The sequence below is a fragment of the Taudactylus pleione genome, unplaced genomic scaffold (genome assembly GCF_031769625.1).
Source record: "Taudactylus pleione unplaced genomic scaffold, aTauple2 ptg000535l, whole genome shotgun sequence".
NCBI classification, from domain to species: Eukaryota; Metazoa; Chordata; class Amphibia; order Anura; family Myobatrachidae; genus Taudactylus; species Taudactylus pleione.
The window spans coordinates 3,369,103-3,513,281 of NW_028284937.1; the positions used below are offsets into that span (position 1 = coordinate 3,369,103).

Below are 144,179 nucleotides of genomic sequence, written 5' to 3' on the forward strand. Positions count from 1 at the left end.
TGGAGCATAGAGTGGATCACCTTCCGGAATTCCCGGGCCTTGTCTTGATCCGACTGAAGGCCCATGGTGAAAAACCGGCTGGGAGGCCTCCGTCGGAAGGAGAGGGCATACCCCTGAGAGACCACTTCTCTTACCCAAGTGTCCACGGTTGTGAGACACCAGTACTGGGCGACGGCCTCCCACTTTGGGGTCCCCAAGGGGAGGCCTGCCCCGTCAGGCTGAAGGCTTATTGCCTGACTTGCGAGTAGGACGTCTTGTACTCCAAGCCTGCTTCTTTGGCTTGGCAGATTCCTTGGCCCCTGCCTGCCTAGGAAAGGACTGCACTTTGGACTTACCCTGGGCCCTATAGGGCCGAAAGGATGAAGTACCAGACCCTGATGGGACTGTCGTTGATGGCAGACAAGCAGACTTAGCTGCTGCCAGGGTGGCCACAATTTTGTCCAGATCAGGGCCAAACAGGCCCTGTCCATTAAAGGGCAAGCATTCCAATCCTTTTTTGGAATCTGCGTCCACTTTCCAAGAGCGCAACCATAGGGTGCGGTGAGCCGCCACTGCTGCTGAGGAGATTCTGAAAGTGAGGAGCCCTATATCCAAGGTTGCCTCATTAATGTACGTGGCTGAGTCTCTGAGGTTACCCACTAACTCCACCTGCTCAAGTGATGAGTCAGCGTCTAGAGACGTCTCCAAGCTATCAGCCCAGCGCTCCATTGCTCTGGCTACCCAGCACATGGCCATTGCCGGTCTGGACACCCCCCCCTGCAAGCGAATGGATTTCAGGCATATTTCAACCTTGCGATCCATAGTATCCTTTAAGGAGGACATGGAGGGCATGGGCAATGTAGCACTCTTCACCAGGCGTGTGACATGAGATCCACTTGTGGAGGGGTTTCCCATTTGGAAAAATAATTATCCGCAAAGGGGTATGCAAAGGCCAAGCGTTTCCGAGGTTGGTACCGCTTACCCGGATATTTCCACGCCTCCTCTAAATGATGCACTAATTGACCAGATAGAGGAAATACAGTGGCATTACATTTAATATCCTTAAAGAAGGCATATTTGGATTTGGCCACGGGGGGATAGTCATCCTCAATAACCAACGCCGCACGGACTGCCCATATAAGGCCTGGTATATATATTTTAGACAGACTCCGCCTCCTTAGTCTCCTGGTCTGAAAAGTCAAAAATCTCCCCGTCATCAGGCATCATGTCATCCTCAACATACTGAGCCATCTTAGACACTAAAGGCCGCTTAGCAGGCCGCAATGATGACTCCCCCTGCAAAACGTCCGTCAGGTGTTGTACCGTATTGGACAGTGAATTCACCCACGCAGGCTCTTGCGAGACCTGGGGGGGGCGAAAGTGGGAGACACTTGGGTACCATCAGCTGCCTGGGGAAACCCTGCATGGGTGATGAGACTACCAACTGCTGTGATAACCCCACTTGGGGAAACGCAGGGGGCGTCGCTAGCTGGCCCACAAGGGTTGTAAGTGCCTTAGCAAAACAAGCCCAGAGCGGTTCTTGTATAGGCGCAGTGACAGAAAACGGGCGTGACAGTAAATAACATGCACTACATAAACCCTCAGTGTTGCCATCACCCTCCGCTATTGGTACATTGCATGTGGTACACTTTAGCTGGAGAGGAAAATCACGTTTACTCTCAGACATGATGAGTGTAACGGAGTGTATGTGACTCCCCTCACAGACAAATATTTTTATTGTGAGGCAATGAACACCCTGCAACACTGCACCGCAAGGGCTTTAGCAGAAAAAGAACAAGGATAGTAAAATGGCTGAGTGTCAGAAGTGAAAGTACAGGCAGACAGCGCTAGCATTAAGTCACATACAATGCAGAAAACAATCCCTGCACTATCAGCACTGTGATCAACTACTCAGACACAGAGCCTGGTAGGAAACGCTGCATACTCTGACCTTATAGGAGGAGAGGTATACAGGGGGACCTGGACCACTAAGCCACCTGTATCCAGCGTCCAGCAACGTTTGTTACTTCTTATGAAGAAAATGGCCGCCGAGGAGCAGAGGAGGCGGGCCCAGGGAGGAGCGCTGACACAGCCCGCCAAACCGCTGTGGAGAGGCACTGTGCAGAGGGTTAGGCACCGGCTGTGAACAGGGAAGGCGCGCTCCCCTGGCATGGATTTAACCCCAGGGACGCTGGAGCCTGTCTGCTCTGCTGCAGCCCACTGTCCCTGGGGCTTGTGGAAGCGCAGGTTAACACCTGGCTCCACTCGCAGCCAGTCCCCAGGGTGCCCCCTGCGTGGGGACTCAGGACTGTGTTATTCCGGCAGGCACCCTCTGCTGGACCCGCCGCTTACCTGTCCCCCTTGGATCCGGCCACAGTCCGGGGTCACCGCTAGCCGTGACCCCAGACCCCCAGCAGCATCCCTGGATCGGTACCGGCATTCTGGTCCGGCGGGGTGAAGGAGCGACAGCATGGACGTCTGTACAGACTGTCCATGCTGTACTGCTATAGTGTGCAGCCACAGCTGCCTTTAAAAATCTTCAGGGGCTGTTAACAGCCCCACTCTGTAGACAGTGAACTGACTACTGGCCGGGCACCAACGAAAACTGATTGCCTTGGCTAGGGGGCAGGGTATAGGAGAGGGACCTGAAAATTAACTCTGTGGTGCCCGATGCCTGACATAATCACCAATACCCCAAGGTATCCTGTCGATACCCTATGGACCCTGAAGTAGAAAAGAGAGTAAATATTCAAAGTAGTGCATTTTTAGGGCTGTCCTTTTACGCCTGGGGGAACACACAGTCATTCTCGTTATACAAAAATACTTTGATTTGTACCGGTGCAGATCTATCGGCCTTTGGGTCGCCGCCTTCAGACCTAGATGCAATTGTTTCTTTGCCAAGGTGCCTCCAGACTCAAAACTAAGGAGTGCAAGTGACTAATATTCTGTTCAGGCCTCTTCAATACAGCTTTACCAGAAGTGCTTATATGCAAACCTGTATTAAAGAGAAAATAGGACATACAAGTCCTACTGGGGTGTGGTATGATAGATCGACAATATAAAGTTCAACAGTTACTGGGACAAAATGGTAGACATGCAAAAGGTCAACAGTGCAGATGGTCGACAGGTTCAAATGGTCAACTTTTTTTTTTGTATTATTTAACTCTAATCCTAACCCTCCCCCTTGTGCCTAACTCTAATCTACCCTCTGGTGCCCACCCTAACCCTCCCCTAGTGCCTAAACCTAACTTTCTCCCTAGTGCCTAACCCTCCCCTAAGTGCTAACCCAAAAAATGTAAAAAAACCATGTGTAGACCATTTTTGTGCTGATCATATCTGTGCTGACCATATGAACCTGTCGACATTTTAACCCCATCAATCTTCTGCACTGTCCACCTTTTGTACCTGTCGACCTATTGCATGTAAACCCATTGACTGATGACATTTACATTGTCGAACACCTATCCGGATACCGTCCTACTGCACACTTATATTTATGGACCCAACACGGGTAAAAAAACAAAGGTAAGCTAATTTTTGGTGCACAATAACCAAGTTTACCATCTATAGAATGTGTTTATCTTTGTTTAATAAAAATGTAAGGCAAGGTATTATCAGTCAGTGATTAACTACCACATTAATGCTCATTTACAAGAGAAATTACACAAACACAACTCATTCAATTAAAATAGTCTGTATTTATATTAGAGTGCTTGTATGATTTGACCATTAAAGAAATATGTTTAAATAAAAAAAAAAAACAAAAAAAAAAAACACAGTTTTCTTGTAAAATAATTTTATATACTAAGAAAGTTTTGTTCACAATACAAACATGGGTATACATTAAACAGTTTTTTTCTTGTCCTGTGTACAATGGATTTCCTCAAAAAAAAAAAAATCATTGCAATTTAAAACTTCTGAAAATGGGTTTTCTTTTTATTACGCTGAGGGGTAGAGGAAAAAATGGCAAATATATGGCAAGTTGGATTCACACAATGTATTTGGTTACCATGAACTACCTTCACTAGCCTCTCAACTGACCGATTCATACTTGGTAGAGAATCTGCTAAATTAATTCAGTTCCAATAGAACAACATAATCGGTGGTGTGTTGACTTTGTTCCCTCAAACTTATTATATGAATGTAGTAGTTGTGAAAGTACACCACTTCCTACACATCCCGTAAAGACTCGCTCATTGCTAGTACTGGTGGCCAAAGCTTCACTAGGGGCATCGGCAATAAGCAAACATCAATGGCAGGAAAGAAATAAAAGCACGGCACACGAAGGGGAACCAAAAACAAAAAGAATATTGCCTACTGGTGAAGGAGAGCTACAAATATGCATGTATAGTTTTCCAAGAACCTGTCAAAACTTAAGATATTTGATTTAGGTTGTGTTCCATCGGAAAAATACTAATTTCCTGGAACACAAGAGCTCGTCTGCCCAAATCAGAAAAGCTCTACCAAAAAGTTATTGAATGACACAACATGAAGTCAACCAAGGCTTCGGAATGCCGACACTGCGCAAATTCAGCGTTCAATCCTGTAGATTTAAAGTGTCAATAATTTAAAAAGGCAAAATCAACCTGGTTTTACCTTTTAAAATTACTGCTGCTTTAAATCTACAGTAGATTTAAATCGCGGCAGCTCACGGAAACTAAACCTATAAATGTATCCAATATGTAAAGACATTGGAGTATATGTAATGGAGTTCAGAGACACTTGTAAAGGGAGAAAACATTTCTTTGATGGTTAAATGAAAGATATTTTTTTAAATTTTGCTAAAATCAAATATCTATACGGATATGGTGATTACAGCCAAATGTTACATGACACAGATGAGCCATTTTGTATTTGTATTTCATGTGTCGATAAATAAAACCGGGAACCGTTTAATTGCTTTGAATACCTAAAAGTGTTCAATGTTGTACTTCCAATGAATTTCCAAATTCACCGTAAACTGTTTTTAGCCATTTATGTTGCTCTCTGTAGACTTTGATTTAAACCCAATAAATAGGTGGACCTGGAGGAAAATCCACAAATAATTACAGCCAGAATGACTCTGGCAGGGGATGAAAACAAAAACATCCTTCACGGTGGCAGCCGTATATGTAAAGCAAACTAAAAGGGTGTGCTTTAGATCCATGTTCACCCAATCTTCACTACTGAGAACATAAACATAGGAGTGAAGAGAAGATCAGTAGATGCGCATATTAGGTATATCTTTGGTTTGACCAATCTGCTGCAGGGGGGGAAGGAGGTTGCTCTTATTTTAGCATTCTACCCCAACAGCAAAATATTTAAAAGGTGACCTAAAGATGTACATGCCTATTTTACCTCCTAGGTATCAAGTACATTTGTTAAAGTCCATGCATTTGACAGTAGTGGCATACATAAGAACATCATGTGAGGTCTTTGGGACCATCTTGAGGTCTCACATTACTCTTAGTACTAATAAACAGCCATTTGCACCTTAAATGCCCCAATTATTTTCTTTTTTTTTTTTCTTTTTAGAAGATATGTCAAAACACTTTAAAGCAAACCCCATTGTACTAGTGGCAAGCAGTGAAAAGGTCTGTATTGCTTCCATCACTTCCCAATAACACCCAACATATCATGTTATAAATGACGAATCTTCTCCACTTTTCAAAGGGCTCATCCACCTCACATTCTGGCCATCTTCGGGAGTGCTCTGGGGGACTTTCAGTATGCGGGCTGGCAGTTAAGTACATTTTTCATTATTATTTTCATGGCACAATATCAAATCCACTCAGGAAAAAGTGTTGGCTTTTCAATACAAAATATATATGTCTTTTTTTTCCACTTTTGATTTAGGCACTCAATGTATGAGACGAGGGTTAGAGTCACTTTACATCTCTTTCTTGTAGTCATACTTTGCAATAGTCCAACTGCTCAATACCAAAAGTCTTCAACATTCATCTTCATTCAAGGCAATTCTCTCATTGATTGGGCATCTTGTGACAAGGGCCAATAGGACACCCATGGGAAGCCCAGTTTGAGTATTATACGAGCACTTGGAAATAAAAGCTGAATATCGATCTTTCATTCTTGCTCAACAAGACATCGTCGGGACCAGATGATAATAGTTAGTCGTGTCTTGTCTGCTCGCTGAAAGGATGCATTTTCTTGGCAAGTAGAACTGCTTAACTCACATTATAGACAACTTTCTAACTTCCAAATATCTTCACAAGCCCATAATGGAGATTACATACACCAGGATGGTTCAACATTCTCACATATATAAGACCCAAAAGGTGCATTAAATCTCCAACACAGTAGAATTTGCTTCTGCGACTCCCTATTTTAAATATGACATTTTAGTCTTAGAACTGGCCACACATCATGAGATTGAAAAAGTGAACCAGATTAAAATACTGTGTAAGCCTATTAATTAAAAAAAATAAAAACTTTAGTGGGCAAAAAAAAAAATTATGGTGACTATAGATACGTTTCGACCACAGAAAGTGCAAGAGTTACATTTCAGTGGGGTCCAAGAAGCTAAATTTAAAAAAATAATAATAAAAAAAACATTAAGTGAAAGGACGAGTGTTGACAGTCTCCAATCCCACTCCGTCTTCTTCGCCTTATTTTTAAATTGGCGCCGTACCGTGAACTGATGCACTTGGCAGCAACATAATGTTAAAAAAAGAACAAAAAAAAAAAACATAAAAAATTAAACACCTTATGACAGCTGCGGCTTCTGCATGGTTTCCCCAGTTTGGAAACTGTTTCACACACAAACATATATTTATATATATATAGATATTTATATATATTCCTTTTGGCTCAAAACATAACACAGAAGGTTCTGTTAGGGTGAGGTCTTTGTGGTTTTGTGGCCCTTCCCCATCATGTCCATGCATCCTTTTAAGGGTTCCATTCCCACTTTCTAGGTATCCTCTCCCAGGAAGTGTTGAGAGGTTTGCGGAAAACAGGAGATGCCTCCAAGATTGCCAAAAACAGCCGACAAGGCTGAGTCACGGGGAAGGGTTCTCTACAGCTCAGTCTTTCACCAGCCTATAGATGTGATGCTGAGCACCATGCTCACTGGTGGACACTTCAAATACGTAAGCTATGCAGAGAAGCAGTTCTTGGGTGTCTCGATTTGTAACCACCTGAAGGTGAAAAATGTAGACAAAACAAGCAAAAGTAAAATTATTTGGTAACAGAAATAACACCCAGTAAACAGGTAGACTTAATAGTAAAAAAAATATTTAACATCACATTCTGTTTAGCAGATTCAAACAAAATAGGGGATCACTTACATGGATTAGTATGTAAAACTATGAAGTGTATAAATTTATCTTATGAAACGCGACAGCTTCCAATGTTCTTGCGCCTACCGCAATCAATTGTGCACAGAACCAAGCCAATCACTGTATAAATTTAGATGCACACACTAAAAATACCAGGATAAAGGTCTCAGACAATGAATAAGTATCAGGCCTGTTCGCATTATATATATATTTTTTTATTCTCTTACTCATCGAAATATATCAACCATAGTTTGGGGAATTTCTGCCATTAATCTTGTATCACTTCAAGACTGTCTCATCCATCCACTCCTTGGTCACATTCACTGAACATATGCAAGGCTACAATGACACCTTGATTTGCTGCAGCTACAGTGAGACCACTTTAAACTCCACTTAGCATTTTCTTCATGGTCACGGCATCATAGAAATACTGATATGTTTTCTCCGTGTGAACATTACAAACCGGTCAGTGCTGGGGAATAGGTTATTTGTGTTCAAGCTTTGCTTCAATTCTTTATTATGGAGCTCTTTTCGCGGTGATCCCAAAATATTAATTCAAAAGGTATAAGAGTATTTCAGTGTGGTGGTCAACCCTCAACCTGGTGTGAAATGTAAGGGGCAAGTCCGACAGGACTTCTCAGAAGTCTACATTGCCCTTCTCAAATGCCAAGCCAGAAAAAAAAAAAATGTTTTTTTTTTACCATCTATTGTTCATGACATACGTTTTACACAGCAGTAAAGTTTCTCTATGCGCGGTTAGCCGTTTTTACCTGCAGTATAGTGAAATTCTCTAACACACTGTTCATCATGTATTTTTCGGGAAGCTGCTTTAATTTGTGGATGAAGTTGATGAGATATTCACACATGGGTGAGCGATGTATGCGGTACAGGAAGCGTCCATTTTCAAACCGCGCATACTCCGTCTGTGGGCCAACGAGGACACATGAACAACAAGTTAGCCAGTGAGTTCAATTCACATTTAATCATAATTGTATTATTCTTCGTTCACTTGGCCTGACCACTAGAATAGGTTCTTAAGGCTATCAAGCATTTATGGATGAAGAACCCAAGCAGGGGCGTGTTTAGAGAGGAGGGGGCCTTGTGTTCACTCACCATCTGTGGCCCCCTCCTCTCTCTCTGGCGGCCGCGGTGCACTGACAGGTTCAGTAGACTCCGGGCACTAGTCTGTGCCCGGAGTCTACTGCACATGCGCAGGACACTGGGAACATGACGCGGTGGCCATTTTCCAGCCGATTTCCCTACTGCACATGCGCAGAAGGCCGGGAAAATGGCCACTGCGACCACTCTCCAGGCGCTCTGTGTAGGGAAGCAGTATGAAATACCGCCGTCCCTCTGGCCGGCAGTTCGAATCCAATCCGCAGCAGGCCGACAGAAGCAGAGATCCCAGCAACGGAAGCCCAACAGTGCTGGAAATCCCGATCATCCGTAGATAAGTAAAAACTAACCTAACCCTCCTTAGGGGTGCCTAATCCTAACCTCCCCCCCAAGTGCCTAAACCTAATCCCCCCTGTAAGTGCCTAAGCCTAACCCCCCCTTTCCCCGCTGCCTAAACCTAAGTTCCCCGGGGGATGTGCCTAACCCTAACCCCCCCCCCCCAGCTGTCCGCTAGCGGCTCCCGGCATCCCTTCGATCGGGAAAATGACAGGCGTCTAGACGCCTGTCATTTAACCCACGCCGGGATAAAGCAGTCGGGAAGTCGGCTGTCGGGATTAAGACAGTCGGTTTCCCAATTGCATCCCCTGTGTAGCGCCTCTCCAGCCAACATGGGAGTTTGGAGAGGTAAGTATTAGGAAGTATGGGTGCAGGGTGTGTGTGTGGGTCCCCTGGGACGCAGGGGCCCATGTGCACCACCCATTATAGATATGCCCCTGAACCCAAGAGTATACAACATAATAGCTGGGGAGAAATGTCTATGTTCTCCATATATCAAGGACAGGACTGATCAGTATGGGAGCTATCAATAGGTAAAAAAAGGAAACCGCTCAACAAATGCAAGTCAATGCAAAATATTCACTTATCACATTAAAAAGTATTCGATGAAAAAAAAAAAAAAAACCCTCTAAGGTTTCAAATAAAGGTTTATTTTTTGTGCTTCTTCCTAAATACTAAGGTACTCTCCTCAGATCCAAGAACTGATGTAAGAACTACACTCATGTACATGGGATACAAGAACCAGTAACACACTAGTGTATGCTCACTTCTGAGCAGAACTGGGCACCTAGAGGAATTTCTCACCTCTACTTTCTCCACCACTTGTTTTCCAAAGGAACAAACTTTGGAGGAACAGGTGATGGTCATATTCTCAGGACTCTCATATTGGCTGCTTACACCATAGAACACGCCCGGTTCATCCTGAATGCTGGTATTGAGGTCGGCCTGCCAGTATAACAAGAGAGAAGTGAAGATAAAGAAGACAATAAGGTTTATTTAATAAAAATGTGCTTTAGCTGATAGCATCCAATCAGATATTTGCTTTCATTGGTCTGTACTACAAAAGTGACCCTTACTGCCTGATTGGCTGCTATTTGTAATAGCACATTTCACCGTTATTTATTTATTTTTTAAAGTGTACCGTATCATGGTCAATTACATTTTACGTGTTTTATCACAGGATGTGTTTATAAGTTTCACTCAATTCCATGAATTTCTAATTGACCCTACGGGCTAGATTTACTAAGCGGAAGCTTTTGCCATCAGCTGATTCTCTGCGGTTTGACTCCAAAATGGCGATAATATACACCATTGGTTTTGCATTAATATTGACGTTTTACACTTTGGCGGTCAAAACCGCTGCTAAGTAAATCTAGCCCTATGACTATGAGGCGGATCTTCCACCTCAGGCTTAGTACATCCCACCATTAGAAAGACTTTGCAAATGAGCAACAGAGCCACTGCAATTACAGCTAGACTAGCTGGCAGTTCTTACCCAGAACTTGACCAAAAAGAAGGCGTTGGGCGGCCCCTTCTCATAGAGTTCTTTAAGTCCTCCCTTCTTCTCTGGAAACTTGTCATAAATCTGACGTACATCCACAGACTCCAACAAGGCATCACTATAGGAGGGATTCGACTGGCTGATGTGCACGTACAGATGTTTGTTGTACTGTTGGGAGAGTGGTGGTGCACACAAAGTTAGTAGGGAATTACTACCTGTCGTCTGACTCAGTCAATATAGGGGAATGTTACAACCACACCAGACTGCACTAGACACATCTGTGGAGCATAACCAAACCATCTGTAGGGTTAGTTTGTTTGAAGTCATTTGTATTTTATTGCAGGAAAATACTGCTTTGTAATGAATATATGACCTAATAGAAACCTGTGCATTTACCAACAAGTCATTTTGAATCCCTGGAAAACTGCAAGAGATATACATATGTCCTTTAGTATATTATACTGATCTCACATTGTTGTAGATGTACTAGGCCTTGGAAAGAGAAACTACTAACCAATCAGCTCCCAACTGGCACTTTACAGGCTGTTGCCACCATTTATCAGCGATACATAACCCATTTAGTACTCGCTAAAGGGATTATGTCAGGCTATCAATATTTAACATAAAGCGGTAATGTACGATTACAGGTTTTTGTCGCTGCATCGTTCTCGCCATCTTTAGATGGTGAGAGTGATGCAGTCCCCATTGCTGGCATTGGAGACCCAGGGGGTGACTTTCTGGCTTCACCGAAGCTTCCAGGCGCTGCCAAGTCCCCGCAACATGAAAGTGTCATGCGCATGACATAGGAACCCGTCGCTGGCAGCAATAGTCTGCAAAAAACAGACGCCACTGAGGAGGGAGATCGTCGCTGGACGTCCCTGGTGGTGGGGTAAGTAAAAATGATTACCAGTGGCACATTCATTAGTATCACTGAGATACTAAACAAAATATGCCACTGGCAATAAGTTATGTTGATAAATGGGCCCCTGTGTTTGAAAAATGACAGTGAGGACCTGATTGGTTGGCACTTTATCTCTCTCCACGGCTTAGTACATCTCCCCCTTGTCTACAAATTCACACCGGTTTATGGTGCAGACCTATTGAGGAGTGGAGACAGATGTGTTCTATACACTGCGGCGTCAATGCAAAATCATCACTTATTAAAACAGTGATCGGTGATAATGGACAAGTGGAACCATATCCATGTTAAGCTTTATCAGCATGCACTCAGCTAGTCTGGGTACAGTTACACTTCATGTCAGAGGCATCAAGAGATCACTAATTTGACAAGAGCAGATGCTGAAGTTGGCTATCGGTGATGCAAATCGCACATGAGTACTGTATGTACCTGTATTTACACCACAGACTTTAACATGACAGTTAGGAGTGGATTGGCTGGCAGTTTATCACTCTCCAGAGCTTAGTACATCTGCCCCTAAGGATTTTAAACCTTACTCCGCTCTTAATTAAACAACGGCACTTTTAGCACAGAGCAAGTTGATTATATCCAGGATCCGAGCACAGGAACTGGTCTTTGGCGTTTGATCTGTGCCCAATTTGGATACACACCAGGAAAAACTATTTTTGGCAAATCCAGTTATCAGCTTGGTGTGCAGTCAGATAACATATCATAAGTGCCCCAAGTTTCTGAACACACACACACGCACACACACACACACACACACACACACTTTCTACCCGGTCAGATAAAATCCCAATTAGATTGGATTTGAATTATTTCAAATGATCTTTTGTGGGGTCCCAAGATCTGTCTAATTTTACTGAAAATACCTAATGGGTCTGACAAAAAAGATAAATAAATTTTCACCAATTCACCTTTATTTGTCATTGCTCAAAAGTACTACGCCATGTGTCACGTTCATTCCTAGGAAAGCGAAGGCATCCATATGCTCCTATGCAGGAATTGCATGATTCTGTCACTTAGGGGGTCTATGTACTAAGCCTTGGAGAGCGATAAAGGGTCTATTTACTAAGCAGTGTTAGGACACAGAGTGAAAAGTGATAAGAAAGTGATAAGGTACCAGCCAATCAGCTCCCAACTGTCATCTCACAGGCTGTGTGTGAGAAATGACAGTTGGCAGCTGATTGGCTGGCACCTTATCACTTTTCACTCTGTCTCTTAACACCGCTTAGTAAATAGGCCCCAAAGTACCAACCAATCAGCTCCTGTCACTTTACAGGCTGTTTGAAAAAAAATGAGAAGCGGTATGTACAGGGATTTTCTCTGCCTTTAGCGGTTTTCCCCCTTTTCTCCCCTTAGTTAATAAACCCCTTTATCTCCATCCACTTTATCTCCCTCGAAGGCTTAGTACATAGACCCCTTACTTGGGCACACCTGCAGACCAGAACACAGGCGCATATGAGAAAGCAGTATGGTTATTTGCGGGTGATCAGAGTCGGGTACGAATGCTCTGATAATGACCATGGTGGGCACTACTAGAAAAGCTCCTGCTAATTGCTTCTTGCGAATGCATCACTGAAAGGTGATTTCTTAGTTGCTTGGCCCTGTATTATATCTTGGTGTGCATGTTAATGTAAAAGTTTATTATTCGTACATGGGACAGAAAGTTGTTTCTGCTATATTGGAGAGATTTCTGAAGATTTACAGACACATAATACTGAATGCGTATTTTGCAAGCAAAACAAATGGCTAAAATCTAGGACACAATGTGACGCTACTTGTAATTGCGCCTATCTTGTTATTAGTCCATACTTACGTTGCCTAAGCATCCAGTATTAAAGATTTTGGTATAAAAAACTTGGACAGTTAAAAAAAACATTGTAATACATAGAAGACCCGCTTCCCATTCACAACAATAGGATGTTCTTACCCGCTTTCCCCAATGTAGACAATTGGCTCTACGAACTTTCCCACTGGCTTATACTTACTGCATCAGGTTCTCCTTGTTGCTCCATAAAGGCCAAGAACTCAACAAGACGCAGTTTTGGCGTTCCGATCGAACGCCCCTGCCATGCAGGACCTGTAGGTAACGGGGAGAGGCTGGCAGGACTTGCATTATAACCTAAGAACACACATAAAAAAGTTGCAAAATAAAACTAAAATACACGCTGCAAGTTGGATCAGAGTACAAGACTAATATACATTCATACATAGATGTCGACTTCCCCAGCTGTTACGCTATAAAGTTCTTTTTATAAGACTTATATGGGGAGGAAACTGTGTCTACACTTGTCCATGTGCTGGGAAAATGTCCCAGTGGACCCGTAGCTGTCCCGTTTGTGGACTGGCAATAGCCAGCATCCAAGCAAAAAGAAATATCACTGACTCTCTGCTGAACAAAGGTCATTATCTGTGGTTTTTTCAGGAAATTCAATTTAAGAACAGTAAATGAACAGCTTGTTCACATGACACTAAGCAGAGATGAGATAGAAATCTTGGCTGCAGAGCTGGGTACACACTAGACGATAGGTCATCCGATCCTGCGAATCAGAGTGACATATAGGGTACATAGTCTACTGTGTATCCATTATATGCGCACCCCCACAGGTCGCTGGGGACATTAGGGCCGACGGGGGATGTCGCTAATAATGGCGCGTCCCACCCCCCGTCGGACCCGGCATCGGCAAGTGTGTATGCATTAGTCGCATGCCGGGTGCCATCACCCTCAACGTCGGGCTGGGTACACATTGTCTGATGTGTAACCAGCTGAAGATCAAGTTATAGGCAACCGGTGGTCCTCAGGAGACTTATTTGTGCCCCCGCCTTCCTGCTCTGTTGTCCTATTGGTTTGTTATAGCTTGTAACATATGTGTAAAATGCCAGCCGACATGTTATTACAGATGTAATTCATTGATTTAATTTATTATAGAGAATTAATGTAACACTTTTGACCATTAGAAGGCCAGCCAATGTCCCACCAGAGGTTTATCAGCTTGCCTATTACTGTCCTAATTGTTCCTCTTTTCCCATCGGTTCTGCTGTGTGTGCCCACCCTATGCCCCCATACCTGTTACCTGTATAAAATCTGGCACTCCTCTTAATAAAGGTTACAGTGTTTTTTTTAGCATTCACACAAGAATGGAAGGATCAAACAAAAAGAGTAAAATATAAGAAATTTAGAAAGAAAAAATGTATGAAAAATACTTTATACCTGGTACGGCAGGAGGAGGGGGAGCAGGCTGCAGGGGATATGGAGGCTGGGAAAACGGCTTAACACTAAAGAAAATAATACAAATGATAAAATAAACAGGAGTGAATGACAAGGTGGAAACAAATTCACCTTTGACTCCTTTCTCCATGAAGCAGTTTATGTGAAAGAAAGAAAAAGAGAGAGGAGACTGAACGCAGTATCGTAAAGATATAGAAAGGTCAATGCTGAGAGAGCCCAAATGTGTGGTCTGAAAAAAGGAGATATATCCATCTTCATATTCACAGCACCACATATTGGCTTAAAAAGAAACCAAAAAGTGCAGCTTATGCCACGAAACCTTTCAAGGAATAACAAGCACAATACAAACAATGGGAAACATGCATAAGAAATACATTTTTCATGTTTTTTTTTGGCGCAATAATAGTTTCGGCTTTCGGGACCTCTTTTGAAACAATCGCTATCGTTGACCGTGAGGGCCTGATTCAGAGGTGCACACAGTGACGATATTGGACGCAAGCAGGCCATGTTTTCTGTCTACGCATGTGTCCAGATTGTACCGCACAAAGACGCAGACAGAAATTGTACGCAGTTCCATGCCATTACAGAGGGGCGTTTCTGGGAGGTAACTGGGGTGTGGTTAGCTAGACGTGGGTGTGTCGTGGTCAGCGACTACATCCAAAGACGCAGTTGCACTGTCCCCGGCGGACATGGTCAGATGGAGAAATTGCACTTGCCATTGGGTAGACACAATTTCTGAAGGTGCGACCGATGCATCTTAATAAGTAGAGCGGCGGATTAGCGCCGCTGTTGGAGGACGTTGCTGCAATAGCGTGCACGATGAATCAGGCCCTGTGTGAGAACTAAACCCAGCAAGGAAAAGCCACATCCTACAAATAATGATAGTAAATGGTCAGGGCTGATCTGATGGGTACTTACTCCTGAGTCGGTCGGGGCTGACCAGCTCCTCCAGGCCAGAACTGGAAAAAGTCCGGAGACTAGACAAAGCAAGCAAAATACAGAGAGATGGTCATCTGCCTATAGAGCATATTCATCACACACAAAACATTCATTTACTGCATTGCACAGATCGCAAATATGCCCAATATTGGGACGAAAAGAAATAAACCTATTACACCCTACTTTTCCCGAATTTTAGGGGAGCCATGGGCAAATGTATAAATTAAAAACAAAAGTCGTAGATTGGGTCCTTGTAGAACGCTCATGGGCTCAAGATTGTGTTCTAAAATGACATAATGGCCTATTCCTCATTAACGCACATTACTAATACCATAGATTATATTGTAAAAGTGCAACACATCAAAAGCCATCACAAAAACGCATCTAGAGCGTGTGTTAGTGTTCATGCATTTTACCCATTTTTCTAATGACTGAATGTCGCCAAGCTCGTAATAAGCCAGGATGGTACTTTTAGACCTCATACAGGATAAGCAGTTATTTCATTAGATGGCAAATGTGCTTGTGATTAAAGCGGTCTCAACAATAAAACCTCATATTATATATACATCCTAAAATTATATATACACACACACACAACCCAGTGTTTCCCAACTTTAATCCTCAGGGACCCCTAACAGTGCATGTTTTACAGATCTCCTTGCAGGAGCACAGGTGTATCCATTACTGGCTGACATTTTAAAAGATACATAGATGGAGCTTATTATTTCACTTGTGATACGGAGATCTGTAAAACCTGCTCTGCAGGGCCGTAACAGGGCTTAACAGCTCCATGTGCCGCGCCCCGCTCCCTTTGCACATGATGTCATGAGGTCGCGCACAGAGTAGGGCAGACAGTGCAGCAGTGCCTGTAGCGTCATGAAGATGATACAGGCAGCTGTACACATGGTAGGGTGCCTGCCTGTAGCGTCCAAAGGCACCGTTCCAGGCACCCTGCTTGCAGTGACGTGCGTTGAGGTCAATGGCTGGGGAGGCACACATGGAGATGGTCTGAGTGCTGGGAGGCTGTCTCACCCTATACTCACTGTAACTCTCCCCTCACTACACTAAGCTTCAGTGTCCATTGATTCTCCTACCTGCATCATTGTGTCTTCTCTGGCTGCTGCTGACTGAGGTCTGATCTATAAACATTGCAGTGCACTTCCTGGTCACATAACACATCCAAGGTATACATCAGTGCTAAAGGCACACCCCCAACACACAGAAGCATGCCTCTATTAGCTCTCTTTCTGTGCAGCTTACTGCCCGTGGTCTGGCCCCCACCCCAAGCTCTGCAAGCAGTGTCTGACTATACAGAAGCGAGGCTAAGCTGTTGCTGCCTCATCTCTCGTCTCCCTGCAGTCCCAGGGAGCTCCACAAAGCTGGTGAGTGTTAACTATAAAGATGATTACAATAAACAAAGAAGATTTATATAAGCTATAAATATCTTCTTTGTATTATTCTAATAAGTTTTATATCAAATCTCAGGAGCATGACAGGAGAGGCTCTGACTCCCCTGCCTGCATGTCCCTACCTGCATGCCAGATGCAGGGGCCATAAGGCAGCGATGGTGTTACCCACAGGGTGCTGAGAGCTCTGTATTTGTTAGGGGTCTCTGAATACTGGAGTTGGAAAACACTGATATGAACAGTTTCCCTGCCCCTCTCTCTCTCCATCCTTTTCATAGCTATGTGTTTCTTTCTTGATAAATTTTGATTTCCTGATAGTTATATATAAAAAGTTTTGTATCAAATAATAATAATAAAAATAAGTGTAAACAATTCGCAAGTGCTGAAATCAGCAATCTTGGTGAGCACTTACCCCTGCGGTGGGTGGGAATGGGGACTGTGAAATACTGGGTACCAGCTTACTCTGAAGGGCTGTTGCAGATATAAGCTGTGCTGAAGACATTGCTGCCATACTCTGCAGAGCTTTATCTTTTGCTACCTGATCCTGTAACATGAGCACAAGAATAACATAAGCTAAGTATTTACAAACCTCTGTTATTAGGGCTTAAATTCATCAAAATTCACTTTCTACAGTCATATGACCAATATATAACCACATCCCAATAAATAGTAATACATACATAGACAATGAAATAATTCATCTCAAACTTCTTATTGTTGGCTCAGACACATTAGGTATGATAGAAGCTGTGATTTAGTAACATACTGTGCCCATTGTCAATAACTATTTTTATTTCTCATACATCATAGTGTGAAGATAAACGTCACATTGCAACAGAAAAAAAACTAGTATTCAGACAGCCATAGAAATCCTAAAGGAAATTGTACTTACTTAAAGGGACACAATAGACAAAGTACTTATTCTTTCAAGAGTTCTCTTTCAGATTTTATTTTGCACATGTACCTTTATTTTTACAGTTTTGCAATTGGTACTGTATATACACTATGGCACTCTAAGCTGGCATCAGGGCCATCTTAAGGTATGGGCACTGGGCAACTGCCCAGGGGCCTGCAATTCTAGGGGCCTTCGAGCAGTGATTGGCTGGTACAGGGGGGTATCTACATGAAGTGTGTGGCTATTCGCTCTGTGCATGGGGCAGCTGGCTGCTCTCTGGCCGTTCTGATTGTAAATTACACAAAATCAGAGTGGCCAGCATTTTTTTTATTTTAAGAATTCCTAGTTGGATGTTTTTGAATAAATAATATTTTTTAATTGATTTTTCTCAGCTGTCACCTCATTTCTCCACCCTGATCCTTGTTATATAGGCTTTGTAATACTTCGTATGGGACCAAGCAAGCACAGCAAGTGTTATTGGCAGTGGTAACCAGTGGCGTAACGTGAAGGGGGTCGAGCAGGGCACGTGCCCTGGGCGCCATGGCAGAGGTGGGGAGCGCCACCGACTAGGGCAGTGTCAGAGCCTCCGCCCCCTATCCCCGGCACCTCAGCCTCAGATCCCGGCAGTCTTCAGAATTTTCTGCGCGGCAGCAGGTGCGGAGTCATCAGGCAGCCAGGCCCCCACCTCAGTGCTCAGCCTCTATCGCACAGCCAGTGGCATGCCAGGGAAACTTGAACCTTCCCTTTCCAGTGTCAGCTGGCGACTTTCTAGTACGGTAAGTCCACCACAAGTTGAGGGGGGCTGCGGCCGGCCGGTGGGGTTACTTTCAGCTGTGGGATTACGAGATGGGGCAGAGCAGAGCAAAGCAACAAGGGGGAAGGGGAGCACATTGTAGGATGTGGATGGAGGAAGGGGGTGCTGTGTGGGATGTGGATAGTGGAACAGTGTGTGGGATGTGGATGGGGAAGGGGGTGCTGTGTGGGATGTGGTTAGTGGTACAGTGTGTGGGATGTGGATGGGGGCATGCCCCCACTGTGGCCATGCCCCTTGTGGCATGTGGCCACTTCCACTTTTTTGCCGCACACACATAGTTGGGGAGGGGCGCCATGTTTCATCTTGCCCTGGGCGCCAAATAGCCTAGTTACGCCACTGGTGGTAACCCATTGATAGATTACCCATTTTTACTGGAGATATGGCTTTTCGCTGTTCAATAAACAGAAGCATCAGTCTCAAAGATATGTTCCTTTTCACTGTACAAAACACAATATGCAACTTGTACCATTAGTAATTAGTTGAACTATGAATAGGTTGTCTACAAGACGCAAGGGGAGAGTCATCAAACCTTCCAAAAAGGACAAGGGGAGAAGTTTCCCATAGCAACCTATCAGCTTCTAAATAGCAGTTATCTAGTATATTCTAGAAAATGATAGCTAGAAGCTGATTTGTTGCTATAGGTAATGTATCCATCTGTCCTCTTTAGAAGGTTTGGTACACTTTCGCCTTAGGGGTTTATTATAAAGCAGCGCTTTATAATAACCGGCCATTTTCTGCAGTTTTGCCACAGGATTTAAAATGGTGATTTTCTTTTTGTTTTATGCGCAAAACCCCTTAGTAGGCATCGCAGGTATAATTGGCTGAATGAATAGACATCGGATATCAATATCATTAACCATGAAATAAAAATAATAATAAAAAAAACAGGTTAAAGATTCAAAAAAAAAAGAGAAAAAAAAAACAATTCTGGGGAAACAATTAACAAGGATTACATGGAACTTTTTGTTTTTTGTCTTTTAGCTTTTTTTTTACCCATCACTGTAATTTTTTTGTGTGTTTAAAATTACAGGTTTGTAGAATTGTTCTAGGTGTGGCCACAATGTACTGGCCGAACACACTGCTTTTTAGTGATGTATTTTGGCATGGAGTCCACACTTCCCGTCATTAGCATGTACTCACTCCACCCTTCTAATGCAAGTCCCCTTCAGCTAATTTTTGTGTGTATCCCCTTGGGGAGTTCACATACGTGACCACACACCCAGTTCATGAACACGACACATACAGTAGTATAGCAAGTTTCTGAACTAATGTCCTCTTTCCACAACAAGCTGGAGGTGGTAACAAGACATGCCTTATCTACTGTGAGAGGGACATCACACTTCATGGCATAAAGATATGCTTAATAGCTGCTATAATGTTTTTCTGTATTGGGACTCAACCTCTGTAAATGAGGTACTTTTTCTAATAAACTGTATTACAGTACTGATATTAGTTATTATTAACCCTTCTAGTGATGTCTCCATATTGCACAAAACAGACCAATGCAGGTGATATTACCACACTGACAGATTTTTGCAGTGTTAGCTTAAAAGGGAGGGGGACAAAGCAACATTGTCTAACCCATCTTCTACATTTGATTTTCAAGGAAGTGGCTTATTCAACAGCTGTTTCAAAACCAAAATAACTCATCAGAACGGTAATGCAATGTTCCCACTTCCCATTTGAGAATTTTCATTCAACCGCAAGAATGTGGGTTTCCGTTTGAGCGTCATTATATTATTAGTATTATTTTCTTGTGAGTGGATGAAACACCTCAAGGAACAATATTGACTGGGAATTTATAAATTGGAACCCTTCTCATCAGTGGGCCAAAAAGCTAAACCCTGTCTAATTGGGCGTGACAGGTGTGACAATTAATGGGCACCCAAAACAATTGAAATGCTACATCGGGCGCCCATTAATTATCGCGGGGCCCAAAATAATTGCATTGCCCCCAAAGCATTCGTCACTTACACATCCACCCATGGTTTTAACCAGTAGGCTTCAAGAAGGCATGAAAAAAAATAGTAGATTGTAATATAGTAGAGATAACTCTTCATCTCTTGTACAGGGAAAAATACAACAAAGTATAATGGGTTGGGTGCGAAATGCCGCGGTCAGAATGCCGACACTCCCAGGTAAGTAAGCCTAACCTAACCCAACCCCTAACCCTCCATCCCTGGTGCATAAACCTAACCTCCCCCTCTAGTGCCTAAACCTATCCCTTCCTCCCCACAGGCTAACCCTAACCCTCTCCCTAGTGCCTAATCCCAGTACTTACCTGTGGGATTCCAGCGGTCGGGATGCTCGCGCCGCTATTCTGTCAAGTGTTGGGATTCCGGCGTCTGCATTCTGACCACCGGAATCCCAGCGGCCAGCATTCTGACCACATCCCAAGTATAATATATGTAACTGTAACAACGAAAGTACCTATCCACTTCCTACATGAATTGGTAAATAGTCAATCAGAAGTGGACTGGTATTGGATCATCCTCATGTGCACCAGTTCTCCGTCCGCAATGCTTGTATAGGTTTACGGTATATGCATTTGTGTGCTGTATACAACAGTTACATACATGCCCTTACTCTAACTAACCAACACCAGGCTGCAGCTATGCTCCCCTAACTCAGTTACAAGCGATCATAAGCGCTAGATTCATGCAGATCTGCAACATGCGTGCTGCTGTTACTCTGGGCAAGTACAGAGACCATGTATGTATTTTACGCCAAGAAAACAGGCATAAGTACAACTCATCATCAGCCTGGTCCAGTTGTCTAGAGCAAGTGCTAAAATATAGTTCCTTCCCTTCATTAAAAAGGTACAATGTCAGAAACAGTGTTTGTTATACAATATTTGAGTTAGTGTATTTTTGAAAAGACACAATTTGTAATAACATTTATTGCCATTTTTCTTGACTATTTTGTGTACGGTTTGATAATATGCATTGCTTTAATAAATAAAGTGTTTAAAAAATATATATAACGTATATTAACATAATGTTTTATTTATTGAAGTTAGTAAAGGTTTTTGTGCCCATGAAGAAAAACTGCACAACAGAGATAAACTATTAAGTATTAAAATGTAAAACGGCTATCCTAAAACAATACCCCAACAAATACAGACAGCAAAATAAATGCAACCAATGACACAAGCTGACAAGACTGCATGATCAAATGTGCATTTGTAGGATCAAATAAGCTAGATAGCACAATTACAGGGCATTTCACTGTTCTTTTGTAATTCTCCCCTGGTGACAGTAGGCGGAGTTATACAGTGCGGTGTGTGTGCGCGATTAGATGGTGAAGAGAGTGGCGGAGTGATACAGCTCTAGGTGATTTTTCCTGTCAGAGAAACGGGGTGGAGGGAGACGAGGGGTGGCCATCGGTAGAGTAACTATCAGTGTTTAACCTTGGTGGTGTGTAACCATCAGGAGAAAATCAATGGTTTCGCTCACCGATGGTCAGCCCTGCTCTTTTAGTCACTAGGCAGTGGGGGTGAGGCTTTACAGGTCACATCAGGGGGTGAAGCTATGCGGTGTCCCCCTGGCGTCAGGGAGGAAAAACAAATCATTGCGGGGCCCTGTGCCATCAATGGCAGAGAACCATTGCATCTCCGCCATAAATGGCAAAACCATCAGCAATTGATGGTTAACCATCTATAACCATTCCTGAGTGAGACAGGGAGCGGTGGTGATTCCTGTCAATGAGAAAAGAGGGAGTCATCTAGCCACAGCCCAATGGACGAGGGGATGAGTTCCTGGGTCCTGACACATTAAATTGTTGAATAGAGGGAGAGTCACCTATCTCTCTATAGGAAAGGGATGCAGAGCAGTGATATAGGAAAGGGATGCAGAGTAGTGATATAGGAAAGGGATGCAGAGCAGTGATAATTACAGAGATGTAGAGCAGTGATATAGGAAAGGGATGCAGAGCAGTGATATAGGACAGGGATGCAGAGCAGTGATATAGGACAGGGATGCAGAGCAGTGATATAGGAAAGGGATGCAGAGTAGTGATATAGGAAAGGGATGCAGAGCAGTGATATAGGAAAGGGATGCAGAGCAGTGATATAGGAAAGGGATGCAGAGCAGTGATATAGGAAAGGGATGCAGAGTAGTGATATAGGAAAGGGATGCAGAGCAGTGATAATTACAGAGATGCAGAGCAGTGATATAGGAAAGGGATGCAGAGCAGTGATATAGGACAGGGATGCAGAGCAGTGATATAGGAAAGGGATGCAGAGCAGTGATATAGGAAAGGGATGCAGAGTAGTGATATAGGAAAGGGATGCAGAGCAGTTATATAGGACAGGGATGCAGAGCAGTGATATAGGAAAGGGATGCAGAGCTGTGATAATTACAGAGATGCAGAGCAGTGATATACAGAGCAGTGATAAGGAGATGCAGAGCAGTGACAAATGCAGAGATGAAGAGCTGTAATATAGTAAAGAGATGCAGAGCAGTGATAATTATAAAGGTGCAGAGCAGTGATATAGGACAGGGATGCAGAGCAGTGATATAGGAAAGGGATGCAGAGCTGTGATAATTACAGAGATGCAGAGCAGTGATATACAGAGCTGTGATAAGGAGATGCAGAGCAGTGACAAATGCAGAGATGAAGAGCTGTAATATAGTAAAGAGATGCAGAGCAGTGATAATTATAGAGGTGCAGATCAGCGATAATTACAGAGATGCAGAGCAGTGATAATTACAGAGATGCAGAGCTGTGATATAGGAAAGAGATGCAGAGATGTGATAATTACAGAGATGCAGAGCTGTGATATAGGAAAGAGATGTAGAGCTGTGATAATTACAGAGATGCAGAGCAGTGATATACAGAGCTGTGATAAGGAGATGCAGAGCTGTGATATAGTAAAGAGATGCAGAGATGTGATAATTACAGAGATGCAGATCAGTGATAATTACAGAGATGCAGATCAGTGATAATTATAGAGGTGCAGATCAGTGATAATTACAGAGATGCAGAGCAGTGACAAATGCAGAGATGAAGACCTGTAATATAGTAAAGAGATGCAGAGCAGTGATAATTATAGAGGTGCAGAGCAATGATAATTATAGAGGTGCAGATCAGTGATAATTACAGAGATGCAGATCAGTGATAATTACAGAGATGCAGAGCAGTGATAATTACAGAGATGCAGAGCTGTGATATAGTAAAGAGATGCAGAGCAGTGATAATTACAGAGATGCAGAGCAGTGATAATTACAGAGATGCAGAGCTGTGATATAGTAAAGAGATGCAGAGATGTGATAATTACAGAGATGCAGAGCAGTGACAAATGCAGAGATGAAGAGCTGTAATATAGTAAAGAGATACAGAGCAGTGATAATTATAGAGGTGCAGATCAGTGATAATTACAGAGATGCAGAGCAGTGATAATTACAGAGATGCAGAGCAGTGACAAATGCAGAGATGAAGAGCTGTAATATAGTAAAGAGATGCAGAGCAGTGATAATTATAGAGGTGCAGATCAGTGATAATTATAGAGGTGCAGAGCAGTGATAATTATAGAGGTACAGAGCTGTGATAATTACAGAGATGCAGAGCAGTGATATAGGAAAGAGAAGTGCAGTTGTGATAAATAGACTTATATAAAGCCCTATGAGGAGAGTAGCAGAGTGACAGTGAGAAACAGCTCTGAGTAACACTAGTATAGTAACTGCATAGAAGCCTGTAAATCAGTGAGAGACTGATAAGAGAAGATAAATATGATTGGAATGACAGCACTAGCAAGGAGATGTATATGTTTCTGATTTCACTGTCATAACCCATGTGCTGTGCAAGAGTGGAGAACGAGATCTAGATATTTTTCCTTTATAAATCACTGTTTTGCAACCAATTAATGTGCTGGAGGAGTTGTGTAATAAAAAGAACTTTGGGTCGGATTCAGCAGTGCACGCAGACCCTCCAATGCCTTTTCCTTATTGACAGGCAGAGGCATTTAAAGGGCAGGGTCGGCTGGCCGGCATTCCCAGAAATGGAGGCGTGTCCGCCCCGTTTTCCGGGTTTGGCAAGCCCAGGAACTGCATTGATTGACACAGCTTCCTGGGCTCGCAAGCCGGCCAGCCTGAGTGAGCTAAGGCTTACTCAGTTGGCTGGTGGCCCGGCGCTGTCCAACATCGTGACCATCAACCACCGAAATACAAGTCATACACCTTCTGCTGCATTTACATAACAGCAAGGACATAATTGCCTGCGTGCAGCTTTGCAATCCTTACTGAATCAGGCCCATAGTGTGGAATATCGATTATCTGGAGCGCAACTCATTGCATTTGCACTGCACACCTACCATGTCACATCACCTGTGTCCTACACACACTCCATGTTACATCACCTGTGTCCTGCACACCTACCATGTCACATCACCTGTGTCCTGCACAATCACCATGTCACATCACCTGTGTCCTACACACCTACCATGTCACATCACCTGTGTCCTGCACACCTACCATGTGACATCACCTGTGTCCTGCACACCTACCATGTGACATCACCTGTGTCCTGCACAACCACCATGTCACATCACCTGTGTCCTACACACCTACCATGTTACATCACCTGTGTCCTGCACACCTACCATGTTACATCACCTGTGTCCTGCACACACTCCATGTCACATCACCTGTGTCCCGCACACACTCCATGTTACATCACCTGTGTCCTGCACACACTCCATGTTACATCACCTGTGTCCTGCACACACTCCATGTCACATCACCTGTGTCCCACACACACTCCATGTCACATCACCTGTGTCCCGCACACACTCCATGTTACATCACCTGTGTCCTGCACACACTCCATGTTACATCACCTGTGTCCTGCACACACTCCATGTCACATCACCTGTGTCCCACACACACTCCATGTCACATCACCTGTGTCCCGCACACACTCCATGTTACATCACCTGTGTCCTGCACACACTCCATGTTACATCACCTGTGTCCTGCACACACTCCATGTTACATCACCTGTGTCCTGCACACACTCCATGTAATACCACCTGTGTCCCGCACACAGGGCCTAATTCAGACCCGCTCGCGAGCGGAGGACGCTCGCAAGTGGGTCGATGGTGCCCTAATGCTCATGCGCACGACGGAGGGAGATCCGTCGTGCGCATTCGCGAGACCCGCATAGCGACAGCCAAGCTGTCGCTCGGGGTCTCGCACCAAAGGGGGCGTGCTGTCGATGGTGACTGACAGCACGCCCCCTTTGGTGGGCGTGCCGGGGGCGTAGCTGCCCAGACGGAGGCGTTCCCATGGGAACGCCTTCCATCTGGAGCCGGCCCCACTGACATCACTATTGATGTCAGTGGGAGTGATTATGGCTCTGATAGAGCCAAAATCACTCCAGGGCTTGCGGCCACGAGACCCTACCGCAGGGTCTCGTCGCAAGCCCGATGGTCACAATGGTCTTGACCATCGTGACCATCATCATGGACGCTCGCATATGCTGTGGGTGGTAACCCACAGCTATGCGAGCGTCCAAGAGGCCGCTCCATTTTTAGGTAGGAAGGACCTGATTCAGAGCGAGCGCTCTGGTCAGAGCGTCCGGTTCTGAATCAGGCCCACACTCCATGTAACATCAACTGTGTCCTACACACACTCCATGTAATACCATCTGTGTCCCGCACATACTCCATGTAATACCATCTGTGTCCCGCACATACTCCATGTAATACCATCTGTGTCCCGCACACACTCCATGTAATACCATCTGTGTCCCGCACACACTCCATGTAACATCAACTGTGTCCTACACACACTCCATGTAATACCATCTGTGTCCCGCACATACTCCATGTAATACCATCTGTGTCCCGCACATACTCCATGTAATACCATCTGTGTCCCGCACACACTCCATGTAATACCATCTGTGTCCCGCACACACTCCATGTAATACCATCTGTGTCCCGCACATACTCCATGTAATACCATCTGTGTCCCGCACATACTCCATGTAATACCATCTGTGTCCCGCACATACTCCATGTAATACCATCTGTGTCCCGCACACACTCCATGTAATACCATCTGTGTCCCGCACATACTCCATGTAATACCATCTGTGTCCCGCACATACTCCATGTAATACCATCTGTGTCCTGCACATCCATAAAGTAACATCACCTGTGTACACATAAGAAAATACTTTGCTGTATAGCCAGCATGAGTGGTGGCCCCTCAGTCACTAATTGCCCACACCCGTACACTAGCCAGGGTAGAGGAATGCATCAGTGAGGAGGTGAGCTGTCTACTCATTCACCTCATACAAGATACATGGAGATAAGGGGTTACACTTTATTTTTTATCTGCCAACATTTAAAGGGTTATTCTAACCAAAAGTAAAGACATTTAATTGCGGCCGGAGTTCTATGAATTAATATAAAAAACAATGCTTGTACTTGGCATAAACATGGGCTCAGTCATGCTTAACCACTTAACTGGCACAGTCGCATGGGATGCGACCACTGACAGATCAGTGCTGCACAACTGATTTCCTTCTGCTGGCCCAGCCCCCCGGCAGTGCTGGTCTTCCCCTCACCCACTCCTCTGTGCTCTCCTGTAGGGGGACGGGTAAGTGACCCGGGGAACAGGGGTGCATCCATAGCCATAAGGGTATTATTAGATACAAAGGGGTGGGGGTGTTAAACTGTTAATGTCACTGGGTAGTTTATTGCCACTGGGGAGGGGGTGCAGTTTACTAATAATATCTAAATATTTGACACTGGGGGGGAGTGGGGAGGGACTTCGATGGAGACCTACAGACAAGGTGGCAGGGGCAAAACCACTGGGGGATCTGTTACTATTGGGGGGATTGGGGTCAAAGCCATCTGGGAATCTATAGTTACTTGGGGATCTATTGCCACTGGGGATGGGGGATCAGGGTTAATGTTTCAATGGGGGCCTGGGGGGAGGGGAGGTTCTACACCTCCCCCTAGGTGTTTTTTTTTCTTTAACTAAAACATTTAAATATACTTTTCCTGAATTCCATTTTTTTTTTAAAAAAAATAAAAAACAATTTAGGTCATTTTTATTTTTTTAATTGTCAGTTAAGTGGTTAAGGGGTCCCCAAACTCCTCTGTGTGATTAGCTTCCTAAGTTCCTAATAATGCGATTGGGAAATATTCCCTCTTGTCTTGTTTCAAGCAGGCTGGGCACTTAGGGGGAGATTTAATAAAGCTTGGAGAGGGATAAAATTGGAGATAAATAGCACCAACCAATCAGCTCCTGTCATTTTTCAAACACAGCCTGTAACATGGCAGTTAGGAGCTGATTGGTTGGTGCTATTTATCTCCAATTTTATCTCTCTACGGGTCCCATTTACAAACGCAGGGAAATACCAGCGGGAATTTTCGTTTAGTATCACTGTGATACAAACGAAAATTCCACTGGTATTTAGTAATACTTACCCCTCCGGCGAGGTCCCGCTAAGTCCAGCGGAATCCTCGTCCTCGACGAGGTCCTCTGCTGGGCTCTTTTAGATGGCGAGAGCGATGCTGTACAAACAGCGGTAATCCAAGATTACCGCTGTTTACTAAATACAGCAAGATGGTATAACCCCTTTAGCGAGAGCTAAAGGGGTTATATTACGTTTGTAAATGGGGCCCTACAAGCTTTATTAAATCTCCCCCAGAGAATAATGGAGCAAAGTGTGGGACGGTTATGGTGCGTACACACTAGACGATATGCTCCCTGAGCGATATCATCTAGTGTGTCCCCGGCAGGGTGTGCTCAATGTCGTTCATGACATTGAGCACACCCGCTGAACGATATCATTAACGATATCGTTCAGCGCCGGGCTCTCTCCCCATTCCCCAACATGCAGCAACCTGACGACATCGTCAGGTTGGCTTGCATATTAACCCGATGAACGATGATGACGAACGACCCGCGGGTACGCACATCGTCGTTATCGTTCATCGTTTTTGTGATAAAAATGGACGATAAAGTGGATGACTGAACGATAACGATATCGTTATCGTTCAGTCGTCCACTTTAATCGCCCAGTGTGTACCCACCATAACAGACACGGGAAAATCTGCAGATAAGACTAAATGTGCGATCATGGTAAGAAGAAGCAGAACATTTCATAAATTAAGATTTTAGTTTGAATAACCTTTATTGCCATTTCGACCATTTACTCCTCATGTCACCAAGCACAGGGTGAGCGGTGTGTGTGCACTATTGCATAGCTGAAAGAGACTCCATAAAACAAGTACTGCGGCTTATTAATGTGAATAAGGGTCTTCCCACCAGCAGTATAAACCTTTGTATTGAGGTGTTCCAGGCTAGAGGGGAAACAGACCTGCAGGGACCATATATTGAGGAACCCTTAGATGAGCCGGTTTCACCATTTAGCTGGTACAACAAGATAGCTGGAACCCACGAACATACAAACATCAGCAAGTAATCCTATTTCACTGAGTTTATACTTTGTATAGTTAACTGTCGAAAGCTCACTGTTTCCTAACTATCCATTACACAAAAACACTTCTATAAAAAGGAATATAATTAGCTTTTATATAAATGGGCTCTAAATTCATTCAAAGATTCAAAAAAATAAAATAAAATAAAGGAGTCTGGCCATACAACTTGTGATTGAACAAATGGGAAGATTAATAAAAGTTATTAGATTTCAAAACACCAACTTACCATGTTCATAGCCTGGACACAAAGATTGTCATCCAGTGCGGAGAACAGGAAAGTTGCGATCCACAGGGAGGGAGAAGGGAAGTGGCGCGGGATGATGTGGGGAAGGGTAAGGGGAAAGGGTACACAGAGAAGAAGAAACAGTAGGGATAGGGAGGAGAGTGGAAACAGGAATCAAAACAATAGTAAATATCCTTCAATGAACAACAGGATGGAAAACAATATGGGAATACATGACTGCGTATGGATGGAGATATTGGGCAGCTACAGGGTGATTAGGGACAAAAAAAAAAAAAAAAAAGACAAAATTATTGTAGAAGAAAGGATAGGAAAATGCAGACAAAGCTAAAAGTAATAGTGACGAACAGTGATGTAGTTCCGCGATGGAACGTCAACATTGGTGCTTCTTAGAGGACACGTTAACAGGTGTAAGATGATGTTAATAAACAGGGGTGCTGCAAATATGCCACGATTGAGAAGGGAAATGGTGTTTGTTACTACAGCGGGGTTTATGGTCATCTAATAACAAAGGACAAGCAAAGCACAAGAGGAACAGTCACAGCACAGACCAGCCTGGAAGAAGCTCCTACAGCAGGGCAAGATAAAGGGAACATCAACATTGAGAAGGGATTGCTGATCATTCAACCAAGAGATCAACTAATACACATGAGGCCTATTCCCAGAAGTAATAATTCCATTCCTCATTTGCACATTGAGGGACCTATTCATCAGTATTCATCTTGCTGCGAGATATACTTTACACTGGAGCAATTCATCATTGCTCCGATGTGGGGACAGCAGCTCCGAAAAGCAGCTGTCCCCGCGATTAGTAGCGCAGCTACAGCTGTAACTGCGTTATTTACCTCTCCCCTGTTGGCGCGTCTACGTATGCGTGACCTGCGGTAACACATGCGCAAAGCCGCGGGGGAGGTAGTGAGGAGGTGGCAGAGGGGTCCGCTTTTCATCACCGGAAATCCTTCATATAGGAAGGAGCGGGGCTCCAAGAACTAGCGCTGGCTGAAGATGGTGCTTGTTCGCACAAGCACTCCAAAAACTTTCAGTTTGGACCCCTGATGATGAATGGCCCGGTAATCTAAATATGCAGAAACTAGCTCATACTCATACTGTACACTGTTGCTCAAGTCACTGCAAATCGACCCTCTCGCCGTGACAGGTCCCGTGCGACTCTGCTTGTGCCAATCGACTTTTTAGCGTCTTTTTCGGCTGAAAATCCGTCTCTCTCTCAATGCAATGTGACTAAGACGCACCAGGAGACTGCACCGATTGATATGTGACACTTGTATACATATGTGGTCTGAGTCTTCAATGCAGCAGCAGCGGCTTTTTTCCACGCTAAGTCACATTGTGCTTCAATTTCAGACTCAGGCCCGTATTCAGTTAGCTGCGAAAAGTCGGAGACTTTTCGCCTATTGTACTTTCCGCCACATCCGCCTTTTTGGGACGCGAATTCGAGAATGCATAACAGGCGGAAAGTACTGAATAGATTGGGGGAATCAGTCTGTACCACAAAATAAGACGCACTGACACTGGAAATCATTACAGATGTGTACTATTAGCCCTAACAAAATTACTTTGTGCCCTTAATTTGTGCTAAAAGCTTTCTAGGAGCATATTTGCAAAAGTGCTGAAAAATTATAGAAAACAGTATTTTTGGTGGGAAAATAAATAGTCCTGTCAAATTTGGGGTACTTGAAAATGGGTGCTAGCATATTTTTGTGTTTCTAAAGTGTACTTTTAAAAAAATGTGAAAAACCCATCCGTACAGCCTCCCACGAAACCTATTTAACTACTTTATCCATTTTCGCCCCAAAAATGGCATGTCTTGTTTGAGGTGTGCTGAGGTAATTTTAATTTTTTTGGGCTGATTTGTCCTTTTGGGGGTGGGGGTCGCTTTTTTTTTTTCACCTGCCACTCATTGGAGAAACGTTTCCACCTGTTTCAGTGCATTGAGTTTCCACTTAGGCGAAAACGTCTTGGAATTGAATTAAGAGAAAAAACACAAACCGTCGAAAGCAGCAATAGGCAAAACATTTGCGACGATTACGGCTTTTCGCGTCTAATTGAATTTGGCCCTCAGTCGCACACAGATATGAAAATGTTACATATCAAATTAATCGGTGCAGTCTACTGGTGCGTCCTAGTCTCATCGCATTGACACTAAGAGGCATTTTCGGTTAGAAAAAGATGCAAAAAAGATGCTTGGCGCAAGAAAAGTCAAATGGGATCTGGCGGCTCCTGCCACATGGCGTATTGAGGCTAGGTGTATGAGGTCACATCTGTATGTGACCTGTTTATCTTCAAATACCCTACACTCACTAAGAGTCACAACATGATTATATCAGTATCTAGCAATGGTGATTACGGTCAAGCAAAGTCAGGCCCAACAAAGATTTTTGTCTCTGTGCTTTGCATTACAACTTTGTTTGTATCCCTAATATATTCAGAAAATAACTTCTTGGTAGGCTAAATGTCCCTCCAATGTTCTCTTGCCTAATCTTATGGTCATCTAAAAGAATCCTAAACATACTGAAAACATATTAAGGGGTATATTTACTAAACTGCGGGTTTATAGAAGTGGAAGTGTTGCCCATAGCAATCAGATTGTTGAATAGCTAGAATCTGATTGGTTGCTATGGGCAACATCTCCATTTCTATAAACTCGCACTTTAGTAAATATACCTCTAAATACGCATTGCTGAGGATACCGATGCTGATCCATAGCAATTGCTGAGTGTTGTTTTTTTTCTTGCACACTTTGAAAAAATAAACACAAGTGTTTGACTGGTTGCTATGAGTTATAGTCGAGTTACACATAACGTGAAAAAGTCACACAAAAACACGCTCAACACTACTGAGGTGTGCCACGCCATGCCGCGACTAGAAGGGCTGTTTAATGCACTAAGAGGCTAGATGTATGTGGACATATCTGTAAATGTCCCTGATTAATTCTATGTATTTGTTTTAATGCAGCGTGTAAAGTTGCACAATAATATGCAAGATTAACTCAAATATCTCACTTGCGTCTAGTGCTAAGTATATCGTTTATCAAACAGTCTGGCAAAGTATACCGTTAATTCCCTTATATCCACTCATTTTTCGTGACACAATCCTGAACCAAATTAATAAAATTAGTAGGCGGTTTTCAGTAAGTTAAACTTTATTTGATGGACAGTATTATGATGTGTATTGTAGGCTCTTATTCTTTAGGTCAGAGGTTCCCAAACAGTCCATGTTTTACGGATAATCCATGCTTGAGTATAGGTGATTTAATTAGTACCTCAGTCAATTTGATTTAAACTTTGGATTCAAGCATAGATATCCTTAAAACCTGGGCAGGAATGGCGGAATCTGAGAACCTCTGCTTTAGGTAGTTGTACTGTCCCGGTTAGAAAAAAAAAAAAAAAAAGGATTGCAAAACTACACCACTGGGAGTGACAAATAGTGCACCACAGCACTGAAAAAAGTGACTTCATCATTCCTATTTAAATGCCTGCCCAGAGCAAGCAACCTTCCCACCTTTCCCCTTTGTATCACCTATTAACACATAGTGGGCCTGATTCAGAGCCGGACGCAATTAGCGCTCGCTCGTCCAGAAAATAGGGGTGGATATTCAAATGAACCGTTCGCTGTTTGCGGTCTGTTCACGCCTCTAGGTCTGAACGAGCGTACAAAACTTGCGGTCGTTTTTTTGGGAAACTACGCCCCCTGGCCGCTCGCATCCTACGTCATGTCCGCTATTTATTAGATTAATCGAGTACATCGAACAGGGTATGAACTGCTCGCTATTCTTGTGGTCGGTTTTTGCTACCACAATTTTGCGAGCAGTTCTGGCTATAAAATAACCCAGTGACGTGGACAATGACGCTGCTGTTTTAATTATGCACACCCATAAAACGCCCGTTTTGACCTTTAAGCACGCCTGCGTTCTGATCTCCACTCCCCATTTTCAAGCACCTTCCCCTGTTACCACCCACATACGCCTCATTCTGTCACTCAAATTATCAGGCATTCGCTATTTTGCGAGCACATGAATTTCGACCGCACTGACTGGTTCACGCATGCGTATAACGATCCGTACGCATGCGCAGTTGGGCAAACATCGCTCGGAGCGAACGAGCTGCCGCTTACGAGTGGCTCTGAATCAGGCCCAGTATGTGTTAGTAAGAATAAAGCAAAAACTAACACTTTAGTTTCTCACTAGTGTGCTTCCCTGGGGTGGCTGGCCTTCGTCGGCTTTTGGGGGTTCTGCACCCCGGACTCTGACCAAGTGATAGGGGCCTCCGGTATCAGAAACGCCATGACGTGGCCTAGAGGCTTAGCCATATTTTTGCAAATATATGCAACTGAGATCTCTGAATTATCTACCATCATGTAGTTTTTCAAATCTTATTGCTGATTTCATTCTGAGTGCTGGGGGAATACTTTTTGTTGTTTCTAGTAAAGAATAACCCCTCCCTTACATGCACCTGAGTGATATTACTGAAGTGATTGAGCAGCTACAAACATGTATTAACATGGTTCTCAAACTCAGTCCTCAGAACCACAAACAGTTCATGTTTTCCAGGTCTCCTCACAGAATCACAAGTAAAATAATTAGCTCCGCCTGTGAATTTTTTTAAATGAGTCAGTGAGTAATGAATACACCTGTGCACCTGCTGGGTGACCTGGAAAACTGTTAGGGGTCTGAGGGCAGAGTTTGAGAACCACTGCCCTAAACATTAGATGGCAACAAAACACATAAGTTCATCCTAAATGTACAAGGAAACACCAAACATGATGTAAAAGTTTTCTTACCATGGTAGGAGGTAAGCCAAGTAGAGATTGTGACATGTAATAAACTTAGGGTGGTATCCTATTAGCCCCAAAATTAATGTGGGCAGTAACAGATCCCCCAGGGCTATCCAATTAGCCCTGTGACTCCAGCACTCATTGTGGAATTTTTTTTGGACCTCTGAGGTCCCAAAATAAAATCCCTGGTAAGTGCCCTGTTTTCGCCACCACGATTACGAAAAACACTTAAGTTCACGGACCTATCATTGAATGGAAATTTTTTCAGGGCGAGAAAAACAGGGGCACTAATTGGATAGTTATAGTTATAATTGCAAAAAACGACAGGTTTTCGCACCCAATTTTTTGGGGGGGCTAATAGTATACCGCCCTTAGTGGCTAAGGTCTGATGTGTATGGATTACAAAATTTCCGCAATGGCATTTTTGGGCTCAAATAGCTTGGATAACTACAGGAATTTCTGTCTTGGAGAAAACTGTAAATAACCAGTTTCCTAATAAATCTTATATTTGGGATTAGTGGTTCCTTAACTCCACAATCTTTAGATAAACTCTACAAAATACCTTTTGATGATAATATACCAAAACTAAAATTATATTATTTTTTTTCTTTTCTGAATGCCTACAAGAACAGACTCTAGGGGTATATGTAATAGGCTGCGGACTTCAAGCATCAGCGAGCAAGTCTGCCCAATGTTTTAAAGTGGCGCTCATTTAAAAAGGCAAAACCAGGTTGGGTTTGCCTTTTAAAAGAATGCTACTTTAAAACATTGGCCACTCTCGCACTGAACTCGCCGATGCTTGAAGTCCACAGCCTATCACTTATCCCCCAGTATGTTGTCAAGCCACTGAGATGATGATGTGGCTAATGCCGTGGCTGTGGAATTTCAGCAGATGACCCCTTGATCCATTCCTGCCACGTGGCAACAGAAACATGCACACTTCTCACTTCTGGAGCACAAGCAAACTCGTATACATTGCAGGCAAGTCAGGGAGCCGGCCTGGGGACTATTATACAGAAGCAAGCAGAGAGGCTGCAGCCAGCAGATATGAGGAGCAAGGGGTCTTACTTACCTTCAGTTTGGACTGGATCTCTCGAGACTTCCTCCGCGCTAAAACTTGTATGTGGCTAGATACCTACAGGTGCAGAAATTACAATTATTTTTTTAAAGAACAAAAAACACTAAAACTGAACAAAAAAAAATTATGATATTTCTGTGTGACAAATAATTTGCAGATCTATAAATGTTTAAAATTCAAAGTTAATTGGTGTCCTTGTAACTTGACTATAGACATTGGACATTAAAACAGACCTGCTTCTTTCTACATTCGTGAAGACCAAAAATTCTATAGTAACATTATATTCACTTAATCATAAATAGTATTCACTTGATCATAAATAGTATCATAGACTTACAGGATTTAAAGTACAGATGAGAAATCTGCACTACATTTTCTATCCACAAGGTGGCAGTGCACACACAATTTTAGAGAGGATATTAGTAGGACAACTTCATAAAATATCTTGGCTATTCACAATTACTCATTCATTGAGCCAGTTACAAGCTCCGTTCTATTTCACAGCCACAACTATTGGCTCCAAAACTGGTCCAAGCCAACCTAATAGCATCTTTCTCCTAGGAGTTCTTCAGTTATGTGGCCTTATTATTCAATTAATGACCTCAGAAACCATAGTGGAATGACATGTCCCAGCATGCTTTGCAAGTCTTCTCATAGAGTAGTAATATAAAATAGCTTAATATGACGAGCGGCTGCCTACATCTACTCTATAAGGTCCAGCATTAAGTCACAAGAATATTATAAGTTTGTCCCTCTCACCTGTTTCCTTGTACGCGTCTTTCCGGTCCTCAGTTTTATATATCTGGCTATCAATTCGTTGCGTCCTGGGGAATGGGAATAGGGATTGGTGAACACATGGAAAGAGTATGAGCCATTTTGAAGAACACACAGAAGCATTGTAACGAGAACAATAATTCTATAATTTAAATAACCCCGCCCGCAAACATACTACATGTTTCAGATAAAAGTACACAAATAAGTGAACACGAACGGTAAATAAAGATTTCATTTAATGCATATATACGTATTTCATGGCAATCTGCATTTATCACTCAAGTTTCAATTTGCACTACGTGCAGCCTTCAGTGACAGCAAAGAGTTCATGGAAAACCAGATCTGAGAGCAAGATAAGTGAATAATTGTTATAAATAACAGAAGAGAGTTCAACACCCAAACAAACGTATCTATTTCTCCTCATTTGTTAAGTTAATGCAGGGACCACTTGCTGCCTTTGCATGTGTTCAATCTGGGGGTCAGTGAGGTGGTGTGTTTCCAAAACATCTTCCCTCCCAAGCCTGGGGGGGCAGGAGATAAGGGTCCCTGGGCCTGCATTATCTCTTGTTAGATGGCAGGGAGGAGACTATATGCTCATGGCCACAGGCAAGATGGGTGGAGGCGGCCGCACCTGGGTTGCCTTATTGAAAGTACGGTTATGTGAGCTCTGCGAGCAGTTAATTGTACAATAAGTAAAATAAATGACCTAGAGTGTTCAGTTACAAGCAGGTAAATACTGATAAAATTAGAATTGGGTACACAAAACTAGAAGATCCAGCTCCATAGCGAAGATCTACCATTATGTTACAATCTTCTAGCAGAATGGAGACATCTGTAAACAGAGAAAAGAATTGCTTGTAGGATAATGATAGTGTCCTTGTAAGATTTCATATTCCGTCACCCTAATGACAAGGAGAGGACTATTTCACCTTATATTTGGCAGATCAGGTCCAATTTGATTGCTGACATATGCTCTAGCAGCCAATGGCAAATCACACCTTCCAGTCAATCATCAGCTTTCTGGTGGAGAAATCTGGTTGAAAAGCCACTAAATCCGCAGATCAGGGGCCAAATGTAATAGGGTGAGACTTTAGCAAATGTGAGAGTTTAGCAGTAACCTCTCACATTGGTTGAGTTTTATCTTCAAAATGGGAAAACATCTGGATGAGAGTTTACATCGTGAGGGTTTTTTGAGTCTGAAAAACATGCGAGTTTGCTCTGTTGCTTTGTTCTCGGACTCTGTTACATTGGCCCAGTTTAAAAAGTGTGAGAAAACGCTTACATTTTCTAAACTCTCGCCCTATTACATTTGGCTCCAGTTCTGCCTATGAGCTGGCCACACCAAAGTATCTCTAAAGCTGGGTGCACACTGACAGATATATTGGCCGATCAATTCATCGGCCAATATATCTGGTGCCCGTCGGTCAGTGTGTACCAGCGATATGTCTGAACAACGTCGTTCACAGACATATAGCATCGGATGTGCTGCACAGCCGGTGGCAGATATATCTGTCCATCGGGCAGTATGTACAGGCAGTCTGCAGTCTTCCCGTACACATGCAGCAAAGGCCAAAGGGAGGGGGTGCGACACGCCCCCAGCCAATGGGACCAACAGCCAGAGACAGACGATGGTCGATCTGCAGATATATCTGTTCAGCATGTACTCAGCTTAACCAAACCCTAGTAAACCTTCCTGGTTGCTTATTAACAAAACACAAAAGTGCGAGTGTAGAACCAATCACCAAAGTAAATTGATGAAATAATTGGGCATGTTGAAAAATGCATTCAATACACAGTATGCCCACCATCAGCCTCTCTCTATGTGCAGTCATCTCTCAACCACTCTGCCACAATGAAAGCAAACATTATTTGGTTGCTCGGTCTAAGTTCTAATGCTGGGCATAAACGGCAAGATAAAATGTCTGTCAGACCGACAGACATTTTATCTGGCCGGTTGCCAGCCGCAGATGTCCGCGGCATACACTGTGAGAGAAATCTCACAGTGTATAGCCCGACATCTGCGCTCCGCCCCCGGGGGAGGAGACATTTCCCTGTTCCTTCCGTAGGAAGGAACACAGGAAATGTCTGTCTGTCGGCCGCGCTGGGCATACACTGCCCGATGCGGCCGACAGTTACCGGGTAAATATCGCATCGGACGGGCATGCTGGACAATCCAGCATGCCCGACCGAGCAATATTTAACCCTCGGTCGCCCCCCCCCACGCTACAATTATCGCGGTGATCCGCCGATATTTTGGGTGGATCGTCCCGATAATTGCAGCGTGTATGGCCAGCATAAGGGACATACTTATAACAGCTTTTTTTGCAGCTAAGCCCTAAAAAGTAACAATACTTATACCGCATATTGCAGCAATTTAAAATGTCTTCTCAAAGTTATTTATTATTGGAGAGAACCTGGGATACAGGATCTGAGCCTAAGTGAAGGCTAAAAAGTAAAAGGATTGCTTTTTGGAGATGGTAAATGGAACTTTTTATTTTGCAGACCTCATGGAAAGCTATGCGGACTGCTTTTGCGAGAGTAAAGAGGGTAACAGCAGTAGATATCCCCCCCATGGTGCACCCTTGGTAAATGGCCCCTACACAGCACTCACTAATCCCTTTCTGTATATATTACAATTTATTTATATAGCGTCAATTATATTGCACACTTTTATACATAGAATACTTAATTCTTCACATCAGTCCCTGCCTTACAGGAGCTTACAGTCTAACTTGCCTATCATGCACTATAAGGACCATTGTTTTGGCAGAAGGAAATTAACCTACCAATAAGTTATTGGACTGTGTAAAGGAAACCTTAGTACCGGAATAAAACCCACACAAACATGGGAGAGGACACACAGATAGCGCTTTGGTGTGAATCAAGCCCATGATCCTTGCCCTTTGATGCAACAATGCTAACCACCGTGCCACCACGTTGTCCATATTGAATAAAACAAGTTAGGGAAAAAGGGGGGTTGGGGATATCCTAAGCACTGGCTGAGAACAACCTAGATTACAGTGTAAGTGGTAGGTACATTCCAAATATATTTGAATAATAAAGAAATAGCACTATGTTATGAAACAAAATCTAATTATGGAGGTACCCCTTGAGAGCAATATGGACACGAAGCACAAAAGAAAGAAAGTACTCTCTTATTTGGGGCACTCAACCTACCTCATAAATAAAATATAACTTTTAATGGTACACCAATAAAATCATGAAGATGATAAGTCTTATATACAAAAAACTTTACATACAATACACATAAACACACAAAATAACATAGACAAGATAACTGGTCTCAATTGGACCCAGTTGTAAAAACACTGACCGACAGGAGTCAAAAGGATAAGCATATGTCCATAATTATGACTCTAAGTGTATCACTGTGTCAGACAGTAGGCGAAATATAATCAAAATATGATAATATGTCCAGGATGAAAAATCCCTCAATAGCGTACTTTGACCACCTAATACAAACACAGCATGATCAATTGAAAGTAGATGTTAATTTATATACCAAGTAATATAGGTCCTATAAATAAAGGCTATTATGTAGCGCAAACAATTGGATGTTAATGGTATATATTAAACACTGTGAGCAACAAAGTTCTGGGTATAAAATGATATTTAAAGCCTAAATGGCTATAGATCAGATTACACAGGTATCCTCCTCAGTGGTTAATCCATATCTTGAATCATCTGGAAGGGATAAATGGCTATCTCTGCAATATGCAATACTACCAAATGAGGATATGAATGGATACACAAATGATACAGTTTTTTGAATAATTAGAAAAAATGATCTGAAAGTGAGTCTCTCTATTCTGCATGGCAGGAATGGCTGCAGCAAGGTGTCTTACTGTGTGCATAGAACACCCTGTGAGTGGATCCCTTCCTATACATAGAGATAGAATTAAAGATTATAGGCATCTGCTGTTGTACAGTACGTTGGGCAAGTGAATCTGGTATGATCAGTGCAGATCCACTTACGTTCGTCCGCAGAATGAGAGTGCCTTAACAAGAAAAAATGTAAAGAGAACAGTAAAGTGTAGAGTAGTGTGTGAAACAGGGAAAAATCTCAGGTCAGACTTCACTCTGCGTTGCTGCACCGATGTGAGCCGATGTTCCAGAGGTTTACGCTGTTGTACATCATCTGACGGGTGTGAAAAGTCAGCAGTGGGCCGTCCCTATGCTCGCCTGTGCTTTGGAAGACATTAGCATATTTTTGCAACTGCGATCAGTAAGAGATCGCAGTAGCGAGTGCATTAGCGTAAGTCTCTGAATCATGTCCTATGTTACGCTACTGTATATTTTAGAGATGTGTGCAGACCCTCATATTTTGGTTTTGCTTCTAATTCATCATCGTGTTTTGGTTGTTGCAAAATCACCCTCAAATTTCGGTTTGTTTTTGGATTCCTTAAAAATAAATAAATAGATTAAAAAAAACAGCTAAAAATCATGTAATTTGGACCGGTTTCATGCAATCCAAAACCAGAGTTCGGATTTTAAATCAGAGTTCAGACCTGACAGCAGACTCAAGCCGGGACTCTGCTCCACTCGAAACCCCAAACTGATTCCGAACTGGGACCATACTTGCCTACTTTTGAAAATGCATTTCATGGAGTTTGTAAAAGCAACAGCTATGAGTGCGGGGTAAAAAGGATGTGTACTGCTACATACGAGAAGCGTGAATTAAACCCAAATGTAAATGAGCCCCAAAGCAGTTAGTAACATCTACTTGTAGATGAAAACACACTGATATTTCTGTGATACTTCTATAACCAATGCAGGGAAATTATACTAATGATCCCATTGGAATGTAAATATATGGTTTTTTTATATAACAGCTTCATAATGGGGGTAAGGTGCAATCAGGGAGATTGCTAGACTCTTCAGAGAGTCAGGGAGATTGCTGCTATTTCAGGGAGTCTCACTGGCAATCAGGTAGAGTTGGCAAGTTTGACTGGGACTCGATTCCACTTGGAACCCCTAAGTTCGGGTGTGTTCGTATTTCAGGAAAACCAAACCACACATCTCTAGTATATTTTCATGGCAGCTCCCATTGATGAATTGCACTGCAGGGAAGACAAAAGGAACACTCAATCCTAAAACCAGTATAGAGTCCAACTTCTTTAATGTACGTGGGGGTTATATTTGTTTAGGAAGGAGTCGTCCGTTGCTGACAACTCCAATACATAAAAACAAACATCCATTATGAAGACTGGGAATAGAACATTCTCGCTCATTTGAGAAGAGTCATGTGACTTACAAGTCCAGGTCATCCTTCAGCCAGGACACAGGACAAGATGGCGCAAGTGTCAGACTATACTTATAAGCTATTTTCTTTTGAGAACATTTCCTTCAACATTTACTTGCAAGATACTTCATGTAACCAACTACCGGTATAATAAATATATTTGTAACAACAAGTTTCAATAAAATAGATAAACAATAGTTACACGGTAACAATATAAAATAGAAGTAAGAAAATACAAAAATCTCAGCGTTTCACATGGTGAATATTTTGTCCAATTTTGCCAGCACCCACCCAATATCATCAGATATAGGACCTCATTCAGTCTCTCGCTAGCGCTGTGCGCTCGTAAGCGGCCCGATGGTTTGCGTACGCGCATGCTTCGTTCTGCGCATGCGTAAACTACTCTGTGCGATCGTAGGCCGCTCGCTCGCCCAGCAAAGACAGCCCAGTGAAATGAGTGACAGGAGAGGCCATTTGTGGGTGGTAACAGGGGCAGGACACTAATAATGGGGGAGTGGAGGTGCGAACGCAGGCCTGTCTGAGTGTTTCAACGCCGTTTTAGAGGCGTGCATAATTAACACGAAGCATCATAGTACACGTCACATGCTTGTTTTTTACACTGAAGTCCTCACAGTGCTTGCGGTAGGGTAAGGCAACCAGAAGCGCTGCGATCGCTTCCGATTGTCCTCGATGTACCAATGTTTTAATACACTTCCTGGAGATGACGTGTGTTGGTGGGCGGCTCTGCCTGTGCGATTGGGCATACGCTGGCCGCTCACTAAGACATGGTGGGCGTGCTTATGCCTTGGCGAGCGATCGCTTCCCGTGGCGTCACTTTGACAAATTTGCATACGCTGGGGGCGAGAGACTCTGAATGAGGTCCATAATGTGCGGTCAAATCGGACATCCAAGTCGCTTATAACAAAGCCCAGTGATGTCACTGTGCAGCATACTAATAAACAACTTAACCAAAATACCAATGTAATAATACGTATATAGAGATCAATCCCCTCTCGATTCTCCCCTGGTGCAGAATGTTTAACTTCAAAATTAACACCAGCAGTTTATAAAGTTGGGAATATACAGTGTACAAACTGAAGGGATTTTAAATTGGAATGAACACAGCACAGAACATAAAACGTAGCGGGTAAAATTCACTTTGCATGTTAGAATACACACATAGATCATACAGCAAACATATAAACTTATTCTCGCACAAAAGAGTTGTTCATGTAACAGGTTGGAAAGTAAGAGCCAATATTGTCACAGCTGCTTGTAGCCAGATGAATCCACCATTTGGTCATCTACTAGTACATCTGCTTCACACCCACCACCCTGTCTCGTGCTGCAGCAGAGCCGTGGGGCAAACACATCCCCCTGAATGAAACAAGTCGCAGCACATCAGTGACCAAATATAGCAATAGCGAGAGGGAGAGGAGCACCCAGCCAAATCCACAATCTAAAGGAAACAATGGTGTTTAGACAAATCACTGATCAGTCCAAGTGCAACTGTTGTTTTATTAAACCCCCAAATATATGAGTCACACCGCATTGCATCCTTCCTAGTAATGGTGGCTTGGCCTGTATCAAGATGTGCCACGCAGGCCAAGTTGACCTACTGTAGAGATTTTCTGCCCTCCTACATGACCAACTGGCACTACAAATTAAAAACTTCACTTTTATCAGGGGAACTGCTATGAAAAATACAAGTAGATGATCTTTTGTGTGTGTCTGGCTCCATCATCTGATATTTAAAAGAATATAAAGATAAAGGTTGTGTAATGTTCTGTTTCCACTTATTTTAACTGCATGAGACATCCTAAACATATTGGTGCTCATGTAAATTTGGATGAAATTTGTAAATTGCAAATGTAAAATGAGCCCTCAGAGAAATATGCATTTTGCTTAGATGCAGCGCTTTACTCCAGGAGAGAACAGTAGTGTATGTGCCTGGTATACTCCAGGAGAGAACAGTAGTATATGTGCCTGGTATACTCCAGGAGAGAACAGTAGTATATGTGCCTGGTATACTCCAGGAGAGAACAGTAGTATATGTGTCTGGTATACTCCAGGAGAGAACAGTAGTATATGTGCCTAATATACTCCAGGAGAGAACAGTAGTGTATGTGCCTGGTATACTCCAGGAGAGAACAGTAGTATATGTGCCTGGTATACTCCAGGAGAGAACAGTAGTGTATGTGCCTGGTATACTCCAGGAGAGAACAGTATTAAATGTGCCTGGCTTACTACAGGAGAGAACAGTAGTATATGTGTCTGGTATACTCCAGGAGAGAACAGTAGTATATGTGCCTGGTATACTCCAGGAGAGAACAGTAGTATATGTGCCTGGTATACTCCAGGAGAGAACAGTAGTATATGTGCCTGGTATACTCCAGGAGAGAACAGTAGTATATGTGCCTGGTATACTCCAGCAGAGAACAGTAGTATATGTGCCTGGTATACTCCAGGAGAGAACAGTAGTATATGTGCCTGGTATACTCCAGGAGAGAACAGTAGTATATGTGCCTAATATACTCCAGGAGAGAACAGTAGTATATGTGCCTGGTATACTCCAGGAGAGAACAGTAGTATATGTGCCTGGTATACTCCAGGAGAGAACAGTAGTATATGTGTCTGGTATACTCCAGGAGAGAACAGTAGTATATGTGCCTAATATACTCCAGGAGAGAACAGTAGTGTATGTGCCTGGTATACTCCAGGAGAGAACAGTAGTGTATGTGCCTGGTATACTCCAGGAGAGAACAGTAGTGTATGTGCCTGGTATACTCCAGGAGAGAACAGTAGTGTATGTGCCTGGTATACTCCAGGAGAGAACAGTAGTGTATGTGCCTGGTATACTCCAGGAGAGAACAGTAGTGTATGTGCCTGGTATACTCCAGGAGAGAACAGTATTAAATGTGCCTGGCTTACTACAGGAGAGAACAGTAGTATATGTGCCTGGTATACTCCAGGAGAGAACAGTAGTATATGTGCCTGGTATACTCCAGGAGAGAACAGTAGTATATGTGCCTGGTATACTCCAGGAGAGAACAGTAGTATATGTGCCTGGTATACTCCAGGAGAGAACAGTAGTATATGTGCCTGGTATACTCCAGGAGAGAACAGTAGTATATGTGCCTGGTATACTCCAGGAGAGAACAGTAGTATATGTGCCTGGTATACTCCAGGAGAGAACAGTAGTATATGTGCCTGGTATACTCCAGGAGAGAACAGTAGTATATGTGCCTAATATACTCCAGGAGAGAACAGTAGTATATGTGCCTGGTATACTCCAGGAGAGAACAGTAGTATATGTGCCTGGTATACTCCAGGAGAGAACAGTATTATATGTGCCTGGTATACTCCAGGAGAGAACAGTAGTATATGTGTCTGGCTTACTACAGGAGAGAACAGTAGTATATGTGTCTGGTATACTCCAGGAGAGAACAGTAGTATATGTGCCTGGTATACTCCAGGAGAGAACAGTAGTATATGTGCCTGGTATACTCCAGGAGAGAACAGTAGTATATGTGCCTGGTATACTCCAGGAGAGAACAGTAGTATATGTGCCTGGTATACTCCAGGAGAGAACAGTAGTATATGTGCCTAATATACTCCAGGAGAGAACAGTAGTATATGTGCCTGGTATACTCCAGGAGAGAACAGTAGTATATGTGCCTGGTATACTCCAGGAGAGAACAGTATTATATGTGCCTGGTATACTCCAGGAGAGAACAGTAGTATATGTGCCTGGCTTACTACAGGAGAGAACAGTAGTATATGTGTCTGGTATACTCCAGGAGAGAACAGTAGTATATGTGCCTGGTATACTCCAGGAGAGAACAGTAGTATATGTGCCTGGTATACTCCAGGAGAGAACAGTATTATATGTGCCTGGTATACTCCAGGAGAGAACAGTAGTATATGTGCCTGGCTTACTACAGGAGAGAACAGTAGTATATGTGCCTGGCTTACTCCAGGAGAGAACAGTAGTATATGTGCCTGGCTTACTACAGGAGAGAACAGTAGTGTATGTGCCTGGTATACTCCAGGAGAGAACAGTAGTATATGTGCCTGGTATACTCCAGGAGAGAACAGTAGTATATGTGCCTGGCTTACTACAGGAGAGAACAGTAGTGTATGTGCCTGGTATACTCCAGGAGAGAACAGTATTAAATGTGCCTGGCTTACTACAGGAGAGAACAGTAGTATATGTGTCTGGTATACTCCAGGAGAGAACAGTAGTATATGTGCCTGGTATACTCCAGGAGAGAACAGTAGTATATGTGCCTGGTATACTCCAGGAGAGAACAGTAGTATATGTGCCTGGTATACTCCAGGAGAGAACAGTAGTATATGTGCCTAATATACTCCAGGAGAGAACAGTAGTATATGTGCCTGGTATACTCCAGGAGAGAACAGTAGTATATGTGCCTGGTATACTCCAGGAGAGAACAGTAGTATATGTGCCTGGTATACTCCAGGAGAGAACAGTAGTATATGCGCATATAGTGTTCCCTCTAGCTCCGGCGGGAGGCAGGGCGCCGGAGCTAGAGAGGGCATGCCCGTGCGCGCGCCGAAGGCGTGCACGCGGCCGAGAAGGGGGCGTGGTCATCGGAAAAGGGGGCGTGTCTATAAGACGCGTCCCCTTTTCGTCACTCTTGGGGGCGTGCCCGGCACTTACGGACACGCCGGGCAGCCCCCAAGCCCTGCAGACAAGGAGAATAGATGCCGGGCGCATGCGCCCGGCGTTTATTCTCCGGCGGTGACCGGGTCACCGCATGTTTCTCCACCCGCGGGACGCTGCGTCCCGCAGGTGAGAACGGCTCCCGCAGGCTGTTAGGGCAGGGCGCTTTTTGCCCTCCTCCTGGAGGGCAGGGTGCTTTTTGCCCTCCAGAAGGAGGGCAGGGCGCCGCGCCCCCCGCTAAAACAGCCTAGCGGGAACGCTACGCATGGATTACACCTGGAGAGAACAGTAGCATATGCACATGGGTTACTCCAGGAGAGAACAGTAGTATATGCACCTGGGTTAATCCAGGAGAGAACATTAGTATATGCACCTGGGTTACTCCCGGAGAGAACACTAGTATATGCACCTGAGTTACTCCAGGACACAGCAGTAGTATATGCACCTGGGTCACTCCAGGAGAGAACAGTAGTATATGCACCTGGGTCACTCCAGGAGAGAACAGTAGTATATGCACCTGGGTTACTCCAGGAGGGAACAGTAGTATATGAACATGGATTACTCCCGGAGAGAACACTAGAATATGCACCTGGGTTACTCCAGGAGGGAACAGTAGTATATGAACATGGATTACTCCCGGAGAGAACAGTAGTATATGTGCCTAATATACTCCAGGAGAGAATAGTAGTATATGCGCCTGGGTTACTCCAGGAGAGGACAGTAGTATATGCATCTAGTATACTCCAGGAGAAAACAGTAGTATATGCACATGGGTTACTCCAGGAGAAAACAGTAGTATATGCACATGGATTACTCCAGGAGAGAATAGTAGTATATGCTCATGGAGTACTCCAGGAGAGAACAGTAGTATATGCGAATGGATTACACCAGGAGAGACCAGTAGTATATGCGCATGGATTACTCCAGGAGCGAACAGTAGTATATGCACATGGATTACTCCAGGAGAGAACAGTAGTATATGTGCCTGGGTTACACCAGGAGAGAACAGTAGTATATGCACATGGGTTACTCCAGGAGAGAACAGTAGTATATGCACATGGATTACTCCAGGAGAGAACAGTAGTATATGTGCCTGGGTTACACCAGGAGAGAACAGTAGTATATGCACATGGGTTACTCCAGGAGAGAACAGTAGTATATGCGCATGGATTACTCCAGGAGAGAACAGTAGCATATGTGCATGGATTACTCCAGGAGAGAACAGTAGTATATGCACATGGATTACTCCAGGAGAGAACAGTAGTATATGCACATGGAGTACTCCAGGAGAGAATAGTAGTATATGCTCATGGAGTACTCCAGGAGAGAACAGTAGTATATGCGCATGGATTACACCAGGAGAGACCAGTAGTATATGTGCATGGATTACTCCAGGAGAGAACAGTAGTATATGCACATGGATTACTCCAGGAGAGAATAGTAGTATATGCTCATGGAGTACTCCAGGAGAGAATAGTAGTATATGCTCATGGAGTACTCCAGGAGAGAACAGTAGTATATGCGCATGGATTACACCAGGAGAGACCAGTAGTATATGCGCATGGATTACTCCAGGAGCGAACAGTAGTATATGAACATGGATTACTCCCGGAGAGAACAGTAGTATATGTGCCTAATATACTCCAGGAGAGAATAGTAGTATATGCGCCTGGGTTACTCCAGGAGAGGACAGTAGTATATGCATCTAGTATACTCCAGGAGAAAACAGTAGTATATGCACATGGGTTACTCCAGGAGAAAACAGTAGTATATGCACATGGATTACTCCAGGAGAGAATAGTAGTATATGCTCATGGAGTACTCCAGGAGAGAACAGTAGTATATGCGAATGGATTACACCAGGAGAGACCAGTAGTATATGCGCATGGATTACTCCAGGAGCGAACAGTAGTATATGCACATGGATTACTCCAGGAGAGAACAGTAGTATATGTGCCTGGGTTACACCAGGAGAGAACAGTAGTATATGCACATGGGTTACTCCAGGAGAGAACAGTAGTATATGCACATGGATTACTCCAGGAGAGAACAGTAGTATATGTGCCTGGGTTACACCAGGAGAGAACAGTAGTATATGCACATGGGTTACTCCAGGAGAGAACAGTAGTATATGCGCATGGATTACTCCAGGAGAGAACAGTAGCATATGTGCATGGATTACTCCAGGAGAGAACAGTAGTATATGCACATGGATTACTCCAGGAGAGAACAGTAGTATATGCACATGGAGTACTCCAGGAGAGAATAGTAGTATATGCTCATGGAGTACTCCAGGAGAGAACAGTAGTATATGCGCATGGATTACACCAGGAGAGACCAGTAGTATATGTGCATGGATTACTCCAGGAGAGAACAGTAGTATATGCACATGGATTACTCCAGGAGAGAATAGTAGTATATGCTCATGGAGTACTCCAGGAGAGAATAGTAGTATATGCTCATGGAGTACTCCAGGAGAGAACAGTAGTATATGCGCATGGATTACACCAGGAGAGACCAGTAGTATATGCGCATGGATTACTCCAGGAGCGAACAGTAGTATATGTACATGGATTACTCCAGGAGAGAATAGTAGTATATGCTCATGGAGTACTCCAGGAGAGAACAGTAGTATATGCGCATGGATTACACCAGGAGAGACCAGTAGTATATGTGCATGGATTACTCCAGGAGAGAACAGTAGTATATGCACATGGATTACTCCAGGAGAGAACAGTAGTATATGTGCCTGGGTTACACCAGAAGAGAATAGTACTATATGCACAATTGTCATAATAAATGCTAAAAGTTACAGCACACAACATAGACAATATGGTTAGTGTATGTCTGGTTTATAAATTGCATGTACCAAGTTCTAAACAAGTCCAAGTGAATATAAACATCAGTTACCTTCCACTTATAATATCAAATGAGACTCTGCTTTATTGCTGCAGAGTGCTGTGAATACACTGCATTGTATCAAGGCAAGATGCACACAGACAATCAGAGCCTGCAGCAGATTATCATGGTCAGTTCGTATTTTGCACCAAGATTCCAGCACCTGCAAATCATCCGTGTCCTTACAGGCGCACTGGCATCTTTCTTGTGGTCGGCATGGAAACATGTAGTGGGAATACACCATTACTGTGTTTTACCCACACTTGCACCTCCAAAATGCATTCTAGGCGCTCTAGGATGGATGCGTAAGAATTTTCGGTGTGCATATGTAGTGGGGTCAAATGTGCCTATTGCTTTTGTGTCCAATACTAAATGAGACCTATTATGATTACATATAATATGTATTATATAAGTTGAGTAATATTGTGTTATTTAATACAAAAAATGCTATATTTGTAACCAATTTACTTTATTACGGGTCTCTCAGGATTCTTCTTTGCATCTCCCAACTGATGAGTATGCTAGGCAATGTCTAAGGAAAAATGGCGATTTACCCAGCATACTAATCGTACAAAGCAAGAGACGGCTGTACATTGGGAGAGAGTAATAAACAAGTGATTACTCCAGGAGAGAAAACTTTCCTTCCTCTTAAATAAAAGAAAAAGAAAAATCGGCCATGCAGCAGGAAAAACCCACCAATATCGCTGCAAAAGAAATGACTCTATTTTTGGGAGAATAACCACAAATGAACAATTTAAGTAATAACTTCAATTATCAATTAATAATTCAGCATACAAAGGTGATCAGAATAAACGCATGGGAGTGGACTTCTCTAAATTTCTAAAAAGGAAGGGTGGCGACTTTGCCCTCAGCAGCCATTTAGATTCCCGCTTTCATTTTTTACAAGATAAATGATAGCTATTATCAGATTGTTTGCTGAGGGTAACACCTTCACTTTTCCCTTTTAGACATTTTAGTAAATCTACCCCATGATGGTTAAAGTCTATCTTTCTAGACACCAATTGGGTTGTGGGTCTAATATGACTCCAGCCCAAGAACTTCTACTTACAACATTCTGGGGCAGCTAATTGTCAGCCCTGAGCAATTCAATTAAGTCTCGATACCACGCGTGTTAAGCACCACAGGATGCACGTAGTGTCTCTGGAGCAGGGAAATATCTGTGTAAATGCACCCACTGGGACTCAACGGGTGGGGCATTTAACCTGGAATCTAAAGGTGCATACACACTAGACGACGTGTGTAACAAGCAATCCGATGGGCGACCGCCCCCCCGACGTATCAGGAGGCTGGTACACACTAGACGATCCGATGCCCGATATGTCGGCCCCTGCTGCATACCGCAGAATGGGGTAGTCAGCCGCATCGTCAGGTTGGCTTAATATAGGGCCGACCTCAGGATGTGGCTGACTACCCCATGGGAGCGTGCATCAGGTGACATTATGCGTACACATGTAGCGATTTTGCGGATTTGTCGTTCCGATCTGTCGGAATCAGGAAAATCGCTCAAAAAATTGTCTGTGTACGCACCTTAGGGGTTAACGTGCATTACCAGCGAGGGGAAACAGACTGATAAATAAATAGTTGCGGGCATCCAACCTGGAGCTTTACCCGCACGGTAAACACAGCGGGTAATTGAGTCAGCCCCTCTGTATAATGAGACATTTAGTAGCAGCCAATAGCAATAAAAGAAGTCCAGAACTTGTCGGTCCTCCGTAATGTCAACCATTTGACTATTTTCCATGGTTAGTAGGCACCCTATTCCTTGGGAGACAAGCATTTTACTGTATTATGACATATTAACATGTATCTGATGCGATTACAAACTACCAAGATTCCGAACATTGCGGCCAGCAACATTACTACTTTTTCCCCCAGTAGAGGTGCAGAGGACAAGTATAAATGCTGAGGGTTCCATAATGGGCAAATATGGGGGCAGCCAAACATTGAGGTGATGTTTGGAGGAACACTGCATGTAACTGACTGTAATAATTAACTTTGTACAGTGGTGACACCACTGACTTAGAGGTAGACTCAATTAAGCAGATCTGCTTCTGCGTAGATTTCTGGTCGCTGCGGTATGGATATACCGCTTGTTTTGCTTACACCTCTATGGGGCGCGATACGAAACAAGAGAGTTTTCCCTGGCCGGAAATCCTGGGACCTATTAGCCTGTGAGGTTCCACTTACTGAATACGCTCCACAGTGAATTGATCATTTAAGAAGCAAAACAAAAAAAAAACAAAAAAAAAGAGGTTTAAGTAGCGAATGCGCTTTTATAAATATTAGTGTGATCAGAATTCAGGGTCGCTCAGTAGGGGCCTGAGCTTCGTATCTTCTCTGAGTATTTTACTGAACATACAAAAGAAAATAATGCATCAATAAAATAATATATATTTTCACATGTAACAACCCTAAAACAACCAGGGCCGTAGAGAGCCGGACAGGACCCAGGGGAAGGGGGCGTCACCTAATCGTGGGAGGTGTGGCCATGTTCCCTTTGAAAAAGAAAAAACCTGCGTGCCGGGGAGGGGGGTACTGTGAGCCCCTCAGGGGCTGCCCCCTATAGGCAGAGGTGACTGCTGCTGCTGTTGCCAAGGTGCGCAAGAATACAAAAATTTATCTATTCCCTCTAAAACAGATATGTGCATTTTCAGTCTTACAAAGAGTTAAATCTTCTCGAGCCCAATTAATAGGCTGTGTGCATATAGCTGTTATTTTACTCAGAGGGTAGAACAGGTTCTATTAAACCGGCTGCTTTTTTTCTCTTTCAATACGTTTACTGTGCCTGAAGCAAATGTCAGAAAACAGCTTCCCAGGCCCAACGTGTAATGTCCGTCAAATCAGAGACAGGTGGCAGGCCAAGACACATGTCCAATATTATTACAGACAGGCAAGGGGTTTATCTGGTTTGCTCTGCTGGGAGAAAGCTAGCAGATTTTCATTTCTCTGCTAAGCATATTATCAGTTAAACCTGCACTGAGTGGCACAGTTGAAATCACAGTATTACAGTTATCCGGGCATGTTTTCACACGCACACATCAGGTCTGACGGGGTAACCCGCTCCTCCTTCTGAGTCTTACACCAATCATATGTATGTATGAATCATATCTCTCTCTATAATTGTCTGTAACGTTCCTTTAACTGTTCATATGCCGAGGAGAAAAACAGTCAGCGCTTCTGCATAATCAGAAAAATTAAAATATGCATAATTATTTTAGATAAAAATAATAATGCAGATTATGACAAGGTTTCCTGCTTTTTTTGTCACTACATTTAAAATGCTTTTCTTCCAAGAATTTAGATGACACTGAATTATCACAATAATGGTGCATACAAACGGTCAGATTTCCCTGGTCGATGTGAACGATTACGATATCGATCATATCGTTATCGTTCAAATCGACCAGTTTCTGGCCCCTTCAAACGACCAAACGATGGTCGATGCGCGGCAACGGATGGTCAATATCGATAATCGCATGTGCATGCAGGCCAACCTAGTCGATATTGACCAGGTTGGCCTGGTTACTATAGGGAAAATTCCTAGGCTCCATACACATCCTGGAGCTTTCCTAGTGATTTTGCTATTGCCTGCGCTAAATGAAAGGGACATGAAACCTACATTACAAGCTGCGTTATATATTAAAAAAAAAAACTACTTATAACACTCAGAAATATACATGGAAAGCTTCCGAGTTTTGTCGGAATTTAACTTATTTGAGACAAAATTGTGATCATGGGGGAAGGAATTTTCCAACACACAGCAGATATCCTGTGAGTAATCCCTTTGTAGGACACTGCCATCAGCCCCTGTGCTCCCCTATTGAAAAACACAAAATGTACTGCCACAGAAACCATATGTCACAGCAATGGGACATTGACATGAACATTTATAAACATTATGTAGTAACACTCTTACATAAGGAAGCTATAGTAGGTTTCGTAGTCCCATAAATAAGTGATGATATATAAAGGAAAAAAATAGATAAAAACAACACCACACAATTCATTAGTCCCATGTTATTGCAGTGTGAAAAGCAGGGTTAGAATACACAAGACAAGGATTGGGTTTGTATCTATTACAATCATAGTATATCTAGATTACAACATAAAGTGCTGCAATCACACAGCAGTTGCTTCTCTTCTCCGTCTGGGTACATACTAAGCTACCCGCCAATGTGACGCCAGATGGTGTCGATGAATGATATATATCAGGCGGTCGGAACACACTGCATGATCCAGTGAATGGCCGTCCGATATATCGTTCACCGTGACCATTGACCTTGCCGGCGTTGGCAGCTGGGCCGCTCCATCGGCCGTGCATGTAGGCCGATGGAACAACCCCGATGAACAACCCGCTGGAGTGAGCATAGTGGGCACACACTAGATGGTCCATGGGATTGGACGGCATATCGTCTAAGGTGTACCTGGCTAAACTCTCCTAGAGAGATCGTCAACGAATCTGGGAGGTCACCCATCATTTGAGAAATGTCTCATTAGTAAACGATGGATCTGGCCGTCTTTTTAAACACATACACGTGCAGGACAATCTTGTTGGCATACAGTATAAATATAATATTGAGGCATTAATTAGTTAGAATGATGTACAAGTTCATCACATTTCAAATGGAAAACAGATGAATCTAGATACTGGATATCATACTTGTCTTCTGTTAATTCCAGCTGTCTCCCGGTTAATAAAAAAAGCGAGTATTCCTTAACATGCTGTATAAGCTATTTATACAGACAATATTGGCGCTCTCGGTTATTATATTACTTTTTTTTTTTCCATCAGAAAATTTTCTCCCGACATTTGGACAAAGCTACGGAGTAAATAAATTGCTATGCACTTGTATGTATTGATATCACAGACTGAAATATGCATTCCAAGATCAGTGATGTCAGAGTTGGTATGGTTGGGTTTATTAAGTACATACAGTAGACAAAGACAGACCCAAGTGGTGAAAGCTTGTTTAAAAACTCGAAAGCATCACTCGCAGGACAATAACTAACATCTAATATTGTAAGTTATAATGAGCGTCCTCTAATATCTCTGAAGAGTGGGGTGTTTTCCAGTTATCTCCCAACGGATACAGGTTGAGTCTCCCATATCCAAAATGCTTGGGACCAGGGGTATTTTGGATATCGGAATATTCCGTATTTTGGAATATTTGCATATAATAATGAAATATATTGGGAATGGGACCCCAATATACACAAAGAATGAATTTATGTTTCATATACACCTTATACACAAAGCCTGAAGGTAATTTTATAGAATATTTATAATAATTGTGTGCCTTAAACAAGGTTTGTGTACATTGAACCATCAAAATCCAAAAGGTTTCATTATCTCAGTCATGCTAAAAAAAATTCCGTATTTAAGAATATTTTGTATTTCAGAATATTTGGACATGGGAGACTCAACCTGTACCTCAATAAATTCTAGTAGCTTCATAATACATAAGCTATTCGCAAACTGGAGTAAAGGGAATGAGTTTATATAGGTCACTGGCAACAGCCCTTGTTCTCATTGCCCAAGTTTCAGTATGTGTCAGATGTTTACAGAGCCAATACGGCAAAGTACTTCCATTCTAACATAACAAATGGACCTTTCTTGCTTTTAGGTCAGTTTGTAAAACACACATAAAACTAACTGCAAGAAATGCAGTGCCACGTCGGAATCAAATCTAAAAGATATTATTACGCACAAATGTTTAAAACACAAAACCTGTTGTCCGTGTCACAGGTTCAGATAATCATATCATTAAAATGTAAACTATTGCTGATTCATTCCTGGCGAAAAAGTTCATGGTAGAAGAAGTTCCTGAGCTGCCTGTCTGGGTTGGGAAAGAAAAGACAGTTGTTGGAAGGAGGAGGGGGTAGGGGGGTGGTGGGGAGGGGAGAAAGCAGCGCAGGAGGGAAAGACTGAAATTCAAGGAAATAGACATGCCTTGGCGTTAAAAAGGAAACTACAGCAAGGCATGACAGCTGCTTTGAGGGTCAAAGGCCACTGCTGTGCATTCATGGGCTTAACAGTTTGAAGGCAGCACCTGCCAGCTCCAGGGTGTGTCTCACATTCTCCTTGTTGCTCTGCCTGAGACAGTGAGCAAGGAGAGGTGACGGGAAAATAGAGGGGGGGAGAGATTAAACAGATAATGAAAACAAAACAAAAATTGTATACAGAGGTGCGGGCGTGACCGGGCTATCGTTTATTTAGCAGACACGCATAAATACCATTAGGTAGGCAGATAACAAAAAGCTGTAGTATTATAGTACAAGTCAGTTGTGATGACAAAGACTCGGGTGCCCATTAATTATGGCACACTACACTACTCCAGTACTCCAGAAAGTCATTACTTTATCACATCTCTTTTCGTGTATGCCGAAGGGACAAAACAATAAGTACCCAAAGTAATCTACAGTACTTTAAAACAGTGCTTAATAGAAGCAGATTCTAGATTATGGGGTCGATGTACTAAGGTTGCAGTGACCATTCTGCCAGTCTCCACAACCTTACTAATCACATATGTACTAACATATGCGACAAGTATCGCAAAGGACAGCTTTTGCGAAAAGAGCTGCCCTTTGCGAAACAGCCGACACCGGGTGAAGGGGTCTCCGTGGGACCCCGCCCCCTCTGGTCACCTGTGCAGGAAGCGACGGGCTCCTCCTCCCCCTCCTTGCACCCGGAAGAAGATTAGGAGGAGATGGAGGACCCAGGAGGAGCGACCATGGACAGCAGGTGAGTGGGGGACAGCGCTGGGCGATGGCGGGGCGGTGGCGAAGCGTCGGGAGCGGGGTGTGGTAAGAAGCCCATAGGCTTCTATAGGGTAACGCCAGGTTTTTCTGCCGTTACCCTCTGCACCGATAAAAGTGCGGTCGGGGCTTAGTACATTTGGTAATGCGGTAAAAACCCAGTTTTCTGGGTTTTTATCGCATTTTTCCTTTAGTACATCCCGGCCTAAGCCTTGAAGAGCGATAAAGTAGATGAGAGTGATAAAGTGGACACTGATAAAGCACTAACCAATCAGCTAATAACTGTCAGTTTACAGACTGTGTTTGAAAAATGACAGGAGCTGATTGGTTAGTACTTTATCACTCTACAAGGCTTAATGCATCTCCCCCAAAGTACCAACCCATCAGCTCCTGTCACTTTATAGGTTGTTTGAAAAATGACAGTTAGGAGCTGACTGGTTGGTACTTTATCCCTCTCTAAAGCTTAATACATAAACCCCTATATTCTTGAAGAGAAAGCAGGTGTTACAGGAGCCTGGTTTTGGTAAGATCAGAGATGCAGACATTCTGGCTACCCTTTCCGGGAGGGGGCAGCCAGATCGGCAAAATCAGGGGGCGTGGCTGGCGATTGTGGGCGGAGCAGGGCATGGCCACACAATTGCGTTATTTTTGGCCCCCCACAACCGATAATCCCGGCATTGTGAAGCAGGGGGCGGGGCCACAATCAGGGGGCGCGACCGGGGATTCTCATGTAATCACGGGTTGGCAGGAGGGGACAGTAGCTTGCGGAAGGCTTACCTGCCTTCCCGGGCGGGGCACCAGATTTTCGGGAGGGTAGGCAAGTATGGGTAAGATTTATGTGCTTGCAGAACAGAACAGCAACAACACAAATGAAAGTAGGAACTGACACACAGATATTTGTACTTGCTGTGGAAAATTCTAAAAGTTACAGCTGTCTACAGCTGTGCATATGGGTTTCTGTGCTGTGATTGTGTAGACCCACACCACTAAGGCAATGTGGAGAATCAGAGAGGAGGAGCATCATCATTTACTTTTCAGCCTTCATACGTAAAAGGAACCAGCACTGTAAAATCATTGTCTACTCCAACAAAAGGAGGTTTAACGTTATTTTGTTGAGTTACCCTATAAATGGCTATACCACTCAGAGGAGGGGGGAATGGGGAACACACAAGCAAGCCAAATATTTGTATTTCATGTTTCTAACAGTCTTCCTCCTGCTTTCCAGTTTAGGTTGGGATAGCTCCAATGTCCTGACCACCAGAACTTTAGCCCTGTCTGCTAGGATTTCTGGGAGTTATGTCTCACTGCATGAGGGGGGAGGTACGAATCACACTCTGATTGGGCCAGCACTCTGCCAGTTTACATTCAGGCCCCCATTTATTAACAAAGGTAAACACCAACGGAATTGTTCGTTTAGTATCACTGTGATACAAACGAAAACTCCACTTGTATTTACCAATAGTTACCCCTCCAGCAAGGTCCAGCGAAGTCCTCCTCGTCTGTGAAGTCCTCCGCTGGGCTGCTGGCAACCTAAAATGCTGGTTTGTGCTCTAGGAAGGAGCCTAGTTTGCCTAAAGGACAATCATGCTGTGTTTACAAGAGCAGTGGCACTTTGTCAGTAAAACGGTATTACCGGCCTGCACAGTGTGATACGTTCCCTAAATGCACCTGTTCATCACACCTACCCCTAAGTCTTACATTCTTCACCCTCAACTCTGCCCTCCTGTCTCTTCAGAGTTCACCTGCCAGTTATACCCCAAACTTCTTAAGCTGGGTACACACTATTAGATATTGTGATCCGACACGGATTGGAACGATATATTGTACACATTATATAGGGAATATGTCCGATCCGTCATTCACAACGCGGTCCTGTTACAACACATCACACTAGATTGGACCGTGTGTACGGCACATGCAAAGTATCATTACATCGTATTGTCACTAGGTACACACATCGTACAGTGTGTGCTCAGCTGTAGTCTAGGGGTCTCATTCAGACCTGCTCGCGAGCGCAGGATGCTCGCAAGCGGGTCGATGGTCCCCAAATGCGCACGATGGAGGGAGCTCCGTCGTGCGCATGTGCGAGACCCGGATAGCGACAGCCAAGCTGTCGCTCCGGGTCTCGCACCAAAGGGGGTGTGCTGTCGATGGTGACTGACAGCACGCCCCCTTTGGTGGGTATGCCAGGGGCGTGGCTGCCAGATGGAGGCGTTCCCATGGGAACGCCTACCGTCTGGGTCCGGCCCCACTGACATCACTAGTGATGTCAGTGGGAGTGATTTTGGCTCTGATAGAGCCAAAATCACTCCAGGGGTTGCGGCCTCGAGACCCTACCGCAGGGTCTCGTCGCAAGCCCGATGGTCGCGATGGTCTTGACCATCGCGACCATCATCATGGACGCTCGCATAAGCTGTGGGTGGTAACCCACAGCTATGCGAGCGTCCAAAAGGCCGCTCAAAATTTAAATAGGACGGCCCTGATTCAGAGCGAGCGCTCTGGTCAGAGCGTCCGGCTCTGAATCAGGGCCTAAGTTCGCAGGAGCAGGGCCTTCCTCCTTCTACTTCCCGACCTGCACTATCCCTGTCTCCAATGTGCTTCCTCTCAAAGGCTATGTCTATAGTCTCTTCTGGCTGCCCACCACAGGGCACTGGGTCATTGAGCTATACAGCCTGATTCTGAGTCACATGCAAAAACGTACGCAGAAGCATCTACTGGCGGTCGACAGTCTGCATGATTAAGCAAATGCCCTACAAACCCCTTCCCTTGTGTTCATTCGTGCGGCCGAATTGGCAAGGACTGAGACGCCCACTTTTAGCGACCATGCACGCTGTAACACCGATTGGTGCATCCTTATAAGTCACCATCGAAACTTGCACCAGCCCTAGGGCAGTTTCAGTTCTCCATCTGACCACGGCCTCGTGTGCTTCTGGGACTGCAGCCACCTGCATTGACACGTCTGTGACACTCCCACAATATGCCCATTGAAAGGACCATTTTTGCGTGCACTAGTAGCCACCTTCCAGTTACCGCCCAGGAAGGCCCATCAGTTTTCCTCCACCTTTCTGGTGCCGTCTGAATCGACCGCAAAAGCCTCTTTTTGCGCACACCATGTGTAACGCATGCGCCTTGTGCGTTTTCAGAAATGTTTAGTGCATAATCAAAGGATAAATAAAGGATAATAAATTTTGCGCGAATGCGGAGTTGCAAATAATCTTCTAATTTACGCGAACATTGTGAATCAGAATCAGGCCCATACTCTTTTAATGTTGAAAACAGGAGAGTATCTCCGGCGTTGAGAAGGGTACTTTATAGATCAAAACGTCATTGTTTGGGTAAGAGGCTGACAACTACCTGTAACAGTCCTATATTGCTAAGCCTCCATTTATGGAGAGTAAGGGACTAGTTTTGCACAACAGAAGTGTCACAATGTAGTTTTGATCTATTAAGTTCCCATCTCGGTGTCACTCTCCCATTTTCAATTCTACTCCCTTTGTGTTAAGTTGGGAAACGCACTAGTTTTCCTTAGGTGGCAGAGATTGGACACCCGTTGGCATCTCCCCTACATTCATGATTTTTCCGTACTATTTTAATGTCACTCACATCATTGTCTTATTATTTCATGTTTAATTTTTCCCCTTGTATGGTCCGTTTGTGATTTTCATTTCATATTGAACTGGTTATGTTTCATTGCAATGTTGTCCCAGTGGGGTGCGCGCACTTGCTTGATGGGACCATAAGAATAAAGTGATGATAATAATTAAATGAGTCTTTCTAAACTCTCTCATAGTGTATAGAAAGATTATTTATTTCTTTATTTACACTTACATAGTGGGCTAGGCAAAATGTAAAAATATATGTTCTAATGGAACAGGTCCCTATATAAAAAAAAAAAATAATATATTATATATATATATATATATATATATATATATATATATATATATATATATATATATATATTAATTACTCTGTGAAACCCGGCACTCTAGACCCACCACGGGGTAACTTGCTCCGGTGCCTTCCCAAGGAAGACAGCACCCCCACCATAGATCAACTCTACAAATAAGTGGCACTTATATATATATACATATATATACATATACACACACATACATATACACTGTCTGTATGTAAGGATGCCCTGACACTGGACTTCATTCAGACATGGACGCAGTGCTAATTTTTGCGCAGTTGAGCGATGTTTTGCTACTGCGCATGCGCGAAAAGTCCAGAAATCCCTTACTGTGCACGTGTGAAACCAAGTGTCCTACGCCGATTGCATTTGCATACGGTATCACTAACACTTGAGAAGGGGTTTGCGATCCCTGGGCGTTTCAGGGTGGAAACGGCCCCTTTTGGCGAACACTATAGGTCACCTCCCCGTTTCGTAGGCGCTTTATGGGAGTGCCACGGGCGTAACTGGGAACGCTGCTGTGTTCTCATTTGCAGAACCACAGCTTCAGAGGCCATATTTAGTTGGATTAGAGGATTGTAAATGCATTAGACCCTAGGATACCGCTAATGTCAATGGTGTGACCGATGTTGGTGTTATTACAATCTCCATTGCAATTGCACGGGCCACACGCCCTGAAAGTGGGCGTCTCACTGCTCATACACCTGAGAGCTGCCAAAGTACCAACCATCTCTGAATCAGGCCCACAATCCACAAGGTCCTAAAGAAGCAGGTACCAAACTAATATAATCTACTTTACATTTTATTTTTTCTTCTATTTCCCTTCTGTCCCCATCCATCTTTCACCCTTCCATATGCAATTTCACAGAGAACGGACCCATCTGGAAGACACATGTGCCTCACTCTATAGCTATTCCATGAATCTGAGCAAATGTTCCGGGTATTCTGGAATTCCTGGCATGTGAGCCAGTAGAGACCAAGTTGCGTATGGACTTTCTAGAGCTACCCTATAGCTAGAGCAATGAATTTTGGTCCCATGTCCTACTTCCATTGTGTGACTTAACGTAGGGCAGACACTACATTACAAGGCTCTCTACAAGCAATGCTTTAAAACGAATAACAACTGCATGTATTATTTTTTCATATGGAAGCTAATCAGTTAACAAACAATCCTGAAGCTTGTAAATGTGTCAAACATTTATGAAAACGAGAGAACAGGACAAAAATGTCACAAAAACCTAGACAAATTTAGCTGATGGATCATTAGAAGCTGGAATTTTTGCAATTCAAGTTTTGCGAGTCATGCAGTAATCATATGGGGTGGATTTACACACATTGGCAGGTAAGAGCGTCACGTCAAAGACCACCAGGTAACTACTCCAAAAAATTACGGTAAACAGAACAAATGCCCAGGATATTATACACTGTCTGTGCCCAATACATAACCAGTATCTGCTTGCCGCATTATTACATTGGTATTTGATCCGCCAGTCTTTGCCTGTATAAAACCATTACTCGCCACCCTATACCCCACAAAATCTATTACACTCATTGCTCTGGTTTCCGCCCTGTTCCTAAACACAGGGGCGGCAGGTTACTATTACTGGTCACGTATGTATGTGTTTACATTTTAGATTGTAAGCATGCGCTATTATAAGAAAAATAACTAGCATTGCCTAGGAACAAAGACGACCTAATTTGAGTGGAAATTATTTTATTTATTTACAGTTTCTTATATAGCGCAACATATTCCGTTGCGCTTTACAATTGTAAACATCAATAGAACAAAACTGGGTAATAACAGACAGGATATATAGGTAGGAAGGCCCTGCTCGCAGGCTTACAATCTATAGGGAAATAGGCAAATTAACTCTAAATAAGTCCAAGCTGAAGGATATGCATACCTCAATTTAATCATGGAACTTTCATCTCTGTGCGAGTCCAATACTCACAGCACTAAACTTTGTTTTCTGAACTTCATACCTGACTATTCATCCCGAATTGGAGGGAGACTTCCAAATTTCAGGGAGTGCTCCAGCGCTCCTGGGAGAACAGGCCAGTCTCCCAGATCCCATCTACTTGTTTGTCCATTAACATACATATACATTATATATATATATATATATATATATATATATATATATATATATATATATATATATAAACAAAAACCTGTATTTTCTAGTAGTTTTTTCATATGTGTGTGTATGTCACGTTTGACACAACATAATGTGCTAATTCTCTAGTTATGGTGTTTTCCCATTTCACGAGCAGCAGCAGATAAATGAAGGGTTACTTAAAACAGTGTTTAGCTCAAAAGTTCTTAAATACATGTAGACATTGCCAAGCTGCACTCCAGCACGGAGATAGTTAACAGCGTGAGCCTTCATTACAGGGCTGTCTTGTAATAGATTAGGTCTGTGTGCTACTCCCCCACCAACCCCTCCAAACACACTAGAGCTTGTCCTGCCAGGCAGAGACCTGGATCAGATTTCATCTACCCCCTTCCTCCCCCTTCTCCTTCAGCCCGACTCCCCTCCTCCTCCTCCCACCCGCTGGTGTCTTCTTTCCATGTGACCTTGCAGGCTTGATTTACTGGAATCACAGACCCCCTAGAAAGGCAGAGAGAGGGAGAGGAAGGTGGGAGGAGAGATAGAGGGCATTACACAACAAAAGCTAACTCCAGGTCTCTCCCAGCCAGACACCAATAAACACCAGTGTGTACACCCAGCCCAGGTGGAGACTGGAGAGGAGACTGCAGGCTAGATAGAGGCCAGGCAACAGGTCTTCACAATGCAAACTGACATACAACTTAATTGTAGCTGAAATCAGGCAGATCGGGCCTTGGCTAGCAAATCAGAATAGTCAGGAACTGTGATTTAGGAGGAGAGGAAAAAAAAAGGGGGGGGATTTCTGCTTCCAGATTACACAAATTTGTTAGTGTTGGACATTGGCAGCCCATCATTGAATGGTTGCAAGAGTGGGCAAGGAGGTCACCTGTGTGATTCAGACGGTTGACAACTTGATTGGCATGGCTACGCACAGCAATCGAGTATGTCGGCAGCACAACAGTAAGTGAGGAGCTACTAACTGCAAAGTATGAGGCAGCATCCGCACTCTGGACCTCATTCAGAGCCGCTCACAATAAATGCTAGCGCTCGCTCTGAATGAGGGCGGCCGCTTCTATGTTCAGAGCCGGCCTCCTGGATGCTCGCTAGGCTGTGGGTGACCACCCACAGCTTTAGCGAGCGGCCAGGTTGATGGCCGCGATGGTCAAGACCATCGCGACTTGCGACGAGACCCTTGTGGTAGGGTCTCGTCTACCGCAAGCCCCAGTGAGCTTTCGGCTCTATTAGAGTCAGAAGCTCACCACTGACATCACGAGTGTCAGTGGGGCCGCCCCCAAACGGCAGGCGTTCCGTCGGGAACGCCTCCGTTTGGCCAGCCACCCGCCCCGCCTACAAAACGGTGCGAGCTGTCGATCACCATCAACAGCCGCCCCTCTTGAAGTGAGCCCCGGAGCGAGATAATTTCTCTCTCACTCCGGGGCTTGCGCACGTGCAGTGCGGCCGCTGCGCGTGCACAGGGCCACAGCATCAACGCGCTTGAGAGCGGGTCTGAATGAGACACTCTGTCTGCACCGGGACAACAATATTATATATATATATATATATATATATATATATATATATACACACACATATAATTTTTTTTTTTAAATATCCTGGCTTATATATTTGAATATAGTCACTAGCCTTGCTTAATTAAAAACATTTTTAAAAAGTCCCTGGTCTTGCATTGTCGCTTTGGGGGTACTACAATATGCCATATTGTGAGCAAGGGCACTACAATTTATCATACTGAGAACTAGGGGCACTACATTGTGGCACTGTTACCTTGGAGCACTGCAGTTGGGCATAATGTCAACTGGTTAGCACATTATTGTGGCATACTGTGAACTGGAGGCCCTACTATGCATACGGGATGTAGTCAGGAAGCCGACGGCCGGCTTCCCGACTGTCAAATCCCGGCAAGGCACTAATAACAGGCGTCATCAGACCTACGCCGGGAGCCGACGCCCGGCATACCGAACAAAGGTAAACCGGGCGTGGACAGCCGCGGGGTCGGGGAGGGAGGGTTAGGATTTAGGGGGGACTACGCGTTAGGTAGTTGGCAAAAGAAAATACATCTAGGATTCAAAAGTTATACACTCATTCTGCTTCCTAATAGCGGGGTAGGTCAATTCAAGGATCAGTGATCCATTGCTCATCACTAGTGATACAATAATAAAGGTATATACTACTTATAGACTAAGCCCAACACGGTTATTAGCTTTTGTCTTGGGAAATTGGAGAACCATCAAGTAACAATAAAATCATCTGTATATGAAAGAAAAAGAAACCGCTGGGCTTTACAACAGGCCATAAAATCTGCCCCTAGAGACGCGGGTGTGTCACTTCCAGAAGAACAATAGAATGGTCAGGTGTTGACCAATGTCTGCCACTGAGTATAAACGAACATGAATAAACCGTTTAAGCAACATGTTTGCTTAGGCAATCTTGCTTTATGATGGGCCTATTAGGGAGCTTTACAGCCAAAACAGACTAATTATTATATGTGGAAAATGCATTTTATGCTGTACGGTGCTGCAGAACACTTGAGGCGCCCTATAAATAAAAATGTAATAATAATACTCAATGATGAACTATGGATTCATGCAGTGACTTTGCGACACGTGGAAATTAACATTCCCCAATAGTTTTCTTATACCTACCTACTCCACCCCCTTTAAGAGTTGCCAGGAGAAAAAAAGTGAAAGTGAAAATAGTTCGGGACCCTCAGTACACACTGGGCCCTAGGAACCTAGGCTGCATAATAAAGGATCCTTGTCTGACCATTCTTAATAGCCAGACTTTAGTTATAGAACTTGGAATACAAGTGACCTTGTCATGGACTAGGCATGATTGTCTTTCACACAAGAATTTCCCCCATCCAACATAGATAGCACTGCAGGTCCAGCCAACAGGAACAGTGCACCACTGTAGAAAAGGTAGATGTTGTTTGAGAAATGCACAAAGTATATACAGCCGTCTCATGTACCATTTTTCACACTATTAGCTGCAAAACTCAACCTTCTACATAATATACTATTCTAAAAGAACAAAGTTACCAGGAGCTATTCTCAGAATAGCATATGCAGTAAGAGGGCATGGCAGAGGGGAAATACAAGGTCCATGCCACACAACGTACTGAGTAGCTGCTAGGGTTATGCTGACAAAAACAGACAGTTGTTTTCTATGGAACATACTACATCAAAGCAAACCTAAAAATAAAATCAACAAAAGCCCACAGCACCGTATGATATCACCATACAAATTGTGTGCTGGAAAACTCACCATACATCTTGCCTTCATCAGATAAGATGATTTTGCGTCTCCCGCATGGCGGGTATATAGCCAGCGCCTCCTGGAAGCTCTGTTCTATGTCTGGACTCCACACGCCTTCTGCGTCGTTGTCTAGGCTCTTCTCCATGGAGTCTCCCAAGTCCCCCGTGCTCTCGGCTGGGCTGCCAGCTTCACTCCACCCATTGGGGTCCATGCTTGGGACAGGAGGGAAAGGAGAGGCTCCTCCAAGCCTCGCCCCACTAAAGAGGACTCAGCAAATTCTGCAAAACAAGAGAACAATCCCATTAATATAATGAAAAACAACACAAATGTCAATCGATCTATAAACAAAATCAAAACTGAATATATTTAATTTTAAATCAAGGTAATAAGCAGTTTTTAACCGTGGATAAACAGTTTTACTTGTAGCATCACATCTTGTTATGCACCCATACTTGGGTGTGATTGTAAGTCTATAAACAAATAATGATCATGCCAGAAATAACACAATAGCAGTGACGTGTGGTGAGGTCAATGGCGGCGCGGCACACATGGAGATGGGTCTGAGTGCAGGGAGCCTGTCTCACCCCCTACTCACTGTAACTCTTTACTCACTACACTGAGCTTCGGTGTCCATTGATTCTCCTACCTGCATCATTGTGTCTTCTCTTGCTTCTGCTGAGCTCCAATCTCTAAACACTGCAGTTCACTTCCTGGTCACATCACACATCCAAGGCGTCCATCAGTACTCAAGATACGCCCCCCATACTCAGAGGCATGCCTCTATTAGTTATTTTTCTGTGCAGCTTACTGCCCATGGTCTGGCCCCGCCCCCAGCTCTGCAAGCAGTTTCTGACTATACAGCAGCGAGGCTGAGCTGTTGCTGCCTCATCTCTCGTCTCCCTGCAGTCCCAGGGAGCTCCACAAAGCTGGTGAGTATTAACTATAAAAAATTATTACAATAAACAAAGAAGATGTTTATAAAAGTTATAAATATCTACTTCGTATTATTCTAATAATTTTCTTATCAAATCTCAGGAGTATCACAGGGAAGGCTCTGCCTCCCCTGCCTGCACATCTCTGCATAATTTGACACATCCAATTACATTGTGCATATTTACTAGGGGTGGGCAAAATACGTCCCGCAAGCTAATCCTACCTGGCCCACTGCCTCTCACCACTGCACAATGACAAGTGGCCCGACCAGCCACTTGTCATTGCGCCACAGTACATCAGACCCGCGTCCGCCATTGAGAACAATCTGGTGCAGCCAGGAGCAGCTGTATGCTCCCGGCTACACACTCACCAGTTCAGTGGTGCACTGCTGTGTGACGGTCTCCCAGCTCCCCCTATCAGAGCAGCACTTGATGAGTGCTTGCCTCGGAAGTTTAGTAGCAGATTTTGGTTTAAATAATGCTTTGTATTTAATATTATTGCTCCTTTAAATCCAGAATCCCAAACCGCCCAAAGCGCAGTGGCTTTGAAATCGCTGTGTTGTTAATTTACCCAGTCTCCAGGAATATGTGCATACGTGACTAGGGCCGTCAAGAGCAGTCAAATGCCCAGGTACTCCCAAGAAATTGTAATTTGTGTGATATTTTTATGTGTAATCCCGGGCATCCACTACTTTATTACATAGAGCGATTGCACGATTAAGACATCGTAATCGTGCAATCGTTCAGTAATCGGGCACACATCGGGGATGTAAATGTCGGAAACAACCAGCGAAGCGCGCTCCCGCTGGTCGTTTCCGACATCAATCATCGCCCGAACATGCTGGTCAACCTGATGATAACGTCAGGTTGAGCATGTTAGGGGATGATTGATGTGCCTACACTGACCGACTGCTCGTTCAGTGTAGGCACAGCACAGACTGAGAAACGACTGCACAATTACAATGTCGTATTCGTGCAGTCGTTTCAAAGTCTGCTAGTGGATGTGCCCCATTAGAGTAGGGGTTGAGCAAAATACAGCCTATTCCGCCCACTTTTCTTACATACGCAACTATCATCATTAGTAGGACTTACACAGGCCTTTTTTTATTTTGCATGCGGCCCTCGCATGTTCACTGAAAGTGTTAAGTGGCCCCCAAGCTGAAAAAAATGCTCACCCCTGATATATGCCATAACCCATAGCAACCAGGTGTTAGCAATTTTATAAATGGTGCTTAAAAAAAAAAAAAACTACAATCTGATAGGTTTGCTATAGGTCTGTACTGCACAGTGTTATGGAGATGGAAATATTTTAAATGAAGGTACAGGTTGATTAAATGAGGGTCACTTAAAATGTGACTCCACCAATTATTTTTTCTTTATATGCTGGATGCCAGTCTTTATTAGTTGTGCCAAATACTTGACCAGCTGTGTTAATCCTTTGGAGAACATTGATGCCTATGTAAAGCTTAAGGGCACAGCTCCTGGGGGTGGAAAGTTAGTAGTCTATTATCCTGAGCCAGCTCCCCGTTTGCTCAAGTGATCCGAATTCCTGGAATGACAGATGGGCGGAGTCCATGCTATAAGTGGAGCCCTTAAAATTATCAAGTACTGAAAATAATGGGGAGAAAAAGCAAAACTGCTGGCTAGACCTAATCTTATTCTGTTATGCTGTTAAATTCGAGCTGGCTCACTACAGCCCAAAACATAAATGAGCAATGGACTTGGATTACTCTACTATTTTATTGTACATTAAAACATTTACCTACTAGCTTGCAGACTAATTAATGTGATGCCCAACATACACAGAGCAAGAAAATGGCATTGTGCAGCAAATATTAAAAAAAAGCAAAAAAAACACAGGCATATTGACAGGGATGGAAATATACAGGAGCAAATCTCCCAAATCCAGGACTGTTCCAGGAAATTAGAGAAGGTCTCACTCTGCAAATTGTTGATAATATGGACATAAACAAAAACACCTGGGTTAAGTGAGGGTCACCAATAATCTTGAAACCAAGAGCTCCCACACAGGTCATGTATGTATAAAAACACTTTGCTGCCCTGGTTGTCTATCATTATAACTAGCATGGCTACATGTGGAGAACTCAGCCATTTTGGAAGAGTGGTGAACAAGGCAGCCACTTGAATCACGAGTAACGCTATCTGCAGGATGTCAGCATAAAATTCTGAGGGAACTCATTAACAGCAGAGCACCACAGTGGATGGTAGTGCATAAAGGTCATGATAACTGGGGATTCATTTGAAGTGCAAGGCAAAACAGGCAAGCAACTTCAAACTGTGGCGCAAGCTGCCATCGCTATGATGAGAAGCAATCAGATAGGAATTCCACAGTGTAGGGATATCATAGTCAGACTACAAGGCATATAAGCCCCCATTTACTAACAAGGTTTATCACCAAAATGAGGGATACATCAGGCTTGCCGATATTTAGCTCCCTCCTTCCGGGAGGGAGCTGTCGGGCATGCATGGCTGGGGGTGTGAAGCAGTCAAAGGGGGCGGGACCCGGCAGGTGACGTAACATTGGGGGCGGAACATGGGGCGTGGTAGCACGATCGCGTCATCGTGGCTCCGCCCCCTCTTCACAATGCCGTGATTAATGGCATTCTGCAGCCGGGGGCGGAGCCACGATAACGCGATTCAGCGCGAATCGCGTCACCGGCCCCCCTGCTGCCGTGGGTTTTCTCTTATAAGCGCGGGGGGGTGCGGCGATTGCGGACACATCGCCGGGGGCCAGGAGGATTGCCTGCCTTCCCGGGAGGTCGGGAGCGGCACCCGATTTTCGGGAGGCTCCCGACCAAATCGGGAGGGTAGGCAAGTATGGGATACATTTCACTGTGTATGATAAATGGTGCTCCAGCCAATCAGCTCCCAACTGTCATTTTTCGAACAGTTGATTGGTGGAAGCTGATTGGCTGGAGCACCATTTATCATACACAGTGAAATGTAGCCCTCATTTTGGTGATAAAACTCGTTCGTAAATAAGGCCCTAAATGCTCACTACTGCACACCCGGCAATGCACTTGTGAGTTCAGTGGCAAAAACATGCAGGCAAGCAGTGAAGAAAGGAATAGTGGGCAGACATACAGATCAGTAAACGTGTGGCACAATCCTAAAGTCTACTACAACCGTAAGGAATTGTTTCCAGCAGAGAACATTGTGGTTTAGTAGATTTTGTAGGAAATATTTTCCTGACATGGATTTAGTGCAGTTATTATCTTAGAAGATGAGGTCATTGTTACCGCTACGTGAACCAGGTGGGGAAAAAAAAAAAATCAAGAAGGCGAATTATGTGGGGTATCTCATACCCCATGATATACTTCAGCCATGCTGCCCATTCTAATGGATTAGTATGTGGAATTGCACAGGTTTAGGGAAAACGCTCTACAATAATGGGCTAACAGAACAATATTGCTGAAAACATTGCAGTCTGTGTGGCAATCTTTATTAGTTGATACAGACAGTGTTGGCATTGGTCTTATACAAAACATGAAAACTCCTAGATCTGAGATGAAGCAATCATGAGTTGCTAGTTGCGACATTGATCTGTCTGCAAGTTTACTTACAGCAGACAAATCCAGCCACACACCACCATTATGATGTTAATTTTTAACCTGGCTTTAATAAGAAGCTCAGGCTGTTTGACAGCTTTGGTTAAAGATGTTTTGTTTAGTTTAACTACTTCGAAACCAGTACCAATTACTGTATAGTAAATACGATCTTTGCCATTCCTAAGCAATGATCACCACAAAGTATTATGATATTAGCTTAGATTAGGAAAACCTTCTATGTTTAACTTATTATTTGAGTGATGTAAAATAAAAACCATTTATGACAGAAGTTCTTGTCCTTGCGTCCTCCTAAATGGGAGATTGGTACGAAAGATACTGCTAGCTAAATGTGTGTACACACCTGACAGATATATCTGCAGATGATGGCTGTTCCTACACACTGAACGACCAGCATCATCTGCATGCTGCAGCGGGTCGGACCGGACTGGGGGCGGGTAGGGGGCGTTGCCTAATCATGGAAGGTGTGGCCACGCCCCCTTAGGGGGGAAAAAACATTTGCGCCGCGGTGCTGCATGCTGGGGAGGGGGGAGCGCTGTGTGCCCCTCAGCCCATCGCACAGCCAATGGGGGGCGCGATCACTCACCCCCTTTGGCATAGGAGACTGCTCGGGCTGCTGCTTTCTCCCAATGCTGCAGTCTCCCAATGCAGCCCAGCACACAGCAGCGTGGTTTGCGCAAAAGGGTTGGAGCCTATTGAAATCGGGGCGGAACCTCGCGGCTTCCCCCATTTTCGTCACTTTGGGGGCGTGCCCAGCACTCTCCGAGATGCTGGCAGCCCCCAGGCTCTCCTTACACAAGAGAACAGATGCCGTACGCAGAGCAGCGGTTTGTGCTCTCCCAAACTTCCCCCACACCGCGGGACATTGCGACCCGCAGGTGGGACAGCGGGACAGTCCCAGAAAAACGGTAATGTCCCGCTGGATGCGGGACAGTTGGGAGGTATGAGATATATTGGCCGATCAATTGATTGGCCAGTGTGTACCCAGCATTAGACCTAACTGCCATGTAAGGCTCTAGCCAAGAGACATATACACATTACTCCCAACTCCATACAAACACAGAAACAATATTATATTGACATTTTATTTTGATAAAGTAGTGAACAAAATCCTATACTCAAAAGTACCAAATATCCCTTCTGCTAATCACAAAACAAAGAAATTTAAATCTCTAATGGAGGGTACACACGATATGAAGATATGAACGATAACAATTGTAAAAATCGTTACATCATGCATCGACGAACGATGCGTGTGCCCGCATGACAGATAACGATAATTGATATCGACTGTGTTTGCAGTCAGATTTGGACGATTTCATTCATTTAAATACGGTCAGAAATCGTTCATCATTAATGAGATCGTTGGTAAAATCGTTCATCATTGATCTAGCAAGTCTGACAGTGTGTATGCACCATTAGAGAGGAATTCAATTGAATGCGACGCTGATTAGTGCCGGGAATGAGTGCACAAAGCTATTCACTTGTTTGCATCGTGTCCAGCACTTAAGTCGAGAGATGCCATTTACCGCGCCTAATGCCAGGGGTTTTGTTGCATTAAACAACATTTTCCGACTTAAGTTCCGGGCACGATGCGGTTAGCTCATGCGGCAAGCCCGTAACTAGCATCGCCACACTAGTTTAGCCGGATTTCTGCTCACACCTCAGGATGAGGCCAGCAGAGATCCTCAAGTCGTGGGTTTACAGCCCAGGCGATTGAAATTTCCCCCTAAGAGACATAGGGCCTGATTCAGACCTGCTCGCACTGCGCGAGCACCGGAGCAAGCGAGAAATCACTCTCTCCGGCGCTCGCATCCAAAAGGGGTGGCTGACCATGTTGATTGACAGCTCGCCCCGTTTGTTAGGCGAGTCGGGGTGGGGGGGGTGTCTGGCCAAACGGAGCCGATAGAACGCCAGCCATTTGGGGGCGGCCCCACTGACATCACGATGTGGTGATGAGCCAGAAGCTCACTGGGGCTTGCGGGAACGAGACCCTACCACAAGGATCTTGTCGCAAGTCAGATGGTCGCGACCATCACCGGGCTGTTCGCAGCTATACGAGCGGCCAGGAGGCCGATATATATATAAAAAAAAAAAAAAAAAAGCGGCTGCCCTGATTCAGAGAGAGAGCTCGCTTTTTGCCAGCGGCTCTGAATCAGGCCCATAGGCCCGTATTCAATTTGAGGCGAAAAGTCCGGATCCGCGGTACTTTTTCACCGATGACGTTATTTTTGCCGGTTTTGCATGTACCCCGTATTCAATTTGAAAGACCTTCCGCCTAGGTGGAAAGTAAATGCAATGTACTAGGCGAAAAAGTTTTGCCTATGAATAGCAAGAGGAAAAAACTGCAGAATTGGGGATTTGGGGTGCAACGTTGCGGGAACCCCTGTGCAGCCTTCAGACAGTCCCCCAAAGGTAAACTGTGTCTAAAAGATTTTTTGAAAAAAAAAAACAACTTTTAAGGACACCCCAAAAAATGACTTTGAAAAAGGGGGAGAAAAAAAAAATACATTCAAATTGAACACGAGGTACAGCGGCACGATACTTTTCCGCCTCCAAAACAGGCGAAGTAGCCGAAAAGTCTGGGACGCGAAAAAGTATTGCGGCTCGGCTCAAATTGAATACGGCTCATAGAGACATTACTGCCAAGCAAACACTCTAATATAATTTAATCCACTAGGAGTCAATTACCATAATTGCATAAAAGCATAAGAAATCAATATGGCAACTCCCATTTGTTTTAATTCTAGTCTAGACCCTACAGAAGGGTTGGGTACGGGATCCTAGCAGTTAGGATGCCAACGGTCAGAATACAGACAGTGGCATACCGACACTAGAGTCCAGAGAGCATTTGTTAAGTAGCCCTTACCCTAACCCACCCACCTTTCTCACAGCCTAACCCTAACCCCCCCCTGCAGGTTAACCCTAACCCTCCCCTCACGCAGCCTAACCACCCCCCGCAGCCTAACCCTCACCCTCCCGCAGCCGAACCTCCCCTCCCGCAGCCGAACCCTAACTTTTCCCTCCCACAGCCAAACCCTAACCCTCCGCTCCTGCAGCCTAACCCTCCCCTCACGCAGCCTAACCCTCACCCTCCCGCAGCCTAACCCCCCCTCCCGCAGCCAAACCCTAACCCTCCTCCCCCCCCCCCCCCCGGCAGCCAAACCCTAACCCTCTCCTCCCACAGCTTAACCCTAACCCGACCCTGCAGCCTAATTCTGACCCTCCTCGATAGTGCATAACCATAATCGTCGGGATGCCAGTGGTCAGGATTCAGACTGCTGCCGGGATTCCGGCAAAGGGATTCTAGCTGCCGGCATCCTGACCGTCAGTATGCCTACTTCATCCCAGAATGAGCTATGGCCAAATCAATTGCTGAATATTCTCAAAATACATTGAAAATAAGCCTACTAGTAAAAACAGTATGAGGGAGGGAAGATCTAAGAATCCTACTAAAAAGGACGGGTGGAGAAGTTGCCATAACAACTAAACTAACTAGCTATCATTTACTAAGTATATTCTATATAATGATAGCTACAGATTGATGCATCTCTTCCATAGGGTCACTAAATCCAAGTCAGAAGATTATCCAATTGGTAAAGGCATTTTATATAATTTTCCAACCAACATGGCAATCATGTGATTGATTTTTAATAGATTATTAGGCATCATGGGAGTCTATGTACAGTGGTTCCCAAACTTTTTTGAATCATGGCACCCCTGAGCCAAAAGTTTTTACTGAGAAATTTAGCAAATATTGTGCTTATACAGTATGGTATACCAGGGCCGGCTCCAGGGGTCTGAGCACCCTGTGTATGCCCGGTACATAGTGCCCTGCAATCGACCGAAATTGGGAGCGTGGCCTCATTACCATAGGCCACGCCCCCTAAGTGACACTATTTGGAGGCGTGCCATGACAAATAACGTCAGGCTGGGGGTAAAGCCCAGCCCTCCGTCACTGGCTGGGCTTCCCCCAGCCCTCTCCAATCTGTGAATGGATGCCGCGCGCATGCGCACTGCATCCATTCACACTCCAGGGTCCGGTACCGCCGCACAGCTGCGGCGGTGGGGGTCCCCAACCTCTCGATTTGAGCACCCAAGGGCCACTTCGGCCCTCGGGTGGAACAGTGGGACGGTACTGTCCCGCTGAAATCAGGATGTTGGGGAGGGGTGCGCCCTCTATGGGTGACGCCCCTGTGCGACCGCACTGTTCGAACACCCCTAGAGCCGGCCCTGTGGTATACCCTTAGGTTCAGTTATGTGGTGGTTGACAGGGCTGTGCTTTTTTTTTTGTCTTGGCAGTCATCAGGTTTTGCCCATCACACTGGCTAAAGATCATTTTATTTGGTACTGGACCACCAACGTGAAGGGTTCCACGGCACCCAGTTTGGGAACCACTGTACTAAGCCTTTGAGGGAGATAAAGTGGATGGCGATAAAGAGCCAACCAACCAGCTCCTTTCAAACACAGCCTGTTACATGGCAGTTAGGAGCTGATTGGCTGGTACTCTATTGCCATCTAAGGCTTAGTAAATAGACCCCTAAGATTGCTTAGAACCAAACAGTTTGTAATATCGGACCACTTGCATGTGTAGCCAGGTTTATTTCTGATCCAGGAGCTTATCTGTTGTAGCAACTAGCATTCTCTGTTTACTGGTCTCTTACAAATATACTGCTCCCTCCCCAAATGCCTTATAATACTGGCATTTAAGTGATCTTAAATAAATCTATGGAGAATATAGTAAGCACAGAAGTGAGACATTCTAAACACAGATGAAGAATTTCATCTCTCCAAGAGGATGACTGTGTCCGCTGTTTAACACACGCACACACGTAATGAACATGAAACATATCAAAATCAATACAATTACCCAAAAGAAGACTGCTACAACCATTTATAAAAAATTTATAAAATGGCCCCACATTTAAAAGCGTATTTTCAGCTTTTCTTATGCGCTATGCTGTACAGGGATCAATTTGCTGAGCATTGCATAGATCTTTGTTTTATAAATACTTTTTCAAATACAGGGGACTTTTAAAAACAATCCCTTTAGTGTAATCTTCACCATTTCTTCAGTTTGGTTTAACAACAAAACTGCAAATTAACATGTCATTTTATTGCAATAATTTGTTGCGCTTACAGCAATGTATAATGGGCGAACAATGTCAAACAAGGAAGCAAAGGGGAAAAAAAAACAAAAACAATTGTCTTTAACTCAGACAACCTACCCACACAACACCACAGAACAGGCAGCCTTTTCCCGGCCGGTGGGCAGTTCTTAGAATACAAGGACAGGTTGACCTCGGCCGCAATGAGAGGGTCTGTCAGGCTGCCAGACTGCAGCAGGTGTGAAATAAGCCCATGACATTGGAGTCACTGGCAGGGATGGGGCACAGCCGCCTTTTAAACATAGAACCTATATAGTTTTATAGGGCTGTCAAAAATGCTACGGATACCAAAGAAAAGAGTTAATAAAGAATACAATTCATATTATTAAAAGCTTCAACAAACCTTTCCTTTCTGGATACACTTCACAACCATTATAATGAACTGAAATGACTCTTAAATTCCCATAGTTGGGGCAGGGGGATGATCTTTTTCGGGAAGCAATCGGGAAGCCGACTGCCTATATACCGGCAGCCGGCTTCCCGACTGTCTTATCCCGGCAAGGGTGAAATGCCGGGTGTCTAGATGTAGACGCCCGCATTTCCCCGACGCCGGGAGACTAGCGCCCGGCATCACGATCGTAGTGATGCCGGGCACCGCGAGCGGACAGCCGCGGGGGGGGAGGGTTAGGGCTCCCGGGGGGGACTTACCATTAGGCACCCCCCCGGGAGGGTTAGGCTAGGGGGAGGGAGGGTTAGGGTCAGGCACCCCCGGGGGGGGACTTAGGTTTAGGCAGCGGGGAAGGGGGTGGTTAGGGTTAGGCACTTGGGGGGAAGTTAGGGTTAGGCACCCCTAAGGAGGGTTAGGTTAGTGGATACTTACCGATCCACGATCGGGATTTCCAGCGCTGTCAGGCTTCCGCTGCGTCGCACTCTGCTCCTGTCGGGCTGCCGCTGACGGGAATCGAACCGCCGGCCATGCGGCCGGCGGTATTTCATACCCATTCCTCTTTTTCACCCTTACAAATTATAATTTATAGTGTTATTAGTTAAAATCTGTAGCAAATTCTAATGAAATGTCAATAGAACACATTTAAACACCAGGGGGTATATACACTAAAGTTTAGAAGTGGAGTTGTTGCCCATAGCAACCAATCAAATTCTACTTCATATATCATTTATCTAGTGATCCTAGCGCCTTCTAGAAGATAATAGCTAGAATCTGATTGGTTGCTATGGGCAACAGCTACACTTTTATAAACCTGCACTTTAGTAAATATACTCCCAAGATTTTGTCAATTTTCTTCAGCCACTTATGAGGTATCCCCAGGAACGGATATAGGGCCCCATTTACTAACAAAATATAACCCCTTTAGCACTCGCTAAAGGGGTTATACCATCTTCCTGTATTTAGTAAACCGCGTTAATCTTAGATTACCGATGCTTTTACAGCAGCGCTCTCGCCATCTTTTAGATGGTGACAGCGATGAGGGCCCCATTGCCGGCAATGTAGACCAGGCGGTGCCTTTCCGGTTTCAGCGAATCCTTCCAGGCACTGCCGGGTCTCCGTGTCCTGCGCATGCGCAGACGGACCGTCGCACATGCGCATAACACTCAAGCCCAGTCACTGGCCAGCAGCGCAGCGGAGGACCTCACTGAGTACTTCACTTGACCGGAGGGGTAAGTATTACTAAATACCAGTGGAATTTTCGTTAGTATCACAGCGATACTAAATGAAAATTTCCGCTGGTATTTGTGTTAGTTAGTAAATGGGGCCCATAGTTTCTTTAACACAATTCATGAACAATTCTTACCAAACAAGTGCCTCATCAGCTAAATATAATCATACTACAGGCTGCTTTTTAACTTAAAAAAAGTTACAAAACTTAGAACAGTCCATTTTAGCTTTAAGAGGAAGACTACATTGCATAAGGCACAGTATTTTATTATACTTCTTAAGTGCACAGCTTAAAGATAATGTGAATGTTAAAAAGTATTTGCTGTCTTATGTAATCTTACAACTACCTGAATGGCTACTTCTGAACTACTTTGTTCTGACTTTAATTTGGACCCATAATGCCAACAATCAGGGCGATAATGTTCCCTGGGCCAGGCCTGCACCCTACACATGTGACATAAGAATGAGGGGCAGGCCGCCGGGACCAGGAAGAAGCTGAGTGCCAGAGTGTCCTCAGGATGTACCACCAGGGATGCTATAGTGCCACTCCCTAGGTCCTGAGCAGGGGCACCACGCCCACCCCCTAGTTTCAGCACTGCCCATAATTTCAGATCTATTTGAATTTCTGAATTCAAATTTCAATGTCACTGGGCATTTTCTCAAATGTTTATTAATCTGCTTTTTATACTGAAAGTAAGCCTGTGGGACAAAACTGGATTCTGATGTGTTGTAGACAGAGGTGAACTTTATGGTTTGATTGATCATTTAATGTTCTTGGGTTAAATCAGAAAATTCCTAAAAAGGCCTTCACTGCATGTTGCACAGTGGACACAGAAAATTAGGTGGGCAAGGTCTGGCCTGAGGATAAAGGAGAAATTGCAGGGAGCTGAACTGAGGAGATCATCTTCAGTGTTGTGGCTGTGTAAAGTGCAGTGGTGCAGAACTACAGATATACCAATGACAGGAGGACCAAGTACATGTTTGAAGTGGCATCCATATAATTAAATGCCCAAAATATTATTTTCATATTAGTTAAACAAAAAAAATAATGGTTTCCCGTGCCAAAGGAAAAAAAAAAAAATTTGTTGGAAAAAAAATAATCACTAATAATAGTGATCAAGATCAGCATTACCCCAGGACAGATCATTAAAATAATCATGACCAATTAAGAAGTAATCTTTGCTGTGACACTGCAGTAGACTACATTTCAAATAGACGCAATAAAGTTCTAAACTTCTGCGGTGCAGGTTAGTCCTGGCATACAACATGATTTTCTAAAGGTGCTGTTGTTCTGCAGGTTACTTACAATACATTCTTAATTTACCAAAACAAACCCTGAAGAGTAGCCAAGCCCTCTAGGAATACTAGCCTCTAGGATTTGTTTGGACACATCTCATTTTAAAGCACACCTGTCATCTACATCAGGGTTCCTGAAATCCAGTCCTCAGGGACTGCTATTAGCACGTTTTCCATATCCCGTTGCTGGAGCACACATGTATTCATTACTTGCCGACACATTATATAAGATCCACTGGTGGCACTTATGAGATCACTTGGAAAACATGCACTGTTAGTGGTACTTGACAACCGGAAACATAGTGGAGGCAGCCATTTTCTGTGCTGAACAAAGTTATGACCACTCAGATTCCTACTAGACATGTGTGTAGATGCAGACCCCTGTGTTTTGGTTTTGACAAAACCACCCTAAAGTGTTGTGGTTCGGATTCGGTTTTGGATTTCTTTAAAAAAGAATGTAAAAAAAAAAAAAAAAAGAAGATAAGTGGAGAGAGATTATGTACCAACCAATCAGCTGCTGTCATTTTTAAAACACAGCCTGTAAAATGACAGTTAGAAGCCGATTGGTTAGTACAGTACTTCTAGTATCTCTCTCCAAGCTTTGATAAATCTCTCCCAAAAACAGCTAAAATCATGTAACTTGGACCTGTTTTTGTTCCTATAATATTATTAATATCACGAACATTCATTTCCAGTCAATTTTGACCACCTCACAGCACCTGGAATCATGAGGCAGGGACTTAAATGCAATCCAAAGCACACGACTTCCGGTTTTTAAATCAGAGTTTCGAATTGCGAGACCTAATTCAGGACTCAATTCTACTCAGAACCCCAAAGTTTGTGTGTTTAGTTTTCTAAAAAAACTGAACTGCTCACCTCTAACTCCTACCAACATATAAGGCATACTTGCCTACCCTCCCAATTGGGCCAGGAGCCTCTCGAAAATCGGGTGTCGTTCCCGGCCTCCCGGAAAGGCATACAAGCTTCCCGGCGGCCTGCCGACCCCTCCGCCCCCCCACATGGTTACAAGAGAAACCCCTGCAGCGGGGGAGGCTGATGATGCGATTCACGCTGAGTTCTGGTAATTTTGTCATTTTGTATAGGGGACGGGGCCAAAATCACGTGATCCCATGGCCACGCCCACAAATGCGGGTAAGCTGTCCGGCCACGCCTCTCTGCTATGCCGATCTGGCTGCTCCCTCCAGGAAGGGTCAGCCAGAATGTCGGCAAGCGTGGTATAAGGGATGTCAATGGTTCTTCATGAATCTCTAGGCTCCATTCCCATACATGCATTCACACAAAATGGCTGCCTGGGTTTGTCAAATTCAATCATATTTTGAAACTTATCTACAGATGCTTTCTATACACCTAGCCTCAATACGTCATGCGGCACAAGACGCCTTATCTGCTTGCGCCGAGCATATTTATTGCCCGAAAAGTGTCTCATTGGCATACGACTGCGACTAAGTCACATTTTCAGGCCAAAAAAAAAAAAGACACTTGGTGCAAGCAGATCGCACGAGACCTGGCGCTCCGAAAAGGGCTGTTGGCACGATTAACAATTTTTGTCATGTGCCTGGCCTCAAGCTCTGTAATAAGCATTCTTATGCAGTATCAAAACCTGCGACAGTCTTAAAGACATGACAACACAATGCACATTTTCACCCTCCAGGTATAGGCTTTACAGTTTTTACTGAACTTATCGGTCTCATCAGACGGCTTAAATCAAAACCAGTCCTTTAATGCCTTGGCAGTTTCAAAACCAGTCACTGTTAAACTAGTAACGCTGTGTAACCCATAACTTTTGCAGCCGAGAACACTTTTGGCCTCATTTTTAGTTAAATAAATATATACATACATACCTATACACACACACACAAAAAAAAAAAAAAAGAGGGGGGGGATGAGGACTGTGTTACACCCTTGTCTCCCCACAATCTCTCCTTAGAGCTTGCACACCCCCGCACACACCGTGGGCAGCCTGTCAAGCAGCACTGACACGCCAGGCCTCCTGCTCTCCAATCTTAGCGCAGAACAGGTGGACTTGCTCCGGGCAGCTGCTTCACATACAATCTGGAGATGCAGGAGTGAGATTACAGTATACAGAGAGCATCAAGGGCAAAGAGGAGGGCACTGAAACTCACAAAGGTTGTAAAGACAGTTTATTAATAAAGATTTCAAATCCAACCACTCCCACAAAAATAACCTAAATCTTTTTACTAGTACAGGTTGAGTCTCCCATACCCAAAATGCTTGGGACCAGGGGTATTTTGCATATCGGAATATTCCGTATTTTGGAATATTTGAATACCATAATGAAATATCTTGGGAATGGGACCCAAATCTAAAACACAGAAATGCATTTATGTTTTATATACACCTTATACACACAGCCTGCCTTGTCATTTTATACAATATTTTCAATCATTTTATGGCTCAAACAAAGTTTGTGTATAAACATGAAATTAATTTATGTGTCATATACACCTTATACACACAGCCTGAAGATAATTTATAGTTTATTTTTAATAATTGTGTGCCTTAGACAAAGTTTGTGTACATTGAACCATCAAAACGCAAAAGGTTTCACTATCTCAGTCATGCTAAAAATATTCCGTATTTCGGAACATTTGGATATGGGAGACTCAACCTGTAATGAAAAATGTCCAAGGCAAAAGGAAAAAGCAAAACAAAAAAAAAAAAAAAAAAAAGGAGACCGAACTGGCTACTAGAAAAAGCTGACAATCTAGGAAAGATGACTACAGATGATGATGATGAAGACTATAGATGATGATGACGACGATGAAGATGACGATAAAAAAGTTACATTTTGTTATTTATCATGCATCATTCATTAACTCAGGTCTCTCACAGCAGCAAACTGTGTGTGGGGGATGTAGTCTTAATGTGTGAACTATACCTATGCTTCCGACCAGTCATTTCCTACGGTCAGTTTGAATGTCGAAAGAAAATGGAATTTCCACTTTCAAAGACTTCTCATACAGAACAGGAATTGTACAAATGTAGAATTTCATTAGCGATGAATGCCATTCTCTAGCTCTGGAAAAACTAAATTCCGTGAAAAATACACATTCTCAATTCAGACTTTTTTCAGTGGAGCGGTGGTATCAGATATTTCATTGGTCACGGCAGGTGTGTCTCTCTTTGCCATTGGCTAGATCTGCTGTGTACAAACAGTTGAATCCAAGGCAAAGACAAGAGCTTGTCTGTTGTCAAAAACAAGGGCAATAAGAACAAATGATGGTGGTAGAATTTTACTCACATTAAGTGAAAATGCATAAAGCTGACCATAAACGCTGAGATCCAGTCACAAAGAACAGTCCACCACCAGATGTGCCTTCAAGCATCTCCACACGTACAGAAATCTTCGATCCTGTCTATTTGACTCTGAAACATCTGACTTAAATACTGTTCAGGTAGGATAAATGGCCATTCATGCTACTAGGTCAGCCTTATTTCGGTGAAACGGATCAAACTGAATGTCACCACTTGTACCTATATTGTAGTGTGTTGTAGATCATCAATGGTGGGAGTGCCATTTAAATACCCCGATTAAAAAAAAAAAAACAACAGTTCCAATAAGAACATTAGGCATTAATAGGTTTCAAAAATTCTTGGGCCAAACAAGAAGTAAAAAATGGAAGCAGCTCACTGCTTAATGGTCTCGTTTCCGATCCTTTGATCCTGTGTCGTCGCTCCTGTCAAACCTTTGTTTTATTCTTCTCTCTTAAAACTTTCTTGCCTCCACTCTCCACTGTGCACAGAGCTGTCAAACAATCTAAACAAGAAAAGTTTCCATGCCAAATATATACAAGGTTTAGACACTCTCGGTGCCTCAACCTTTGATCCTGAGACTATCACCAGATCGCGTGCCACATTTAATGCTCATAAAAGAATACTGCCCTTTATTGTGGCATTAGGGAAGTCACAGTTAAAAAGAAAAATATTAATGGTATTTGCAGCCATTAAATGGATCATTTTCTTTACATAAAAACAAATAAACAAACAATACATGCTTCTTTATAAAACAGTGTATATATGTAAACCTTTACATATATAGGATAAAAAGACCTCTGGTTAGAAATCGTGGTGCCGAAGTACATAAGCCTGCAGCTCCAAGATTTTACAGATAATTGGAAGAAAAAAGGAAACAAAACTTAAGAAAAATCAACGCTTACTTTCCAATGCTCCCCAGGAAATGCCCCGCCCCCACAAATCGCGCCATTTTACTGCGACGTGGCCTAATGACATGAAAGCCCGGCCCTGCCCCCTGAAGTAGCGAGCTGTAGACAAGTATTATACATACATAGGGTTTATTTATTACCAATTATTTATATAGTGCACACATATTCCGCAGCGCTTTACAGAGAATAGTTGGCCATTCACATCAGTCCCTGCCCCAGTGGAGCTTACAATCTATGTTCACTATCACATGCTCACACACATACACACTAGGGTTAATTTATGTTTGGAGCCAATTAATCTACCAGTATATTTTTGGAGTGTGGGAGGAAACCGGAGTACCCGGAGGAAACCCACGCAAGCACAGGGAGAATGTACAAACTCCACACAGTTAGGGCCGTGGTGGGAATCGAACACCACGACCTCAATGCTGTGAGGCAGTAACGCTAACCATTACACTGTCTGTGGGTTCAATCCTATTAGTCGCTATAATGTCGCCGATGCGAGTCAACGCGGCAATGGCTGCACATTACAGCAGCCTGGATTGGCTGAATTTTGCTTGCAAACCCATAGGGCTCAGAGCATAATTCTGAGAATTCGGGCTTGGATCAAGTCGCGAAGAGTGCTAGGTGCCGGGCCGTTGCCGGTGTTTTAATGCCGTTGCAACGGTAACTCGCACTTAATAGGATTGACCCCATAGTGTTCCAGTGACGTGCTGTGCGGTCAATTCCTGGGGAGCATACATACTATAAACACAGTTTTTATATCAAAACTCTGAAGCATGACAGGGAGTATGACAGGGGAGGGAGTATGACAGGGGAGGCTCTACCCTGACTGGATGTCCTTGCAGTGCTCACTGGTGAATGCAGTAGAGAAAAAGAACTCACTTCCACTAAACCTTAACCCAGTAAATCCCCTTCTATCTACATCTTATCTCTCCCATCAGATTGTAAACTCATAAATGCAGGGATTCTACACCTCATGTTTCAGTGTTAAGTTCACAGTTTGTGACCTGTTTGCATTACAATTTTCCTGCATTGTACAGCATTGCTGTTGTTCGCTCTTTATAAATACCGTATAGCTGTACATCACTATTAGCTATAAAATACAATAAAAATAATAAAGCACACACTCGCAAACAGATAATAATAATAATAGCACTTGCTAAAATTAAATTTGACTTTTGGAACTCATAACAGGATTATCAATACGAAAACACAAAAAAATAATACAAGAAGATTTTGGTTTGGAAAAGAGCGGAAATACTAGAATAAAAAGTGATGTCCGTTTTAGCTTAAAATCATTCTTATTTAATATTTAAGTGGAACACTAAAAATACAAGGAGAAAGTATAAAAAAAAAAAATCTGTCACAAAGAGCAGTTTCATTAAAAAAATAAAAATAAAAGTCAAATGTCCTTTTGAGACACTGATGTGAGTCTTGTGAATTCTATACATACAAATGTAAATAAAAACAAGGAGTATTATCAGTGCAGATTGTGCAGCCCTGGAGGTGTAAACTACACTGTTTAACTAGTGAGATAAGCAGATTTTCTGCCAGCAGCACAGTTACTTGTACAGAAAGAGGCAGCTGAGAGTAGGAAGGGGAGTGGGCTGTAGGAAGGTCTAGAAGGGAGAGTCAGATCTGGCTGTGTTTGTAGTGGGGATTTAGGTTTTGTTTTCTAGGGGGGGGGTTACAGGAGAGTTTGGAGAGGCAGGAAGTGGTTATTGATAGAAATCTCAGACTCTTTCACAGAGTAGGGGAGGAGGATAAAGGGAACATGGGTCAGCTCTTCTGAATGCAAGTATGCTTTATACTGAATGCTGTCTCACATTGAAATGAAGCAGGCATATAGACTCACACACAGTGTCGGACTGGAGCATGAAGGGCCCACTGGGGGAATCCAGTGGTAAGGGCCCATGCTTTGGGGCATGGTTAGGGGATGAGGCCAGCCTCCACAGAAGCTTGGACAGACATTAGTGACCATTTAACTGACCCTCTAATAGAATAACAATGTTTAGTTCAAGTGCACAGTCTGAAACTGACATTAGAGCAAGTGGTAGGGACCTCAGGCAGTGGGGCCCACCGGGGATTTCCCCTGTACCCCTGTGGGCTAGTCCAACCCTGCTCACAGAGGTTAAAGAACAGCTGAAGGGCAGGTAACAGGTTACTGGCAGTGGTGGGACTGCCACTGTTGCAGGGCGCAAAACGGTTACAGGACCCGGAGGTGAGAGGTACACATGACGGCATCAGCAATATTACAGCAACTACAGGCCCGGAAAGCCTTCACCTGTGGCCACCCGGTGGTTGCTCTTGAACTCATTGTAACTTATTCTCTGGTTTAGTATTAAAGAAGAGGATAAAGATGAAGAGTAGCAGCTCACTTCAGTCAGTGTTAAAATACCTCCTCTATAAAAGTGATGGTCATCGATTATCGATGGTATGTGACCGATGGCAAGTGTTTAAGCCATCGATGCGGGAGGCCTAATGTGAGAGTTATGGCATGGGTGGCTGTGTTCTGCATAGCACACAACAATCAATGGTTTCCTACTGATGGCTTTAAATCATTGGTGGTGTGTGCCTCAATGGACATCCCTACTCTACACAATGCAGGCAGGTCATACAAGCAGACCAGAGGAGGGAATACAGGACCTTATTCAGAGTCAGTCGCAAGCGCCAATGCGCTCGTAACCAACTCGACTGGTCAGTCCTACGCACGCGCAGCGGCCCCACTGCGCTTGTGCAAGCCCCGGAGCGACAGAGAAACTCTGTTGCTCCGGAGCTCGCTACCAAAGGGGCAGCTTGCCCCGTTTGGTAGGCGGGCCAGGGGGGTGGTTTCCAAAATGGAGGCGTTCCTTAACGAACTCCTACCGTTTTGTGGGCGGCCGCACTGACATCATCAGTGATGTCAGTGGGGAGCTTCCTCCTCCATCAGAGCAGAAAGCTCCCTGGGGCTTAGGAGTGCCCAGACCCAACCTTAGGGTCTGGTCGTAAGCCCCGATGGTGATCACCATCGCGACCATCAACCTGGTCGACAAGCAGGCGGTCGTTCAGGATGCAAGCGGCCGCCCTGATTCAGTGCGACCACTTGCAACTAACGACCGCCTCTGAATGAAGTCCACTGGGCCTGATTCAGACCCGCTCGCGAGCGCTGAGCACTCGCAAGCGGGTCGATGGTGCCCTAGTGCGCAGGCGCACGACGGAGGGAGCTCCGTCGTGCACATGCGCGAGACCCGCATAGCGACAGCCAAGCTGTCGCTATGGGTCTCGCACCAAAGGGGGCGTGCTGTCGATGGTGAGTGACAGCACGCCCCCTTTGGTGGGCGTGCCGGGGGCGTTGCTGTCCAGACGGAGGCGTTCCCATGGGAACGCTTACCGTCTGGGGCCGGCCCCACTGACATCACCAGTGGGAGTGCTTTTGGCTCTGATAGAGCCAAAAGCACTCCAGGGCTTGCAGCAGCGAGACCATACCGCAGGGTCTCGTCGCAAGCCCGATGGTCGCGATGGTCTTGACCATCGCGACCATCTTTTTGGCCGCTCGCATAAGGTGTGGGTGGTCACCCACAGCTATGCGAGCGGCCAGGGAGGCCGCCCCATTTTTAGGTAGGAGGGCCCTGATTCAGAGCGAGCGCTCTGGTCAGAGCGTCCGGCTCTGAATCAGGCCCACAGTGTGGTCTGCACCGCTTGCACTCCCTCCTTCCTCTGCAGGCAGGAGGGAAAGCTGTAGCTAGTAAAACTAGTTGCATACCTCCTAACTGACATGGTGAATTGTGGAATAATAAGCCCCAGCACACCCAAACTCCACCCATACCACCCCCTAAACTCTACCTATAAATAGGGAACTCTGCCTTTTTGGAGGTGCAAGATTCACTATTGTCCCTGCAACATCAGGACAATTAGGAGATATGTGAGCTGTAAAATCAGGGCAAGTGTGAGAGGCATGTCTATGTGTGGGGTAGGTCTGGTGGGTTGGATACGGGATCCCGGTGGTTGTGATGCCGGCGGTCAGAATACAGACAACGGCATCCTGACAGTCAGAATCCCGATACCCAAAGGTAAGTACCCTAACCCACTTTTCCTGCAGCCTAAACCTAACCCTCCCCATCCCCACAGCCTAACCCTCCCTCCATTAGCCGAACCCTAACTCTAGTGCCTAATCCTCCCCCCCAGCAGCCTAACCCTCCCCTAGTGCCTAACCCTCACCCTAACCCTAATACTTACCGTTAGGATGCCGATGGTCGGAATTCTGGCGCAGGGATTTTGACTGCTGTCAACTATATCCCGGTCTGATAGGTGCCGTAAACATTTAATGGGCATGTGCCAAGGTCTCTTGGAGTCTTGGAGTACATATGGAATCTGAGGGCATTTGAGACTATTTTGGAGCAAGTGGGGTGAAATGTCTGTGCCCCTAAGTCACCTACAGGACATTTGTTTTTCAATTTTGAAATTAATTGTAATGTACGGTGCTCTGGAGGGACACAGATGCCGCCCCGCCCCTGAAGGATGTCAGACATATCACAGAGCTCTGTAATTACTACGTTTTATAGTATTGAAGCTTCACAGTTAAATTAGGCCAACATGCAGCCAAGCTGCTGGTTTTCACCTATAGTCAACATATATGAATAAAATATTGTTGGAGTAGCTGAGCGATACTCTGTTGCCTCAGCTATCCCAGCCTGGAGCATAAGAGTTAACTTTGATAAATAGACCCTGAAGACACACATTACCCTAATATGAGTCATCTATGACACATTTTCAAATCTTGGCTGAACTCAATATTTTCACGGTATCTATTAAGCAGTGACAAAACAATAGTTTGGTTTTCCACTGGATTTGTCGAATGTAATTATTAAAGGGTGGATGTGTAATATTATTCATGTTATAGGCCGGGTATATTTACTAAAGTTCAGGTTTTTAAAAGTGGAGATGTTGCCCATAGCAACCAATCAGATTCTAGCTATTATCTTCTACAGGGTGCTAGATAAATGTCAAGTAGAATCTTAGCGTTTCCGCTAGGCTGTTTCAGCGGGGCGCTGCGCCCTGCCCTCCTTCTTTATAGCAAAAAGTGCCCCGCCCTCACAGCCTGTCCCGCAGATGGGGAAAAGTGCGGTTACCTGGTCACCGTCAGTGAATAGCTGCTGGGCGCATGCACCCGGCATCTAATCTTCCTGTCAGCAACCCTTGGGGGCTGTCCGGCGTGTCCGTAAGTGCTGGGCACGCCCCCACGAGTGATGAAAAGGTGACGTGGCTTACAGACACGCCCCCTTTTTCAGTGGCCACGCCCCCTTTTCGGTTAAGTTCTTGCTCCGGCGCCCTGCCTGCCGCCGGAGCTAGAGTGAGCACTAGAATCTGATTGGTTGCTATGGGCAACATCTCCACTTCTAAAAACCCGCACTTTAGTAAATATACCCCTAGTTTCCATAATGCTGCTGTACAGTGTGGTTGCAGCTCTCACCCTCAGTATGTTTCCATTATGTCGTTTATATTCAAAATCACTATATGCTTTTTTCCCTTTCATGTCGTTAATATAGAAGCATTTACATTTCACTTGTCATTAACTTATACAAAATGTAAACATGCTTTACATGTGACCACAAGTAAGCTGATTTCTACAGTCTGTATCTCATTCCAACAAGTGGTAAAGCAACATTGTAAGCACACCTTTCCAAGCATTTTGGAGGTCTGACCGCCTTTATGAAACCACCAAGGTTGGCAAGCGTTTTCTACCATTTCCTGCTACACCCAGACTAGTAATTGTTTGATTCCAAAAAAACAGAACAGAAAGTCAGGAGTGCATGGGAACATTGCTTTGTTCACTGGAAAATAAAAGTCTGTTTTTGTGGAGGTAACTGGGGCCTCATACTGTACTATTCTTTGGTTCACTGTTCTGCAACAAAACAATACAGGAGGTCAATTCCAATTACCAGTGAATTGCTGGCGATGCCCGCAACATGCCCTTGCAATGGCATTAGAACGATCCGCAGCTGCACACTAAATAACCCTCAAATCACAAATTTTCAATTGCAGCCCCATGTACAAATTGGAATACGGAAGGTCAGGGCTACCTTAATTGCTGCATAAGTGCGCACTAAAATGCAGGCATCACCCATAATTGATCTGACCCCAGAGAGTACAGAAAATACAATGTAATACCGCATGACTTCTAAAGCTACATCACTCATTTGTAATGTGTGGAGCCTATTCACAGGTCACAGGGTATACGATTTATAGATGATTTCTATGGAATGAGAAACCTATAAATATTGTTTGGGATACCATTCTATAGAAGTGCTGCGATACAGAGATTCCTTCAGTGGAGCAGAAACGACAAGCGGCAACAAAAGTACTTTGCAATTTCTGTGCTTTGAGGTTTTTGGTGACTGCGTTCCCAACAAGTCTGGGAAATTTTCCCCATCCAAGAGCGTGTCCATCCATAGTAAGGGAACACACCAAGAGGATGAAGGGTTGCTTGGAAACATACCGTGTCACTTCCTCGGTGATTCATTCATGTTAGCAGAACAATGAGAGGATGTGAAGCGATGTTTTGGGTGCACGTGACTTGGGAGTCAGGAGTTCTTGCACAAAACCCTGGATTTAGTTACACAAGTAAATCCTGCTTATTCATGGTTATTAAACCAAGCAGAGCTGGGCTGTTTTCTATTCACTCAACACATAATATACAAAAGCATCTCAAAGTAGGTGTTAAGGCAGAAGCTTTCTATTATACATACATTAAACTTTATATTCATATAGGCAACGAACCAACACACCAAATCTATAGAACACTGGATGGGTATACGCCAGAAGATGCTTGTTCAAACCACTAAGTCTGTTCTATTTCCAATATGGATGTAGATTTATGCCCCTTACTAGTGTCTTGTAAATTACTACTATCCAAAGAACTCCTTACAGTACTGAGTGCAGAGTTTGGAGCTAGACAGGAGTCAGGCTGCGCTCTATATTTGGATGTGAGATCACAGCACAGTTAATCCACTTCCTGCGTTTGGGGGATGGGAAGACTTCTCCCCACAAGCATGAAAATCTGGAAGCTATATAATCATATTCCAACATAATACATTTCCCAGGCTTTACTTAAAACAAAAGCAAACACACCTAGTGGGAGTTGCACTAAGCCTTGGAGAGCGATAAAGTGGAGAGAGAAAAAGTACCAACTAATTAGCTCCTAACTGTCATATTTCAAACACACCCTGTAAAGTGACATTTAGGAGCTGATTGGTTGGTACTTTATCACTATCCAAGGCTTAGTACATCTCCTCCCCAGTCTTTCTATAGATACCGTAATAGAGGTTTTCAGTCATTTGAACCTGTGCCCTCCTTGCAAATAGCTTCCCATTCACTGTGATAAAGGCCGGGATGTACTAAGGTTGCGGTGGCTGTTCCGCCAGTCACCGCAACCGTACTAATCGCATATGTACGAACATATGCGATTAGTATCGCAAAGGACAGCTCTTGCGATAAAAGCTGCCCTTTGAGAAGCAGCCGACGCCGGGTGAGGGGGTCTCCGTGGGACCCCGTCCCCTCCGAGCCCTGAGAGCTTCCTGCTGGTCACCTGTGCAGGAAGCCCCGGGCTCCTCCTCCCTGCACCTGGAAGAAGATTAGGAGGAGGCGCAAGACCCAGGAGGAGCGCGGGCCACCGACCATGGAGAGCAGATGAGTAGGGGCCAGTGCTGGGCGGCGAGGCGTCAGCGAAGCGTCGGGAGCAGAAGAAGCCCATAGGCTTCTATAGGGTAATGCCAGGTTTTTCTGGCGCAACCCTCTGCACCGATAAAAGTGCGGCCGGGGCTTAGTACATATGGAAATGCAGTAAAAACCCTGAAAACTGGGTTTTTACCGCATTTTTCCTTTAGTACATCCCGGCCAAAGGCAGCTGGGGTGCGATTAGGAAGCCAAACAGCTTGCTAATAATAATTATATACTATTATTAATATTATAGATAAAGGGTAAAGTAACATATAATCACTGCTAAATTAGGTGATCAGTTTTGTGAAATTAAAGTTATTGCTAGGTACTGTAATAATGAATAATAATTAATGTCCTATAACCCAGGCTATAAGACACACAACCACTGACTGTAATCTTGGAGAATGACAGAAACATAAAACAGCCCATACTGTCAGGGAGGAGCCTCTTTACACATCTGGACGTGCCCAGCTTCCCTGACCCCCTGGAGGGTGAAGAGATGGGGGATGGAGAGAGATTTTATCAAACTTGTGAGCAGATCCCCTTGGAACTACAGGGGTATGATAACACAGACAAAAGGTTTGCAAAAGTCTGCCTGGAAGCCTGATGTTTTCCAGAAGACAAGAACATTTAATAAACAGAAATATAGAACACATCCTAACTGTTACACTTGTTTTATATGGCATATATTTACATGCTAGCATGTAACTACTGTAATGTACTGGTATAAAACTAACCAAACAGTATAATGAGGCCCATACACAAACAATTAATTGGCCATATTCTGCATTTTGCTGATGATTTTGTTAAAAAAAAAAAAAAAATTGGTAAAATCCATCATGTTGGAAACCCTCAATTTGCCGATTCCGGACCAATAATGACCAGAATCAGTGAATCGAGGATTCTAAGATGTTGAATTTTACCGATCATCATAAAATTGGGGAATCGGCCAATTAATGTATGGACCCTTAACACTTCCGGAAAACAATTGCATAGTGCAACAAAATATGCGGGTTCTATATTAATAAATCTCACATTTATACCCAAGTCCTGGGTCTGACCTGGGATTTGTTACATGGTTCCAAACAAGGTCAGACACCTTTCACACTGTGGCGCCGTCCCGGGTTACTCCCGAGCTGGTGCCATCCCGGGTTACTCCCGCGCTGGCGCCGTTCACACTGCACACGTGTGTAGTGGAACTCTTTTGCCGGCATTTGGAGATGAAATCTGGATGTACCCAAGCTGTAAACTGGACTCGGGATACCCATTTACACTGCAGGGTGACATGGGTCGTTGCCATGTTAAACCTTGCAAGCTACTCGGGTTGGATTGCTGGGTCACTTGACTCGGGAATCCAACCCTGGCCCCTTTAACACAAAGCAGCAGCCAGAGTTAACCCGGGTTCTAGCTGCGGTGTAAAAGGGGTATAAACCAGTCACAGTAACGACAAATAGTAATCAGTGCTCTCAGTTGTAATACAGCTGGGTCCCTTCATAAATTGGAATGATACGTACACAAGGAAGGCAGCCATTTTGTGGACTGTACCAATATTCACACATCAGTTCCCTAGCAATTACTGACATCACAGTTCTCTAACTCTTAATACTGGAGCAAAATTACACTTAATACTGAAGCAAAATAACACTGCATAGTGAAGCAAAATGGCTACCTTCATTCTCGTCCTCTCTACAGCCCGTGTTGATTTGTGTTTAACGATACTACATTGATACTAAGCTAATGACAAACTTGTTGAAATAAGCATAGATAGATAATGTTGAAGACAACTATACATAAGCTTTATATAAAATATTTAATTTTGCTTATCCTGTACCACCTTGGAGTCACTGACTGATTGCTAGAAAGGTTCTTCATGGCTTCAGCTCATAAAGGGTTAAACTGGTTTATAATCACATTCATTGGGACTGCATAAAAGAGCTGCCAGAAGTGTGGCAAGTATGACAGACTTTACACAGAACTATCAGGCATCTGAATTTTCCGCTTTTTTTTCTGGAATGTTAAATATTTGGAATGTTACCAGTTTCCTAAACAAGAAAGGATCCTCTGCCATGGAAAGCTAGCATTATGTCATACTCGCAGACTAGAAAGGTCACTTACAGAACGCAGCAATAAAAGGCTTGGACTGCAAAATAAAAGTGAAAAAAGGCTGCAGTCAGGTGCAAACGCTATTTACAGGGCTCACATATACACACTGTAAATCAAGACTGCCATTTTCTCACCTTAAGCTTTGTTAAATGAATGTAACACATCCATTCTATAAGAAACACAGTCCTCGGTGACCATTTGCTTTTAGAGAACTGTAAGGCAGCATTCGCGTGAATATTGGTTCAGCTCACAAAATGGCTGCCTCCACGGTGCCTATGCAACAGGTGCTGACAAATCGTGACACGCTCTAGTCACTTCTATGAAGAAATGGTGTAAAGAGAAAGTCTCACTTAATTTATAAACAACTCCAATTGACTTATCCTACTCAGAGCCCACACGCAAGGTACTTTATGAGACTAATTGCACCCTGTGTGTTATCAGTTAATAACCATTGCCCATGTATTTTGTACATTTTGTGCTTCACCTAAGCCAATCTAAATTTTACTGTGATGTAAACAACTGTCACAGTAAAGCCGCATACACACTTAACGATATGTTCCATGAGCGATATCGTTAAGCGTTTCCCCTGAACTGCCGGGCTCAATGTCGTTAACGACATAGAGCATGAACAATGAACAATATCTTTAACGATATCATTCAGTAACGGCACCCTCCCTCATCCCTGAACATGCACAACCTGACGATATCGTCAGGTTGAACTGCAAGTTCAGGTGATGAAAGATATCATTAACGATTCGTGGGAGCGCGCATCATTAACGATATCTGGCATACACACTGGACAATATTGAACATGATGAACGATATAATTATCGACCATATCGCTAAATTTACCGTCTAGTGTGTATTAGGGGTGTGCACCGGCCACTTTTCGTGTTTTGTGTTTTGGTTTTGGATCTGGATCTTTCTTCGTGTTTTGGATCTGGATTGGTTTTGCCAAAACCACCCTTCCGTGTTTTGGGTTCTGGGTTTTGTGTTTTGGATCTGTATTTTTTTTTAAAAAAGCATAAAAACAGCTAAAATCACAGAATTTGTAGGTTTTTCTGCTCCTATGCTATTATTAACCTCAATAACCTTAATTTCCACTCATTTCCAGTCTATTCTGAACACCTCACACCTCACAATAGTGTTTTCATGTCCAAAAGGTTGCACCGAGGTAGCTGGATGACTATGCTAAGCGACACGAGTGGGCGGCACAAACACGTGACCCATCTAGGAGTGACACTGCAGTGGCAGACAGGATGGCAGTTAGAAAAACTAGGCCCCAAACTGTACATAATGCAAAGAATAAAAAGAGGTGCAAGATGGAATTGTCCTTGGGCCCTCCCACCCACCCTTATGTTGTATAAACAGGACATGCACACTTTAACAAATCAATCATTTCAGCGCCAGGGTCTGCCACACAACTGTGGCTGAAATGATTGGTTCGTTTGGGCCCCCACAAAACAAGCTGGCAATTAATGTGTCCCTGCACAAACTGGCTCTACGGAGGCAAGATGTCATCCTCATCCTCCTCATCCACCGATTCCTCACCCTCTTCAGTGTGTACATCCTCATCCTCACAAAGTATTAACTCGTCCCCACTTGAATCCACCACCACAGGTCCCTCTGTACCTTCTGGAGGCTGGTCTCCCTGGAAGAGCTGATAATTCATTTTGATGAACATCATCTTCTCCACATTCTGTGGAAGCAACCTCCTACGCCTTTCGCTGACAAGGTTCCCGGCTGCACTAAACACTCTTTCGGAGTACACACTGGAGGGGGGGCAACTCAGGTAAAATAGAGCCAGCTTGTACAGGGGCCTCCAAATTGCCTCTTTTTCCTGCCAGTACAGGTATGGACTGTCTGACATGCCTACTTGGATGCTGTCACCGATGTAATCCTCCACCATTCTGTCAATGGTGACAGTATCATATGCAGTGACAGTAGACATGTCAGAAATTGTTGCCAGGTCCTTCAGTCCGGACCAGATGTCCAAACTTGGTCCTGCCTGCCCTGCATCACCGCCAGCGGGTTGCTTAGGATATCTAAGTTTTTTCCTGGCAGCCCCAGTTGCGGGAGAAAATTAAGAAGGAGCCGTTGACGTGTCACGTTCCGCTTCAGCTGACAGTGTGTTCACCAGCAGGTCTTTGCACCTCTGCAGGCTTGTGTCGGCCGGAAAGAGAGACACCACATAGGCTTTAAACCTAGGATCAAGCACGGTGGCCAAAATGTAGTGGTCTGATTTCAACAGATTGACCACCCTGGAATCCTGGCAAAGCAAATGAAGGGCTTCATCCACAAGTCCCACATGCCGAGCGGAATCGCTCCGTCTTAGCTCCTCCTTCACTTTCTCCAGCTGCTTCTGCAAAAGCCTGATGAGGGGAATGACCTGACTCAAGCTGGCTGTGTCTGAACTGACTTCACGTGTGGCAAGTTCGAAGGGCTGGAGAACCTTGCACAACACGGAAATCATTCTCCACTGCGCTTGAGTCAGGTGCATACCCCCTCCTTTGCCTATGTCATAGGTGGATGTATAGGCTTGTATGGCCTTTTGCTGCTCCTCCATCCTCTGAAGCATATAGAGGGTTGAGTTCCACCGCGTCACAACCTCTTGCTTCAGGTGATGGCGGGGCAGGTTCAAGAGTGTTTGCTGGCGCTCCAGTCTTCAGCACGCAGTCGCTGAATGGCGAAAGTGGCCAGAAATTTTTCGGGCCACCCAAAGCGTCTCCTGCACGCCCGTCGCTTTTCAGAAAATTCTGCACCACCAAGTTTATTGTGTGAGCAAAACATGGGACGTGCTGGAATTTGCCCAGATGTAATGCCCGCACAATATTGGTGGCGTTGTCAGATATCACAAATCCCCAGGAGAGTCTAAGTGGGGTAAGCCACTGGGCGATGATTTCCCTCAGTTTCTCTAAGAGGTTGTGGGCGGTGTGCCTCTTACTGAAACCGGTGATACACAGCGTAGCCTGCCTTGTAACGAGCTGGCGTTTCTGAGATGCTGCTACTGGTGACGCTGCTGCTGTTGCTGCGTAAGGTGATACATCTACCCAGTGGGCTGTCACAGTCATATAGTCCTTAGTCTGCCCTGTTCCACATGTCCGTGGTTAAGTGGACATTGTGTACAACGGCATTTTTCAGGACACTGAGGACACTTTTTCTGACGTTTCTGTACAGTCTCGGTATCGCCTGCCTAGTGAAGTGGAATCTAGACGGGATTTGGAACCGGGGACACACTACCTCCATCAATTGTCTAAATCCCACTGCACTAATGGCGGATACCGGACGCACGTCTAACACCAACATAGCAGTCAAGGCCTCAGTTATACGTTTTGCTTCAGGATGACTGCTGTCGTACTTCATCCTCCTCGCTAAGGACTGTTGGAGGGTCAATTGTTTAGTAAAAGTAGTGGTGTTCCTACTTCCTCTCTGGGATGATGAACGACTCCCAGCAGCAGCAACAGCAGCAGCGGCAGCAGTAGGCGTAGCAATGCAGGATCCTCCAGAGGAATCCCGGATAGGAGAGTCAGTCATGCCAGTGACATGGCCTGCAGGACTACTTCCGATCCTGACTAAGGAGGAAATTGACGAGGAGGGAGTTGACGGTGTGGTTTGCAGGCGCTTGGATACAACAGGACAACGGGATTTAGGTGTCCCTGGACTGCTTACGGTCTTAGCCAAAGTTTCTGAACTTGACAGTAACTTTTTATGAACGCGCTGCAGGTGCCGTATAAGGGAGGATGTTCCTAGGTGGTTGACGTCCCTACCCCTACTTATTTCACCTTTACATATGGTACATATGGCAAGACAGTTGTTGTCCGGATTTGGATAGAAATATTGCCAGACCAAAGAGGTGGAATGTTTGGTCTTCTGCCCAGGCATGACCGTGATGGGCTTTTTCATCCCATGGACAACAACTGTCTCCCCCGGAGCCTGATTTAAACAAACCACATCACCATCAGAATCCTCCTCGCCAACTTCCTCCTCAGCGCCAGCTACACCAGTATCCTCATCCTGTTGTACTTCAACAGTGACATCTTCAATTTGCATATCAGCAAGTGGACTGTGGGTGCTCCTTTCAGCACTTGCAGGGGGCGTGCAAATGGTGGAAAGAGCCACCTCTTCCCGTCCAGTGCTGGGAAGGTCAGGCATCGCAACCACCACCACACTTGGACTCTCCTTGGGGATTTGTGATATCTTCTTAGAAAGCAGTTCTTCGCTGTGCTTTTGCCAGCTTAACTCTTTTGATTTTTTTAGTGGGAGGAGGGCTTCCATCGTCATGTGAAGCTGAACCACTAGTCATGAACATACTAGGGATCGACCTTAGCCGTTCCTTGCCACTCCGTGTCGTAAATGGCATATTGGCAAGTTTACGTTTCTCTTCAGCTGATTTAAATGTCTTTTTCAAGGTCATTTTCCTGAACTTTGCCATTTGGGATTGTATGTGCCCTCTACTATGACATTGGGCATCGGCCTTGGCAGACGACGTTGATGGCATGTTATCGTCTATGTCATGACTAGTGGCAGCAGCTTCAGCACTAGGAGGAAGTGGTTCTTGATCTTTCTCTATTTTATTTTTATCGGAGAAAGTTTGGTCCTCCATTTATGTTATATCGATTTGATATATACGTGCAGCTAAACACAGAAAATAATTTTTTTTTTTGTTTGGACTGGAGTGTACTTTGGGGGTTACAGCACCCTTTAACGGTCAAGCCAGCCGGCCCTTTACTTATGACACAGGCGCACGCTTGGCACTACTTTGTTGATGCACGTGCGGCTACTGCGCACACAATTCACAAACACAGAAAATAATTTTTTTTTTGGTTTGGACTGGAGTGTACTTTCGGGGGTTACAGCACCCTTAACGGTCAAGCCAGCCGGCCCTTTACTTATGACACAGGCGCACGCTTGGCACTACTTTGTTGATGCACGTGCGGCTACTGCGCACACAATTCACAAACACAGAAAATAATTTTTTTTTGGTTTGGACTGGAGTGTACTTTCGGGGGTTACAGCACCCTTTAACGGTCAAGCCAGCCGGCCCTTTACTTATGACACAGGCGCACGCTTGGCACTACTTTGTTGATGCACGTGCGGCTACTGCGCACACAATTCACAAACACAGAAAATAATTTTTTTTTTGGTTTGGACTGGAGTGTACTTTCGGGGGTTACAGCACCCTTAACGGTCAAGCCAGCCGGCCCTTTACTTATGACACAGGCGCACGCTTGGCACTACTTTGTTGATGCACGTGCGGCTACTGCGCACACAATTCACAAACACAGAAAATATATTATTTTTTTAGCACTTGGGGGGAGCACCCCTGATGGACAGAGCACCCCCTGGACAACACTACAGCACTCCTTTAGGACTGGGACACTGCACAGGACTTTGGAGTGGACACAGCCCCTATGGAGAACTGACTGCACAACACAGTCCAGCCAGCCCCTATGGACTTTGAAGTAGTGGAAACAGCCCCTATTAACAACAGCAGCACAGCACAACACAGCCAGCCCCTATGGACTTTGAAGTAGTGGACAACAGCAGCACTACACTACACTACACTACACAGCCCTAACTCCCACCCTCCCTCTTCACTGTCCACAGCCGAGTGAGAAAATGGCGCCGACGCGGGTACCTTATATAGGATCCAAAACCCGCGAGACTCGGAAGGCGGGATGATGACGTTTTGCCTCGATTTCAGATCCGAGTCAGGCGGGAAAAGTCGAGCCTGACTCGGATCAGACTCGGATCGGGGGGGCTCGGATTTCAGAAATCCGAACCCGCTCACCCCTAGTGTGTATGAGCCTTTAAGGCAGGGGTGGGAAACCTTTTTTCTGATGAGGTCCATTTTGATATATATAACATTAGTCGAGGGCCCAGTGCAAGCCACGCCCCCTCCATGTGATGTCAGATGGGGCAGGGCCACAATCGCTGGTGATTACAGCAATGTCCGGAGCATCCTGAGGATGATCCAAGGAGCTGTAAGGGCAGTGATGTGACCGTCTGAAGCATCCTAAGGACACTCCATGCGGCACTGCTGCATATTCTGGCTGCAGGGTGCCATTCTAGACACCCTGATAGCCAGATGATGCTAGCAGAAAAAAGCTCAAAGGGCCAGACCAAATGATCCCGCAGGCCTTATACGGCCCCCCCAGGCTTGAAGTTCCCCGTCCCTGCTTTAAGCCATCTCATTGCTCCTTAGGGAATGATGTAACCTGCATTGTAAACTTATTTCAAGAAGAAGCTTATTTTCATAATTATTATTAGGGCTGATGTACAAAACAGAAAAATGCGGTAAACCCCCCGAAAGTGCAGTTTTCGGGGGTTAACCGCTTTCCCCATATGTACTAAGCACCGGAATGCATTGGTGGGTAACCCCATCTTCTTTCAGGACACTTCTCCTGAGAGGGAACCAATTGGAACCCTCCCATCTCCTCCTACAGCGCAGGTCTTTCTGCGCATTCGCAGAAGGAAGCCAGAGGGACTTTTGGGTGTTAAACTCGGAAGTCCCTCTATCCAGTGGCATCGCCAAGGACAACTCTTATTGGGAGAGCTATTCTTTGCAATGTAAATCACATTTGTATGTACATACTGCAGTGATCAACAGCATTATGTATCCGATAAGCGTCGGGATGTACCGCATCGCAGATGCAATGCTTAGTACATCCCGTCCTTAGCCCCTTATTTGGACTAAACTGAAAATGAGCGTGTTCTATTATGGAATGTATAACTGACCCATAGTATGAAGATTATCTAATGTGCTCAATTTTATTTCACATTTTCAAACCAAAATGATAATTTTTTGTAAGCAAAGGGAAGAAGAAAATGATTGTGCGCTTAATGCACATAATAATTTTCTTCTTCCCTTTGCTTACAAAAAATTATCATTTTGGTTTGAAAATTGAAAAGCATTTTTTTTTTTTGCTCTTCACACATTGATAAACAAATGAAAAGGACATTTAAAGTAGTTAAAAGATAGATGTAAAGTGTGGCAAACCCATCACACATCCTAGAATTATAACAAAGATTTTAACATTCAAAAAACGCGTTATTGAGGCACGGGTAACAGAGCAATAAATAAAATACATTACAATAGGATTACTTTACTAAAGTGTGTTAGTTTGAGCTGCATTTCCTCTATTTTCCCACAGCATGTGTCTTCTACATAAGAATACAAAAACAGCATTTCTGGAGACTTCTTTGATCTCACAACTTGTACCACTAGTTTTACCTTTACTCTGAGTTGTTGTGGTTTCCCTCAGGACAATCTACAGTACTCGCCAATCTCAAACTTGTTGTGGACTCACCCACTCGCCCCCTATCCACCCACACTCATAATCTCATCGATAACATGTTACCAGGAAGTGTTTTTTCTTTTTTCTTATTAACTTAATTATGCATATATTTTTTTTTATAATAAATAAATAATAATATTAATAATAATAATAAATATTACAAAAAAGTACATGTAATTTTTTTAAGTAGACACAAAAGAAAGTTGTCCACCCTACAGTCTCCCCGGAAAAGGTCTGCGAGGTAAGATGTCAATCGCTCTAAAGCACCGTGGTTCTTTAGCACCAGCCCCCTACTCCACATCAGTTCTCCCTCACTGGTAAATAAAGATCTGAAAAACATGATCCAATTAGCTCCCTATCTGCACTTTGCTTTCGAGGTTCCAGATATTAATCGTTAGAAGTGTAGCTAGAACTTGTTGTTATGGCTTTGCAGAATCCTTTTATCATTTTTATAATTTACTCATAAATGTAATGCAACCTAAACAATACATTGCAACATTTAACAACACCATTTCTACCGCTGAGGACAATTGTATTTTTAATTCTTCAATGCATGCCATTCCTATATATAAATGTTGCTTCAGTTCTCAAAATGGCTACCATGTGCAGACGTTATGTGTACTGTAATTACTGTTGCTCCTTACGGCTACAACAAAATGTCATCCTTTGTTTACAAGGTACATTGTGTGAGAAGTAGGGAGAAATAATAATAAAAAAAAAAAAGTAGATGTGCTCTTGAGTATTGTTCCTGAACTGGAAAAGACATGACATCAACACAGAAACAAAGACAGAAGGGTGACTGACCCTAGTATCAGAAGTATGGGTTTTATTCACGGCTTCATTTGTATTTACCACCACTAGGAAAGTAAATAGACCCTTCTGTACAGCTGGAAAAAAGCCTTAGCTCTACAGTCAACAATACAGAAACAACACACATTCAAACTAAAACCTGCTCAAACACACAGGAGCTTAGCACGTACTATTGGCATACTACAATACGCTTCTGCTACTGTAATAAAAAAATAAAAAATAGGCTCTGCTATCTCTCAGCACACAGAAATTGCCTTACTGGTTGCTTTAAGAGAGGTGTATTACATTGTTATGGAAAATGCTGCCAAGCTTTGTGCCAAAAAAGGTGTTATGTTAATACTGCACATGCAGCAACGCCAACACCGGTCTGATTGAAGCCGCAGACTGTGCAGTGTATGCTACCGCCAGCCTCTCACCTACAGTGCTTCTGAAGTAACTGCTCCATTTTTATTTGATAGTGCAAATTAATTATGATGAGAAAAAAAAAAGGTTTTCTGCAATGAATTTTGGAAAAACATGCTTTAGCCCCTTTTGGACTCTCTAACTGTGCCTGAACTACAACTCCCAGCATGCACTGACAGAACAGTTAAATTGATGCAGCTAAAGTCTTGTTTGTTAAAAAATATTATCCAGAATTGAACAATTGCAGGTCTGATAACATATTAAATAAATAGAAGCCTGAAGAAAGGAAACTAAAAAGGATGTATTTGAATGTATCTATATGTGACCATTCATAGGAGTCTTTAAAGCAAATCCTTCTGTTTCCCAGGAAGTTCACGGACACGTTGCTGTACAGATCTTTGCTAGCACTGAAGGGGTGAACCCAGCTAATCCTGTCATTGTGTTGGACATAGGTTTAAACCACGCAGTGTATTCATGTAATAGGGTTACTTATCTCAAAGAATAGTCTTTTATTCTCTATATAGGTGTTATGTTTACACCATCTGTACAGAGCAGAACACATGGAAGCAGCTGTGTGGCTCCACCCATCAGGACTGAATATGGTCAGGGGGACCTTTATGTAGGCTTCCAATGGCACTTATTTAGAAAGCACCAACATATTCAGGATCATTGTGCAGCGGAGAGAGAAAATAACACAGGAACATACAAAATCTTATAATCTGAAGATAAAAGAGAACATATATAAAAACACACCAGTAAACTACTGAGATGGACCAGCGACAGTCCCTGTATTCCCTACTAAATGGAAAGAGTAAGGTAATTTTTTTGGGCCAGACACCAACTAATATGTGAGGAAACCTACACAAACATGGGCAGGCCATACAAACTCCACACAGGTAGGGTTCTGGTTGGAATTGAACCCATGACCCCAGTACTGTGTGGTAATAATAGTAACCACTGTGCCGAATATACAAAGATTTTAGCCACAATCTGCCCCCAGGTTTTTGGTTCCCTTTTTTCGTTATGCCTGGTGCATACTTGCTGATATCCTGGCTGTCAGTCAGGGAGGCATAAATCACTCCATTGACTTCACTGCATTTGACTTGCGCTAAATGCATTGAATAAAGCAAGGGGAGAAAATTTAACACCTGTAGACATACAGTTACCTTGAAAAATGGAGGTGTGATTTGGCCACAACCTATTTCCTGTCACTCTTTGGGCATGCCTAGTTCTCCCAGAGTTACCGGGCATGTCACCAGCCTTGTCAACACTGTTCAGATGGATTTCACCTATTGATGGCCGTCCCTGCTGTAGGGAATGTCAGGCGGCGGGTCAATCAGGGGAGGGGTGGGTCTTAGCGGTGCACCGGAGGCTCTATACTCCCAACGCAGAGGGGAAAAAACATTGACAGCCATAAATGGCAAAGAACCATTGACCATTGGTGGCAAACAAACATCCCTAATTGTGCCCTCCCAACCCTGTCCCACTATAATTCAGCCAGTTGGGGGGTAGAGGCCTTGCAGACAAAACAAATGTAAAAATAAAACCATTATTTTTTTGCATTGGCCCCAGGAGAGCGCGGGTAAAAGTAGCCCAACTCTGTTCACAGGCCAGGCTGCTTTATACTTTATATTCTCTGTGCCACTGCTTATTTATGCCACTCGTCTGGCACTTGCCAGGTAAGGGTGACACTGTAAAACCACCAAGGATTGAGAAGAAAGCATTATACAGCCCAATTCAGGGCTACTCTCTGCATGTGTTCCCCTAGTGAGCGGCCAGACATTTTACTTAAATACATATAGTGGCCAAATCAATAAGCAACAAATAAATTAAATGATAACTTAGAATTTAGTAATAGGTTAATATCCATGGTGTCATTTTCACTATAATAAGCCTGGGTATGTTGTATTATATTTCAGATAGTTACGAAAGTGAACACAGCTATGCCCAAAAAAAATGTGTCATAACTAGAAAAGTCTATGCAAATGCTCCTGAAATTATAGGTAGATTAAATAAATGTACCACAGTACATGGCACAAAATGACTGAAAAGAAGAAACTTTGCATTCTGCCTCTATGTACAGTATGTACTGTATTACTGGATGCAGTATCGAAATAAGCACTATGGAGTAACTGAGGTATTTTACAAATGTTTAATAAACTTGAAGCAGTAGTTTACAGCAACAGTAAAAAAGGCTTTCTAGGTCTATAACACATACCAAAATGACTGGGGATAACCGGAATCACCATAATAGAATATATACCACGGCAGTCCTCAGGGAACCAGCAAGAGAGCCAGGAATTGTCAGCTGACAATGGTAGCACAGAATCTATATCATTTTTATCCAAACAAAAACTTGTATAGTCTACAAAAACAGACAAACAGACTTTAGTTTTTGTAGTGCACATAATAAGTTATATATAAGCACTGGGGCATGATGCATGTTCTGGTAGGTTAACTGGTTGCTGACAAAAATGGACTGTAGTGTATGTGTATAGTTCCCCCTACAGTAGAGAATTAAGACTGTGGGGTCTATTTATACCCCTTTTACACCAACTGAATAACCCGGGTTATTGCCGGGTCGATGCTCTGTGTGAACGGCTCCCAGAAAAAATTCCCGGGTTGATTTACCCGGGAATCTTACTCGGGTTGAGAGCAGGGTTGAACACGGGTTGTTCCCGCGTCATGAGACAGTGTGAACGGGTGCTACCCGGATTATTTGACCCGGCTAGCTCTGAAAGATGCTGATTGGAGCTTCTGGGGCACAGGCAGGTGATGTAATTTGTCAGTGCCCTGCAGAGAGAGACGCACATGAAGCCATCGCTTGCCTGCCTATCCTTCTACACCACAGCAGCCTGACCAGCAGCCACAATGCAGGCAGGCACACAGCCTGCCACAGCCAGAACTGCAGCCTGCACCACAGCCTGACCAGCAGCCACAAACACAGGCTAATACACAGCCTGCCACAGCCAGAACAGCAACCTGTAGCAATGCTGTAAGCAGTCCCCACCCCTCTCTTTTGTTGCCTTTTGTGACCTCATCTTTGTCAGCCCTTAAAAAAGTCAATTTTTAATGACATCTATAGGGAAAAGCAGGGATTACCCGGGTTCAGTGTGAACGGGGCAAACCCGGGAATAACCCGGGTCGAATTGCAGTGTGAACGGGGTCTGAAGCAGAGTTGGACCCGGGATTGACCAGTGTTCAAATTCCAGGGTCAGACCCTGGATTTTGGTGTAAAAGGGGTATTACTAAGCAGTGTTAGGAGACAGAGTGAAAAGTGATAAGAAAGTGATAAGGTACCAGCCAATCAGCTCTCAACTGTCATCTCACAGGCTGTGTTTGAAAAATGACAGTTGGGAGCTGATTGGCTGACACCTTATCACTTTTCTCTCTGTCTCCTAACACTGCTTAGTAAATAGACCCCTGTAAGCTTCAATGGTTCAAATACAGATGCGATGAAATATACTAAGTCTGGTAATATGTGGCGCTGTGTAAATAAATATTTATTACAAGCATGCATTTTTTTAATGGTGAAGATAGACAAGCTCCAGACAGATAGGGTGCTGGTTATAATCAAATTCATAACCCCAGTGTAGTAAGACAATAATACTAACCACTGTGCCATCTTCTGGAGTTAGAAAGATTGTCATGGGTTGGGACTAATCACACTATAAAAACTTTGTAAAGCTTTAAAAACAGTAACCAATTTAACATCTTGACTATATAGGCAAAACAAACAACAGAGGTAAGATATACACCGAGAGATACCACTGTTTTGGACTTGAAGGCAATGATAGCAAGAACAAAACTTGTTCTGGCGAACAGTTGAATATGTTGTTAGGTGGGTCATTAAGAAAACTATGGATGTTCTTAGGCAGGGACACAAAACCTATAACTGATGCATCAAGTCCATAGGTCAAAAGTTGCCGTCCCTGTTGTGGGAATACCTCCCAACAAAGCAGATTTGCAACTTTGAAAGTGGTGAAGCTAACACTAACACATTGTCAGTTTCATAAAATGAGCATTTTTGGTTGGATCGCAATGTGCTTATGGGCACTGAAACCAATTTTTACTTTTTTTTTCTTAACACAACCAGAATGTAAGTAAGGAACCCGCATATATGCAAACTGTGGTACTCTGACTCATTAGGGTACCCTCATACAGTCATGTAAGGAGTTCAACAGCAACAGACAGACGGCTGAAGTTTACTGGCACAACATGAAGTGTACTTAGTACTCAAAGGAATAACAAACATTGAGCGTTATTTACAAACACTGCTAAAACGTACAACACTAAAACCATAGTAACTACAATGTGCCTTCATTATCTAGCCAGCGCTAGCTTGATAAAAGCTAATTGGCTGCTCAGGGTTTTAGAGCATATTTTGCCTGTTCAGCGTTGTTAGTAAATACCACAGGCGGATTTTAAATGCACGTAAACAAGTTTGACTCTAGAAACCACTATCTCTTGTGTCACGATACTCATTAGCATTTCTATTTGCATAACTTTCAAGTGCAGTAGCGTTTTTTTCCTTTTTTCTTTTCAGAATACCGATGACATTTTTTACATTTGTGAGTTAACTAGTGTTAAAAGTGCAAAGAAAATGCCCGTGGGTGTGCGGATTTAGTGTAACAGAATTAGCAATGTTTAGGCACCTCTAAATCAAATCATTTATTTTCAGTATTACTTGCTGCTAAACTTGTTGAGCAGGATATGGCTGCAAAGTAGGATTGATAAAATGTCTATATTGCACAACGTCTCTAAAAAGCATGATGTATTTATTATTAAGCATGGCACTCTATATTGTGTGAAAAAGAAGGAAGTGTTATGCACAAAAAATATGCTCTATAGTCGTGACTCAAATTTAAAATCACTATACACTAGTTTAGGCCTATTCTGGGAGTTGTAGTTCAACAACAGCAAAAAAGAACAAGTGTGCTCAACCCCTACATTACAGCAAACAAACAATACATTTTATATTCTAAAAAATAGGAGTCCTCAATATGCTCCATTAGTAATTACAAACAGGTCAGGTTTTTGGGTAACCAAGTACAACAGGATTAGTCAGCTATGCGTTACTAACTGAGTCAACCAAGATTTAAAATCTGCTATGTGTCAGACTTGAGAACTGGTCTAGATTATTTTAATTTTAAAATACAAGATATGTTGTCTACCTTGATAAAGTGGCTGATGGTGGAAAGCACCTATAGGGAAAACAAACAGTTTTATTAAAATGTACTAGTATAAAATAGTATTTAAATGACGGTGTTGTATGGTTGATAAAGTCTGGATTATTATTGTGGATATAAAAAATAAAAAAAAAAGTTTTTAGGCTTGTGCTCCTCCAGTGCAATATTCATAAACTTAAAAATCCTAAAACACCACCAAAAACCACTTAATAAATAAAAAAAAGATGCACAATATGACAAAATAACTTACTCAATATTGAAGTTATAAACAGGACATGAAATAACAGTAGAAAATTGCACAGCCTCAGAATCAACTGAACAGCGTTGGATTTATGAAAATAAAATAAAAAATAATAAAAAAAAGAAAAAAGAACACACAAAGATGCTGCTATGCTACCACTGATCTACTGATGCACAAACCACGACTCTTGCTGTGTATAATTACAGATGAGTGATGTACAAACAGTCATTCGATGAGAATATTTACAATTACAAAAAAAAAAATTAGACAACCACTGCCATTTTTCTTGAGGTTGTCTAGATTAATTAACATTTTGACAGTCGGTGCCCATTGCAAAACATTTAATTTAAATTATTCGGATTTTAGGGAAACCAAAGGCCACAGAGAAGCCTTCGAGGGTTGCGTTCAACTGGGCCACCGTGTGCTAAAAATACTTAACTCACATTTTCGATTTCAAGACTAATAACAATTTGCCAAGTCATCCCCATAATATAAAACTGCCTCAGAGACAAAGTGCAAATCGCCATTCTCAACCAAAAAAAAAAAAACTAAAAAAAAAAAAAAAAAAACAACATACCCACCACCGAAGTAAAAATAAAAATTCACAGTAGTTAAATAAAAGCGAATGAACACACCACACTGCTCTTTTAAGTTTTTGTGCCTCGCCAGTTACATATAGGGGGTGTTTCAATTGTTCTAGCGATCCCTCTCATGCCCGATCACCTGTCTCTGTAGACGTGGCGATATTCAGTTGTTTGTTTTTTCCGGTGCTTTTTGCACGTCATGGTCCAAATAGGCCGGGTTTAGATACGTAAAGCGGCTAAGCCCATCTAAACTATTGGGCTCAATAAGGAAAAACATCCACCTCAGGAGGGTGCAAGCAGAAATAATAAGTGCCCGATCAAAGCATCAATTGAAATGCTCCTTTGGGCGCAGGCCGCCCAAAAAAACAACTGCATTTCTCCATAAAGTTGTCACAATACCAATCTATAGCAGGCTATAAATAATAAGTAAATGCTCTGTGTACCCAGACTAACACAAAGTTTGGTGGTTTCCATTTTGTGGGCCGTACCAACATTCAGCCTATCAATTTACTAGAAACTGTTTCCATCACGGAGGCATGAGGCACATTCAGTTATAAGTAGAATTGAAGAATTGATAGGATTAACTTTTTTTTTTTTACAGTAGAATGGCTTCCATCACGTCGCGTCAGCGATGACTATAATTAAATCCCCTTGACCTGGTGCCATAAGAGTTACAATTAAAAGTGGCAACATCCGCCATAAGGCTTGCGCCAGGTGGGCGCATTGAACACTACCGCTTTCCAGATACACTGAAGTGAACAGGAAACACTTGTAAATATTAAATATTAATATTGCATCGCCTTATGTACGGAAGCGCTGCTGTGTAACAGGGGTGAAGCAGCAGCCATTCACTTAAGTGCATCAGCACAGGAGCGACTGCCTGGGTATTATAAATAATAGGACCTTAGCTGTAGCATTCAGTGTGCCCATGTAACGCCACCTTTATGAGCAAAGAGTATATTATTATATATATATATATATATATATATATATAATATATATGTATATTTACTTATATAGCGCCAGCAAATTCGGTTGCGCTTTACAATTGTGATCCAAAGTAATAATAAACATCTAATTATTGTTACTAGTTACCATTTCTAGTACTACGGTTGCTGGACAGGTGACTAGTGGTGCATACACATGGTCAGATAAGCTGTCAGATTTTAACGATAATGCTAACGATAATGATGTTATCGTTGACAGTTTCTGGCCCCTGCAAACGACCAACGACCATACGATGGTTGATGCGCGGCCACGTATGGTCGTCATCGATCAACTACTGTAGTCTGTACAAGCAGGCAGACCTGGTCAATATCGACCAGGTTAGCCTGCTTATTATGGGGACCCGCGACCGTAGTTCACGGGTCGTTATAAGGTTACTGCATGTGATCATCTGATCGTTGCCATCGTACCGTGTGCATGCAGCATAAGCCTATCACTTTCACAACTGTCTAGATTGGTATTTACATGCTACTATACCCATCAGAACATGCTTACTGTGCTGGATAAAACATCAGTTTTATATCATCTGTTGCATACTTGAGATCATGAGTAGGCAACATCTGGCACTCCCCTGCTGTTTATCTACACACCATAGCATGCCCTAACAGAAAATCTCTAACAGGACATGCTGGGATGTGTAGTTCCACACCAGCTGGAGTGTCACACAATGCCTACCCCTGCTTTAGATGACTACAGAGTAACTTATAAATCTAAAATCAAAGCACCAAAATATACATAACTGTACTGTGCAGTTCACCGATAATTATAAAATTGGGACATTTTCAGGGTCCAATTCCTTTAATCCTGGATAGCAGGGGACAACTGGCAAATAAGCAGTTAAACCCAGTAGCACCAATACTAGTCATGCCCCTTTGTGCAGTGATTTCACCCCCTCCCCCTGTACAGTTAAACCATGAGATTTGTTTGCTGCCTGAAATTGTGGGGAAATGCAGCTTCCTGCCCTATTTACACTGCAGGTACAAGGGAAGAGACCACAGCCAGCATGGAAGCTCTGCACAGCCCAGGCAGCTGAACAAAGACAGCAAACTTTGCTGAACAAAGAGAGCAAACTTTGAAAGGCAGCTCTGTTCCCTCCTTATCTGTCCCTCTCCCTCCTTTTTTTTCCCTCTACCTCCCCCTCCTTCCTTCAGATTTTTCCATGTCTGCTCCCATTTCCTACAAGCTGCTCAGCAACAGTTGGGCAATATTCTGCCAGCAATATGGCAAATACAGGATCCAAACCAAACCTCCCCCTGTGGATTTCCTACAAGACAAATAGCCAGTAAATCCTAAAGTGAAGGGTTAACTTGTGATTGACTCTGTGATCTGATGATCTGAGCTCTGTATTACAGCCAGATAATACATTTTACACATAAGGTATCCATTCATAAAGTTGTAACCACCATCCACTGTGATTATCCATTCATCATAAACTACTGGGGTACTACGCAAAAGTTTTCAAATCAAAGTTATAAAAACTTCTCCTAGGAGGGGTAAGAATGTCAGTAGGGAAGTTGTACAGCTGCTGTAACAATAGCTCACAAAGTACAGGGGGGGGGGGGGTATTTTTCATATGTAAAATCGGGGGAACAGGGTTGGTCACACAACTATGAGTGATCTAAAGAAAAAGGGGGAAAAAGAAAAAACAGGAGAAACTGAACTTGTAACCAGTTGAGGAAGTCTGAGCAGCAGCTTCGCCCTGCGCTGGGGATTTGTGCTTAGATCAGCAGAAAGAGGGAAAAACAAAGGATCGGGACCTAAACGGCTGCAGATCCTAGTATGGGGGGGCGGGGGAGGTGGAGAAGGGCAACAAAGACCAACAAACAAGGCAAACTTCCAGTTTTAAAATTATTATGTTACCAAACAATCCTAGCAAAGACCAACAATAAATTGTACTTACAGATAAGAGAACTCTTGGTACAATGGGAAAGAACAGCACAACAGAAGGGGGAGATAGGGTGTGTGTGTGGGGGGGTCTTGGCTATTTAACTCTTGAAAAATAGTCCAATAAGTGTTTGTATAGTTCTCCCCGATCTGATCAGCTGTCCGATCCCAGGGCGCTGGGAGAGAGGAGACACAGAAAAGCCACATGCACTATCCATGATCAATAGGGAAACCACAAGAGAAGCTAAAAAGGAGATAAATCAGGGTAAGACCCCCCCAGCCCATGTTCCTGGAAGGGACAGGACGCCCAAGCCTCTGGCTTCTCCTCCTTCTCCAGCACAATCCCAGCTCAAAGTGATCAGGAAGAGAGAAAGGAACCCAAAAAATGCCAAACATGCTAGAAACGACAAGGATTCCAAGCTGCCGGATCCTGTGCTAGACAGACAGGGGGAGAGGAAGAAATACACACAGATCTGGAACTTTTTCTGCTTACCTTGCCAGCAGAGGGGAAAACGTGCAGGGTGGAAATGTAGGGTCACTGTGGCAATTTATGGTGGGGTATCAGGGAGCCAGGAGCAAGGGCTGAGGATTGGGGGCAGAGGAAGGCAGCCCCTGGTCAGCACTTTGTAAGGGGAAGACTTGTATTTTTTTTCCTTTCTCTTTTGGGCAGCAGTGAGAGGGATTGTCTCTGCCCCCTCCTCTTGTGTGTGATGAAGGTCAGGTGAGGATGAGGAGGGCTCTCTGGCTGGCCCCAGCCACTGCTGCTGCTGTTGTTGTTGTTGTTGTTGGTGCTGCTGGTGGTGGTGGTGGTTGGAAAGCAGGCTTGGTATTTTGGAAAGGTGACAGCTTTTCAGAGGAATCTCTGGAATGAAAGAGAGGAATGAAATTAGCTCCATGAGTCAGATGCAGTTCAGGGGCGGAGCTTATAGAGGGAGGGGCCTGGGTCACCAGCTAGCTCCTACCCCCCATGACACCCATGTAAAGCTGCTACAACTAGTACTGAGCAGTGTGGAGGTAAAGTTTCATGACTGTGACTTGGGATCATTGTTCAGGCTGGGGCTGATACTGTGCCACCACACAGAGCCACACTCCCACACAGCTGCTGCAGCAGCACTGCCCCGTCCATGTTACTAAGGCTGACAAATTATTTAGCAGTGTCACAGTATCTATGATTACTAAAGCTTGTGTCACACCTGCGTTTTCATAGCAGCTTGTTACATGCTCAACTCAGGGTGTATTTATGTGCTAGAGCAGAGCTTCCCGAACTCCGTTATTATTACAGGCCAGGTTTTAAAGCTATCCATGCTTAAGTCCAGATGGTTAAATCGAATTGTCTGAGGAACTAATTAAGTCACCTGTGCTCAAGCATGGATATCCTTAAAACCTGCACTGTCATGGTGGAGTTTGTGGACCTCTGTGCTCGAGATTGGATTGATTTGGTACTTAGCGGAAAGCGTTTATCCATTACTTTCCATTAACCTGTATATAAACTTTTTCTTTTTCTCAGCAAGAGTTGTCATCTTGCAATGCCATACACTGTCGGAGATTCTGCACCTACTATGGGGCTGGTGCAAGTTTTAATGGTGCGACTGATGGTTGCGTCTAAAGACGCTCAAAGTGGGCGTCTCAGTCCTTGCACATGGAGACACATGGCTGTACACCAGGGAAGGGCTTGTACTGTTATTAGCATAAAGTCGCACCTGCTATCTCGGCAAAAGATGGACGTGGTAGTGTCCGACTCAGAATCAGGCCCACTGTGGTTCTGTTACATGTTTTGGAAAGACTTAAGCTGGGTACACACTATATGTTACGTTATATCACCTGATAAATCATTCCGATGTGGATCAGAAGAACGATATATCGCACACATCGTGTAGTGTGTCTAGTTAGTTGGTATTCCAATTAGAGTGTGAAGGTGCTTACACAGTCACTTGGCAATTTTTTTTAAACGATTTGGCTGATTCCGACGAATTGTGAAGACAAATCGTGTAAAATATGCTGCTGTGTACTGGTGGTTGGAACACCTTCTGGTGGTCAGCGTATGGACCATTTTGTGGTTGCACTAGCTGATCTGTGGTATCTTTTAGCACCTAGCGCCTGATTCAGACCCGCTCGCTAGGCTGCGTTCGCACGCTGCCAGGCGATTGTTTTGCAATCTGCGCATGTGTATGTATCGCAGTGCGCGAACCAGTACGAGCGATCGGGAAGCATTCTCTAGCTGTGCATAGACTGCCCGGCTGATTGAGTGACAGGAGAAGCCGTTTGTGGTTGGTGACAGGGGCTGGCCGCTAGAAACAGGGGAGTGGAGGTGCGAACGCAGGCGTGCCTGAGCGTCTTAACGCCGTTCTAGAGGTGTGCATAATTAAGAGGCAGTGTCATAGTACACGTCACTTGGCTGAAATTTACACTGAAGCACTCGCAATGCTTGCGGCAGGGTATGGTCAACCACAAGTGCTACGATCGCATCCGATGGTACCCGATGTTACCGATAGTTGCATACACTTCCTGGAGATGACGTGCGTAAGTGGGCGTCTTAAGACAGGCTGGTGGGCGTCTGCATACACAATGCGATCGCCTGCCTTGCCGAATTTGCATACGCATCTAGTGAGCGGGTCTGAATCGAGCCCCTAATTCAAACAGCCTTGCCTCTTTAAACCCCCATTGTGCATCATACTGGTGCCAGAGTATCAGGTCTCCTGTTTGTGCTTCAGCATTGCTTCTGTGCTTACCGGATTGATGCCATTGTACTGACCTGGCTAGTATCTCCGTTTTGTACATCTGCCTGTGATCCTGACTTCAGCTTGTTTCCTCATTTTTCACCTCTGCCTGGGACCTCGACCTTTACTTTTGTTTCACACCGCCTCTAGTTACCCTGACCTCGGCTTGCCTGACTATTCTCCTGTCTGCTGATTCTGTACCGTGCCTGAACTCCCACACAGTCACTTCTGGGGGGCAGTGATAGGGCTGCAACCTGTGGATCCGCGGCAGCGAAGCCCATCCTGCCTTGTGGTGGTTCTTGGTGAAAACCAGTGGGGATCCGTTAGACTCTGCACCTCAACTCTGCCACAACTAACCCTGTTCAGGCTGCATCCTATATCCACTATATACACTGGCAATGGATGTTGCTGGGAGTCCTTGGCCAAATGATCTGTTACAGCATTTAATTTCCCGAATTGAAAAACGGGAATCATCACAGCAGCAGGTCATACAGTATCTTCAGGGCCTGGCAGGGGTGGCTGGATACTTTACAGTTGTCACGCTGGGAGGCGGTTTTCTGGAAGCTGAGGCCAGAGGCTGCGGGAGGAAACGGAGGCGAGGGGCCTGAATGTACGACCTCCGCATCCACGGGTCTTGGTCGTTGGCGAGACCTAGTCAAAGGTGCGGAATCTAACCCACGAGATGGTGTTCGCCAGTGACCCCACCAATCGGGATATGGGCTTGAGCTGCACCTCATAAGCAGGTCGTGGTCCCTTGACTAGGTGACCAAAGCCTGCGGGAAAAAGGAGAAACGAACACTCGTGGCCCAAAGGGTCGGTGCTAGTAAGGGGCACGTAGGGACACTGTACTTGAGGTACAAGGAAGTGTGCACTGCGGACACACTCTACCGGGTTGCCGGTCAGAAAGAGTGCACCACGATGCAATACTGTAACACGTAGGTAGAGACCACAGAGTCCAGTAACGAGGTAGGTAGTGGCACCGGAGCCAGCCAGAGATTACAACGCTGGAGAGGTGGGTACGTATAACTACACTCAGGCTGTGATGGTAAAGCACTGGTGAAATGGATAGTATACTGCACACAGGTGGCGGTGGTAACGCACTGGTGGAATAGAGGTATACTGCACACAGGCGAGGTGATAATGCACTGACAATATAGCTGCACACAGGCTGAGGTGGTAAAGCACTGGTGAGATGAATGATATAGCTGCACCCAGGCTGAGGTGGTAAAGTACTGGTGAGATGAATGATATAGCTGCACACAGGCCGAGGTGGTAAAGCACTGGTGAGATGGACGATATAGCTGTACACAGGAATAGATCACTGGAAGCAAGGGAACCTGGAACGAGAGACCACTAGTAACACTAGCAGCGACAATGGTTGTTCAGGCAACTACCTGATACACAGGAGCCGGAAATATACCCCTGGAAGCCCACTGATTGGTCCACAGCGTCAGCTGACCGGCCAGACTGTCAGGGGAGGAAAAGCAGTCAGAGCAGGAAGTGTCATGGCGGCGCCCATGACAGGGACTCCAATCCCCGTGCACCAGGCCGCCCGGGACACAGCATCAGGGAGAATGCTCAGCACCTCCCACGTCGCCGCACGAGCCGCCCGACTGCCCGGGAAGTCAGAGGAAGCCGGCGGGACGGTAAGGGACGGCCGATCCCCGGCTGAACTCTGACAACAGTCTTCTGTGAGAGTAAGTGATCACACTGAGCCATCTTTTGCCTCCAGCTTCAACAAGTCCCAATCTCCGCATTCCTAGTCCTCCCAAATTTGATGGGGACTCTAGGAAGTGCAGAGAATTTTTTGAATCCGTGCGCTATAGACTTCAAACTTCTTTTTAGGTCCTAGTAGCTGTATAAAGCTCAGTGAAATAGATTAACCACATTTTGATGTGGTTACACAACATCCCTATCCCAGTTGTACATTGTGTTATCTTGCAATGTGCCTGAACTCAGTGGGAGAGATTCAATTAAGTGAGAAGTCTAGTAGAACTTGAAGCAACTCCATGAAATATCGCTAGTGCAAAACATTGCTTATTTTTGGCAACTAATTCTCCGCCCCATGTGTAGGATAGCAGAGTGGAAACTAGAGATGAGCGGTTCGGATTCTGTGTAGGGGTTCAGAGTCCACCCGGACCCTGTTCAGGTGTTCCCCGCCTGACTCGAATCCCCGTTCTCGCGAGAGAATCCGACGTCAGGGCTCCTCTATTGTAGGGCAGATCGCTGTGATAGCGGTCTGCCCTACACAGACACAAACACACAGCCGCCAGTTGCAGCTGTGTGCTTGTAATAGCAGCCAATGAGAGTCAGGCAGACTCTCATTGGCTGCTGCACGGAGGGAGGCGGTTGGAGCTCACTCATGAGCTCCGTCTCCCTCCGCGCGTAATAGAGCAGCAGAGCGGGACGGACGGCGGCAGGAGTGGGATTCAGGTAAGTTTTTTTTTTATTTTTTTATTTGTGTGTTTTTAAAAGGGCGCTAATGGGGGCATACTACTGGGGGGCATACTGGGAGCATACTACTGGGCGCATGCTAAATGGGGCATACTACTGGCTAATGGGGACACTGCTACTGGGGGGCATACTAATGGGGGCACTGCTACTGGGGAGCACTACTACTGGGGGGCATACTACTGGGGGCATGCTAATGGGGGGCATACTACTGGGGGCCTGCTACAGGGGGCATACTACTACTGGGGGCACTGCATAGGGGGTCCTACTATTAAGGGGACTGCATAGGGGGCACCACTACTGGGGGCATTGTATGAGGGGCACCACTACTGGGGGCATTGAGTAAGGGACACCACTGCTGTGGGCATTGTATAAGTGGCACTACTACTGTGGGCATTGTATAAGGGTCACTACTGTGGGCATTGTGTAAAAGAGTCACTAGTGTGGGCATTGTGTAAAAGGGGCACTACTGTGTGTCGTAACATAAATAAGAGACACTACTTTATGGTGTAATGTGAATGAGGGGCACTATGTGCGGTGTAATGTGAATAAGATTGTGCACTGTGACTCCTAGGGTGGTAGCCCACTTTGTAAACAAGTACTGTGATTCTGCTGGCCTTACCCCACTGGGTAGGTGCACTACTTTTAATTTCTGCCACTGCTGTGTGGCAATGTGTCATTGATATGCTTTAAACTGAGGTGTCTGTGACGCTGCTTTGTCGCTTGGTAACCAGTCAGCTCACTCCAACCTTTTGCCAATAATGGTGAAAACTATAATTTAAACTGTGAGGTGGTCTAAATTGACTGGAAATTAAGGTTATTGAGGTTAATAATACTCTAGGAAGAAAAAAAAACCAATTTATGTGATTTTAGCTTTTTTTTGTTAATCTTTGTAAAAAAATCCAAATCCAAAGCCAGTCACCGCAGTTTGGCAAATCCAAAGCCGGACGACGAATTAGAACCAAATCCAAATCCAGCAAAAATGGTCCGGCGCACATCCCTAGTAGAAACCGTACTTGATCTGCTGAAAATACAGCCTACAAATATTAACAAAAACAATTGGCATTACGGGGACCTGTTCCCACACATTAGCCTGTCTGGTTAGAGTTTCCACCAGAGGTTCACTTCACATCACATAGCTTTGTGGGAGGGATCGTAGTCCAGGGCTATATCATGGGTCTTCTGATATTGGGTGGAGCTAAATGTTCCGACATCTCAGCAGTCTTCATACCAGGAGTGGAGTACTGGGAAACTGACTTTCTCAGTAGATATCCGGAAGTGCTTCTACAGATAGTAGAGAAATTTGTTATCAGTTGAACCAAAAAGTTGACCAATCGAGGAAAAGGGATCTGAAAGTTTTTCTAGTACATATCTATTCTCTGGAATTTTCAACTTATTTATTTGTTTTCTCCAGTATCTGTGCTTCTAAGGGTTCTAAAGGTAAAAAGAGAGGAGAGGATGCTCAAATGTTTCTTGGAGCACCAGATTTAGTTACGAACATGGGATAGTGAATTATTGGAGTTGTCAATGTAAACACAACAAGTAACTTATGCTCCATTTTACTAACCATAACTCAGTATATATCAGCATCTAGTTGAATGCATTGTACAAAATGTTCTAGGGCTAAAAAAAAAGTAAGATGAGAGAAGGGACGATACCGTTGTTTTCCTCTGAATAGTTGCGTCCGCACTTCAGACTTTCCAATATATTTATTTATACCCATAAGTCGTTATATAACACCCTAAACAGATAAGGACGTGCTACAGAATCCAATGCATATCATATACTAAGGACCAAAGCTAGAGTAGCTTAATCTATGTTTTACTCAACATGAATTAAATGTAAAACTCTGCATCTTCCTCATCCACAAATAAACCTTCTTGATACAAACTTAGATCTGGCAAGATGAAATTAAGTCTTGTGGCAAGTACTTATTGAAATATCTCTATATTGTGGGTAAGTACACAAATTGGTCTTTTTTTAACTCCATTGGTGCTTAGGGTTTTCTCACCTCTGCTGAGCCCATTTTCCAACATTAGCGTTAGTCACATTCCAACATCAATAACTCTTTTTTTTTTTTTTTTAAATTTACAGTACCCACACAAATTATATCTCAGTTTGTTTTTATTTATATTTCAGAAGATTTTGTATTTTCCAAAAATACCATTAATTAATAATATTTCTGCTCAATATAATACATAAGATAAAACTGAACTTAAATGGCCAAATTATATTTATTATTATTATTATTATCTATATATTAATAGCAAAAGGATGACTTTTATGCGTGACATATTTCTATGATGCCGTTTTCTGAGAAGGATACATCATATACGAAATTAAAGGTCTTAGTCCGTAGATTTGCAGAAAAATATTGGTGTTGTAATTGGTTGCTTTGTTTCGGAGTTATGTGGCAAAACGTCCACCCGCTATTTACAATGCATCAACATTGAACTCTGGAAAATGTGACCTGCTGAATAGTCTGGAAACTGTGATCTCCATAATATACTCAGTAACTAATATCCATAATATCCTCCATAACTAAGGTGGTTACCGCTGGGATTCCCTAGTTATTATTTTTATTATTAAAGTCAAAAGCAAGCAACTTTTTTATTATTAATGGTTTTTCAAGCTTTATATAGATCACGCCCCTTTTACGTGAGCACAGAGGGAGATGCCAGGGCTGATTTAGAGCCCCAGTCCCTCCCTGATTACGAGTGACCTATTACTATTTCTTCCATGTGACCTTATTCATCCCCTTGGAGAGATCTTTCCTCTCTTTTTATTTATTTACATTTTTTATTATTTTCTTGCTGAAAGTACAATTGTAACTTCTGGTGTCTAATACATTACATCATTATTGTTGGGCATGTGCTCTCTTCTTTTATTTCATCTCACATCTGAATTGATACCTATCTACCACATTATCATAGAGCATTAATGTATTTACATGAATCTCTGCTGAGTGCACTGATTATATTTGTATCTTGTCTACGCCTAAATAAAAAATACATTTTAGAAAAAAGTTAGCATTGCCGAGGCACATCACCTTGCATGCCCGTACTGCATACAGGGAATGACTGGCCCACAGGGGTACAGGGGAAATCCCTGGTGGGCCCCACTGCCTGAGGGCCCCACCCCCTCCTCTAGGAGTGGAGAAGGATCATGGATGAACTTGGGAGCCTGATTTGTTTCTATGAAAACTAGACCAAGATTATCCCTCCTGCCAATCAAAGTGGGTGGTGCTGACACACCTCTGTCCTCTCTTTTATAAAGGGCCCTGTTTTTTGCATGTCCTCTCTAACAGTTGGCCAAGTCCATCTGTTTTGGCTGGCCACACCCTTAAGCTTGGGCCCCTACCACCATTGCATTCCCTTGTGGGCCCTTCATGCACCAGTCCGACACTGACTGCATAGTTGCCTCGGGAGGCTCCCGATTTTTCAGGTAGCCCCCCGCACCCCCGGAAGAGTAGATAGAGTAGGTGTTCTTCTTCCTAGAGAAGTGGCAGAATAAGGAGAATCTTACCTATGATCTGCGGACCTGTGAGGAGGTGACGGCGCCGAATGATGCAATTCTATGATAATCAAGACATTTGGCCCCGCCCCCTATTTAAATATGCACAATTCACTGTATTTTGCCATGAGTGGGCGTGGTCTAATGACGCGAATAGTCTGGGCTCTGCTCCTTCACTGCCCACCTGCGTCTTTTCTCCTGGGCTTCTCCGGGAGGGGAAATGATAAAGGTTGGAAAGTGTGTTGTACTGTAATCTATAGTGAGAAAGGGGTAGTTCCGTTTTATGTAATCTATGCGGCAAAGGGATGTAATAAATGTTTTATGATAGGACTTCAGACCACAAAGGGAAGAACTTGCACATACTGAAGAGTTTACAGAAAATGTCTTTCACCGAAGTTACTTGTATAGAATATAGCTGAATGCTTAAAACAGTTTAACAGTAGAAGCAAAACCTACTGTAGTCATGTGGTCTAACCAAAGACTGTAGTGACACTTGTAAGACAAAGGGTTCATCAAAAACAACCAGAAAGTCTGTCTAAAAATTATTAAAAGCTCCCATTTCTATCACGCAACAGCTGATATTAACCGCACCACCACTAAGACTTTATTCTACGAAGCCCGTAAGTTCTTTGTAAGTTCTCCCTCTACTTCAGAATAAATTTCCACAAATTATTTAAATCAGAAATATGGGGCAGAATATATCATGCATCACATATTGCATGTGATACATCCCGCCACTCATCACATGCATAGCGGCATTTATTAACGTCATATGCATGAATAAATGCGAATAAAAATACAAAGAACAGCTATTTCCTTGGCCTACGCATGTGCAATCAAGTGAGGCACAAGCTCCGGAAAGTTTTGCTTTCCAGAGCTTGCTGCATACCAGCACATCACAGCCCCATAGAATATCTGCTGCAGACCACTTTAATGCATATGCAGCAAACCACCGAACCTGCAGTTTTCGGAGGTTTGACCTAATTTTTAGGGTTAATACATTCCACCCAATATCACCCAAACACTCTCCGTATACATTAAGGGCCTGATTCAGAGCCGAACGCTCTGACCAGAGCGCTCGCTCTGAATCAGGGCCCTCCTCCATGAAAATGGAGCGGCCTCCTGGCCGCTCGCATAGCTGTGGGTGACCACCCACAGCATATGCGAGCGGCCATGATGATGGTCGCGATGGTCTTGACCATCGGGCTTGCGACGAGACCCTGCGGTAGGGTCTCGCTGCCGCAAGCCCTGGAGTGATTTTGGCTCTATCAGAGCCAAAATCACTCCCACTGACATCACTAGTGATGTCAGTGGGGCCGGCTTCAGACGGTAGGCGTTCCCATGGGAACGCCTCCGTCTGGCAGCCACGCCCTCGGCACGCCCACCAAAGGGGGCGTGCTGTCAATCAACATCGACAGCACGCCCCCTTTGGTGCAAGACCCGGAGCGATGGAGAGCCCGTCGCTCGCCGGGTCTCGCGCATGCGCACGACGGAGCTCCCTCCGTCGTGCGCATGCGCAGTGGGGGAACATAGACCCGCTTGCGAGCATCCTGCACTCGCGAGCGGGTCTGAATGACCCCCTAAGTATGCAGCGTTAAAATTCAAAGCTAGCATTCGACATGTGAGAATAGAATACAAACTCGAAACATTATTAAAAGTGTGATTTAATATGATACAATGCGAAAATATGCAATAGCAAAGCCAGCATAGAGACGCCCACTACCGCTTTTGTGCATCCGTAAAGGCCTCGCAGACCTGCGTTTAAATCAGTGCTATCGAGTAACAACCGCCCCTCGTGCACAATTACAGCAGGCCTGACCTTACTCAGAAATTGCAACTGTCATCGCACGCAGTGAGTACTCAAATTGTGTATGCCGTCGCAGTGGCTAATTTATGCACATGGCTAAAAAGGCGTTGAACCGGAGAGGCACACCTGCATTTCTCCAACCACTGCCCCGTCACCACCCCAAAACGCTGACGTCCCGTCTCTCGATCTGCAATGGCTTTGTGTCTTCGTAGGTTATCGCAGTGCGATCGCAATGCCAACTCATGCAAGCCACCGCAGTGCATACGCATGTGCAGTACGCATCATTGGCCAATCTGTTGCAGTTGCGATCTGTGATGAATCAGGCCAAATATCCACAATGCTTAAGTACAGAAAATTATTTAGAAAAATTATATACAGTGAGTTCAAAAAGTCCCTCCGCAGTGACTGTGTGCTAAGTGTGCTTAAAATAATATTAAAACAGATACATAATAAACAAAATAAAATAATAATAAAAAAGAAACAATATAAAATAATAAACAATTACAATAATCAGAAAACAATAAACTATTGTATTGTCATGTTAAGCTGGATACACATGTAAAGATTTTCTGTCCAACCATCCAACTAGTTGATTGATTGGAATGAAAATCTGGTAACGTATGGGAGTAAATGATGATCAGCAATTTGCTCCTAAATGCCAGAAAACAGATGAAAATGGTCGTCAGACAAGTTTGTTAAATGTTTGATCCAAACAATTTGTTCAAACAACAGTTTTTGTACATTTTCCGGCGTTTGGGAGCTAATTGCTGATTATCATTTGCTTTCATACCTTACCAGATTTTCATTCCAATCAATCAACTAGTTGGATGGTTGGACAGAAAATCTTTACGTGTGTATGCACCTTTACTTAGCACACAATGCAGCAATCCAATTAGCCGTGAAGGTTGCGAATCGGGTGCATTTTGCCATTGCCACAGCGTTCAAACACTGGCAATGGCACCGCATCTTCCACCCCTCGCGGTCCTCTTTCAGGCTGAACTCGGTCCTTTTTGTACGCAACCCTATGGGGCTGTGCTCAATTTTGAGCGAGTGCATCACTTTTAGTTGGATTGACCCCATTCTCTGCAGGAAGACTTGCTTAGAACACAGTCACCGCGGAGGGACTTTGTGAGCTCACTGTCCAACAGAGGCGGGCTTGCCTGGGGGGCAGGGTGCCATATGCCCCCCGGGCCAGTACACTTTTGCTTCAGTGTGGGCCGATGTCACACTGCATGCGGTATGCATTGTAGGACGGCACCGGGATGCCATTAGGTTGCAAACACCCAGCTCTGGCTATCCCCGGGTCCCTAATCCCTCTTTCTCTGTGCTCTTGGCTCCTCCTCCCGCAGTCCCTGCCTGTGCACGGCAAACTGAGCCCCGGCCAGTGCTGATTGGGAGCCGGGCTAGCCTCATCACATGTTCAATAGAGACGGAGCAGACGAAAAGGCCCCAACTCCTGTCCTCATAGCCCTAAGCTTCGTCTTTCACTGATGGCTGCTGCCTGGGCAGCATGCTAGTCTCTTCTCCCGAAATGGAGCTGCACAGCCAGGGAAAGGCAGCCACCTCTTACAAACTCATGAGATCTTCCCAGTTCACAGCAGCAGCCAGAGTCAGGAGGCTGGTGTGTGAGCGTGCGTGCTGCAAGGAGTATTCATGGCCAGGCAGATTGTACAGCAGCAGGTCAGTGCTCCCATCTCAGTGTCTGCCTCCCCATCCCTCCACAACCTGCTCCTGTTTCACTGCCAACCCACCTAGAACCCGTCAGCCAGTACAGTCATAATGATCACCCTCATTCAGCCCAGTGTCTCCCCACTCCTAACTCCCTGGCTCCTTCCCATCCTGGCCACATCCCTCCCCATCCAGTCCGGTGTCCCCCAACATCTCACTGACACCAATTGCAGTGTCTCCCCCTTACCTCCCCAACCAGACCAGTGTCCCATCTAACTGCCCCCCAACCAGTCTAATCATATCCCCCCTCCACATTCACCCAAGTGTCCCCCCTGCAGCCTAGTGTTCCTTCCTCCCACCCCTATCTCACTGCCCCACTTTCAATGCAGCCTTGGACCTCTCCATTCACAATGCCCCCCCATTCAGCCCAGTGTCCCTACCATTTCACTGACCCCCTATCGCACTGTCTCCCACATTGCCAGCCCAGTGTCTCCTCCCTTAACTCCCCAACCAGCCCACTGCCCCATCTAACTGCCCCTCAGCAAGAACCTCCAGTCAGTCCAATCAGTGCCCCCTCTATTAAACAATGGTTTATAAACCTTGTCCTTGTTCTGCAATGTTTTGTACTGTAATTAACTTTTTTTGGGGGGCTCATACCCTGTTTATGTATGCTGTTAGGTGCTGCAGAGCCTTTATGGCACCATATAAATAAACCATAATAATAGACATCAGATAGGCGTCGAAATACCAGCCCTTAGCGTTAGCCACGGGGGGAGGAGGGTTAGGTTTAGGGAGTCTAGTGGGTTAGGTTTGGGGGGGAGATTAGGGTTAGGCACCCCTAGGGGGGAGGGTTATGGTTAGGCACCCCAGGGGAGATGTTAGGGTTAGGCATCCCCCCGAGAGGATTAAGTTTAGGGAGCGGTAAGGGGGGGTTAGGGTTTGGCACCACTAAGGGAGGGCTAGGGGGAGAGAAGGGTAAGGATATGAACCGATGGGACTTCATTCCCATTCCCCTCACTCAGTCTCCCTCCTGCTCTGCTGTATGGATGCATGTGTGTGTATATATAGTATACTGTATGTGAATGGTCTGCAATCACACTTGAAGGGGAGGAGCTAGGAGTATGGCATCTGCTAGGTAGACAGAAAGGGGAGTGGCTAGGGGTGTTTCTGACATGGGGGGGCATTGGGGTTGGGGCTGATAGGGGGGTGAGTTCCACCACCTCCTTAGGACCACTTTAAGAACTGCCCTGCATTGTATAATGGATGGAATGCTCCCTGTATTGTATATTGGTAAGTGGAATGGTTCCTGCATTGTATATCCGGCACGAGAGTGCTTTGAGCATTTTGTAGGGATCACTAGAATGGTTTATGGTTTGGGATGGGGCTGGTCGTTGTATTTGTTTATAGCTCTTTGACATAACAATTTTTCAAATATTTGATTGACTAATGACTAAAGCACACCCACATTAGACAAACCACACCTACAGAGGCTATTATCATGTGTCATTCCCCATTGTAATGCACTGATGGAAAAACGGGACACTTACTTGTGTCTGCTCCCCAGGCTAAAAGTTGCCAGCCAGCCCCTGCTGTCCAATGAATATCATTGGCACAAAATTCTCATAAAATTATATAAGGATAAGGTCTGTCAAATTGCCCTCTTCCTTGTGACTCAGGAGCAGCTGGGCTTGTGTAGTGTGCATGCAAAATAGCCATTACCGAGGAGTTAGGGAGGTGTGACAATATCCACCACCTCTTTAGGACCATTTTATGCACTAGGTTTAATGTTGCCCAGTATCTCGTGATGTATAGCATAATCACAACTTTGAAAAGAGTACAAAAAATCCAACAAAACATAAGTGAATTATTAACACATATCCTATGTCAATGTTTTGATATATCAGAAATGTGGCTTTGAAAAAGTTTTGCATTAATGGCACTGATAATTCATCATCAAACATCAAATCTGCTTTAAACACTATTTGTTTGTTTATTATACTTAATAATTGTATTTTAATTGTTTAGATTGCTAAAGTGTACCTAATGCTGGGTACACATTGGCCGATCAATTGATCGGCCAATATATCGAGCCCTCGTCGGCCAGTGTGTACAGATGAAATGTCTGTGAACAACGTTGTTGTGTGTTGGGCTGCACTGGGAGACAGTACGAGGCTGCTAAAGTAGCAGCCGGAGAGTCTCCTATGCCATAGGGGGGGGAGCGATCACTCTGATCGCGCCCCCCATTGGCTGATCGCTGGACTGAGAGGCACACAGCGCCCCCCCTCTTCAGCGCCGCGCCACAAATGTTTTTTTTTTTAGGAGGCGTGGCCATGAGTTCCGCAATTGGGCCACGCTCCCTACCCGCCCCCAGGCCGACCGACCCACTGGTCGTTCAGTGTGTATGAACGACCATCATCTGCAGAGATCACTCCTATGTGTTGAAGTGTTATACCTGAGGGAATATCCGGCTGTTTGGATTCTTTTGGAACATTTGTAATCATTTTTAAACTTTTTTGGAATAAATATACATGAATAAAACCGTTTTGTATGGTGAATTTTCCCCGTATAGAAGTTGAAGTCTAAAGAAACCTTTTGAGGAACGCCTGTACTTACATTCAGGTGAGCTTGGTCCCAATGGGAAATTATCCAAGCATGCTAAATCACATTAAGATACCTTTCAGGGAACACATGTCTTTGTGATTAGGTGAGTGGAGAGTAACACCTCCACCTGTATATAACAGAATATAGACAGTCTGTGATTAATAGTGTCTTTTTTCTATGGGGATGGTGTAATTCAAGAGCCACATTCAGACAGCACTATTGGGACCGCTCATATTTCTGTGTATCTGACGGTGTGGTGCTCCAGAGTGTGCGCTAGGCTGCAGTCCAGGAGCGCAGGAGACTTCAACATTTTTTGTTATTTGGTAATCATCTGCAAATATATCGCTATGGTGTGTACCCACCTTCAGTTTAATTGTGACTATTACGTAGTTGGTTGGTACACGTTACCACTTTCAGAGAGATACTATATCATTTAGTATTCTAGTCAGTCTAAAACTGATACTTGGTGGTTTATTTTATTTTTTTGGTTTCAAAACTGATTAATGAATTGTAAAGATTTGTTTAACATTTCTTATACAGATAACATCAGTAGAGTGGGGTAGTGTAAAGCTCCGAACACACGGAGCGATCAGACAACGATCAGATATCGTTGTCTGATCGTCCTGCATGTGCTGGATGTTCGATATCGACATCCAGCACATGCACCAACCCCCAACGACTAATGACCCACGATCGACGATCGCGGGTCCTTTTAGTAACCAGGATAACCTGGTCAATATCGATCAGGTTGGCCTGCATGCACGGATGATGTCGTTATCGTTCAATCTGCCTGTTTAATCGCCTAGAGCATATGCACCTTAAGAAAAAGAAATGGAACTTGCCTTACTGCCCTTGTTTTGTGTATGTTCATATTTCTATTAACTTATTTTTCACATGCACCTTATTATATAGACAAAATATATATCTGCATATTCTAATGTTTTCCACTTTGTTTCCCCACATATGATAGTGTCATCATTTTATTGAGAACCAGAAGATCAGTTAATTATGTCTTTGTGAATGAGTTATTAAATTATGCTCTTGTGAGATGTTGAAATCCATACTGAGTTTTCTATTGAATATTAAAGCAGCAATCTCATGAAAATATTCCTTTTTATTCGCTTTAGTTCTGCATTTTTTGCATTGTCTTGTTACTATTGTAATACAGTTAATGACACTGTTTTCTGTGGTTCGGAAAACTGTGCATGCGCAGGACCCAAACTGCCCATGTGCCGGTCGGTTCCAGGGTCGTCAAGAGGGAGGGGAGCCAGCACTAATTACTCGGGCCGGGTATGCTGGAGGTGCCTGGGTCCAATGCGCCCCCCCCCTCCCTCTTTTCTGTCAGCAGTCCAGCTCATGCTGCTGTATTCTGGGCTACAGTGGGAGACTACTCTCTGCTGTCTCCTCTGCCTATGGGGGGGAGCAATCACACTGATTGCGCACCCTCCCCCCTAGATTTGCGCCAGGCTGAGGGGCTCACAGCGCTCCCCTCCCCAGTATACAGTACCGCGGCGATGCAACTAGGGTTTTACCCCTAAGCCATGATTAATTAATCATGGCCATGCCTACTTCCTCCCGACACAGCTCTTATTGGCCCTGGTCGGGTCCTGCACCCCAACACGTATTACAGCTGCAGCCTGATGGTCGTGATGGTGATTAGAAATGGTGTCTATGGATGCTGCTTTTGGATCGCAGTAGGTGTCTATTTTCTACAGACACCTCCTGCTGCATTTGCATTTATGTGGACGATATTGTACAGGCGCTTCCTTTTGGCTGTGGAATACCGTCCTCATCTGAATCAGGCCCATAGAGCCTGATTCTGAGTTGGGTATAGGGCATACTTGCATACCCTTCTGGAATGGCCGGGAGCTCCCAAAAATCGAGTGGCCTTCCCGGCCACGTGGAAGAGTTTGCAAGTCCCTCAGCCAGCCACCATCCGCTCGCACACCCCCTCCCCCCATTATCCACTTCCACGCTGCAGCCGCCCACTTATAGAATATAAGTGGCCAGTTCGGGGGAAGCCATTTTTAAGTGATTCACGTCATCGTGGTCCCGCCCCCTGCTGCACAATGCCTCCTTTGTGTATCGGGGCGGGGCACAATGACACCATTGCGCCCCCTCGCTCCACCTCCAATCACACATCATGACCCCCACTGTACCGACCTGGCTGCCTTGTCCCGGAAGAGGTGGTTTTGCTAAAGGTTATTTTTAGATTACCCAATCTCACTGTATTTTTCTGTTTCGGGTGGCAACGAGAAATAGGGGTCAGTATTATTAGGTGGGGGGGCACGAGTTGCCACTGCAACTGCGTAGACACAACTGCAACAGCACAGCAGCTCAGACACATAGACACACTTACTTGCAATGTGAAGGAACTTGTGACTAATAGGATTGACCCTATCATGTAATTACTGTTCTAACTTTTTTTTCTGTGCTCCTTTTCCCCACTACATTTTTTGTTTTTTTGGCCGATTCTTTAGTTATCGGCCGGTGCTCCCAGTTTCCTGGCTTCTCTGTCTCTTGTGTTTGCAGGGAACGATGACAGCAAGATTGACTGCAGGCAAAGCTTAGAGGTCTTGACAAAAGTTTAGTATTTGTTTGATACTTGAAAAGCCACACTTATTTGATTGTTTTCTCCATTAATAAAGTTCAGATGCAGGTTTCAGATTGTATTGAAAAGGTCAAACAGCAGCATTACATATTCACCAATCATCATCAGATCCTCCACCAAATGATGGAAGACATAGCGAGGTCCATCAATGTTTCAGAGTGTCTCTGCAACCTTTCATTCTTTTCATCAGGATCATAACATACCAAGTTCATGTGAACTCTTGCAAGATTATATCATTAATAACATATGATGGATAATGTGGTAATGACGTTCCAGTTTATTGGACAAGTTATTATTATTTTTTATTATTATCCTTTATTTATATGGCGCCGTTGTAGGCAGTGGGCAGGAGATGATGGTATAAGTGAGGGAAGGCAAAACACATGTGGAAAGCTTACAGTCTACTGGGGGCAGGGGCAGACAGACACGGATGACACAGTGGGGAGAGACTGAGTAAGGAGCATGGAGCAGTGGATTAGGAGAGCTGGAAGACTTTGAAAAAGTAATGGGTCTTGAAAGCTCATTTAAAGTTTTGTAGTCTGGTGGAGAGTCTGATAGGCAGAGCAAGAGAGTTCCAGAGGAAAGGAGCAACGCATGCAAAGTCTTGGAGGTGAGGGTGGGAGGAATTAATCAGTTGTGTGGAAAGCCGGCATTCAATTGTGGAGCGAAGTGGGCAGGCAGGACTGTAAATGGAGATAATGTCTGAGATGTGAGTGGGAGAGGATTGGGTCAGGGCTTTGTAAGTAAGAGTAAGGAGTTTGAATTGGGTTCTGAAGGGGAATAGGTTTGTAGGAGAGGGGAGGCAAATGTAGTATGTTTGGAGAGGAAGATGAGCCAGACAGCAGCATTGATGACACATTAGAGAGGTGAGAGTCAGGGAGGCCAGAGAAGAGGAGGTTACTTACAGTAGTCTAGTCGAGAGATGGCCAGTGAGTGGATAAGGGTCTTAGTTGCCTTCAGGATGAGAAAGGGTCTGTTCCTGGAAACATTTCTGAGATGGAAATGGCAAGTAGGCAAAAGGTACTAAATGTGTGGTTTGAAGGAGAGGGAGGAGTCAAGAATAACTCCAAGACAGTGCACTTGCTCGCTAGCGTAGATGGTGGTGCTATCAATGGATAGTGATATTTGGAATGTGAGGTAATTCGGGACGGTACGAAGATTATCAGCTTAAATATGTTAAGTTTAAGAAAGCGCTGGGACATCAAGAAGAAATGGCAGATAGACAGTTGAAGATCCAAGTGATGACTGAAATGTATGAGGATAGGCAGGCCGGAGAAGTTGGGGATGGTTTGGTGAGGGTCTGATGGGAGGAGATATAAGACCATTTAGAGAGGGAAAGGGCAGAACTGTAGGTAAACAGAATAAATTTGAAATGGAGGAAGTCTGCCTTAGAGCATGATTTCCTCCACTGTCGCTAAGCAGTTCGTGAGCACTTTTGCAGGTATCTGGTGCCTTTGGAATGCCAAGGTTGAGGTGTGGATCTGCAAAGGTGCGTAGTGACCGCCGAAGCAACAATGTCAAGACCCGAAGTAAGGCATTGTATAGGGAAACAGCGTGGTCAGTGCAGGAGAGAGAAACAATGGGGGAGAAGAAGTGAGTCAAGTAAAGAGGATAAGGATACAGTGTCAATATCTTCAATATTATGTTTAGTGATGGTAGGCTTGGGGGGCAGAGGTGGAGAAGGAGTGAGGGATAAGTTAAAAAAGAGAAGATGATGGTCAGAGAGGGAACTGGTGAATTAGTGATTTCAGAGACATAGCTGTGAGTGAATACCAGATCAAGTGAGTGTCCACTCACATGGGAGAAAGAGGAAGTCCATTGAGAGAGATTAAGTGAGGATAAGGAGTTTAGAGGCAGAGAAGTCAGTGGGACATCAATAGGGATAATGAAGTCACCTACGATGAGGGAGGGAAAGTCTGAAGAGAGGAAGTAGAGTAGCCAAGAAGCAAGGAAGTTGTCAAGGAATTTGGAACATGGTCCAGGGGTGTCAGGACCTGAGGGGTATTTGGACCCGGGATGGAATCAGGAGTATAGACAGGAACGGTTTTGTTAAACGGAAAAGCAGCTGGTTTAATGGGAGTATTTGTATTGATGGGATAAAACAAATATATAATAAATACTGTAACAAAAGGCCAAGGGTGAACTGAGGATAGATATCTGGCAGAGAAATAAAGTCCAATTGCTGTGGAACTGAGAAACAAGTGTCTGATAATAAAGAAATCCAATTGATGTGAAGCAGATAAGCAGGTGTTTGGTAATGAAAAAAATCCAATTGATGTAAGGCAGAGAAACAGGTGCTTGGTAATGAACTGAAAGAGAAGAAATTCCAATAGAGATATGCTGAGGATCAGAGGTCTGTAAACTGCAGTGGGTTCTGCGTGCACGCGGCTGGTCAGTAACAAGTGGAGGGTGAGACGTGGGGTTTAGCTGATAGGTGCAGGAATCCTGGGAACAGCCTGGAATGCTGACAGAAAGCAAGCGAGACAGTGCTGAGACTGCAATATACCAAAGCTAGGGAGCACAGAGAACTCTCACACAGCAAGGCTGAACATGTTGCACTGGCAACTAGAGGGTGTGCTGAACACCCTTAAGTACCATGGGAAGGTGCAAGATAGGCTGCTGAGAGTCACATGCAGAAGCTCCAACCGGATTGGCCCATTCAGGTCACATGCCCAAAACCAAGATGGCGGCGCCCAGCAGTCTGCAGCACGGAGAAGCTGCCAGTCTTACCTGTACCAGCATGGCCTGTTCCCTCAGAACCTCCAGGAACCAGCATCCCCACCAATAGGACCGCGCAAAAGCGTTCGCACAGGCAGAGACCTCGAGCCAGCAGGTAAGGACGCTCTGGTCATGACAAGGGGGACATTAGATGAGAGCTACATGAAGGTGAGCAAGTTTGAAGAGGCGTATGACCTCCAACTCCACCACCATGGTGTCTCCCTGGAGGTGGGGGGTTATGAGAGAACTTGAGGCCCCCAGAGAAGAGTGCAGCAGGAGAAGTGGTGTCTGAGGGGATAATCCAGGATTCAGTGATGGCTAGAAGATTAAGGGACTTGGAGATGAAAAGGTCATGGGTAGCGGTCAGTTTATTAAAGACAGATCTGGCATTCCAGAGGGCACAGGAGAGAGTAAGCAAATGAATGCAAGAGATATGAATGAGATTATCAGGGTTGCTCTAGCGTGGAGGTGAGATTGATTTTGGGGACTGATTAGAAGAGAGCGAAGGGATGGTGCTGGCTCCTGAGCGGGGAAGGGAAGCTGCAGGTGGTGGGCAGGGAGGAAGTTTAGTGTGGCTTGATTGAGGGTGAGGAAAGGTCACAAGGAGAGCAGGGCTTAGTGGCTTAGTGGTGGGACAGTAGGACTGGTGGGAGAGAGATGAAAGCAAATGGGGGAACGGAATAGGCGGAGAGATTTTTTTTGCTGCTTCTTCACACATTTCCTACACCACCACTGTGTATCTAATTTGTTTTATTATTTTCACTGTTGGAAATAGAACAATATCTCTAGGCTCTAGAGTCAACTCTGGTCTTTGCCACAACGTATAAAAGACAAGGTGTGTGGTCCAAAGAGCGCTGTCCCTCTCAAATCGCATCTTCTCTTCTTCGTTCCTAGATGATATAGTGATCTCAAATAGAGCGGAGAAATAACATATGTTTATACTCCAATTATGCGATTCTTTTTGATGATAAGTGATGAGCCACGGGATCACTCACCCAAATCAATAAAATGCTTTCACATAAAGGTATCTTTATGTCTTCTACTCCGGTCACAGATAAAATGGTTACTTTTCAGTGCTGGTTCCCCTCTGGGAGTAGACTCACCTGGGATCAGGTATAGGCGTTCCCCAAAAGGTATATTTTCACCCCGTAACAGCTTGGCAGTGACCTTAGAAGACAAGAATAATCCAACTCCAGGAAAAGTAAAATCTTTAAAGGTTTATTAAATGTCCAACCAGGTGAAGGACATATATAAAATAAAACAGATGCAAACACAGTCCCAAAAAAGGTATTACAGTAAGAACGGAAGATTACCAAAAAAGCTGGAAACCACTCCACCCGGAATGAGGTGGAATCCTGGTTGTCTACACATGATGAAAAAAGTGCACAGGTAAATTCCAATCCAACTGCGAATAACCTCCAATACTCCACCAACGCGTTTCTGACTTTCAAGTCCTTCCTCAGGGTGTACTAGGACTGACTAACCTCCACCTTTGCCACAACGTGTTCAATGATGGTTGCTTGCGTGCATGTCACTGGACATGTGCATGCACTGCAAATGTGCTATCCATGGGCAAAACCTTGCTGGCTCTGTCTGTGTGCATTGCAGAGATAAATAATGCAATCTGTGGGTATGGTAAGGTGGGAATCCTTTTGGCAAACCTAGAGATGTAATCTCATCCAACAGTACATTCCTGGTGCCAGTGTGAGCTGTTAGTGGGGGATGGGCAATCAGTAAGCACATGCCTCCCTACGGCTCTCACTCCGTCCGTCATGAATGACAGGTTACTAGCAATGATTGGCAGAGCGATGTGTAACCCCATACCCACAGACCAGGTATTTGGGGAACAGCCCTGTCTGGTTTTTCCAAGAGGTGGATGGCCCACATTTTATTTGTGGGCCTAATTTCCCTTGGGATTTCAGCCATGTGCTGACTAGCCTAGAACTGGTTAACATTATGGCAGGGAGACCCCACGACATGTGTAACCCCTGCTATAGTGCCACCGGCCCTTGCTGCTAAAACCTATATCTGATACTGGGAAATTCAGGGGGACCCCATGTTCTTTGTCCACTCAATTTTGAGTTGTTTCTGATGTATTAAGGATGTATTTGATGATTTATTGATACCTAATATCTAATGCTTATTTTGTAAACGAAACAAATGGTTTGAACTTCAAAGTACAGTAGTGTATAGGTGACTGTTGTAAAGCGGACACATATGCTACTGGTTCTAATCCGCATGTATCTTATTGATAGACTGTATACATGCAACTGATGATTTTTTAGTTATTACAAATAGCAACTGGATTTTGGGGCGTAATGTAGACCTACTGTTCCCTAGATCTGTTTGTAACATTGTGTTGTTAGAGGGTTAGTTGTTTTTTTTCTTTTTTTTTTAGACGTATTTTTCACCTTTTTCATCCCTATTGTAATTTTAATCTACAAGTGACAGTCCTGTCATACCAATGTCACATGATTCCTTTTGAAAGTATTGAATGATGGAAGCCATAAGGCAGTTGGGGTATTTTAGTTTATAACACTCAATTTTTCAGAAATGAATATAGTGACACATAATATTCAGTGGTCCCCACTGTGTCTCTGTCACATGGAAGTGCTTTAGCAATGAAAACGCTGCATACAGCATTTTTCCAGGTGGTGCACTCTGAAACAATGAGCAATGTACTGTATGTTGTGTTATGTTTTGGCCTGGGGGGTAAACAATTGTAAATGGCCTAGAAAATTTTCTAGAGCAGGCCGAAAAAAAGAAAAATGTTCTTAAAGAACATTACCGGGTGGGGGGGGGGCATTATGCATTAACATTTGAACTCACCAGGTGCTCCAGACACTCTTGCTGCTGCCAGTGGGAGGGTGGAGGAGGAGGAGGAGGAGAATGAATAACACCTGTATGCATTGCCAATGCAGTCACAAGCACAGCCTTACAGATGTTTGCTACCAGCCCAATGCACTGACCTGCCATGTGTGTCCCAGTACGAGCTTCCGGACACAAGGTTTCTCTGGCTTCACATTCAGGAGCTTGGTAAATTTGCCATTTTAGCAGCCCCCACAGAAACCTACGATGGCTGCTTTTGTGATGGGAAGCAGGAGGCCACAGCAAATATTGGATATACATACAATCAGAGGATCCTAAGGGGTATATTTACTAAAGTGCGGGTTTATAGAAGTGGAGATGTTGCCCATAGCAACCGATCAGATTCTGCTTACCATGTATCTAGCACCTTCTAAAAGATAATAGCTAGAATCTGATTGTTGCTATGGGAAACCCTTCCACTTCTATAAACTCCTTAGTAATTGCAGGTAGCCCACGAAAACTCTGTTAGGCCTCAAAGACCAGTGCCCGGCTGCAGCTCCCGGAGCACTTAATTAATCCACACGTAGGCCTGTACACCTCCAGCAGCTGACCCCTGTCTCAATGGTCTCTACAGGGCAGCTGATATCTCCGTTATGCAAAAAAAAAGGGGGAGACAGCCTCATCAGCAAATATTCCAATATGGGTATATACCCCAAATGGAATCAGTATGAAATACCGCCGGCCACGATTCCCGGCAGTGCCTGGCCGACAGATGCAGAGTTCCCAGCAGCGGAAGCCCGACAGCACTGGAAATCCCGATCGTCCTAAGGTAAGTATCTACTAACCTAAACCCCTAACCCTAACCCACCTTAGGGGTGCCTAACCCTAACCTCCCCCCCAAGTGCCTAAACCTAATCCCCCCTCTAAGTGCCTAACCCTAACCCCCCCTTCCCCGCTGCCTAAACCCCGGGGGGGTGCCTAACCCTAAGTCCCCCCAAGGGGTGCCTAACCCTCCCTCCCCCTAGCCTAACCCTCCCGAGGGGGTGCCTAACCCTAAGTCCCCCCCCAGGTGCCCTAAACCTAACCCTCTCCCTCTGCGGCTGTCCGCTCGCGGCGCCCGGCATCCCTTTGAACGGGATGCCGGGCGCCTGTCTCCCGGCGTCGGGGAAATGTCAGGCGTCTACATCTAGACGCCTGGCATTTCATCCCTCGCCGGGATATGACAGTCGGGAAGCCGGCTGCCGGTATTAAGGCAGCTGGCTTCCCGATTGTATACCCCCCAAATGATACCAAATCCACTTGGTGGCAAAGCAGGTAAGTCCTCTAACTAGTTTCGTTCCAACCTGGGAACTTTGATAAGGCCTTTGAGGCCTAACAGAGATGGTCGGACGCGATTGATGTGCGGAGTTACATTGCCAGACGGCAGATGAGAGCACAGCTGCGGCTTCATTGTTGTGCACAAACATTTATAAACTCCATATACTTGTGGACTTTTGGGGAGATCCGTGCAACAAGGCATGCGAACACGGCTCCCTTTGAATCACCATCTTTAAGCATCCGGACATTCATTCCGTGCCACTTATCAGGGATCGAGCACCCCATATAATTGGAGAATTTAATATTATAACGGAAGATCATTATATATAATTCATTAAAGGCAACCATTTATCCTGTTCAGTGGAATGACAGGTAAAAAGCGAGAGTCCAGGTGAAAATGAACATCTAATTGATACAAAGAGGACAATGGACCTCATTCAGAGGCGGACATAGGATGCAAGCGGTCGTTCTGAAACAGGGCGGCCACTTGTATCCTGAACGGCCGCCTCCATGTCGGTCGTTAGGCTGTGGGTTATCACCCACAGCTCTAACGACCGCTAAGGGTGATGGTCGCGATGGTCAAGACCATCGCGACAATCGGGGCTTACGACGAGACCCTAAGCTAGAGTCTCGTCAACCTTAAGCCCCAGGGAGCTTCCTGCTCTGTTTGAGCAGGGAGCTCCCCACTGACATCACTGATGATGTCAGTGGGGCCGCCCCCAAATGGCAAGCTTTCCGACAGGAACGCCTCCATTTGGCCGGGCATGCCCCCGGCAAGCCCAGCAAACTGAGCGACCTGTCACTCAACAACGACAGCTCGCCCCGTCTGCTACGAGACCCCTAACGACAGATCACCCGTCGTTAGCTGGGTCTCGCGCATGCGCATGACGGAGCCGGCTCCGTCATGCGCATGCGCACTGGAGCAACATTGACCCGGTTGCGAGCTCGTAGAGATAACGACCGGGTCTGAATAAGCTCCAATATCTTTATAAAGCTACAAAAAGGAATTCAGCTATTAAGAGTGATTTTATTCTTTACAATCAGCTCAGGTTTATATAGCTTTTTCGGAATAACATAATTCTTTGTGTATAGAGATATATATACCATGGTTTTATGAATACAACCGTTTGTATCTATTTTTTAGATTGTATTGAATGTGAATTGATATACTCTTTTATGTGTTAGAAAATAAAACATTTGTTGTGTACTATAAAAGTATTCTTTATTTCATATATCAGACTTCATGATACTAATACTTATAGCGCAAATTATCCTAAATTAACATTGTTCTGTGTTAATACATGCTGACCATTTAGGTCAGGGTGAAAGAATAAATTTTTCTGTATGTTCACAAGCATATAGGGCCAAATGTAATAAGGTGAGAGTTTAGAAAATGTGAGTTTAGCAGTAAACTCTCACACTGGTTGAGTTTTATCTTCAAAATGGGAAAACATCTGAATGAGATTTTAAATCGTGAGAGTTTTTTAAGTCAGAAATAACATGCAAGTTCACTCTGTTACTTTGTTTTTGGACTCTATTACATTGGCAAAGTTTAAAAAGTGTCAGAAACTCTCACTTTTCTAAACTCTCACCCTATTACATTTGGCCCATAGTGTTTTTTTTATTAACATCTACAGTGTGTATTATATAACCAATAAAAAATTAGCACTTGAACACACTCCTTTAGGGAGTCATCTGACTCTGGTTCTGCATTTTATATTTGTAAGTATTGTTACACTTACATGTTTGATACTTATCCACGTATTGTTTGCTTGTTGCTTAGTGACCGCAAATGGTGACGTCACTTCCGGTGAGATGAGCTGGGCGGGCCAGACACGAGAAAGCGGCGTCTAGCATCGTAGAGGTCTTGGGGTACTTATATGGGTGAGCAAGTTCATTCTTGTTTTATGTGTTGCTTGAAAAAAGCGCAATAAAGCGCTGAAATGTTGCAATTAAACAACATGGTTTAAGCGTCTTTTAAGTTGGAGTGCTGCCGCCTTGGACAATATACGTGGATTGTCAGATTTGCACTGACTTCTTCAGAGGGCACACGTCTAACTATAAGGAGCCATTGAGTGCTGGACCTATGCTTGCTTATTTATATATAATTGTACCAGAGCACTCACAATTTTCTACCCCATTTCTATGGTCACTTGTCCCTTTGATGAGAGGCTTGCCTACACTTCTCACTTGCTTTCTCACCTCACACAATCTATTAGACTTACTTCAGTTAGGCCTTTGCTCCCAGCAACTCTATCTATACTATTTCTCTTGGAAAATTAGTATGCTCCGTTTGGATTCCAGGGAGGACGCAAAAATGTACCCCATCCTCGCAGGATCTCTCACCATCTGTGTTTACCCATTTTGCTAAATGCCTTCCTGAAATTTCATTATGCATATCATTTTATGAGCTACTCTGTAAGCTGTCCTCCTTCACACAACAAGTCTTTCCTTTTGCCTCCAAACCTTCAAACGTTCCCTGGAAACTTCTCAGGCAAGTTTATCAAACTCCTGAACCACCCTTTTGCCTAGGCTAGTCTAGTCAATCACCACCCCTCTGCACAGTTCACACAAAGCTTACATGTGTTCTCTTCTATACTCAAACAGTCCTCTAATCCCTAGACCAACATTGCTGTGTGACTGCATCATATAACCCACTTAGCAGTTGGTACCATTGCATCTGGCTGGACCAGATGCAATACGTAGCATTTAATCTCATGTATCAAACTCCTCTTGTCCTATTGATTGTAAATTTGTCAGCAAGACTCTCTTACCTTTTTTTTTTTGGTCTGTTAATATTCAGTCTTCTTTTATTTCTGTGTTTGTTTCCTATTATAAAGTGAAAACTGTCCTTATATAAATAATCAATTAATAATAATGTTAATAAAAATACATTCTATTAAAATGGGTGTGTAACTGTGAATTACTTTTCAAATAAAAAAAAAAAATCTTCTACAATAATTCATGTTAGTCATTAACTTAAAAAAATACTTCCTTTTTGTAATTAGCTTACTTATTTGGCTAGCCTTTCCATATTGCCAATTATATTTATATTTAAAGTATAGAAGGGGTCAGATTCAGCAGTGATTCTGGAAGATTAGAAAATAATAGTGCAGCTTCAAATTAGTAGCTAACTAAAAAGTAAATGACGCTATCTTTTTGTTGTTTTCAACTTACCATCCACTAGATTAAACATTATGTGATATTTACTAAAAGTCCACATCAGAGATGTGCGCTAATGCCATTGCAGCTTCGATCCCGTACACAGCTGCTGTGCGAAAATATGCAAATGTTGCAGACGCCGAAGATATATGTATTGAGACGCCCACCTGTGGCTTCTCAAATTCAAGCATCTGCGTACAAAATGCAGCATCGGTCTCAGATCATGTGGTTATCGCAGTTCTGAGTAGCATTATGGTCACGCAGAATGGTCACAGGTACTGAGACGCCGGAGCCACTTCCACTGCGTACGGGATCGCAGATGCAGGCTGTGACACACCACGGAACTGGTCGCAACACGCTTGCATTATTTGCTGTCCCTTACCGAAACCTCCCACAAAGGCTCCATGACTGTCAACCACACTGCAAATAAAAAGACCCTGTGAGCGACTACGGTAGTGTGCCTTGAGTGCGACTCAGATGCATGCGCAGATTACCGATAATCTCTCCACTGTGAAAACATCGGCATAGGGTACTTCTCTGAATAGGGCCCCAGATTAGATAACTATGCTCATAGGCCCTGATTCAGACCCACTCGCGAGCGGCTGTCCGCTCGCAAGTGGGTCGATGTTGTGCACTGCGCTTGCGCACGACGGCGCGAGCTCTGATCAAAGGGTGTGTGCTGTCGATGTTGATTGACAGCACGCCCCCTTTGGTGGGCGTGCCGGGGACGTGCCTCCCTGACGGGGGCGTTCCCAAGGGAACGCCTACCGTCAGAAGCCGGCCCACTGACATCACTAGTGATGTCAGTGGGAGTGATTTTGGCTCTGATAGAGCCAAAATCACTCCGGGCCTTGCAGTTGAAAACCTCAACCGCAGGCTCCGGCTCGCAGTTTCGATGGTCGCGATGGTCACGACCATCGCGGCCATCAAACTGCACGCTCGTATAGGCTGTGGGTGGTGACCCACAGCTATACGAGCGTCCAGGAGGATGCTCCATAATTATGGAGGGCGGCCCTCATTCAGAGCGTGCGCTCTGCTCAGAGCGTACGGCTCTGAATGAGAGCCATAGTGATTTGCTTAAAATATAGTGGCAAAGGAGGTTTCGAAATAAGCAGAAAATGGCCTAATAACATATCTTAATAGGACGTATGAAGTCATATTTGGCAGACATGTGCTATATCACAAATAGGACAGCTCCACTACTGAATTAATTGCCTGGCTGGACCTGTTTGGTTCTACAACAAGATGACTATGACACAAATATGTGGGTGGATTTTTTTTTTAAGGACACACTAAACAAACAGATCATTAAATATAGATTTGGTCTGTGTCAGTTTCAGCCATATTAAGGTGCCTTTGCCGTCCTTTGTTTTACACTCTTGGTGGCGTGACACACCCACTGTCGTTCATTTTTAATTTTTCAGTCTAAACAAAAATATTTTAATAATATGAAGTATAATTATGAACAAAGATGACTTTATAAACAGCAAAGCAAATGTCTGAATCTATTATCGTTCAATAAAATAATAAAATATTATTCATATGTGTTGTCCATGGAATATTTTCACCAATATTTCTCCTGTGCACACATTTTGTAATGCAATCATATATTTATAAATTAGACTGGGAGCAACTAGAGCAGGGATGGGGAACCTCCTGCCCGGAGGCCATATAAGGCCCCCGGAATCATTTGGCTTTTTTTTGCTAGCCTCATCTGGCTAGCAGGGTGCCTAGAATGGCACACTGCAGCCAGAATCTATGCAGCAGTGCCACCTGGGGCGTCTTCAGGACGCTTCAGACGGTCACATCGCTGCTCGTACAGCTCCCTGGAGCATCCTCAGGATGCTGTGGGCATTGCTGTAATCACCAGCGATTGTGGCCCTGCCCCTGTGTGATGTCACGTGGAGGGGGCATGGCCTGCACAGGGCCCACGAATAATGTTATATATATCAAAGTGGCCCTCAGCAGAAAAAAGCTTCCCCACCCCTGAACTAGAGATTTGGAAAGCTGATCCCAGGCCCTGATTTTTTAACACCTCTGCTGACAGTGCTTGCCAAAATTGCGAATGCCATTTATAGTCAAAAAGGGGCTTAAGGTTTGTATGAGAAAGTTAAAATGTAGCTAAATTATAATCATTTATTAAGATGACTCATTTCGTAATTGCTATTGTATTTTGGAGGGTGTGTTCCACCGTTATGAACAATGGGCATAGGGCCTGATTCAGAGCTAAACGCTTTGACCAGAGCGCTCGCTCTGAATCAGGGCCGTCCCAGCTAAATTTGGAGCGGCCTCCTGGCTGCTCGCATAGCTGTGGGTGACCACCCACAGCTTATGCGAGCGGCCAAAAAGATGGTCGCGATGGTCAAAGACCATCGCGACCATCGGGCTTGCGACGAGACCCTGCGGTAGGGTCTCGCTTCCGCAAGCCCAGGAGTGATTTTGGCTCTATCAGAGCCAAAATCACTCCCACTGACATCATTACTGATGTCAGTGGGGCCGGACTCAGACGGTAGGCGTTCCCATGGGAACGCCTCCGTCTGGCAGTCATGCCCCCGGCACGCCCACCAAAGGGGGCGTGCTGTCAATCAACATCGACAGCACGTCCCCTTTGGTGCGAGACCCGGAGCGACGGAGAGCCCGTCGCTATCCGGGTCTTGCGCATGCGCATGACGGAGCTCCCTCTGTCGTGCGCATGCGCAGTGGGGCAACATCGAGCCGTTTGCGAGCGTCCTTTGCTCGCGAACGGGTCTGAATGACCCCCATAATTCACTACCGATCGCAACTACGATTACACATGCAATTGGCCAATTGTTGCGTACTGTTCATGCGTATGCATCACAGTGTGCGAACCAGCCACTGCGGAAAGCACTGCGATCGCAGTGACTACGCAGACCCATCGCATAGTGATTGACAGGAAGTGCCATTTGTGGGTGGTGATGGGGGGGTGGTTGGCAAAATGCAGGTGTTCCAGTGCGTTTGAATGCCGTTGCATGGGCGTGAATAAGTTAGCCACTGTGATGCCCTACGCTGCTTGAGTACTCACTGCGTGCGATGAGGTTAGCAATTTCTGAGTAAGGTCAGAGCTTGCGTAAGTGTGCGTGAGGCTGCGATGGTACTCGATGTTACCGAAGGTTTCGCAGTCTTGCTAAACATTACGGATGCGTGTAAGGTAAAGTGGGCGTCCTTATGTAATGCTGCGGTGGCATAGCGATCGCAATGGATTAGCATACTATCACAGTGAAACTGCGCGCGTATTCGTTATTGCATTCCGTAATGAATCAGGCCCTATGATCAGATTTATCAAAGTATACTTTTCTATGTCAGAATATTGTTTTCCACAACTACTGAAGATGTACAATAGTAATACCTAATAATGCCTGAATATTGTATTTTGTTCTCCATTACATATCTTGTTTTCTGTAGGAACCTTGAAAACAATGTTATTTTTAGAAGCAAGCACACAGTCAGAGCAATAAAAGTGGCATTGTGTTAAAAATATTGCTGCCTGGACAGGTGAACAATCTGTTATGTCATAAACAGCAGTAGTATTTGTGTGACCTTCTACTTCTGATATGACTGGAACCTTACTGAGCCATAATGCCTGCTGCCGAAATAGAACAGATCAGTTACTGCTAAAAATAGTATTTATACTTTTTTTTATTATTATTATTTATTATTATTATTATGTTATTTATATAGTGCACCCATATTATGCAGTGTTTTACAGATCAAATTTCAGTCATTCACATCAGTCTCTGCCCAGCGGAGCGTGCAATCTATATTCCCTATCACACTGGACACACACATAGACACTGGGGTTAATTCTTTGTTAAAAGCCAATTAACCTACTCGTATGTTTCTAGAGTATCGGAGGAAAACCGGACCACCAGGAGGAAACTCCCACAACACTTTTAGAACGGTGTCTGGATGGTGGATAGACAGTAACCAGATAGACTGTCAAAAGATAGACAACAGAAGGTAAACAATGAATAGGTCAACAGGGTTAAGAGGTTGACATGCAAATGGTCGACAAAAAAAGGTTGACACATGGTTTTTCATGTTTTGTCATGACTTTCAGGGTGTTAAGACATTTTGCAGAAGGTTAGGCTGCGGAAGGGTACAGTTTGGGTTAAGCATTAGGAGGAGGGTTAGTCACTAGGGGAGGGTTAGAGTTAAGCACTAGGAGGAGGGTTAGGCACTAGGCGGAGGGATAGGGTTAGTCACTAGGGGAAGAGTTAAGGTTAAGCATTAGGAGGAGGGTTAGGCACTAGGGGGAGGGTTAGGGTTAGGCACTAGGGGAAGAGTTTGGGTTAAGCATTAGGAGGAGGGTTAGTCACTAGGGGAGGGTTAGAGTTAAGCACTAGGAGGAGGGTTAGGCACTAGGCGGAGGGATAGGGTTAGTCACTAGGGGAAGAGTTAAGGTTAAGCATTAGGAGGAGGGTTAGGCACTAGGGGGAGGGTTAGGGTTAGGCAGTAGGGGAAGAGTTTGGGTTAAGCATTAGGAGGAGGGTTAGGCACTAGGGGGAGGGTTAGGTTAAGCACTAGGAGGAGGGTTAGAGTTAAGCACTAGGAGGAGGGTTAGAGTTAAGCACTAGGAGGAGGGTTAGGCACTAGAGGGAGGGATAGAGTTAGTCACTAGGGGAAGAGTTAAGGTTATGCACTAGGAGGAGGGTTAGGCACTAGGGGGAGTGTTAGGGATTGGATTAGGGTAAAAAGTCAACCTTTTCTGATTTGACCATTTGCATGTCGACCCTATCAACCTTTTGTCCCTGTCGACCTATTGCCTGTCTTCTTCTAGTGTTTAGCTATTGACTGTCTATCTAGATAATGTCTATCTATCCTCGCCTGGGAAAGCATGCAAACTATACAGAGATAGTCTTGGTCAGAAATTTAACTCTATGACGCTAATTGTGTGGCCCCACCTCTCACGGTTACTAAATGCACTCTAGTTTGTACCTTCTTAAATCAAATCTTATGAGGTATCTTTTACTTTAAGTACAATATTTAAAATAAGGTAAACTATTGTTCTACTTCTACAGATTAATGCATAATTGCTACATATAATGCACAACACCCAACACTTCTGGAGAGAGGATCAGGGAAGGGGGTGTGGCCTGTGACCATATCATGGAAGAGGTGGGTTCATTCCTCAGAGGGTACTGCCCCTTATCCTCCGGCGGTCCCCTCCAGCCACACTTTCACTGCCACTATGCACAGCAGTGTTTAATGGACATACCTCTGCCTGGCCTATTGGGACAATGCAGTTTCGATCCAGAAAGCTGGGCAAAAGCCCTCAAAATCTGGACTGTCCTTCCAAAATTGGTATGGTTGGAGGGTATGGATTGTAATAGAGAATAGGAAATTGTAGCTACATTTTTCGCAAAATTAATTTTTTTGTGCCGGGACAGGTGGGTTCACCGAGGTGAAAAGGTCCAGTGATCCAATCTATTGAACCTGCTGTGCGATGTAGTTTGGTAGAACTGGGAACAATTCATTTCCATCAGTAAAGGACACAAAATAGCAAATATTTTGCAGAACAGTTTTCAAAATGTTGCACATCTGTACGTGGTAAATAATGGAATAATATACCGCCAGATAAAATGAAAAATGATTATCCTACAAGCCTGAAACTTTTTTACCTACTCTTAATTTCCTTGTTTCTGGAAACACAGTATATGATCAACTGTAATTGTTATACGTCAGAGATGATGATACTGAAATTATAATTGTATGTGTGCTCCCGCCCATAGATGTTATCATCTTGTCTCATGCTGTGACCTTGCCATTCCCCATAGCTAATAATCTCCGGTGCTTCCTGTCTGACTTGCTCAGCCTGATCCTAAACGTCCTACACCACAAAGACTTTACTAGACTACTTAAACCCCACAGGAAATTCTGACTTTTTTTTTTTTCATTATTTGTGTGCACTTTGCTCTTTAAGCTGTTTTCAAATGTCCAGCTTCATTTTAGCAGTAGCCACATAGCGTAAATGTACAGCAGCCTGTTCAGGATACATGGGACGTCGACTGAGCGCACGCAGGACTACGGAGAATGCAATGTCTAAGGAGCAGACAGCAGCTAGCAGCACCTGGTTTCCAGATTAAGAGTATCTCCCTGGAGGATTTGATCTTATAATTAAAGTTTAGTTTCATTTATTTATTAAGTGTACGGTGCCTCTTCTTTTACTGCATGCCAGTTTCATGCTTAGGGTTATGTCACTCACAGCTTGGATTCATTTCATATTGGAATTCTTTACACATACATGATGCTGCTATGTTATTTTACTTTGGACAAATGTTGAGGTGTCCGGGTGGGTGAACCCAAGTAAGGCTCTGTGACCGTAGGTAATGTGGGTCACAGAGCCTCATTAAAGCAATGCCCTGGGGTGGCTCGGCTGAGCTGGTTTGGGGGAGTCCTGCGCTCTGGATTTGAACCTAGTATGTTAGGGACCTACCCTACAGAGGGTACCTGGATATGGTGGGTAGGCCCATAATCTTGGCCATGATTATGCTAAAACCCTCTATTTATTTATTGCTAAATTTTATTGCATAATGTATTTATATATAATTAGTAATTTGGAGCTGTGCACCTGTGATTTGTCTTTTTTTGTGCCTGCAGTTATAGTCTCAACAGGTAGTACCTCCCATTATATATATTCAGGGTGTGCCGTCTAGGACCCTTTCCTATACACTCCATTTAGTGTGCTTCTTTGTACACCTGAAGGCATGAGACACCTTCAACCTGGACTAGCACCCCTCCCTTTTTGGTTTAAAGCATGGAGTCTGGCATCGTGAATGTACACTAGTAATATGCACAATTTAGGTAAATCCTATAAATTATATACTGTAGTGCAACTTTGGGTTGATTTTTGGGGCGTAGGTCCCCTGGATTGCTTTGGTTGGTCTCCTTCAGGGCATCGCATTATAACACATTTTTCCTTATTTGCACATTTTAACAATTTTACTGTTTGTTTATTATATTTGTATTTTCACTTCTCCATCCTATATATGGAGCCGTAGCTGCTCTTACCTATCTTACTTTACACTTCACCTTTCTCAGAACGATGCCCTCGGTGGCTCAGCTGAGCTGGTTTGGGGGTGTCCTGCGCTACCTGGCTCCTGACTGATCAGTGCGAACTGTCAGGAGCCGGAGCCAATCAGTGGCCGCTCTACAGTTAGTGGCCGCTGATTGGCTGCCGGCTCCTGACAGATCACAAACTGATCACACTGATCAGTCAGGAGCCAGGTAGCATTGTATGTTGTCACACATATACACCGCTAATGTAAGTATCTGGATCGGGTGACGTTTTTGTTTTTGCCAAGACCCCTGGATGCTACGGAGACTAGTGCGAGGATGTAGTATAAGATCTTTTTTTCAGGTACTCCAAAAGTGGACGTGACCAGCTGGCACAGGTAAGTATGTGTGAGTGAGGTAGGTAGGTGTGTAATAAAGTTTTACTTTAGACAGTGTGTGTACTGTGTTTTTTTAACTATTTATTTTACAGTGGGACTATGGGTGCCGACCACCTGCTGGCACTTGTAGTTCCACAATTGCCAAAGGGCAGGCATGCTGGCACCTGTAGTTCCACTGTAAATTACAATAGTTTAGAACTATATACCACATTATTACCCCCGTACCCACCACTCCAGTTGTGCGGGGAAGAGCCCTGGGCTTGAGCCTAAGCCTTGGTTTTCGGGAGAGGGGGGACCCCCTCTTGGGGGCGGTCCCCACCTCCCCTGAGATCCCCGGCTTGGGCTGACTGACTTGGGGTGTTAATACTTTGGCCCTGGAGAACCGGTGATAGGGTCTCCTGGCTGAGGCATTACACCCCAGTCTGTTTGGGTCCGGTCCTGGTTTTAAGTATAGGGTGAACCCTACGCAGTTTTTCCCCCTATATTTAAAACCAGCACTGGCTCTGCAGCCAGATGCTGGTTCCTAATTTATGGGGGAACCCTACTCGTTTTGTTCCCCGTAATTTTAGGAATTAGGACTGGCTGAGCAGTCTGGGGCTTTGGTGGGGGGGCCCTATGTCATTTTTTTTTTAATTTATAAAAACACTTTAAATTAGGTACACATGCAGAAACATACACAAATCACACTTATCTGC

General features: G+C 44.3%; 1 protein-coding gene across 2 annotated transcripts; it reads right to left on the reverse strand.

The window, feature by feature from the left end:
• Positions 1-3,758: 3,758 nt before the first annotated feature.
• Positions 3,759-109,574, reverse strand: TEAD2 (TEA domain transcription factor 2). Of its 2 annotated transcripts, none has more exons than XM_088450920.1 (12): positions 109,193-109,574; positions 64,692-64,960; positions 35,740-35,804; positions 34,975-35,037; positions 17,118-17,249; positions 15,279-15,337; positions 14,343-14,407; positions 13,120-13,253; positions 10,204-10,377; positions 9,513-9,653; positions 8,027-8,179; positions 3,759-7,115 (listed from the first exon to the last, which is right to left on the reverse strand). In XM_088450920.1, the coding sequence occupies exons 2-12, from the start codon at positions 64,891-64,893 to the stop codon at positions 7,002-7,004; spliced, it is 1,302 nt and encodes a 433-aa protein (XP_088307046.1). In that variant the 5' UTR covers positions 64,894-64,960; positions 109,193-109,574; the 3' UTR covers positions 3,759-7,001. The 2 variants fall into 2 exon arrangements, with proteins under 2 accessions (XP_088307046.1, XP_088307047.1); XM_088450921.1 differs by lacking the exon at positions 109,193-109,574 and adding an exon at positions 108,716-109,033.
• Positions 109,575-144,179: the final 34,605 nt, after the last annotated feature.

What these genes read in the sequence shown, in the direction of transcription:
- TEAD2 (XM_088450920.1), bottom strand. Translation starts at nt 64,893, where the DNA reads ATGGACCCCAATGGGTGGAGTGAAGCTGGCAGCCCAGCCGAGAGCACG. An exon ending in TCTTTTTGGTCAAGTTCTGG is followed by an intron (nt 9,654 to 10,203) that starts GTAAGAACTGCC and finishes TTATACTGGCAG; the next exon opens with GCCGACCTCAATACCAGCAT. An exon ending in AGAATTTCACTATACTGCAG is followed by an intron (nt 7,116 to 8,026) that starts GTAAAAACGGCT and finishes TTTCACCTTCAG; the next exon opens with GTGGTTACAAATCGAGACAC.